The sequence below is a fragment of the Schistocerca serialis genome, chromosome 8 (assembly GCF_023864345.2).
Source record: "Schistocerca serialis cubense isolate TAMUIC-IGC-003099 chromosome 8, iqSchSeri2.2, whole genome shotgun sequence".
Classification (NCBI taxonomy): domain Eukaryota; kingdom Metazoa; phylum Arthropoda; class Insecta; order Orthoptera; family Acrididae; genus Schistocerca; species Schistocerca serialis.
This window is the reverse complement of record NC_064645.1, coordinates 120,512,784-120,656,962: the sequence shown is the minus strand read 5'-3', so window position 1 is coordinate 120,656,962 and position 144,179 is coordinate 120,512,784.

Sequence of the window (144,179 nt, the reverse complement as noted above, 5' to 3'; positions counted from 1 at the left end):
GAGGAAAATTAAGAGGAAGCGATCTGTCCTCATCCAGAATGACTATTGGCAATGTGGCCGATGGTGGGAGGAATTTCGCCTGCAAAGTAGATGTCACCTGTCCAATAGGTTTCCATGTTTTAAGCCTGTTGTAGACATACGTGTATATCCTATAGTCTTTTTGCGAACATTTGAAGGCGCTTTTACACCTCTGAGGAAAATGGGGAGTCCTTAATGAGAAGGAATTCCAGAATCGGGAAGCTTTTGAAAAGCTTTTGAGAAGTAATTTAGAGGGATATATTGGACTAAGGAAGGACAGCAGAAACTGAGTCTAGAACTGCTGCTTTAAATGGGACTGGCTTCGAAAGCACTTCGAATGGCGTCTCACAAGGGTAAAGCCCTTATATCATACAGTACGTGAAAGCCGCTTAACAAGAGCTTTAATCAGTAATCCACCCACTTATATGCGAGATAAAATGTTTGGGAAGGAGTGAGCAATAGTCAGTTCAGTTTTGAGTTATTTAGAACAACTGAATATTTTTAAGGAGTTAGTCCCCCCTGAACATTTCAAAAAATCCATTTATTTTTTGGTTGAAGTATCCTCTTGGATGTCTACTTAATTCTAAGGTCCATCCCAAGTTCAGCAGAAACTCCTTTATCAAGTTACAACCCAATTCGTGAAAAACTCTCTCGGAAAACCAGTCATAGCGCGAAAAAATCAGGCGACATATAGTTTCAGCGATGAACTAACAGGCATTGTGAATATTATAAACGTGCTCGAATTTAAGATCGGTTCAGCCTGTTACATCTTCTGCGCGAAAGCGGACGAATAGAGTATCGATTGAGCAGAGCAGCATGTGACAGAAGCTGCCAAAGAAGCCCGCAGGATCATCTTGGCCACAAAACAGATGAGGGGGACCTCTTTTTGGATATGGAAGGGTTCTGTAAGGGTTAAGGAATCGCTGACTGGAGGTATATTTAACTTAACTACAAAAAAAAAAAAAAAAAAAAAAAAAAAAAAAGTAACTCAAAATTTCAAACGATTTTTTCTCGAAACCGTGGTTTGCAAATTGGCGGGAAACATAACGTGCGTACGATACGCACGAGTTTGATCGAAATTTGATGGAGCTATTCTAAAGTGAATTCTCTGCCAGCGTATACTGCCGTTTCACGATATCTTCCAAAGTCTGTTTTCGGTGTGCGCTTTTGTCTTAGTTTTTCGGCCGAGGAAAATGACATTTGTTTCGAAACTTCACCATTTTGTTAGAACTCATTTTTTTCAATTGTCTTACATATGCTTATACGAAATATATTGAAAGTGAGAATATACAAACCTATTTCGTTACATGATCAGCAGGAGGGCTTCGGGAATTTTTGCCGACGCCCAGTGTTCCGGCTACAAGGGGTTCAGCGGTTACAGGGAGCGTCCGACGCGCAGAAAAAAATCATTTCTTAAAGACAAAATTGTAAGGAGAAAAAATGTATCACCAGATTTAGCATTAAGTTTTATTTTACCTGAAAAAAATCAGGAAAAATACCTATTTGTCGCCCGTTCCGGGAAAGCAGCCCCATTAATAAGGCTCATGAAGAAGGAAAGTGAAGAAAGAAAGGTCAGGATTCACAAATAGAGACGCAATCTCATCAGAAACCAACACCAAGCAAAAGTAGTTGCTACTGTACGATAAAGAAACAAAAACAGACAAGCTTTGTAGGGAGTCCAAATACAAAGGGAGTAGAAGAACTGGGAAGCTGGCATTGTTGACATTGAAGATAAGGAAGAGTCTTTGGACACCAAGGCAGCCGTTGCTCCATCACGTCGCAAGCATGGTACAACAACCAGCGACATACGATGAAGAAACAGTCAATCTTGGTTGCAGTGCGTAACTAAGACTGGCTGTTTCTTCGTGTTAAAAAACTGTATTGGAGAAACACAAGTTGCAACATGTGTGACTAAACGCTTCCAGCCGTAGATCATAATGATAAAACCTATTTTTACGTTTCTGTGAGGTGCACTTATATTAGTTTTAAGTTACAGGGAAGTGTTTTAAGCCTTTTATGATAGTAGTTAAGAAAGTGGGATTGTTAGTCGGTAGTGAGTTCTTGTAACACGTAACTCGTGCAAAACACGATACTGTAACATTGAGATTCTACAGTATTTAGCAAAATAGACCTAAACTGCTGATTGTTCCAAGGTTACTTCACTGTGATGACACATCAGAGTAAGATGCTTTTGTAGGACAAGTAATTATGAAAGAAGATGAAGTAGCACCTGAATCATGACCAGTGACTGCTAGTTTCTGCTTGACTGTGCATTAAGTTAAGCTTTTGTAAGTAATAACATTTTGTATAATGTTTATAATGGTTTTGCAGTGGGTTGAAATTGAGTATAGGTTAATCTGGTTAATCTTTGTTCCTATAACATTTGGACTGACTTCAGTTGGCTGAAAGTGGCGACTGAGGATTACCATCTTGTTGGAATAGTATGTGTCAAGATTCTCCCGCACTTTTGTATGGGGGAGGGGGGGGGGGGGGAGGGAGGGATGGGCTAGGTACAGACGTTCCCGAAACCACTGAAGGAAGAGAGTTCCCCTGTTGGATTTGAAACGTAATTTTGTTTAGGCATTTAATCTTGGGCTAGCCAAAATGTGGATACCATTAGAAATGGAATGGTTATGACTTCCCAAATTCTGGAGCTGATACCCACTCTATACTTACAGAACCAGACATTAGGATTTCACATTACTGTCCCAGACCAGATTGTTTAAGCCTGTGACTAGCATCGCAGTGGAGCGAGGACAAACGACCGCCCCAAGTTCCGTATATCACACTGTCTACACTCTATATCTGGAGGCGTGCACGGGTAGCCACAATGGTTAGGGTGACCGATCGCGGTAAATGGGGAAACCAGGTTCGAGTGACGTTTCGCCGCAAATTTTCGTGTGACAAACATCTATAATTAACTCAACTGATTCCAAAATGTTCGTGTTCGTAGAATTTATTTGGAATTAATTACGGACGGCTGTCAGTCGTCATTAATGTCAGTTCATCCAGACATGTAAATAAAAATTTTACATTGTGTCGCAGTTCACGACTGAAACGAATTTTCTGAAACTGACCATACAGTTTCTACTGAACACGCGGTGGCCTTACCTGCTGAACCTCCGTGTTAAATTGGTGTAGTGTTCTGATCTTTATCACCAAAGATGGATTTTGGAGAGGGAAATCTTGATCGTGGGCTGTGCATCCAGTGTTCTGATCTTTATCACCAAAGATGGATTTTGGAGAGGGAAATCTTGATCGTGGGCTGTGCATCCAGTAATCAAGGTATCTTCCACATTCCTCACTTCATTCCTTAACGCTGAAATGTTTGAGAATATAAACTTCGCTCGGCCATAGTTGTTATTGTTGTGTCCATGAACTTCCTGATCCATCGTCCTAAATGTGTTCTTCAGTGTCAGCTGCATAACCACACTGCGTTAAAATTGCATACATATAACTGCCAATTCAATGTGTTGCAGTACTGGTCCTTCATTAATTTTTTGAAAATTGTTGCTGTTATTAAATTCAGTGAGAATACCCTTGCATATATGACTTAACTAAATATTGTAGTTTTTTGTGTGCCTCCACAGCACTCTTCAGGGATTTCTACTTGTTGAGAGGACTGAGTTGCAGTCAGTCCCTTGAAATCAATTCAGAAATTAATTGTATGAGAAGTAGCGGCTACTAGGAACAGAATGGTGATAGTGACTAAGAGAGCGCTATGCTTGTAGCGTGGCACTGGGTTTGAGTCCTTGCGCTATCCCTCGCTCCATTCCACCTAATTCCACCTTAATGATAATTATTGTGTGATAAACATGATTATAAACACTATACTGAAGAAAATATCACAAAACCAAAAAAATATTTATTTAGAGTAGTGAAATTTCTGGAATACACTTGTCTAGGTGATTTATGTGATTGACATTTCAAGATTATAGGTTAATATAAGCGTGATATAATCCATTGCAAACGTGAAATGCTGATACATTAGTAACCGCCAGAAGGTAGAATACAATCAAGCAAAAGTGCATGCATTGTGTTGTACAGGTGGCGCATGTCAGTTTATGGGATGCACTTCCATCCACTTCCATGCACTTGGTCGATCTATACAGTGACGGTTAATGCTGTTTGTGGATGATGCTGGAGTTTTCGTCCGATGACGTCCTATATGAGATTTATTGCAGACAGATCTGTTGATCAAGTAGGCAAAGGCAACATGTCGACTCTCTGTAAAGCACGTTGTGTTACAACAGCGGTATGTGAGCCAACGTTATACTTATGGAAATCGTCCCTTGGAGTGCTGCTCATGAATGGCAGCACAAAAGGTCGAATCACCAGACCGACGTGTAATATTGCCGTTGGGAAGCATGGGATAACCATAAGTGCTCCTGCTGGCTTACTGTAAAGTATACGGGCACTTCTGACACCAACTGTAAATGTTTAGGATCCCTGACACCGATGTTAATGTTTATGATCCCACTTCTGGTCACCAATTGTAAATGTATACGGGGTTTGGGGAAGAGGGAAGGCGGTTGTTACATATACCTCATGACGACAGGGCGCAGGAGGTCGAGCGGTCAGGATTAGAGAGTGGGCATCCAGGGCTGCCGTTGAATGACAAAACAGGAAATTAAGTACAATAGAGAGGATATATTTCAATATACGGAGTACAAAAGGCGCGCCTAGGGTCGGAAGTTAGCAGGTTTCGGTTGGTTGGTTTGAGAGGTTAAAGGGACCACACTGCTACGGTCATCGGTCCCTAGCGGGTTGAGGCCATTCTAGGAGGTCGAACAAGTAAATGAAATGGGCAACGGTAGGAGAAGCGGTTCATGTTAACTTACGTTGGTGGCCAGTCGCAAAGAGCAGAGTCAGAGACTCTGCCTTCCGAAAAGATGTCTGTGCTCCTGGATTGCGAGAGAGAGAAGCAAATGTGTTCTGCGCCACAGGGCGCTCTGGCGTCCACACACGTGATCGGTATCCCGCGCACGTTATTGGCTAAAATCAATGGCGTGAATTCGCTGGCAGTTTTAGCTGAGAGCTCAGGGCGTCTCCTGTCAGCAGGTTTAACTGGACAGAACTGCCCCGGTTTTGAAAGACAGGCGACTTGTGTCACGTAGTCACCTGATGAATTACTCTGCGAGAAAAACTGTAAAGATTCCACTGGGCCTTTGAAATAAATTTCTTAAACCAGTTCCCTATAATATTCCTTGACTGGCTGCCATCTTGTACATTACGAAGTCGCACCCCAGACCGAACCTCCAGGTAGAGATCCAGTGTGTCTAGTACATAAGACAGGTTGGGTGCAGATCCTCGTCAGGCCCGCTCCTAACCAACACAAGGCCATCAATGGCATCGAGGAAGAACCAGGTTTCATCAGAAAACGCAGCAGAGCTCCATCCTGCACTCCACTGAGTTCTCGCTTGACACCACTGAACTCGCAAATGGCGGTGGTTTTCGTCAGTAGAATGCACGCTGCAGGACATTTGGCTCGGAGCTGTCCTTGAAGTAACCGATTTGTAACTGTTCGTTTTATCACTGTGGTATCAACTTCTGTCCAAACTGCTGCTGCAGATGCAGTATGATGCGGCGGAGCCATAAACCAAACACGATAATCTGCCCTCTCGGTAGTGCCACGTGGCCGTCGGGAGCCCAGTCTTCATCCGATCGTACATTCTCGTGACCACCGCTGCCAAGGGCATGCACAGTGGCCACATTCCTGCCAAGTTTTCTCTCAAGAACGTGGAAGGAACGCCCATCTTCTTGTACCCGTGTTAAACGTTCTGGTTGGAACTCAGTGAGGTGTTAACAATGGCGTCTTTGTCGCCTTAAAGGCATTCTTGACTAATACCAACCCACCACGTCCAGTCTGAAAGGTAACTAAAGCTCGTGACCGTTACAGCGTGCATTTGACAAGGGGAGGCCGCCAATTGTGAAATTCAGATTCGATTCATACTGCGCATAATAAAAGCTCATGGCCAGTGGTGTAACGTGGCAAAGCACCAAGATGCACTTCTCAGCCGTTGTCGAGAAAATCGACAGTTAAAAGAAACCGTTGCGGTGAAATACCCTCTACGATTTACTACTTCCTACAGCGTCGTGGCGCAACGGTAAGCGCTCGGGTTCGTAATCCGAAGGTCGCTGGAACGAATCTCGCTCCATGTAACTTTTTTTTAGTATTTGTTTTTTGTAATTCAAATATATATATATTATATATACATATATATATATATAAATTCCCGGCAATCAGTTGCAACAATTATGCATACAATAAGTTGTTGAAAGTCGTTTGTCGTGGAAAAACTGGCGACTTCGAACATCATCATGTTTTCCGCAAACAAAGTTGTATTTCACAAATGTTATTAATTGTCTTCATAATGTTTACACGTGTAGTTAACGGAAGACGTAGAAACGATATTCCGAAACGAATACGTATAGGGTAAGTCAAACGTTCGAATTAGAGTAGAGACCCCACGTTATTTTTATATATATATATATATATATATATATATATATATATATATATATACTAAAAAAAAAGGTTGCATGGCACGAGATTCGATCCGGCGACCTTCGGATTACGAACCCGAGCGCTTAACGCTGCGCCACGACGCTGTAGGAAGTAGTAAATCGTAGAGGGTATTTCACCGCAACGGTTTCTTTTAACTGTCGATTTTCTCGACAACGGCTGAGAAGTGCATCTTGGTGCTTTGCCACATTACACCTCTGGCCATGAGCTTTTATTATGCGCAGTATGAATCGAATCTGAATTTCACAATTGGCGGCCTCCCCTTGTGAGTAAACCACATTTGCATCGTCATCGATGCGCTACTAGCACCACTCTTACGCGATTGGCGCAAAATTTGAACAGACGTCATCTGTCAGAAGTAGAAACACGACAGCTAACTTTCGTTTCTGTGGCACAAATCCTTCTTGGTGTTGCTATTGTTTTTCCGTCAGTTTAATTGAGGCAGAGGAAGATGACTTAAGAAAAATTTTTTGGTTGAGTGACTGTCTGTAAGTGAATGATTTACTCAGCAAACTGAGCTCGAATTTTTCGACGGAAAAAGAGTGTGTTTGACGCAAATCATCGAGAAGCAATATATCCGATTAATCTCGTCCCTCTGTACAGCTGCGTAAGGTGACGTCTCCCACATAATCAACAAGTAGGCAGAGGTTATAATTCGGTATGTCTGTAAACTACTACAGGGTGGTCCATTGATCTTGACCGGGCCAAATATCTCACGAAATAAGCGACAAACGAAAAAACTACAAAGGCGGAAACTTGTTTAGCTTGAAGGGGGAAACCAGATGGCGCTATGGTTGGCCCGCTAGATGGCGCTGCCATAGGTCAAACGGATATCAACGGCGTTTTTTTAAATAGGAACCCACATATTTTATTACATATTCGTGTAGTACGCAAAGAAATTTGAATGTTGTCGGCAGCTCGTGGTCGTGCGGTAGCGTTCTCGTTTCCCTCGCCCGGGTTCCCGGGATCGATTCCCGGCGGGGTCAGGGATTTTCTCTGCCTCGTGGTGACTGATGTCCTTAGGTTAGTTAGGTTTAAGTAGTTCTAAGTTATAGGGGACTGATGACCATATATGTTAAGTCTCATAGTGCTCAGAGCCTGCCAAATATGAATGTTTTAGTTGGACCACATTTTTCGCTTTGTGATAGATGGCGCTGTAATAGTCACAAACATTTGGCTCACGATTTTAGATGAACAGTTGGTAACGGGTAAGTTTTTTAAATTAAAATACAGGACGTAGGTACGTTTGAACATTTTATTTCGGTTGTTCCAATGTGATACATGCACCTTAATGAACTTATCATTTAAGAGACCGCCTGCTGTTACAGCGTGATTACCTGTAAATACCACATTAATGCAATAAATGCTCAAAAAGATGTCCGTCAAACTCAAAGCATTTGGTAATACGTCTGACGACATTCTTCTCAACAGCGAGTACTTCGCCTTCCGTAATGTTCGCACATGCACTGACAATGCGCTGACGCATGTTGTCAGGCGTTGTCGGTGGATCACGATAGCAAATGCCCTTCAACTTTCCCCACAGAAAGAAATCCGGAGACGTCAGATCCGGTGAACGTGCGTACCATGGTATGGTGCTTCGGCGACCAATCCACCTGTCATGAAATATGTTATTTAATACCGCTTCAACCGCACGCGAACTATGTGCCGGATATCCATCATGTTGGAAGTACATCGCCATTCTGTCATGCAGTGAAACATCTTGTAGTAACATCGTTAGAGCATTACGTAGGAAAACAGCATACATTGCACCATTTAGATTGTCATCGATAAAATGGGGGCCAATTACTCATCCTCCCATAATGCCGCACCATACATTAACCCGCCAGGTCGCTGTTGTTCCACTTGTCGCAGCCATCTTGGTTTTGCGTTGCCCAGTAGTGCATATTTTGCTGGTTTACGTTACCGCTGTTGGTGAATGACGCTTCGTCGCTAAATAGAACGCGTGCAAAAAATCTGTCATCGTCCCGTAATTCCTCTTGTGCCCAGTGGCAGGACGCGTGCAAAAAATCTGTCATCTTCCTGTAATTTCTCTTGTGTCCAGTGGCAGAACTGTACACGACGTTCAAATTCATCGCCATGTTGGTGAATGACGCTTCGTCGCTAAATAGACCGCGTGCAAAAAATCTGTCATCGTCCCGTAATTCCTCTTGTGCCCAGTGGCAGAACGCGTGCAAAAAATCTGTCATCTTACCGTAATTTCTCTTGTGTCCAGTGGCAGAACTGTACACGACGTTCAAATTCGTCGCCATGCAATCAACCCGCCAATTCCTGGTGCATAGAAATATGGTACGGGTGCAATCGATGTTGATGTAGCATTCTAAACACCGACGTTTTTGAGATTCCCTATTCTCTCGCAATTTGTCTGCTACTGACGTGCGGATTAGCCGCGACAGCAGTTAAAACATCTACTTTTCATCATGTGTTGAAGGTCGTGGTTGACGTTCCACATGTGGCTGAACACTTCCTGTTTCCTTAAATAACGTAACTATCCGGCGAACGGTCCGGACATTTGGATGATGTCGTCCAGGATACCGAGCAGCATACATAGCACACGCCCGTTGGGCATTTTGATCACAATAGCCGTACATCAACACGATATCGACCTTTCCTGCAATTGGTAAACGGTCCATTTTAACACAGGTAATGTATCACGAGGCAAATACCGTCCGCACTGGTGAAATGTTACGTTATACCACGTACTTACACATTTGTGACTATTACAAGGCCATCTACCACAAAGCGAAAAAAGTGGTCCAACTAAAACATTCACATTTCTTTACGTATTACGCGAATATGTAATAAAAAATGGGGGTTCCTATTTTTAAAAACGCAGATGATATCTATTTGATCTATGGCAGCGCCATCTTGCGGGCCAACCATAGCGCCATCTGGTTTCCCCCTTCAAGCTAGACAAGTTCCGTTCTTTGTAGTTTTTTTGGTTTGACTCTTATTTCGTGAGACATTTGGCCCGCTCAAGAACAATGGACCAACCTGTTGAATGTGTGAAAGACGCCCACACGGAAACTATTCATGATGCAAACATTCATATGCGAATGCATCATATCATATATCGTGTACTACCATGAAACAATCACACACAGGAAGAGAACGTAGCCCGAAACGATGCAGTGTCTCATGAAGGATGACAACTATATATAGAGAGAGAGATAGAGTTGTTATCCTTCATGAGGCACCGCATCCTTGTGGGCTACTTAGTGTCCCTGTGTATGATTGTTTCATGGCAGTCCACGATATATGATTGATACCATTTGCATATGAATGTTTACATCATGAATATATATATATATATATATATATGAGTGTGTGTGTGGGTGTGTGTATACACATGAAAAAACCAGAAAAGCTTACTGAGTAGCGCACATCTCAAAAAGTACTCTTGCGTATTAAACATAAGTGATCACGAGGAAGTAATTGAAATATGAAATATATAGTTATGAATAAGTACATTGTAACTAATACACACTTAGGTCTTTCGATGACATTAGAACCAAAAGCCGTTACATGCCAGCGATTAGAAAATTTCCAGTCATTCAAAACATGTCAAAGTCAAGCCACATTAATAACTAACCAGTGAGGGGACCACACACCATGCTCATAATTATAGCGCAACTAATTGTAATTTTACATCAGACGTAAACTGTTAACGAGTGAAAGCTATCTGTATGTTTGAAATATATACACTATTACAACAAAAACACTGGCAATGCCACGAGTCGTATGCAGTGGAACTTGAGGTGATCTACGTGAAATAGAAGACAGGTACATAATCAGTGCCTCATATATGGCTAAGGCAATCGTATGTTATAGAGAGCGACATTTACCATGCACAGTTCTACACCAAACATGTAACTAGTGGCCAGTGGCAGCAACGTTCACGTCAGCTTCCTGACCAGCAGCCTACTCGAAAAGTACTCATGTAAATGAAACCCAAGTAAACACGCAAAAATACAACAACATTTTTAATTGCATTTACTTATGAGCAAACGTATTGTAACCATTACATATCTTGGACTTTGAACTACATCAGACCTAAATCTTTCTTTCTTAAAAGTTAATATCTATAGTTACAATGAACATGGCCAGTACAGAGAGAGATGATGTGATAAAACTGATACTGTATTAAATCAAGGAATTATTCCTACAGTTTTAAAGAAATAATTACGCCTGGAGATATCAAATCAAAATAAAGAGTGGACAAAATAAAGAATTGACAATGTAAATAAAGAACTAAATCCTCAAAGTAAAAAAAAAAGAAAAAGAGAAAAAAAGAAAAGAGTTACTTTCCAGACGCCTTTGAAGCTTCTAACCTCCATAATACAAAGAGATTTTCGGAATGAAATGTTAATATGAGTAAATACGACAAACTACTGGAGATCATATCACAGGGTCAAGAGTAGAAAAGACACAGTTAAAATCAGATATTGATATATGTGACGTTAAATTGAACAATTTAAAACGAATATTAGAAGCAGAACTGATTAAAAATAACAGATTATGAATGAAACAACACACAGCACTGGTATAATATTCTACAATAATTATTCTTTTTGCTAGCTGCTTCTCAGATAACATGTTTTGATAAGAGGGCTTTAACAACAATGCAAAAATACTGTAAACTGAAGTCATGGAGCTCGTGCACCAAGTATCGTCTGATGTAAGTGTCCTCTGAAAAATGCGGAAGGATTTCTTACTTGTGGCGAGCGCACGGAGGCTTTCAGACGGTCGTTCTTCCCGCGAACCATACGCGACTACAACAGGAAAGGGAGGTAATGACAGTGGCACGTAAAGTGCCCTCCGCCACACACCGCTGGGTGGCTTGCGGAGTATAAATGTCGATGTAGATGTAGATTTAAGGAAAAACTGACAGAACTTTGAAACTCTAAAGGAACTGATTACTGTAAGTCTAATGGAGTTCATTACTGAACTGAAAAAAAAAAAAAAAAAAAATTTCATCAACATGTGGCTAGGGCAGTGGGAATAGTACATTCAGCAACAGTAAATTTTGTACACAGAATAGAACATACTGAGAGTAGGTTATAGGAAATTATTGGACAGCTGGAAGAGATTGGTATCCACAGAGATACTGATTGTACAGATAGGACTATTAGTAAAGATACTGGAGAGAAAGCTTATAGGACTCACACTTTCGATTTGAAGGGGAAATTTGAGAAATATTAAAAGAGAGGAAAATTAAGAGGAAGCGATCTGTCCTCATCCAGAATGACTATTGGCAATGTGGCCGATGGTGGGAGGAATTTCGCCTGCAAAGTAGATGTCACCTGTCCAATAGGTTTCCATGTTTTAAGCCTGTTGTAGACATACGTGTATATCCTATAGTCTTTTTGCGAACATTTGAAGGCGCTTTTACACCTCTGAGGAAAATGGGGAGTCCTTAATGAGAAGGAATTCCAGAATCGGGAAGCTTTTGAAAAGCTTTTGAGAAGTAATTTAGAGGGATATATTGGACTAAGGAAGGACAGCAGAAACTGAGTCTAGAACTGCTGCTTTAAATGGGACTGGCTTCGAAAGCACTTCGAATGGCGTCTCACAAGGGTAAAGCCCTTATATCATACAGTACGTGAAAGCCGCTTAACAAGAGCTTTAATCAGTAATCCACCCACTTATATGCGAGATAAAATGTTTGGGAAGGAGTGAGCAATAGTCAGTTCAGTTTTGAGTTATTTAGAACAACTGAATATTTTTAAGGAGTTAGTCCCCCCTGAACATTTCAAAAAATCCATTTATTTTTTGGTTGAAGTATCCTCTTGGATGTCTACTTAATTCTAAGGTCCATCCCAAGTTCAGCAGAAACTCCTTTATCAAGTTACAACCCAATTCGTGAAAAACTCTCTCGGAAAACCAGTCATAGCGCGAAAAAATCAGGCGACATATAGTTTCAGCGATGAACTAACAGGCATTGTGAATATTATAAACGTGCTCGAATTTAAGATCGGTTCAGCCTGTTACATCTTCTGCGCGAAAGCGGACGAATAGAGTATCGATTGAGCAGAGCAGCATGTGACACAAGCTGCCAAAGAAGCCCGCAGGATCATCTTGGCCACAAAACAGATGAGGGGGACCTCTTTTTGGATATGGAAGGGTTCTGTAAGGGTTAAGGAATCGCTGACTGGAGGTATATTTAACTTAACTAAAAAAAAAAAAAAAAAAAAAGTAACTCAAAATTTCAAACGATTTTTTCTCGAAACCGTGGTTTGCAAATTGGCGGGAAACATAACGTGCGTACGATACGCACGAGTTTGATCGAAATTTGATGGAGCTATTCTAAAGTGAATTCTCTGTCAGCGTATACTGCCGTTTCACGATATCTTCAAAAGTCTGTTTTCGGTGTGCGCTTTTGTCTTAGTTTTTCGGCCGAGGAAAATGACATTTGTTTCGAAACTTCACCATTTTGTTAGAACTCATTTTTTTCAATTGTCTTACATATGCTTATACGAAATATATTGAAAGTGAGAATATACAAACCTATTTCGTTACATGATCAGCAGGAGGGCTTCGGGAATTTTTGCCGACGCCCAGTGTTCCGGCTACAAGGGGTTCAGCGGTTACAGGGAGCGTCCGACGCGCAGAAAAAAATCATTTCTTAAAGACAAAATTGTAAGGAGAAAAAATGTATCACCAGATTTAGCATTAAGTTTTATTTTACCTGAAAAAAATCAGGAAAAATACCTATTTGTCGCCCGTTCCGGGAAAGCAGCCCCATTAATAAGGCTCATGAGAAGGAAAGTGAAGAAAGAAAGGTCAGGATTCACAAATAGAGACGCAATCTCATCAGAAACCAACACCAAGCAAAAGTAGTTGCTACTGTACGATAAAGAAACAAAAACAGACAAGCTTTGTAGGGAGTCCAAATACAAAGGGAGTAGAAGAACTGGGAAGCTGGCATTGTTGACATTGAAGATAAGGAAGAGTCTTTGGACACCAAGGCAGCCGTTGCTCCATCACGTCGCAAGCATGGTACAACAACCAGCGACATACGATGAAGAAACAGTCAATCTTGGTTGCAGTGCGTAACTAAGACTGGCTGTTTCTTCGTGTTAAAAAACTGTATTGGAGAAACACAAGTTGCAACATGTGTGACTAAACGCTTCCAGCCGTAGATCATAATGATAAAACCTATTTTTACGTTTCTGTGAGGTGCACTTATATTAGTTTTAAGTTACAGGGAAGTGTTTTAAGCCTTTTATGATAGTAGTTAAGAAAGTGGGATTGTTAGTCGGTAGTGAGTTCTTGTAACACGTAACTCGTGCAAAACACGATACTGTAACATTGAGATTCTACAGTATTTAGCAAAATAGACCTAAACTGCTGATTGTTCCAAGGTTACTTCACTGTGATGACACATCAGAGTAAGATGCTTTTGTAGGACAAGTAATTATGAAAGAAGATGAAGTAGCACCTGAATCATGACCAGTGACTGCTAGTTTCTGCTTGACTGTGCATTAAGTTAAGCTTTTGTAAGTAATAACATTTTGTATAATGTTTATAATGGTTTTGCAGTGGGTTGAAATTGAGTATAGGTTAATCTGGTTAATCTTTGTTCCTATAACATTTGGACTGACTTCAGTTGGCTGAAAGTGGCGACTGAGGATTACCATCTTGTTGGAATAGTATGTGTCAAGATTCTCCCGCACTTTTGTATGGGGGAGGGGGGGGGGGGGGAGGGAGGGATGGGCTAGGTACAGACGTTCCCGAAACCACTGAAGGAAGAGAGTTCCCCTGTTGGATTTGAAACGTAATTTTGTTTAGGCATTTAATCTTGGGCTAGCCAAAATGTGGATACCATTAGAAATGGAATGGTTATGACTTCCCAAATTCTGGAGCTGATACCCACTCTATACTTACAGAACCAGACATTAGGATTTCACATTACTGTCCCAGACCAGATTGTTTAAGCCTGTGACTAGCATCGCAGTGGAGCGAGGACAAACGACCGCCCCAAGTTCCGTATATCACACTGTCTACACTCTATATCTGGAGGCGTGCACGGGTAGCCACAATGGTTAGGGTGACCGATCGCGGTAAATGGGGAAACCAGGTTCGAGTGACGTTTCGCCGCAAATTTTCGTGTGACAAACATCTATAATTAACTCAACTGATTCCAAAATGTTCGTGTTCGTAGAATTTATTTGGAATTAATTACGGACGGCTGTCAGTCGTCATTAATGTCTGTTCATCCAGACATGCAAATAAAAATTTTACGTTGTGTCGCAGTTCACGACTGAAACGAATTTTCTGAAACTGACCATACAGTTTCTACTGAACACGCGGTGGCCTTACCTGCTGAACCTCCGTGTTAAATTGGTGTAGTGTTCTGATCTTTATCACCAAAGATGGATTTTGGAGAGGGAAATCTTGATCGTGGGCTGTGCATCCAGTAATCAAGGTATCTTCCACATTCCTCACTTCATTCCTTAACGCTGAAATGTTTGAGAATATAAACTTCGCTCGGCCATAGTTGTTATTGTTGTGTCCATGAACTTCCTGATCCATCGTCCTAAATGTGTTCTTCAGTGTCAGCTGCATAACCACACTGCGTTAAAATTGCATACATATAACTGCCAATTCAATGTGTTGCAGTACTGGTTCTTCATTAATTTTTTGAAAATTGCTTGCTGTTATTAAATTCAGTGAGAATACCCTTGCATATATGACTTAACTAAATATTGTAGTTTTTTGTGTGCCTCCACAGCACTCTACAGGGATTTCTACTTGTTGAGAGGAGTGAGTTGCAGTCAGTCCCTTGAAATCAATTCAGAAATTAATTGTATGAGAAGTAGTGGCTACTAGGAACAGAATGGTGGTAGTGACTAAGAGGGCGCTATGCTTGTAGCGTGGCACTGGGTTTGAGTCCTTGCGCTATCCCTCGCTCCATTCCACCTAATTCCACCTTAATGATAATTATTGTGTGATAAACATGATTATAAACACTATACCGAAGAAAATATCACAAAACCAAAAAATTATTTATTTAGAGTAGTGAAATTTCTGGAATACACTTGTCTAGGTGAGTTATGTGATTGACATTTCAAGATTATAGGTTAATATAAGCGTGATATAATCCATTGCAAACGTGAAATGCTAGTACATTAGTAACCGCCAGAAGGTAGAATACAATCAAGCAAAAGCGCATGCATTGTGTTGTACAGGTGACGCATGTCAGTTTATGGGATGCACTTCCATCCACTTCCATGCACTTGGTCGATCTATACAGTGACGGTTAATGCTGTTTGTGGATGATGCTGGAGTTTTCGTCCGATGACGTCCTATATGAGATTTATTGCAGACAGATCTGTTGATCAAGTAGGCAAAGGCAACATGTCGACTCTCTGTAAAGCACGTTGTGTTACAACAGCGGTATGTGAGCCAACGTTATACTTATGGAAATCGTCCCTTGGAGTGCTGCTCATGAATGGCAGCACAAAAGGTCGAATCACCAGACCGACGTGTAATATTGCCGTTGGGAAGCATGGGATAACCATAAGTGCTCCTGCTGGCTTACTGTAAAGTATACGGGCACTTCTGACACCAACTGTAAATGTTTAGGATCCCTGACACCGATGTTAATGTTTATGATCCCACTTCTGGTCACCAATTGTAAATGTATACGGGGTTTGGGGAAGAGGGAAGGCGGTTGTTACATATACCTCATGACGACAGGGCGCAGGAGGTCGAGCGGTCAGGATTAGAGAGTGGGCATCCAGGGCTGCCGTTGAATGACAAAACAGGAAATTAAGTACAATAGAGAGGATATATTTCAATATACGGAGTACAAAAGGCGCGCCTAGGGTCGGAAGTTAGCAGGTTTAGGTTGGTTGGTTTGGGAGGTTAAAGGGACCACACTGCTACGGTCATCGGTCCCTAGCGGGTTGAGGCCATTCTAGGAGGTCGAACAAGTAAATGAAATGGGCAACGGTAGGAGAAGCGGTTCATGTTGACTTACGTTGGTGGCCAGTCGCGAAGAGCAGAGCCAGAGACTCTGCCTTCCGAAAAGATGTCTGTGCTCCTGGATTGCGAGAGAGAGAAGCAAATGTGTTCTGCGCCACAGGGCGCTCTGGCGTCCACACACGTGATCGGTATCCCGCGCACGTTATTGGCTAAAATCAATGGCGTGAATTCGCTGGCAGTTTTAGCTGAGAGCTCAGGACGTCTCCTGTCAGCAGGTTTAACTGGACAGAACTGCCCCGGTTTTGAAAGACAGGCGACTTGTGTCACGTAGTCACCTGATGAATTACTCTGCGAGAAAAACTGTAAAGATTCCACTGGGCCTTTGAAATAAATTTCTTAAACCAGTTCGCTATAATATTCCTTGACTGGCTGCCATCTTGTACATTACGAAGTCGCACCCCAGACCGAACCTCCAGGTACAGATCCAGTGTGTCTAGTACATAAGACAGGCTGGGTGCAGATCCTCGACAGGTCTGCTCCTAACCAACACAAGGCCATCAATGGCATCGAGGAAGAACCAGCTTTCATCAGAAAACGCAGCAGAGCTCCATCCTGCACTCCACTGAGTTCTCGCTTGACACCACTGAACTCGCAAATGGCGGTGGTTTTGGTCAGTGGAATGCACGCTACAGGGCATTTGGCTCGGAGCTGTCCTTGAAGTAACCGATTTGTAACTGTTCGTTTTATCACTGTGGTATCAACTTCTGCCCAAACTGCTGCTGCAGATACAGTATGATGCGGCGGAGCCATAAACCAAACACGATAATCTGCCCTCTCGGTAGTGCCACGTGGCCGTCGGGAGCCCAGTCTTCATCCGATCGTACATTCTCGTGACCACCGCTGCCAAGGGCATGCACAGTGGCCACATTCCTGCCAAGTTTTCTCTCAAGAACGTGGAAGGAACACCCATCTTCTTGTACCCGTGTTAAACGTTCTGGTTGGAACTCAGTGAGGTATTAACAATGGCGTCTTTGTCGCCTTAAAGGCATTCTTGACTAATACCAACCCACCACGTCCAGTCTGAAAGGTAACTAACGCTCGTGACCGTTACAGCGTGCATTTCACAAGGGGAGGCCGCCAATTGTGAAATTCAGATTCGATTTATACTGCGCATAATAAAAGCTCATGGCCAGAGGTGTAATGTGGCAAAGCACCAAGATGCACTTCTCAGCCGTTGTCGAGAAAATCGACAATTAAAAGAAACCGTTGCGGTGAAATACCCTCTACGATTTACTACTTCCTACAGCGTCGTGGTGTAGCGGTAAGCGCTCGGGTTCGTAATCCGAAGGTCGCCGGATCGAATCTCGCTCCATGTAACTTTTTTTTTAGTATTTGTTTTTTGTAATTCAAATATATATATATATATATATATATATATATATATATATATATATATATATTTAAAAAATTCCCGGCACCAGTTGCAACAATTATGCATACAATAAGTTGTTGAAAGTCGTTTGTCGTGGAAAAACTGGCGACCTCGAACATCATCATGTTTTCCGCAAACAAAGTTGTATTTCACAAATGTTATTAATTGTCTTCATAATGTTTACACGTGTAGTTAACGGAAGACGTAGAAACGATATTCCGAAACGAATACGTATAGTGTAAGTCAAACGTTCGAATTAGAGTAGAGACCCCACGTTATATATATATATATATATATATATATATATATATATATATATATATATATATATATATACAAAAAACAAATACTTAAAAAAAGGTTGCATGGCGCGAGATTCCATCCGGCGACCCTCGGATTACGAACCCGAGCGCTTACCGCTGCGCCACGACGCTGTAGGAAGTAGTAAATCGTAGAGGGTATTTCACCGCAACGGTTTCTTTTAACTGTAGATTTTCTCGACAACGGCTGAGAAGTGCATCTTGGTGCTTTGCCACGTTACACCTCTGGCCATGAGCTTTTATTATGCGCAGTATGAATCGAATCTGAATTTCACAATTGGCGGCCTCCCCTTGTGAGTAAACCACATTTGCATCGTCATCGATGCGCTACTAGCACCACTCTTACGCGATTGGCGCGAAATTTGAACAGACGTCATCTGTCAGAAGTAGAAACACGACAGCTAACTTTCGTTTCTGTCGCACAAATCCTTCTTGGTGTTGCTATTGTTTTTCCGTCAGTTTAATTGAGGCAGAGGAAGATGACTTAAGAAAAAATTTTTGGTTGAGTAACTGTCTGTAAGTGAATGATTTACTCAGCAAACTGAGCTCGAATATTTCGCCGGAAAAAGAGTGTGTTTGACGCAATTCATCGAGAAGCAATATATCCGATTAATCTCGTCCCCCTGTACAGCTGCGTAAGGTGACGTCTCCCACATAATCAACAAGTAGGCAGAGGTTATAATTCGGGTTGTCTGTAAACTACTACAGAGTGGTCCATTGATCTTGACCGGGTCAAATATCACACGAAATAAGCGACAAACGAAAAAACTACAAAGGCGGAAACTTGTTTAGCTTGAAGGGGGAAACCAGATGGCGCTATGGTTGGCCCGCTAGATGGCGCTGCCATAGGTCAAACGGATATCAACGGCGTTTTTTTAAATAGGAACCCACATATTTTATTACACATTCGTGTAGTACGCAAAGAAATTTGAATGTTGTCGGCAGCTCGTGGTCGTGCGGTAGCGTTCTCGCTTCCCTCGCCCGGGTTCCCGGGATCGATTCCCGGCGGAGTCAGGGATTTTCTCTGCCTCGTGGTGACTGATGTCCTTATGTTAGTTAAGTTTAAGTAGTTCTATGTTATAGGGGACTGATGACCATAGATGTTAAGTCTCATAGCGCTCAGAGCCTGCCAAATATGAATGTTTTAGTTGGACCACTTTTTTCGCTTTGTGATAGATGGCGCTGTAATAGTCACAAACATTTGGCTCACAATTTTAGATGAACAGTTGGTAACGGGTAGGTTTTTTAAATTAAAATACAGGACGTAGGTACGTTTGAACATTTTATTTCGGTTGTTCCAATGTGATACATGTACCTTTATGAACTTATCATTTAAGAGACCGCATGCTGTTACAGCGTGATTACCTGTAAATACCACATTAATGCAATAAATGCTCAAAATGGTGTCCGTCAAACTCAAAGCATTTGGTAATACGTCTGACGACATTCTTCTCAACAGCGAGTACTTCGCCTTCCGTAATGTTCGCACATGCACTGACAATGCTCTGACGCATGTTGTCAGGCGTTGTCGGTGGATCACGATAGCAAATGTCCTTCAACTTTCCCCACAGAAAGAAATCCGGAGACGTCAGATCCGGTGAACGTGTGGACCATGGTATGGTGCTTCGGCGACCAATCCACCTGTCATGAAATATGTTATTTAATACCGCTTCAACAGCACGCGAGCTATGTGCCGGATATCCATCATGTTGGAAGTACATCGCCATTCTGTCATGCAGTGAAACATCTTGTAGTAACATCGTTAGAGCATTACGTAGGAAATCTGCATACATTGCACCATTTAGATTGTCATCGATAAAATGGGGGCCAATTACTCATCCTCCCATAATGCCGCACCATACATTAACCCGCCAGGTCGCTGTTGTTCCACTTGTCGCAGCCATCTTGGTTTTGCGTTGCCCAGTAGTGCATATTTTGCTGGTTTACGTTACCGCTGTTGGTGAATGACGCTTCGTCGCTAAATAGAACGCGTGCAAAAAATCTGTCATCGTCCCGTAATTCCTCTTGTGCCCAGTGGCAGGACGCGTGCAAAAAATCTGTCATCTTCCCGTAATTTCTCTTGTGTCCAGTGGCAGAACTGTACACGACGTTCAAATTCGTCGCCATGTTGGTGAATGACGCTTCGTCGCTAAATAGAACGCGTGCAAAAAATCTGTCATCGTCCCGTAATTCCTCTTGTGCCCAGTGGCAGAACGCGTGCAAAGAATCTGTCATCTTACCGTGATTTCTCTTGTGTCCAGTGGCAGAACTGTACACGACGTTCAAATTCGTCGCCATGCAATCAACCCGCCAATTCCTGGTGCATAGAAATATGGTATGGGTGCAATCGATGTTGATGTAGCATTCTCAACACCGACGTTTTTGAGATTCCCGATTCTCTCGCAATTTGTCTGCTACTGACGTGCGGATTAGCCGCGACAGCAGCTAAAACACCTACTTGGGCATCATCATGTGTTGAAGGTCGTGGTTGACGTTCCACATGTGGCTGAACACTTCCTGTTTCCTTAAATAACGTAACTATCCGGCGAACGGTCCGGACATTTGGATGATGACGTCCAGGATACCGATCAGCACACATAGCACACGCCCGTTGGGCATTTTGAACACAATAGCCATACATCAACACGATATCGACCTTTCCTGCAATTGGTAAACAGTCCATTTTAACACAGGTAATGTATCACGAGGCAAATACCGTCCGCACTGGTGAAATGTTACGTGATACCACGTACTTACACATTTGTGACTATTACAAGGCCATCTACTACAAAGTGAAAAAACTGGTCCAACTAAAACATTCACATTTCTTTACGTATTACGCGAATATGTAATAAAAAATGGGGGTTCCTATTTTTAAAAACGCAGTTGATATCTATTTGACCTATGGCAGCGCCATCTTGCGGGCCAACCATAGCGCCATCTGGTTTCCCCCTTCAAGCTAGACGAGTTTCGTTCTTTGTAGTTTTTTCGTTTGATGCTTATACGAGGTGCGGCTAGAAAAAAACCGGACTGATGCTGGAAAAAACATTTATTTACAATTATTTACAATTTCATGTTATCTCCTTCAATGTACTCTCCTCCTCGGTCTCTACACCGCTCCATACGAATTTTCCACTGTTCATAGCAATGCTGCAGATCATTTTCGGTAAGTCCATACATTACTTCCGTCGCTTTTTCTTTTACTGCTTCAACAGTCTCAAATCTAGTTCCTTTCAAAGCTGACTTGACTTTAGGGAAAATAAAAAAGTCACAGGGGGCCAAATCAGGTGAGTAGGGTGGATGATCTAAGATGGGAATGTTGTGTTTTGCCAAAAACGTCTTCACTCACAACGCACACTGAGCTGGGGCATTGTCTTGGTGAAGAATCCATGACTTTTTTCTCCACAAATCGTTCCGTTTTCTCCGTACTCGCTCACGTAGGGTAGCCAGGACGCTAATGTAGTAATGCTGATTCACTGTTTGTCCCTCTGGTACCCAATCAATGTGCACAATCCCTTTGATGTCAAAAAAAACAATCATCATTGCCTTGAATTTCGATTTTGACATTCGTGCTTTTTTTTGTCATGGAGAACCAGGAGTTTTCCAATGCATCGACTGGCGTTTAGTTTCGGGATCGTAAGTAAAAAACCACGATTCATCGCAAGTAATAACATTCAGTAAGAAGGTGGGATCACTTTCAATGTTTTCCAGGATGTCAGAACAAATCATTCTTCGGCGTTCCTTCTGTTCAATTGTGAGACACTTTGGAACCATTTTTGAACACACTTTGTTCATGCTGAAACTTTCATGAAGAATCTGCCTAACACTTTCCTTGTCAACTCCTGTTAACTCAGACACTGCTCTGATTGTTAAACGGCGATCTTGTCGAACAAGTTTACCGATTTTTTCAATGTTTGCATCAGTTTTTGCTGACAATGGTCTGCCAGTGCGAGTGTCATCACTGGTGTCTTCGCGGCCATCTTTAAATCGTTTAAACCACTCAAACACTTGTGTTCGCGATAAACAATCATCGCCGTATACTTGTTGTAACATTACAAACGTTTCACTTGCAGATTTTCCTAGTTTGAAACAAAATTTGATGTTAACACGCTGTTCTTTCTGTACACTCAACATTTTCCGACGCACAGACAAAACGCAACTACTTAAAACAGACGCCACGGGCAGACTGAGTGCAGGAGGCAGATGAAACTCGAGCAGTAGGCGGAGCGAGAGTCACGTGACAGGCCACGCGACTTTCAGCCTTATTGCATTCGTTTTATTGTTTCACCAGTACTAGTCCGGTTTTTTTCTAGCCACATCTCGTATTATGAGATATTTGGCCCCGTCACTATCAATGGAACACCTTGTATATATGTGGGTCCTACATTCGGTTTATACCACGTCTTGGACGTTCATTTTATACATATGACATAGTGTATGCATCTCATCTCTGTACAAATAAGCATTTTATACTTTTACACGACACATAGGTCATGTTCCTTCTTTTTACTTCTTTGTGAGGTATTGTTTGCTTCCATTCATCACCTTTTACAGTTATTTCGTCTTACAGAAAGTTATTTCAGGATTGTGCAGATAATGCATGTCCGACTGTCAAATAAATCGTGAATAGTATTTAAAGAAGTTTTAATACATAGTATACTTGTACAATATATTAAGTGGAAATTCGTGATGGTACATTTTAGGTATGTGACAGTAGATGTATCTGTTTTGTCTGTCAAATGATCGGTGTAAATTCATTTGTAGAGTCTTGCCTTGGTTCTCATTCTGTTTAATCTTTTTCTATGTAACTTGACTGATAAGTTGATAATACTATCTTTAATGTTTTATGCATACAGGCCTGAAGATGACGCAATGAATAGTTGAAACTGGTAGCGACAAAATAAAATAAAATCATAAGGACGGCTGTAGGTGTTTTTATTCACTTGTCTCGATAGAAAATGTCCACCAGTTACACCACGTCGATGTAATCGCAACCACACATTAACTTGTGGTGTGTCCCTTTCGTGCTCAATCGCTTCTTCTGGAGTCTCTCTTCCCCATATTCGACAGTTATGCCGGTTAACTTCGCCACAGATGTGGAATATAGATCAACCACTGAACAGCACTGCACTGACGTACACACAGTTTTCGTCTATACAATGCAACATTTCTTCAGCAAAGTAGCATTGTCTGTGGTGATCGTCAGACTTAATGTGATGCAAAAGTTGGTAAAATGGCTCTGAGCACTATGCGACTTAACTTCTGTGGTCATCAGTCGCCTAGAACTTAGAACGAATTAAACCTAACTAACCTAAGGACAACACACACATCCATGCCCGAGGCAGTATTCGAACCTGCGACCGTAGCGGTCGCTCGGTTCCGGACTGTAGCGCCTAGAACCGCACGGCCACTCTGGCCGGCCAAAAGTTGGTAGTTTGTAAGCACACAAACGGAGACGTTTGTGCACAATGTTGTCCAACTTCGAACTGGGGACGGATAGTCACCTGCCAGCTTGTCTAATGGATTCATGTGGGCTTTTAGCGAATGCTTCGCATATACATTCCACGAGCTCTTCATTCACATGCGTTTTAGGATGTTTTCCAGCATTTGAAATCAAACTTTCCGTTTCTCAAGGGTTCAGCTCACTGGAGATTTACGTATGGGAGCATCCGAGTTCCATTCTCTTCCTGCAAGCTTCTGAGCACGCGTTACGGATTTCAGCTCTGCTAACCAAAGCACACTCTGCACCACACATTGTGGCGTCTACTGTTGATTGTTAGAGTACGTCGGTCTGTTGTACAGTAAACGTAAAGGCGCATGCGCGACCCAGTGCTGTTCACGAAATAGTGAGGATCATATCTAGTGGAGGGTCTCTATCGATCGTGTATCTACCCAACAACACAAAATGTCGAGTTCTTTTGTTCCAAGCATTTGTTTGTCTGTACCTGCAATCGGGCGTGCCCGGTTCTCTTTGGTATAAAGCAATCTGTTCCTGAGAGTTCTCGGAAAGCACAAACTGGGAACATTGTCTTGAGCTGAGTGAGTGTGTTGTCATGCGGAGCTTCTGTCATTGGTGACACAACTTCTTGCTAATTCTCCCCCTTATATGACAGATATCGTGCTTACGGAAAGAACAGGAAGTATTACTGATGTGTGCAAAGGCTCTTAGTCTGTGCGTGGCTTTTAAACGTTTTTGTAATTGATTACCCCTGAATCTGAGTAGTGTTGTAATTACTTCACTGGCTCCTTTTGCAATGAGTGACTTATGAACCTAGTCTATTCTTTTCGATATTGTAGCCCATAACGCCAGTTTCGTGTACAAGGCCTAAAGCTATTTTGAGAAACTATTTTGAAAACTCTCATCCTGTTATATTTCTGAATTGTACTGAAATTCCTTGTGCCTTCTTATACAGGGCTATAACAAATGATTGAAGAGATTTCATAAATTCACTGTAGCTTCATTCACTGACATATGGTCACGACACACTACAGATACGTAGAAAAACTCATAAATTTTTCTTCAATAAAATTCTTCAGGGTATCAGACCGCATCGTCATAATTTAAAATGCGCCAACGTTTCGGCCAGCGTTGCAGCTAGCCTTCATCAGGGCCTTACGTTAACTGCTAAATGAACACACTTGGTTCCTTAAATAGCTGCACGAGAAAACCGTGTCGTTACCTGATTGGCTGTGAAAGGAGGAGGAGGAGGGGTGAAAGGTATGCTTTATTGGTGTTTCCTTTATTATCTGTCATTGGCTGAAATAGCTGTTTTCTATTGGTCTTTATATTAACCCACCCCATTGGAGGAGACGGACGAATAGCGAACAGGGTGATGGCTGTGACGTCACACTGTTTCCATGCTGTCCAGAAGCCGGGTGCGGCGTGCCATTGCTTTGTGTGCTCGCGACCACTACTGCGGCTCTCCGCGTGTCTGCATGGGCCGCCACGGCTCTGCCGCCGCTCCGTAGCCCTGCTATTGCAGGCAGCCAAGACCTCGGAAGCTTGTACCCATCCTCTCTATTCATGTTGGCGGGTCTTTTGGCTATTTCTATCGCCTCTCTAATCTTTCTTTTGAAAGTGAGAGGCTGTTTCGCCAGGACGCGGGCTTCTTGAAAAAATATTGGTTTCCCGCACTCGTCTCGGTGTTCCGCCACTGCTGACTTAGTGTGTTGTTTCAGGCGGATATATCTTTCATGTTCCGAGAGCCTTGTGCTAATCGGACGTCCCGTCTCACCTATGTAGACTAATCCACACGCACAACCAATTTCATACACACCAGCTGTGTGTAGTTTGTCAACTGCATCCTTGGTAGAACCGAGCATGTCTGATATTTTGTTTCTGCTTCGGAAAATTGGTTTGATGTCGGCTTTTCATAGAATTTTGCCAATACGTTCGGTGACCCCTTGTACATATGGAAACACAGCAATGCTCTGTGCCTCCTTCTCCTCTTCCCTATTAGTCTTCTCCCTTGTCGACATGGTGCTGTCTATCATCTGCTTCCCATAGCCATTAGTTCCGAAGATGGACCTGAGGCGTTCAAGTTCTGTCTTCAGATGTTCTTCGTCGCTTATCCTGTACGCTCTCTTCGTTAGCATGTGCAGGGCGGACTTCTTCTGCGTGGGGTGATGGTTGGAGGAGGCATGAAGGTACCTGTCCGTATTGGTTGGTTTCCTGTACACTTTGTGGCCAAGTTTACCATCAGGTTTTCGATAAACTTCCACGTCGAGAAAAGGCAGCACCCCATTCTTCTCTGTTTCCATTGTAAACTGAATTTTCCTATGCTGTTTGTTAAGGTGCTTGTGGAAGTTCTGTAACTCCTCTTCTCCGTGGGGCCAGATGACGAAAGCATCATCGACATAGCGAAGCCAACAATTTGGACGTAATGGTGCGGACTGGAGGGCTGTTTCCTCAAATGCCTCCATGAAAATTTCTGCTGCGATAGGCGAGAGCCCATAGCTACACCGTCAGTTTGTTCATAAAATTGACCTCTCCACTTGAAATAGGTGGTCGTCAGACAGTGGCGCACAAGCTCACATATATCAGGTGCCACGCGTTCTTCTAGGATGTTCACAGTATCTGAGACATTCGTGAATAGGGATTTGACGTCGAAACTAACCATCAGATCTTGGTCCGTAACACGCATTTCCTTTAGGAGAGACACGAAGTGAGTGGAATCCTTAACGTAGGACTCGGTTTGATGCACTAGGTGTCGGAGCCTAGGTGCCAGTTCTTTCGCTAGGTAGTAGGTCGGCGAATTTATACTGTTTACTATGGGCCTTAAGGGGAAGTCGGTTTTGTGTACCTTCGGTACACCATATATCCTTGGTGCCTGTGTCACTTGCGGGGTGAATCTTCTGGCCTTGTCGAAGTTGATTCTAGAGTGCTTGAGCAGTGCCTGCGTCGTTTTGATTACCTTGGCCGTCGGATCTCCCTGAAGTTTCTTGTAGATAGGTTCTGCGAGAATATCTTCCATTTGTTTGTTGTAATCAGTTGTGTCCAAGACTACAGTGCCGTTGCCCTTATCTGCCTGTACCACTACAAAGTGGGGGTTGTCCCTGAGTTCCTTGATGGCCTGGTATTCCTCAGCGTTGATGTTTTGCTTCGGTGGCTTTGGTTTATTCAACACCGACCTTTCCTATGTTGTATTGCTACTGGCGACGAGAAGTGCGGACTTTATGTTAACACAGGGAAAATAAAGGAACTGATTGAGCCCAAATACAGCAGCAACTCCCCCCACAGAGACATGCGTGCATCCACAAAAAATGTTATGCATCTGGTGGAATAGCGACGCTGTGGTATACTACGAACTGCTTTCCTGGGGTGTACCCATCGATGTTGACATTTATTGTCGCCATCTGAGACGTCTTGCAGATCCAGTTCAAGAACAACGACCAGGAAGACTGCATGAACTGATGCTACTGCCCAATAACGCCCCCCACATTCTGCTAGACACAAGAAACGATATACAGGGGTTGGGTTGGTAAGTCATTCCGCACCCACCATATTTATCTGACCTTGCGCCCTCAGATTTTCACCTTTTCTGCTCTATATCCAACAACTTTCAACTAACTTCGTTTCCGAATGAAAATGTTCTCAGAAAATGGCTCGACAAGTTCTTCACATCAAAACCACGTGATTTCTCTAGTCGAGAAATAGAGAAGTTACTCCATCGTTGGCAAACTATTGCAAGTAGTGAAGAGGAAAATATTACTGGTGACAACAATCTCTACTGGTGTGTTTAAACTTACGGAAAACGCTACGAATTTATGCACCAATCCAGCAGTAGGATTGTATTTGGTTCTCAGGCGTGTGTGCGATCAATTCATTTTTGTATCTTTTGTGTGTTTTTAAATTGTTCTTATTCTATGGGTTGCCCCAGTGTAATTTTATTATGTTACTTGCTTTTTATATCCTTCTTGTGGCCTATTACTTGACTTAGGATCTTGATTAATTGTAACGATTCTTCCAGTTGCCTTGACTGAGAGGATATTAGTGTCTTACACAATATCTTTTGTTATTTAGGCACTTGTTCTTGAATTTCAAATCATTACACTTATAGGCTTTTTTAAAGACTGAAGATAAAATGGAACCTCTGTTATCTTGTTAAGTAAAGGATTTAAAATTAGAGCCACTTACCGCTCAACCCAGCTCAGCCATTTCCTGTTCAGTCACAGTATCGCTGTAGACAGAAGGGTTAACTGTGATCTTCCTCTTTTTTCGTTCTGGGTGCTACGTTACTGTTGCGACGTTTCATTTAGTTTTTGTGTGCTCTCATGTGTTGAAAGAGTAAGTTTTGTGGCGCTGCTTCTTGTTTTCGCCCTGTTTTCCATTACTAATATCGAATTATGCTGTGGTCGTACATGAAAACGATAATCACAAGAACATACGTAGTAGCATTACCTGTCATAGTTTTCCAAAAGATTAAGAAACATGTTTCTGGTGGATTAACACTGTAGAAGAAGTAATAGCATTAACGTTCAACATGTTACTATCAGCAGGATACATTTTAAAGCGAACGATTCGTTAGGAGAGCTCCAGCCCGTATTACAGGAGTTTCCACAAGAGAGGATCTTAAAGCTGATTGCAGTGCGTACATGTCTACTCCACAGCTCACGCTGAAGAGCCTACAAAGGGTTCTTGGAACCAACTTCTGACTATTTCTCCGCAGTTCCCTTCTGTAACAGCTTGTCGGGAAAAATGAGCACTTACATCTTTCTGTATGGGCTATGACTTATCTTACTTCGTTGCTATGATTACTTCCACCTATGCAGATCGGTGACAGTAAACTATTTTCACATTCAGAGCAGAACCGAGCTAAATGGCGCAATGGTTACCACACTGGACTCGGATTCAGGAGGACAACGGTTCAAACCCGCCTCCGGCCATCCTGATTTAGGTTTTCCGTGATTTCCCCAAATCGCTTCAGACAAACGTCGGGATGGTGCCTTTGAAAGGGCACGGATGACTTCCTTCCCCGTCCTTCCCTAAACCGATGGGACCGATGACCTCGCTGTTTGGTCCCCTCACCCCAAACCAATCAACGAAACACGAACAATCGATTTTTTTTCTTTTTTTTTTTACGACACAGGGTTTGGAGCAATTTTCTCTTAATATAACATGTGTAACTTTCGAATATTAAGTTCGTCTGGTAAATCATGAATACTACAATGTAATATAAGGCCTCTCAGTAACTGTACATGTTGATGCACTTTAGATGTGGTTTCTCCTTTAATTTTGTTTCGTCTACTGTTTTCCTGTGGTGTCCATATGCTTTCCCCTGTAACAGCCAATGCATTTTTAAGAGTAATATGTCTGTTGGTGATGCCACGTAATGCCAAGAAGCCAAGAATACAACTGACGTTTCGTATTTGTCCTTCTCCATTAATAAGCACATTATAGATATATCAAAAACCGTGACTTGCACCTTCATCTGAACTTTTTATCTTCTTCGTATCCCAGGATTTACACTGAGGAGGCCAGTAAGGAGAATTCTGTGTATCATAGGAACCATGGACCTTGCCGTTGGTGGGGAGGCTTGCATGCCACAGCGATACAGATGGCCGCACCGTAGGTGCAACCGCAACGGAGGGGTATCTGTTGAGAGGCCAGACAAACGTGTGGTTCCTGAAGAGGGACAGCAGACTTTTCAGTAGTTACAGGGGCAACAGCCTGGATGATTGACTGATCTGGCCTTGCAACACTAACCAAAACGGCCTTGCTGAGCTGGTACTGCGAACGGCTGAAAACAAGGGGAAACTACAGCCGTAATTTTTCCCGACGGCATGCAGCTTTACTGTATGGTTAAATGATGATGGCGTCCTCTTGGGTAAAATATTCCGGAGGTAAAATAGTCCCCCATTCGGATCTCCGTGCGGGGACTACTCAAGAGGACGTCGTTATCAGGAGAAAGAAAACTGGCGTTCTACGGATCGGAGCGTGGAATGTCAGATCCCTTAATCGGGCAGGTAGGTTAAAAAATTTGAAAAGGGAAATGGATAGATTGATGTTAGATATAGTGGGAATTAGTGAAGTTCGGTGGCAGGAGGAACAAGACTTTTGGTCAGGTGAATACAGGGTTATAAATACAAAATCAAATAGGGGTAATGCAGGAGTAGGTTTAATAATAAATAAAAAAATAGGAGTGCGGGTAAGCTACTACCAACAGCATATTGAACGCATTATTGTGACCAAGATAGACACGAAGCCCATGCCTACTACAGTAGTACAAGTTTATATGCAAACTAGCTATGCAGATGATGTAGAAATTGATGAAATGTATGATGAGATAAAAGATATTATTCAGGTAGTGAAGGGAGACGAAAATTTAATAGTCATGGGTCACTGGAATTCGAGAGTAGGAAAAGGGAGAGAAGGAAACATAGTGGGTGAATATGGATTGGGGGAGAGAAATGAAAGAGGAAGCCGTCTGGTAGAATTTTCCACAGAGCATAACTTAATCATAGCTAACATTTGATTCAAGAATCATAAAAGAAGGTTGTATACATGGAAGAATCCTGGAGATACTAGAAGGTATCAGATAGATTATATAATTGTAAGACAGAGATTTAGGAACCAGGTTTTAAATTGTAAGACATTTCCAGGGGCAGATGTGAACTCTGGCCACAATCTATTGGTTATGAACTGTAGATTAAAACTGAAGAAACCGCAGAAAGGTGGGAATTTAAGGAGATGGGACCTGGATAAACTGACTAAACCAGAGGTTGTACAGAGATTCAGGGAGAGCATAAGGGAACAATTGACAGGAATGGGGAAAAGAAATACAGTAGAAGAATAGTGGGTAGCTTTGAGGGATGAAATAGTGAAGGCAGCAGAGGATCAAGTAGGTAAAAAGACGAGGGCTAGTAGAAATCCTTGGGTAACGGAAGAACGCAGTAATTGAAGCAGGCAAAAAGGAATACAAACGTCTCAAATATGGGATCGACAGGAAGTGCAAAATGGCTAAGCAGGGATGGCTAGAGGACAAATGTAAGGATGTAGAGACTTATCTCACTAGGGGTAAGATAGATACTGCCTACAGGAAAATTAAAGAGACCTTTGGAGAAAAGAGAGCCACTTGTATGAATATCAAGAGCTCAGATGGAAACCCAGTTCTAAGCAAAGAAGGGAAAGCAGAAAGGTGGAAGGAGTATATAGAGGGTCTATACAAGGGCGATGTACTTGAGGACAATATCATTGAAATGGAAGAGGATGTAGATGAAGATGAAATGGGAGATACGATACTGCGTGAAGAGTTTGACAAAGTACTGAAAGACCAGAGTCGAAACAAGGCCCCGGGAGTAGACAACATTCCATTGGAACTACTAACATCCTTGGGAGAGCCAGTCCTGACAAAACTGTACCATCTGGTGAGCAAGATGTATGAGACAGGCGAAATACCCTCAGACTTCAAGAAGAATATAATAATTCCAATCCCTAAGAAAGCAGGTGTTGACAGATGTGAAAATTACCGAACTATCAGTTTAATAAGTCACAGCTGTAAAATATTAACGCGAATTCTTTACAGACGAATGGAAAAACTGGTAGAAGCCGAACTCGGCGAAGATCAGTTTGGATTCCGCAGAAATGTTGGAACACGTGAGGCAGTACTGACCCTACGACTTATCTTAGAAAATAGAATAAGGCAAACCTACATTTCTAGCATTTGTAGACTTAGAGAAAGCTTTTGACAATGTTGACTGGAATATTCTCTTTCAAATTCTAAAGGTGGCAGGGGTAAAATGTAGGGAGCGAAAGGCTATTTACAATTTGTACAGAAACCAGATGGCAGTTATAAGAGTCGAGGGGCATGAAAGGGAAGCAGCGGTTGGGAAGGTAGTGAGACAGGGTTGTAGCCTGTCCCCGATGTTATTCAATCTGTATATTGAGCAAGCAGTAAAGGAAACAAAAGAAAAATTCGGAGTAGGTATTAAAGTCCATGGAGAAGAAATAAGAACGTTGAGGTTCGCCGATGACATTGTAATTCTGTCAGAGACAGCAAAGGACCTGGAAGAGCAGCTGAACGGAATGGACAGTGTCTTGAAAGGAGGATATAAGATGAACATCAACAAAAGCAAAACGAGGATAACGGAATGTAGCCGAATGAAGTCGGGTGATGCTGAGGGAATTAGATTAGGAAATGAGACACTTAAAGTAGTAAAGGAGTTTTGCTATTTGGGGACCAAAATAAATGATGATGGTCGAAGTAGAGAGAATATAAAATGTAGACTGGCAATGGCAAGGAAAGCGTTTCTGAAGAAGAGAAATTTGTTAACATCGAGTATAGATTTAAGTGTCAGGAAGTAGTTTCTGAAAGCATTTGTATGGAGTGTAGCCATGAATGGAAGTGAAACATGGACGATAAATAGTTTGGACAAGAAGAGAATAGAAGCTTTTGAAATGTGGTGCTACAGAAGAATGCTGAAGATTAGATGGATAGATCACATAACTAATGAGGAGGTACTGAATAGGATTGAGGAGAAGAGGAGTTTGTGGCACAACTTGACAAGAAGAAGGGGCCGGTTGGTAGGACATGTTCTGAGGCATCAAGGGATCACAAATTTAGCATTGGAGAGCAGCGTGGAGCGTAAAAATCGTAGAGGGAGACCAAGAGATGAATACACTAAGCAGATTCAGAAGGATGTAAGTTGCAGTAAGTACTGGGAGATGTAGAAGCTTGCACAGGATAGAGTAACATGGAGAGCTGCATCAAACCAGTCTCAGGACTGAAGACAACAACAACAACAGGAAGCCATACGACTGAATTACTTTATTAATTTATTCCTTTCTATAAATGGAACATTCTGGAAACACCTCAATCGTGAACACTTACAATCGTCACCTGTAACGTGGCTCATGGCCATTAATCTTAAGAATTACAAACACGCCCCCAAACGGTTCTTTTCGTTGTACTTATATTCTGGACAGAACTGGAATGTTCATCTTCATTCTCGGACATTTCTTATGGCTTCATTTCATTTTATGTAGGTCTTTGTTTTATTAGCAATCAATGCAACAGTCCGAATTTCTTTTACAGTTAGTGGCAGGCAAGTACCATGAAAACTGCCTACTGCTGACCTATATTGAAGTTCTAATTGACGGCACACGCTTTCAAAAATGACTGTATCTTTTTTTGCTCTCAGTCGTCACACACTGACAGACATTTCAGGGGTAAGATTCAAAGCGAGAAGATAACTACAATGAAATCGACGTACTGACAGTCTAATAAAACAAGAACGCAGTTCTGCATGGAGATATACCTCCAAGCAGTTCTGTTCCTTCGACATTTCGAGAATTTTTCGCTTTGTCGACATCAATAAATAGTGGTAGCATACCTTACTTAAAGAATGACATTTTCATTTTGCAGCAGAGTGTGCGCTGTTATGAAACTTCCTGGAAGAATAAAACTGTGTCCCGGGCCGAGACTCGAACTCGGGACCTTTGCCTTTCGCGTGCAAGTGCTTCACCAACTGAGCTATCCAAGCACGACTCACAGCCCGTCCTCACAGCTTTACTTCCGCCAGTACCTCGTCTCCTACCTTCCAAACTTTACAGAAGCTCTCCTGCGAAACTTGCAGAACTAGCAATCCTGGAAGAAGGGATATGGCGGAGACATGACTTTGCCACAGCCTAGGGGATCTTTACAGAATGAAATTTTCACTCTGCAGCGGAGAGTGCACTGATATGAAACTTCCTCGTATATTGAAATTGTGTGCCGGACCGAGACTCGAACTGAGGACCTTTGCCTTTCGCGGGCAAGTGCTCTACCAACGGAGATCTGGCTTCATTTAGCTATCGAAGCAAATACGGTAAAATCTGTACGCCGGTGGTGTATGTAACATATAGCGTGTATATATTTGGTCACCTAATTTGGTCTCCGCAATGGAATTCTCACACCTGCAAATGATTAATGACCCTGCTATTGACAGACTGTTCCTAAGGATTTCCATAAAACGAAGTATGGTGTTGTGGTTTTTCTTCTCTTCAATTTTGCTGTGTCGGCCGAACAAGACACAACCAGGGCAAAAGCACCACAGGCGCAAAGATGCGATCTGGTGCAGTGCCGTAGAGACTCGCCAGTTGCGCGAGTTCCAACACTGCCACGGGCAGGGCTGAGGATGAAAATATCAACTTCGCCTCGTCAAAATGCCGGCCGAGTACTATCCGCGAATGACCGGACGGCAACGAAGAGAAGCCTTCTCGGAACATGGAAGAGCAGCTCTCGCCCACTTGGTTATAGATCATCGTCGAGGGTTGATTTAGATATTGAATGTCGTTTAGTGAAGTCTTAGAACTGAACAGACAGTTGTTATAAATTGCATTTGTTATACTGTGAAGTTTACCTACGTTTATTAGCACTAAGCCGTTGTGGGCCTTTTTGTGCTATACTACATGCAGTGTTGCAGATTTCATTATTCCACAAGTCAAAAAGAAATGTAACCTTTTTAACTCATTTGTGTGAATTTGTTACTAATTTGTTGGAGTGTTGCAGAGCCTTCGTTCTCCTATCCTGTTACCTGACCTTGGGGCATAGCTGTGCTATAGTGGCAGTGAGAAATTGTCTTAACGGTGTACTGCACCAGAAGCTGTTTCACGAACTCACAAACTCTGCCTACTGCAACAACAGTGGCAACTAGACCTCCACAGCAGTAGCGACGAGGCCTTTACTAAACTGGCGACGAGGCTTAATAAAAAGAAATTTAGCACATCAAACTAATCATCCCTATTGGGATGTTACTCGAATGAATCAACTTGATATCATAAATCATTTGTTCTAAAAAAGACAGAGTTCGAAAAATTGTATTAATATGAAGTACACCCTGCCGGTTACTACTCTGCATGTAATTTCGAGATTGAAAGAACATGTGTTTGACTTTCTTTAGATTGTGCCCTTCGTTATTAAACGGACATGAAGTTGGCTGATTAGCGGTGAGGAACTGGAGAGTTGCACCCAGACTGTCACTTTCAGGAGGATCTCAGCACATTTACAATGAGACTTTCCTTATACGCCAAACTGGAGTCCGCTTTTCACCTATTGAAGTACGAAAAGCAGTTGGTCTGCACCGATGATCTGATCGTGGGAGCGATAGCCGCTATGCAGATGATGTCTGTGGTGCACCTGCAAAGGGGTCGCAATATGCCGTCCGCAAACTCCTAGAGCTGAAATTACCTAATTGCAAGATAGAATATGGGCCAAGATTTCTGCTTACTCACTGGCCAGGAAAAGAAATTCGACTCACGTATTCTTCCTAACCAAGAATTTCACTGTGCCTTAGACTTCACAGAAAGATAAAGGATCGTCACTCTAATAAACAGAATAACAATTCTGTTCACAGAGGAACGACTTCATGCGCACTTTTTCTTGCAAGCAACACTTCTCATAATCTAACCGCTAGGTCCTCCACTGTGGCTTTCTTTCTTTCTTTCTTGCGCTGCATTGTGCGCAGGGTTAAATACGGATTTGGCATAGTTATTATTTTAAGGGGTGGCCGGATGCCCTTCCTGCTGCCACCCCATACCCCCGGGACGGAATTAGTGTACCCCAGCTGTTTGCATCTAGTGTAAATCGTGAAACAGTGGGAAAGTGTTTCAAATGTCTGCGAGTCGTGTAACTGAGGTGGCACGTGCGGACCAGCCCGGTATTCACCTAGTAGGATGTGGAAAACCGCCTAGAAACCACACCGGCCGTCGTCGGGTGGATTCGATCCGGGGCTGGCGCGCCTACCCGAGTCCAGGAAGCAGCGCGTTAGCGCTCTAGGCTATCCTGGCGGATTAGGTCCTCCACTGTGGCTCTCGTCAGCGAATTCTCTGGGTCAGTCCCCAGAGGCAAGTGTTTTCAGTCGATCCCTACAGCGCAATGCTTCTTCACGCCGTACCCCGCAGCCTCTTGGACACGTGCCATCTATAATGTGCTCGGGCGACAAATCCCACCAGTCGTTACAAAAACGTTACCTCCCACTACATGGATCATGCATCTGCCCACCAATCACCTGATGCTCATACTCCTTTCAGAAGATTTTCTGGAAGTTTCCATTGCCCCTCCTACATCATCAGCATTCCCCTAATCAAACACCCATCTCTGATTTTTGGTGGGATGCACGCTCAAGGCCTTCCCATGAGAAGATTCTTTGGACGTCAGCTCGGGACCATAGTTTGTGACCCACACTTTCCTTTGCACTAAAAGGACATCTTTTCACCTTATTCTACACTCCTGGAAATTGAAATAAGAACACCGTAAATTCATTGTCCCAGGAAGGGGAAACTTTATTGACACATTCCTGGGGTCAGATACATCACATGATCACACTGACAGAACCACAGGCACATAGACACAGGCAACAGAGCATGCACAATGTCGGCACTAGTACAGTGTATATCCACCTTTCGCAGCAATGCAGGCTGCTATTCTCCCATGGAGACGATCGTAGAGATGCTGGATGTAGTCCTGTGGAACGGCTTGCCATGCCATTTCCACCTGGCGCCTCAGTTGGACCAGCGTTCGTGCTGGACGTGCACACCGCGTGAGACGACTCTTCATCCAGTCCCAAACATGCTCAATGGGGGACAGATCCGGAGATCTTGCTGGCCAAGGTAGTTGACGTACACCTTCTAGAGCATGTTGGGTGGCACGGGATACATGCGGACGTGCATTGTCCTGTTGGAACAGCAAGTTCCCTTGCCGGTCTAGAAATGGTAGAACGATGGGTTCGATGACGGTTTGGATGTGCCGTGCACTATTCGGTGTCCCCTCGACGATCACCAGTGATGTACGGCCAGTGTAGGAGATCGCTCCCCACACCATGATGCCAGGTGTTGGCCCTGTGTGCCTCGGTCGTATGCAGTCCTGATTGTGGCGCTCACCTGCACGGCGCCAAACACGCATACGACCATCATTGGCACCAAGGCAGAAGCGACTCTCATCGCTGAAGACGACACGTCTCCATTCGTCCCTCCATTCACGCCTGTCGCGACACCACTGGAGGCGGGCTGCACGATGTTGGGGCGTGAGCGGAAGACGGCCTAACGGTGTGCGGGACCGTAGCCCAGCTTCATGGAGACGGTTGCGAATGGTCCTCGCCGATACCCCAGGAGCGACAGTGTCCCTAATTTGCTGGGAAGTGGCGGTGCGGTCCCCTACGGCACTGTGTAGGATCCTACGGTCTTGGCGTGCATCCGTGCGTCGCTGCGGTCCGGTCCCAGGTCGACGGGCACGTGCACCTTCCGCCGACCACTGGCGACAACATTGATGTACTGTGGAGACCTCACGCCCCACGTGTTGAGCAATTCGGCGGTACGTCCACCCGACCTCCCGCATGCCCACTACACGCCCTCGCTCAAAGTCCGTCAACTGCACATACGGTTCACGTCCACGCTGTCGCGGCATGCTACCAGTGTTAAAGACTGCGATGGAGCTCCGTATGCCACGGCAAACTGGCTGACACTGACGGCGGCGGTGCACAAATGCTGCGCAGCTAGCGCCATTCGACGGCCAACACCGCGGTTCCTGGTGTGTCCGCTGTGCCGTGCGTGTGATCATTGCTTGTACAGCCCTCTCGCAGTGTCTGGAGCAAGTATGGTGGGTCTGACACACCGGTGTCAAAGTGTTCTTTTTTCCATTTCCAGGAGTGTATGTCCAATGCCTTTTCTCTACGTATGCTATTCTGATATTTTTCCGTTCCACTATAGTGCTACCTCTGCACCCACTGTCTGCACTACAGGGGTTCCAAGGCCTCCAGGGTTGTAAAATGTCGCCTGCTCACTCTCTTCTCTCTCAGGGCTGTAAATGTCTACCTCTGCAGAACACAACTGGTTTCTGAGGAACATGTGGTTTGTGCCACCTTCCCGTCAGTGCTCAGCTCTAATTAATTCCCATACACATGGTGATAGCCAGTACAATCCGATTTCACATCGTAAACAGTGATCTAATATAAATAAAATCGGAAAGAATGTTGTGGATTGGCAAGAGAGCCAACCCACTATGAGAGGAAGCCGAAAGGCACGCGTTTTAGCTCACGCAGGCTGGCATGAGGTCTGGAACACGTCAAGGAAATTAGACTAGCAAAAAAGGACGTAGCTGTGGAATACTTAACTTTAATCCATAAATGGTGAACATCGCTCTTGGCGGTACATGTTTTACAGCATCAATAGTAACTGGTAATGGCGCCTTGCTAGGTCGTAGCAAATGACGTAGTTGAAAGCTATGCTAACTATCGTCTCGGCAAATGAGAGCGTACTTTGTCAGTGAACCATCGCTAGCAAAGTCGGCTGTACAACTGGGGCGAGTGCTAGGAAGTCTCTCTAGACCTGCCGTGTGGCGGCGCTCGGTCTGCAATCACTGATAGTGGCGACACGCGGGTCCGACGTATACTAACGGACCGCGGCCGATTTAAAGGCTACCACCTAGCAAGTGTGGTGTCTGGCGGTGACACCACAAAGAATATACAGAATATTAAATGTATGGTGGAAAAATATTGCAGTCTTACACTAACGACGCCTTATCAACTAATTTTCTGTTATGATCATACAACATTTGTGATGTTACTTGATCTAGCAGAAAATTGCCTTCACAGAACATATCGTACGTGCTCTTGAGAGCAGGCCAAGTTCATGTTGTGCCAGTCTCTGTAATACCTTTTGATTGGTAAATGCTTTCTTTACTCATTAACCACTGGACGTTTGTTACGTGTTACGCTCAAGCTGGCAAAACTAGCAGTTTAACCTAGTTAGTTAGTTGGTTGCGTGTTCCATTGATCAATCGCACAGTATGGTAGCCGTTATGATGTGGAACGTGTTTAGTGCAAAAGAAATGAACATATATATATATATATTAAAATACAGCGTTGTTGTTGTTGTTGTTGTGGTCTTCAGTCCTGAGACTGGTTTGATGCAGCTCTCCATGCTACTCTATCCTGTGCAAGCTTCTTCATCTCCCAGTACTCACTGCAACCTACATCCTTCTGAATCTGCTTAGTGTATTCATCTCTTGGTCTCCCTCTACGATTTTTACCCTCCACCCTGCCCTCCAATGCTAAATTTGTGATCCCTTGATGCCTCAAAACACGTCCTACCAACCGATCCCTTCTTCTAGTCAAGTTGTACCACAAACTTCTCTTCTCCCCAATCCTATTCAATACCTCCTCATTAGTTACGTGATGAACCCACCTTATCTTCAGCATTCTTCTGTAGCACCACATTTCGAAAGCTTCTATTCTCTTCTTGTCCAAACTAGTTGTCGTCCGTGTTTCACTTCCATACATGGCTACACTCCATACAAATACTTTCAGAAACGACTTCCTGACACTTAAATCTATACTCCATGTTAACAAATTTCTCTTCTTCAGAAACGATTTCCTTGCCATTGCCAATACAGCGTTAAAGATTAATATTTCTATTATTTATCCCATTACCTTAAATGGCACAAAGTGTATATAGTATATTTATAAATTTATTTATTCCTATTCAAGAATTCACTATGGTGTAGAAGGAGTTGTCAAGGAGATATGATTTCAATTTATTTTTGAAGCTATTACTGCTGTTTGTCAGACACCTTATTTCATCTGGTAATTTGTGAAAAATTTTTATAGCAGCATATTTTACCCCTTTCTGTGCCGAGGATAGGTTGAGAAAACGATAGTGTAAGTCTTTCTTTTTACTGGTATTATAATCATGAACATCACTGTTGTTTTTAAACTGGTTCGTGTTGTTGAGAACAAATTTCATTAGTGAGCAGATGTATTGTGAGGCTGTTGTAAGAATTCCCAATCTTTTAAAAAGATGCCTACAAGATGTGCGACTATGAACCCCACACATTATTCTAAACGCTTTCTTTTAGTCTAAATGTTGAGTTACCCCAAAATATTAATCCGTATGACATCAGAGAGTGAAAGTATACAAAATATGTTACTTTACTTATTTCTGTATCCTCAAAATTGTCGATTACTCTGATCACAAAAGTTGCTGAAACTAGTCGCTTTAGGAGATTCAAAATATGAATTTTCCAATTAACATTCTCATCTATATGTACACCCAAAAACTTTGTATGCTCTACCCTGTCTACTGACTTCTGTTGGTGTGTTATATTTATTGAAGGAACTGTACTACGGTTCTGTGTCGCAGAAAATGCAACTCAATAGCAAAATGACCAGTGAAAAAAAAAATTACCAACAGGTTGGTATCAACTTTAACATAGTATCTATACTGTCTGTTGTCGCAGTGGCAGCCTTCGTATCTATGTGTGCGCTGATGCAACTCGCTCTCGGGACCTAACACATTCATTCGTCACCAAATGTTCGTATGGCATCAATTCTAAATACTGAACTTCGACAAATGGTCGATTATCGCCGTCCAACAAGATATTAATAAGAAGTCAAGCATGACCATTGTGCGACAATGTCAATTTAAACAACTTAAACTATGATTGAATTCAGGTAACATTTACTCTGATAGAATATACTGGTGATCTGCATTTATCTTTAAATTACATCTTGAAAATTGTTCAGTAGGACTGTAATTAGAGCCAAATATCTTATTTTATAGATCGGGATGTGTACTTATCAGCTAAAATAGAACATATCGATACAATAGGGCAAATACTTACGAGGGTTAAAAGACAAATCATTCTGACAAAGTAAAACACAGAAGAAACCATGGAACCACATATAAAACATGGTTAGTGAGCCATGGCAGCTCGCTGAGAAGCGGTCCTGCACCGAAAGGAGACACTTTCGTAGCTGTATGGTTTCGGTATTTTTGAAGAAGTCTATAAATATTGTTATGTCTAAAATAATTAGTGTCGATATAATAAAGACTCATATTGTTAAGGTGATAATTATACTTTCGTCGCTGCCGTACAATGAAGGTATGTGGCTCACGAGAGGCGGGTTAGGCTGTGTCGGTGGACTGGAGCTAGGGCCGGCTCAGCGGCTGCCGTCTGCGCTTTTCTGGTCCTGGCACTGCATTGCTGTCGTCAACATCCTTCAACTGGACCCGTCTTACGTCTAACATCTTATTTACTTCGGCATTTCCTCTTGGTGTCTCGTGTCGAACTTGAAAGGAGTAAACGTTTTTATTTTGGAAGCTGAGGTATTAAAATTAAAGCAATAACAACCCTCTGTCGCAAAAATGAAGTCTTTTGACATAGGTTTCGGCAACTACTAAGAGTGCCTTCATCAGAAGTAAAGCATTCAAACTGGCATGTCACATATAAACTAAATATCAAGAGATAAAGCCTTAGTCAGAAAATTTTAAAACAGAAAACATAGAACGGTAGCCACTAAGGACTGCTCACACATGTCGACCTGCGGTAGCTGAAAACCGAAGGCTGAGCAGCTTTCATTTAATCCTTACAGCGATTTGCCTGCATAAGGAATTGATGTGTATTTTAGTATGTTTTCGTGTTGTCCACGAAGCCCGCTATGTCTAATATGTACCCTACGTCACCGTGCGGTTGTGCCGGTTGATGTCCAGCGTATGTTACTTACCTGTCTGCTTGCTGGCGGTAGAGATGCAAACTGTATGTTAGTAGAGCTTTTCACTTCTCTTGATTTCTAAATTTTACCGAATGCTTACCAGTGAAGGACGCTCCTCAGGGCCCCGAGTTGTTTCTAGTATTCCATTTAATATTGTTATTGTAACAGAACATTTTTATTGCAATAGAATATTTTTATTGTAATACAATACCCTTTATATTTATTAACACTGGTTAGAAGTGCCTGTTGCCTTATAACTGTTAGTCGGCACTTCCTACCAAGGTGACTAAACTGGAGGCGCCTTGTATTTCGGCAGTTAATTTACGACACTGTCAGTATTAATTGTAAATATTAAACACAAAGATTTGCTTAACATTATCATAGTTAGGCTGTAGTTTAGTGCCTCGTATTTCCGCTCTGTGCACGTTATGCGACGTTCTGGTATTTGTATCTTAACCAACAAGATTCTCTGTATCTCAGGTGCGCCTGTCTTATGAATAAAGAACCCTGTTAATACATGTGTGCAATTGTGTTATAGAAAGAGGATACCAGCCACCAAATAACATCCTCTCCTCGATTCCCATGGTACAAGACTCTACAGTGACAATGACGACACAAAACAACGGGAACGTAATTCAGGAAGCTGGCAATTCAACGTTATTGCCGATTTCTTCTTAATTGAAGCAGGTCTTCCTGAAATATATTTTTGTACCATTTTTATGTCGTCCGTTTAGAAAAGTTTCTGTTTCATAAATGTAATCTATGTCGCATGTTACCACTGCCGAATTTGGACCAATGACATCGCTGTTTGATCCTTCCACCAAAACAACCAATGAACCAACGACTGCTAAATTACCTTTATCTACCTTTTTTTTGCTATTGCTGTAATTTCTTTAAATTTATTTATTTAAAAATCTTGTCTCCGAGCCTAATTTGCTAATACTTGCCTTGGGATCCCCAGAAATGCTCGACTAATTTTAACTGTCGTCTCTGTTACCTCAAGTTCTCTGCATTTGGTTAATTTACAGGCAATCTTAGCATCTACAGCTACATTTGTACCCCTTAGGTGAGATTTCCTGCCCTCAGGCAATAAAGCAGACGTAATGCACTACTCAACTGAATGGCAGTCAAAGTCTCTGGCAGGTGTATTTTTCATGTACTCAACAAAGTTGTGTGGGTGACATCAAGAGCGTCACCGAACTTCGAGGTCATAGAGGGACCATTCGCTGTTTTATTCAGGCACATGTCGATGTTGCATTCACGTCTTCAGCCGTGCTGCGGCTCACGTTGGTGCTGTTTGTAGTTTCCACCCTCTGTTGGAGGCCACACCGTTTCCTTTAGTTGGCATGGTTGTGGTTGTTAGCCTTCTTCTCGTATTCACTGGCGCCACTCTTTTCGCAAGCGGCGCCTGTCCGTTAGTGGCAGCAGCGGCGGTTATCGATATATAGTAACTGTTGTCCTATCTTTGGGGAAACATCGTCGTTTTTCCGTGTCATGTGAGTGTGCCTGTTCGGTTGGGGACTCAGGAGGAGCCAGATCCGCGCAATGAGAGAACACGCAGGGACCGCTGGCGGTGCGCGTGAACTGCCAGATGGAAGGGCTGTGGTCACGAGGGTGCACGACCTCGTGTCATAAAACCAGATCCTGCAGGCTTTAAGATTAGTGCATTTCAATTCAAATAGAGAAACCTTCACCATTGTGATATCTCGCGATTCTCCAGTGACTTGGGTTCGTGTTGCTGAGGCGAAGAGCATTGGATGTAGTACTTTGGAAAAGCGGATGTGATTAGCTTTCCTCGACCTCTTATTACTATTTATTGCGTTCAGCTTGTTACAATTTGTTAAGTTCAACCAGCGGTATTTTTCCTGCCTAGTGGCCACTAACGCCCCAGTTACCCGCCCTGGGGTTTAATGTATGTAGCGGCAGCGTACGTTTCCTCTCCTTGCCGCTGCTGTGGGGTAATAAGTGTAGTTCTGACAGTTTTCTTGATTGTAGGCCGTTTGTGATTCTTCTAGTCTGCTGGTAGTGATTCCTTTCTCATTCCAGATGCTCTAAGCATAGTATTCCGGGGGAGAGAGGGGGGGGGGGGGGAGTATTTCAGTCCGCTGGTTCCGGTTTTGGCGTGTTGTTCCATTCCTGCATTTGATTTATTGGACATCAGGTAGCTTCAGAAAGATTATCATTAGCCATTCGTTAGACTTCCATTAGTGTGAGTTACCATTTTGCGAAGTGAATGCAACTCTTGGCTGCCTATCTGATCCCTCACGAATGTGTTTGTTGCCTCACCTTCTCAGAGGTCGATTCCTATAGCACTGTCTGTGACTGGTCCTTATTTTTTTATTATTGTATTATTTATTACCATACCTTGTAATGCCTACATTAAAGGATATGTGTGTCTAGTTAATAGTTTCGGTCGCCTTCTGGAATAAATCTAGCAGTGAAAGGGTTGTGTTACAAGGTTATTCTCATCTTATTTCACCCGTTTGGTGGTCAGTTGCTTGTTTCGTTAATTAACCTTTGCTTGTATTTGCTGTTTTACAGCAGGTTTCTAAGTTTTTTATATAATTACCGCTCCTGGCGTGTAAGGCATACAGCCGAGATTGTGGTCATTTGCTTTGTATTGTTGCAGTAACCCTTAAAACCTTATTTACTGCCGTTCCTGGCGTCTGATACCTTCTCCTGTGTTGGCCACTTTTAATATTTCAATACCTGTAAGTTGTAATTGCAGTATGTTATTAAATATTCTTAATTTATTGCCATTATAGGCGCGTAAGGCCTTCATCCATGATCACAGTGGCTTTTTTTAACATTATCTGTATCTGTATTTTATGGTTATTTGCTAAATTGTAACGCACTGAAAATTCTATTATTTACACAGTTGTTTATTCAAATGGTTCAAATGGCTCTGAGCACTATGGGACTTAACATCTATGGTCATCAGTCCCCTAGAACTTAGAACTAACCTAAGGACAGCACACAACACCCAGCCATCACGAGGCAGAGAAAATCCCTGACCCCGCCGGGAATCGAACCCGGGAGCCCGGGCGTGGGAAGCGAGAACGCTACCGCACGACCACGAGATGCGGGCTGTTGTTTATTCCTTCATTAATAACGTGTATTTTTTATTTATTGTTGATTCTGGAATTACTGTTTTAAAAATAAATCTGTGTAACTATAAAAGGGAACCAATAGTAACTGATTATGGCCTCTTCCACAATCGTAACCTCAACCCTGCCTTCCCTCGACCACCAGGTTTCACCCCTCTTCCTGATCGTGGCACAAGCTGTCGAAAAACAGGAGGGCTGAAAAAAACGTAAGCTTCCATTTGCTGCTTCGGATCGTATTGGAATTTTGATGAAAGGTTTTGAACTGTTCCTATTGGTTTCACCCTGTACACTAGAGCGGAAAATATGATGTCGAACTACACTTGAAAGGGGTGCGATCACATTAAAATGGGTTGCTAGCACGCGGTGTCCTCAGACTAGGATTCAGTACCCCGTTGTCAATAGTGTTACGTTTGTACAAAGTCGTCCTGCCGCGATCTATTGTTTTCGACCGTGATATGTGTGGGAATCAACGCGCCAGGCGAAAGAGTTGTTTCATTTATGAACCCCTTTATCTGGAGTCTGACAAGGAGAGGACGCCTACTCGTCATCGCTGAATTCGCCCAAATTTATGGTGCATGTAGGGTGTGGTGAAACAATAAAGTGCCCCTAGTTGAACCTCCAGATGGCCAAGCGTTTAGGAAATAAAAGGAATTTTGATATGGATAAATGATCAAGTGCACCTTATCAATTGTCCCTGTCACAGTGTGTTCAGGAAGCGGTGTTTGGCTAAGCGGTAAGAGATCAGATTTAGCAGTGAAATGGGTCGCAGGTTCGACTCCGCCCAGTGGCAAATATTTTTTGCTCCTTGGCAATGTGTACACTACTGACAACACAAATAACCGCATCATCATACATGTTATTTTATTGTAAGCACAAAAAGCATAGGCCTAGGATGAAATGCAGGTTTTCAAACATTTAAAAGAGGATTGTGGTTAACGACTACACGGGAACGTCGATTTACGTACACGATAGACCTTCCAGTCGCGTGACATGTCCACAACGGCCTTGGGCAGAACTCTGGTGACAATGTGACATCACTAACCAACCTCACGTGAACTGAGCTATGGCGCTTTTTTTTTTTCATTTGTCGACACCTTGCTGTTTGAAGTGCTGCCTAGCCACATTTTTGCACCGTTACAGAGAAATGCTGTAGGCGCATTTGACGTAAATTTCAAACCTTTGGGTCGCAGTGGTTGACAAAAGCGATACTTTTTTGCACTGTGTAAATGATAGTCACATTAAACAACAAAACTAACTTTGTCACATTTAGTTGTATATAATTGTGACCTGGCTTATGTGCACTCGATTGTTAGGCGATTTCATTTAAAAAATCATTCGTCTGTTTTATTGGTGAGCTGCAGATGTATTGTTTAAGCATTCTGATACCTTCTGTATTGTTATTACATAATATCTGTAAAGAAAGTATACTAATTCTAGTAAAGCCTTATTTTTACGATTTGTTTTAACTGTAGCTCACGAATTAATGGTGTGTGGTAATAGCGTTGATTACCTCCGGTGACATTTTGCTGGTTTCTTTGCGTGTGGCTGACAGACTGCTTCGTTGGCGGTTGGATTTACGTGGATGCTTAGAGAAAGGTTTTTCTGGTCTCTTACATTAGAGAGCTACATATTTTGTTTTAATGGTCGATTGCGTTGTTCATGATGCTATGTAATTTTGTAATCCTTATTTTCAATAATGCCTCTTTCCACGGTACATTCATTACGTAATACGAGTATAGAAGCACAGTCGTCTGTGTTTTGAGACCCATTTGACTAATTCTTTGAGGAAAATGTTTACGGTTGATGAGGGCGAATATTTCTTTGGCGTTACGTGGACTGACCTGAAACAGCGACATCTGGCATGCAGAAGGTAGGCAAGTCACTCGCCACTGCATGGCAATACACATTCTGTAATCGGTTCCTTACTTCGTTTCCTCGAAGTGTCAGTTTGTAGGGCGTGTTGACGTCCATGGTGCTCATGATTTTTTGTTTTGTGTCGAAGCTTGTATTGTTGATTAATGCGACTATACCCTTTATAAGTGTAATGACGCGAATTTTATTGCATACCGGATCTACTCAAGTATGGAGATGATGCGTTTGCTGATACCGTTTTTTATGCAGTTCGGAAATACTGTACATCGAGCTACCATTGTCTCAGCGTTATTGATCATGCCTGCTTTGGACCCGTTTAATCAGAAATAAAAAAATTCTTGGCCATGTGCGTTTTCGCCTTTATTGTTTCCAAGGCATCTGCGATGGTCTGGAATATGCACATATTTTTGTTTATACTATTTCGTTCGCATTTAGGGTGCTGTATAAAGAAGTTATGAACCGTTCTAGCCCTTTTTGCTGTTCTACGATGTAAGTTAAAGTTCTACATGCAGATTTAGTGGATGCCGATCTATGTGAGTCCTTGTTGTTTTGTTACGACTGTTGTTCGTCTGCCTACTGCTATTTGAAATTTCGTTTTTACAGCACTAAGAATTTAATAACAGTTGCGATATGTTTCGGATGGTGCTGCCAACGCTCGAATATTATTGGCAACCATAGCGTGTTAAGGACTGAATCTAAGATGAGATTGAAGATGAGTGGTGGCAGTCCATCTCTCTAGCGAACACCTGCTTTCATTTCGAAAGATTCTGGTATTTCCAACACAAATTTTACTTCGAACGTTGTGCCCGTGAGTGTTTGGTTACGAGGCTTTCTGTCTTAGACTACTCCCTGCCCTTCTAGGATACAAGGTAGAAACTGTCCGTCAATCGAGTCATGCCGAAAATGCTAATGACTCGCCTGTTTTGGGTTGCCTTAGATTTCAGTAATGTAAGTCGAAGATCTATTCTGCGTATGAGCACTCTAGTGGAAAGCTAGTTTGGTTCCGCCGATCGTATGTTCAAGCAATGCTTGTGTTCTTCGAGCGAAGTATTTTGAGTATATCTTCTATGTAAATTGAACCAGAGAGATCCCTCAATTGTTTACACCTCTGCCATCTTTATTGCGGAGTGGTTGGACGAGTGGGTACTTCCCATTTTCTGGCAGTTTTCTGTGTGCTTCAATAATTCTGAAATGATGCCATGTCGCTTAGATCTACAGTTATTTGTGAGTCTAATGATGTGTGTAGATGTCATCTTTGGTGCGTGGTTGATATTCTGCTTATATGTGAACAGGAGTCTGCCTGTAAAATCTTTAAGGTGGTTCTGGACAAAATTAAATAATTTAACTTTGTGTGTCTCTTCTCCGCCAAATTGTTCGATGAAATCGCCTAATAGGATTCTTATATCAGCTGTTTACTTGGTGGAGTAGCTCTTTAAACAATAAATCGCCTGACCATTGGTGGCCTTGTTACTGCTGCGAAAATTTTGAACCCAACCATTTTTGGCCCCACTGAACACAACTTTGCTGGCTGCACATGACTGGCTTACATGCAGTAGGTTGTAGTGTTTCCATCCGAAGACTCCGTTGATCGCTGTCACTGCAATTCGTACTTTGATGGCAGATTATGCTTGGGACGTGAAGATGACGCTTTTTGGCGTCGAAGCTGGTAGCAAGTTTTGAATGAACAACGTTCGATACAATACACCTGTTGGTTTTAATTATCATTATTCAAGTATGAACACTGCAATCTCGTTTACGTCAATTTTGTAGGAAGTTTATACTACACATGATCTCTTTACTACTACAACAATTTGTTGTGCGCAATATTTTATATGAATGTAGTTAAACAATTTTTATTCTATTATGAAAATATCTAAACCCATGTAGGAAAATGGCAGACATGTTTTACGGGATGGTGGGAGCGGGCGCAAATTTGGTAGTTCTGGGAAGAATATGAAGTTATGATACTGAAAGGAAGAGCTAACTACTCTTAATATTTTTTTCTTTCAATATTATAGGAGCCAGAATTGAGAAAAGCCACAGTACACGAACTGAAAGAAAGATAGGCGAAAGAGATTACCGGTAGAATGATTTTACACTTTTTTGTGTCTCATGGCTACTTTCTAAAAATGAACGACAACAAAGGAATTCATAGTTTACCCGTAACTACTTTATAAGCGACGAAATGTTTACGATTGCAAACAAAGCTTTTTTTAATTGCGTTATGCAGTCGTGATCAAATATTATTCAATTACAATACAGGCACCCGTGCAGAAATCGCAGTTATCACCCCGGGCCGAATGCAGAAACTGTAAAAAGAGATTACAGTGCGAACTTCATTCAACACTGCTTTAATAGCAGAACTTTTGTATTTCTTTGATCCTTGAAGAGGCTGTCACGTGGCTATATATGAGACGACAATACTGTAACTTATGAGTGCCATCCTGTTGAATATATGAGTGTAAATGGGAGTGTGTTTTAAGAGTAACTCACTCTGCTAGAAAATACGAGATACGTAGCTTTGTTTGTATTTTAATGAACCTGCTGTTTGACAAGCAGAGGCTTTACAAACCAACTGATCACTTAAGCCGTTGTGTTGCCGAGGACACAGACTCATGTCTTGTGTTGATACGGCCTTGTTCGCCCAAGAGTAATATTACACCATCTTAGAGAGCCGTTTTGCGTCCACCCAGGGTGGATACTGGTGTTTTATCCACGGGCAACAGCAATACTGCTATTGTCTTGGACAAGCTGGATTATCTTCAAAAGATGCAGTGTTTATTAACTGATCTAGCATAACTCTGACTTAGTGCTGATCAAAGAAAATGGGTTGACAAGAATATTAGTAACTCCTGAAGGAAAGTGTCTTGTTGTAAGCGACTGTCGTGGGTCTTAATTCTTCTTCTGCTCCCCTCCTTAGATTATATGGCCTTCCGAAAATCCACAAGGAAGAGGTGGAGGCGCGTCCTCTTAGCTCTTTTTGTCAGTAAAACTGGTGCTCCGACATACTAACTTGGAGAAATCATTGCTGCTCTTTTGAGTCCACTAATGGCTCAATCTGTATATCACGTTAAGAACTCTGCAGATTTATTAAGTCGATTAGAAGGACTGCCTTTTAATGACTATTATTTTAGTAAGTTTTGATGTAGATACAACAGTCATCCGCATTTCTCTGATTTTTTACAGTTGATTGAGGCTAGGTCTAGCACTGAATTAATGAAAATTTTCTCTGTGTGTTGACTTCTGCTTAGTTATTACTCAACGATCAGTGCTATGGACAGACAGATGGAGTTGCAATCGGGATCTCTTTTTCACAGCTTACTGTCATTCTGCTTACGGACGATTTCGTGGAACATTCCTTGGAGTTGGTACCATTGAGGAATTTACACACCTTTTTAGGACGTCAGAATTCAATCCTCTTGAATATCTACTTCACAACTGCGGTATAAATGAATGGCTGGCTTTTGTTCCTTGATGTCCTGGTCAGGAGGAAGACTGATGATATGTTGGAATATGCTGTTTATCGGACGCCAACAAACTGACATTTTCAGGCTGTATATTATCACCGTCCTGGTCAGAGTGAAGGGCCGTATCGCTCCTCGTTTCTCAGAGCCCTCATCATAACAGACCATCAAAGTTTGTCAGCTGAATTAGTCTACGTTGAAGTCACCTATTGCCAAATGATGATTTTGAAAGACAAATCAGACACACCTTGCGCTAGCGATCAACTTATAATCGTGTGAAGGTTGAAAATAACGAGGTTGCCTTTACTGTGTTTTTCGCCTAACCCAGGATTTATCGTATTCTGCGGATACGCAGTGTGAAATCTAAGATAGGGCTTTTTTAGGTCTGTAAAGAATGCTCTTATTCCGCCTTAGGCCGAAGTCTACAGTACCCCTTGTTGCTGTGGTATGTCATTCATTGGTCAGACCATTGGAACACGTGTACTGAGCGTGTCAGCCGAGCAAAAGAACTAATGCGCAACACTGCCTTGACACTGGTGATCTTAGGGAAACTTAACAATACGGATGTGCACTTCCAGCTATCGGGGTAGTGTTGTAAGGAAGTTGTTGGGCCTACATTAGCAGATGACTTTTAAGAGATAGTGGTTTTCACTTTAATTCTGCTTGAACTTCTCCTCTATTCCGGTAAAAAACAGAGAGAGAGAGAGAGAGAGAGAGAGAGAGAGAGAGATAGAACTGTGGCAGGCCTTCTCAAACCCGGATTAACAATAACGATACGAAAATTTGAAGAGTGAATGATCTACCTCCTAGCCAAATAACTGCTGTGAGCAGGCAAATAAGGTCTATTCAGAATACATCCAGACAACTGCTGTGCCTACCTAAATGTTTCTTCTATTAGTCTACAAGCTATTACAGCTTCACAAAACAAAAATAATACTTAGTATGCTTGTTAGATATCAGAAGAGAATAGTCACAACGAGAATTAAAACTGGGTTATTCGTATATGTAATAGTCGTTCCTCAAAACATGCAACCAACAAAAACCAAGTACAGTATTTCGAATGTAGTCTTTAAACTGTAAAATTCTAGTATATAGGGTTCCCGTGAATGATGGACGATCACTGATATAGGTTCAAAAAGGAACACATTTTTTAAATAAGGTCTTACCTTGCCACAATTAGCGTTAATATAAGAACTAACAGACTGCTATTTACGAAATTTAATCACTATTTCAATACCCAAAATACGCATTTAAAACGGCTGTTAGGTTAGTATTTCGTATGAAAGCGGCTTTTTTTCTCGAAATAAAGGAAGTTTACGTCTAGCTTACTATGTACCTTGTAGTAAGCTACAAACTACATTTAAAGTAAGGATGCCGAATATGGAAACTCGTGAGAAGTATGATCACTGCTCGTCAGGGCATATCCCAGAAATTTATGTGACGTAGTAGTTATTCCCAGTCATGATAAGAACACAGAAGACCAAATATTTGACTTTGTGAGTGCCAAACTGCAGCTGTGTTGTGTTTGTGGAACTTACCACCATTTGTAAGTATTGCTCTGACTTGCAGGTCTCCGGGAGGCTTACATATTATTAGAATGGTGATAAATGGGTGCATAATTTACATTGTGTCATTCGGATCAGTCGATTAAATTAAACAGAATTTTCTGAAGCAGTTTATTTCACTAATTGCCATTTCACATAATTCCACAATCCAATACAAAAGAATTAATTTACACTTTTACACATAATTCTGGCAAATATAATCTAAGGTGTTGTCAGTTAGTGTCACAATATGAAGTGTAAGATTTTACACAAAATGTGGGACACTATTTTTGCCAACATAACTTGCTCTTATCTTAACTACATAGTAAATGTATCTTTTCACAGTCTCCGTGGTTTTCTTCAAGAACCTTTGCTACACCAATTTCCATGGCAGTTCATCATACGTAGATTTACCATTATTGCAAGACGTCTATAAAAACTGCCCAGTTATTTTTGTTTGTTTTATCTTCTTACGTTTATGACGCCATCTCGTGCTTCATTTTCTCACAGTTTTCTTCCAAATTCCACTACTCCAATTTTCTTTCCTCTTACTTCCAGTTACTATCGTCTATGTTATCGAACTTGACTGCCTTATCAACTTTGTTCCTATCTTCTAGTGAAGCGTGCCCAAGACATGAATTTTCTTGCCTCATTAAGGAATCCAATTCTTTGATATATTCAAGGAGTGGTACCTGTGATGCGTTTTGCTCATTATAATCTTTAGGCGTCGGAAGAGGGGCTGAATTAAAATGCTTCTTTTCTTCTTTAGTATTCTTCATCCTTTTATCATGAGGATATTGTCCCAGCAATCTCTGTGTACCGTTCCTGTGAAATGATAAATAAAATAAGAAAATACTTATCCCACACAGTAATTAATGGGTACTGAAAAAGAATAATGAGGCTTTTGTCTCTGCTACTGATTCATATAAATCATTCAGTAAGAAGTGGTGTAGCGCTGGAAAGATAGCAGGAAAAGGAAAGCTTCTGCTTGTTTTATCTTTTGAGTGTTTCGTTTGAGAAGCGGCAGTTTGCAGTACTGTTAGCGCAGATGTGTAGTGTATAATAAACCAACTTATCAGTTCCCATAAATTCGCAAAATATATCAGGACGACAGCATTTATTTTCCTGACAATAAAATCGAGTGTTTTCCAATTTTTTTCACAAATGTGGGGAAGGGAAACATCGACTTGAAAAAATTTTTCTAGCTCACTCACAGCTTCATCAATCAGACCATGAAACATCCGTAACATTGTCTGACAACAGAGCAAAAAGCATTTGTGACGGCAATGTTCTTATGACACTAAATGCCTGTAAGTTTGCCAACTGAGGCATTTTTGCACTAAAAGGTAGATTTCGTGCGGTATCATTCTCAATTTTCAGCTGTATAATACAGTTTCAGAGATGCATAATGACCATTTTTTGTGTATGCGACGTTGCTCTCCTAACAGTCGTCCGACTTTTTTGCGTTTTGGTGTAAATTTGATATTTCGTATCTGTGAAGGAAATTAACACAATGTTGTTGAAAGGAATGAGACAGTAGATGAAGATGAGATGTTACAAATGATACGGCGAGAATAATATGACAGCACTGAAAGACCTCAGTGGAACCAAGGCTGTAGAGGTCATTCCCCCAGAACTACTGATAACTTTGGGAAAACCAGCCACGTTCAAACTACTGCACTTGGTGTGCAAGACATATGGCACAGCGAAATACCCTTAGACTTCAAAAAGAATGTGGGATGGAGAAAATAAATCCAGGCTATTCTAAAGAGAGCAGGTGCAACAGCGGTAAATATTACTCAACTATCAGTTTAGTATGTGGTGGGTCCAAAATACTGGCACGAATTATTTACAGAAGAATGGAAAAACTGGTACAAGCCGACCTCGGGGAATATCAGTTCCGTTTGTAATGGTACTTGAATTACGCAACCATTACGGCACCTCACCTGAACCTCTCGATACCAGCTATATTTTACTGTGTTTCTGCAAAGTAGTTATATTTCTGAGACAACATTCAGAGTTGATTTCATTTTTGATACATCGATATGTTTATATTGCAATGATATTATTCTTATGTGTATTCTTTCTTTTGTCACTATGATCTTTGACGTACTTGTAAATCTGTAGTTTGGGCTCGTAAGCGATAGTTAGTTCTTGAGTTGTTAGAGAGTCGGACCTTGAAAATGGCAAGTCTTGGACGTCATGTTGGAAAGATGCATATTGTAGTTGGCTTATAAAATGTGAGGAAGATGTTTTCAAGTATGTTTTGTATTGTGAAGTGATGTTTTGTGTTTACGTGACATTGCAATTAAAAGGAAGTGTAACTTAAATTCGGAGTGCTGATTGCTTTTTATATATATCACCATTTTCCTGCAAAAGTCTAATCTTCAAGAATGATTTGTGAAGCGCATCTACAAAACTTTTGAATATAGCAGAATAAAACCTAGGCCTCTTTGCATCCGAGCTTGGAATCAATCACCTAGATTTTCAACGACTGAGCCATGATTTTACGACGAGACCAGCGTGGGAAACACAAAAAGATGAGTAACTAGTTTCTTGATTATTACATGAAATGACTTTATTAACTGTGCTCTAACGTCACCTGCCACATAATATGACTGTTGTTGCCAGAAAATGTAGTATTTAGCAGCGTGAGCAACACCACAATAGTTATTAAAATTTTGACCTTTGTTGTGGTAGGGTTATTAGACGTTCCAAAAGAACCCTGCGGAACACGCGAAGCAATACTGGCCCTCCGACTCTTAGATGGCAGGTTCAAGAAAGCAAACCTACGTTTACAGCATTTCTAGATTTGGATAAAACGTTTGACAGTTTGGACTGGAACACACTGGTCAAATTTTGAATATAGCAGGGGTAAAACAGCGGAGCGAAAGACTATTTACAAGTTGTACAGAAAGCAAACAGCAGTTACCTAAGTCAAAAGGAGGGAGGCGGGGAGGGGGGTGAACGGGAACGAGTGATTGGGAAGGAAGTGAGGCAGGGTTGTAGCTATCATCAAAGTCATTCCATCTCTACAATGAGCAAGCAGTAAGGGAACCTAAGAGACATTTAGAGACAGAATTCGAGTTCGGGGAGAAGAAATAAAGACGTTAAGTAAGCATAGGTGACAGTGGACATGCACGTTATGAAAGGCTCAACAAGCATGAACGAAATGTGCAACTGAAGTAACCCAACACGTCATCTGTACTGAAAAAAGTGGAACATGCATCTGAATGCAGACTTTGATAATGTAAGAAAAGTTTAGCAAAAGCATCACGTAACTGTAAACGGATAGTCCAGGATGCTAAACAATGGAACGATTTCAATCGTGACGATGGCTTCAGGCTGCCGACGACTTGGCAACCTATCCTCAGCGCTTTAATGACAAGAAAAATCAGCACATTGGGATGGTGCGAAGGGGGTGGGTGGGAGGGGAATGAGGGGGGGAGGCAGTAGAGAAACCTCAAATCACACTCCACAGTCCAGGTACTAGTGTTAACGGTACACCTGAAATTGGCTATTTTACATAGGAGGGTGTAGGCATCGGGAGTTAGTTTCAACCATCCAACTACTCGTATGGCTGCTGGCTGCATAAGATAGGATGGAGGTCATGCGCAGAATACCACTTCTTTACACAGTCTGCCTCAGTTAACAGTTGCATAGTAGCTGTTGTCAAATGCTTAGTTGACTCCACTTTGCTTTTTTCTGTGCGCGCGAGAGAGCGCGAGAGAGCGCGAGAGAGCGCGAGAGAGCGCGAGAGAGCGCGAGAGAGCGCGAGAGAGCGCGAGAGAGCGCGAGAGAGCGCGAGAGAGCGCGAGAGAGCGAGAGAGAGCGAGAGAGAGCGCGAGAGAGCGCGAGAGAGCGCGAGAGAGCGAGAGAGAGCGAGAGAGAGCGCGAGAGAGCGCGAGAGAGCGCGAGAGAGCGCGAGAGAGCGCGAGAGAGCGCGAGAGAGCGCGAGAGAGCGCGAGAGAGCGCGAGAGAGCGCGAGAGAGCGCGAGAGAGCGCGAGAGAGCGCGAGAGAGCGCGAGAGAGCGCGAGAGAGCGCGAGAGAGCGCGAGAGAGCGCGAGAGAGCGCGAGAGAGCGCGAGAGAGCGCGAGAGAGCGCGAGAGAGCGCGAGAGAGCGCGAGAGAGCGCGAGAGAGCGCGAGAGAGCGCGAGAGAGCGCGAGAGAGCGCGAGAGAGCGCGAGAGAGCGCGAGAGAGCGCGAGAGAGCGCGAGAGAGCGCGAGAGAGCGCGAGAGAGCGCGAGAGAGCGCGAGAGAGCGCGAGAGAGCGCGAGAGAGCGCGAGAGAGCGAGAGAGAGCGAGAGAGAGCGAGAGAGAGCGCGAGAGAGCGAGAGAGAGCGCGAGAGAGCGCGAGAGAGCGCGAGAGAGCGCGAGAGAGAGCGAGAGAGAGCGAGAGAGAGGTGCAGGAATTGAGTCAGTGAGTGTTTGGAAGCTACCATCATGGATGTGGAGCGATGCCGACTCTAGTGCCATAGCCAGCGACGCCAGATCTCTCGATTGAGGAGGATCCATGGCACGAACAGTTCGATCGTGGTAGTCCCACAGCTTCAGCTTCATGATTGGTTTTAAATTCTGGAAGTTGGGTGCCCGGGGAAGTACGGTAAACTGATTCACGTGCTCTTCGTACTACCCATGTACACCGTGATCTGTGTGACATGTTGCATTGTCCTGTTGGTAGATGCCGTCGTGCCGAGGAAAAAAACATACAGCAACTTCGGGTAGAATGTATGTGGTATTACTAAAACAAATTTATGTCTATGATTAGCAAAGGACTGTGAAAGATGGTACATTACCTTTTACAGGAACAGATGACAGTGGTTAATCCCACTGTAGACACAGCACCACTTGATTTTTTTTTTTTTCAAGGTAAGACACCACCCATGTCGATGTGGCAGGCAACTATTTATTATGAAACATAGACTGTACATAAACAGGCGCCTCATTCACTTTGCTCATTCGAGACCTCGGACGACCTGCAATATTCAACCATTCGTTAACAGTCTACTGAACGTTAATGAGCACCCATCATTGCAACACAGATTCCTAAAGGAAATTTGTGGTGTTATGTCTTTGTTTCAGTCTTGTTTCCATTGCAACAAATGCGTTTTATGGTGTCACAAAATTAAGTGAAAGCTGATTTCATAATACATTAATGCTAGAAGCACAGGGTGACACAGGCTAATATTACTTTCATTCAACCCGACAATACTTTGCCACAAACTAACCAAACACAAAGTTAAATGATCATGCTTCCAACTAGTGCGTACTGAACAGCACTGTATCAGTAAGATACAAGCACTTTAAGAAGGTGTCGTAACATTTGCTTTACAAGAGCCGCTTTCAATATTATTTTGCTGTGCAAGTTCGTAGCATTTTGTTTTACATGTTGGTAAGCCAGTTACTATAGGTTTACTTATCGACTATCGTTTTTGTGTGTATTCACTGTTGCTTTTTTAATTTACGTACTGTCATTTTCTTATATGGAGATAGTGGCTGGAGAAGTGGACGCCTGAAAATGGAGTGCCAAGTAGAAAAATCGGAACATTTCCGACAAATTTCTTTATCTGAGTTCAACAGAAGGGTGACAGCAGCGTAGGCAGCCAGAAAGAAGCGGATGTACTGAAGTGCACGAGGTATGGCCACCAGCTCTGCAGTGAATACACTGCAGCCATCGGGGAAGTAATGCTGTCCAGTACCACCTCTGTGTACAAAGGCGAAGCCAACATTACCGTCAGACATTGGTGTAAGCCACTTCACATCCGCAGTACACTTCAAGAGTCGAGATGAAGTGACAGCAGAGAGCTGCAGGGTTAACGGAGTCCTTAGGGGCACACAAAAGATCCAGGCGAAGCTTTGGCCTACAGCTACACCATGGAGACGTACATGAATGGACCTCGAGGAGAGGTGGTAAAGGGAAGGACTCCAGACAGAAGCAATCGCATGTGAACCGCAATCGTTAGACCTGACATGGGCCGCCTATGTGGGAGATGAACCACTTGGTTGGGAAAATAAGACGGTGATTAGGATCTTCTGGAGAGCTGCAACGTAACTGGCGAGCAGTTGTGCACATCTGATCTTCAATGGAGGGACTCCAGTCTCCACCAGTACGCTCGTCACCGGACTCGTCCTAAAAGCTCCTTTCGCTAGTTAAACTCCTCAATGGTGCAATGAGTCGAGCAAACACAAAGGTGAAGGCGCCGCCGAACAATAAATCACACCAAGAATCGATGTCTCCACTACAGTGAGTGGATCGTGTTGAAGGTAAAGTGTTGGTTCCGGATGAACGGTACGACCGACATAAATGTATGACACGCGTCTTCATGGCAGGAAAGTGGAAGACATGGACTAGAGCCCAAGACTGCGCCTTTTGGATGGATCCCTGTAAGCAACGCTCAGCAACAACAGTACTGGAGGAGCAGTACGAAATGCAGAAGTCATCTGCATACAGAGAGGGTGAGATGGACAGCCTTACAGCTGCTGTTAGACCATTAATGGCCACTAAGACTAGAGACACACTCAATACAGAGCCTTGCAGGACCCCATCCTCTTAGATATGGATGGAACTATGGGAGGCACCAACTTGGAAAGTACAGAGGACAGGACGTTTTGGATAAAAATCGTGAGCGGGCCCCGGAGACCCCACTCACACCATGTGGCAAGGCTATGTTGTCGCCAGGTCGTGTCATATGCTTTACGTAAATAAAAAAGACGGCAACCAGGTGTTGGCATCTTAAAAAGCTGTTAGGATGGTAGACTCTAGGGATGCAAGATTATCAGTGGTAGAGCGACAGTGGCAGATGCCACCCTGGCATGGATCCAGTAGGCCACTTGATTCCAGGGCCCAACCCAACTGCTGACTCATCCTACATTCCAGCAGCTTACAAAGAATATTGGTGAGACTGATGGGCTGATAGCTATCCACATCAAGCAGGTTTTTACCACGTTTGAGCAACAGAATTATGGTACTCTCCTGCCATTGCGATGGAACGATGCCATCACACAGGATCCAGTTGATTGCGCTTGTAGTGAGATGGGGGATGTTTAATCATCTGGCTGTGGATCGATTTGGCCCACGAGCTGCATCGAGGCAATGTGCAAGGGCGCTGAGGAGTCCCGCTATGGGAATGTGGCGTTATGGGATTCGCTGTAGTGTGTAGTGGATGAGGACATTCCCTTCCAGCCGCCATTTGGAAGTGAGATAGGCTGGGGGGTAATTCTCTGACGCAGAGGCTCGAGCAAAGTGCTAACCAAAGTGCCCAGAAAAGTACTCGGCAATCACGTTTGCGTCGGTAGGTAACATGCCATTTATGGTAACACCAGTAACATCTGTTGGGGTCTGGAACCCGAAAACACGTTAGATCCTTGCCCAGACTTGGGAAGGTGACTTACGGCACCCAATGGATGAGACTTATCTCTCCCAACATTCCTGTTTCCGTCTTTTGATAAGCTGGTGGACGTGGGCACTGAGCCTTTTAAAGGCCATGAGGTACTCCAGGGAAGTGTACTGTTTATGCCACTGTATTGCTGGCTGAGGCTCCTTAATTGCTTCAGCGACTTCTGGCGACCACCAAGGGACTGCCTTTCGCCAGGGGCGCCCTAAAGAGCGAGGGATCGTGTTCTCTGCCACAGAAACGATTTCTGTAGTCACCTGCTCAACCATTACATTGATGTCCTGGGAGGAGGAGATTCAACGGTGACAGCAGAGGTGAAAGTTCCCAGTCAGCCTTGTTCAAAGCCCACCTGGCCAGGCGTCCGTGGGCCTGACGCCAGGGCAGTGACAGGAAGATGGGGAAGTGGTCACTACCACACAGGTCGTCATGTGCGTTCCAGTGGATAGATTATTGTGGATTGATACATCAAGGGCCGAGTAACTACTATGCACCACGTGTGCGACTGCCCCAGACGCAGAGGTCGAACTGAGACTGTAAGGTTCCAACATCTCTGCACTGGCCAGTAAGCATTGCGCCAACCCGCAAGGGGTTATGGTCGTTAAAATCTCCCGAAAGTACGAAAGGTTTAGGGAGTTTATCAATCAGTGCAGCTAATACAATCAGTGTTACTGTACCATCTGGAGGAAGATACACATTGCAGACAGTTATTTGCTGGATCGTCCTTATTCTTACAGCCACAGGTTCGAGAGGGGTCACTACAAACGAAGCTTAGGACATAAACGCAAACTCCACGTAACACACCATTATAGTCGCTACAGTTCCTGTAATATCCCTTATAGCCACAGAGGGCAGAGGTCCACATTGCCGGGAACCAGGTTTCCTGGAGGGCAATGCAGATAGCAGGCATAAACCTTAACAGTTGCTATAGCTCAGCCAGGCAGTGGAAAAAACCGCCGCAATTCCACTGGAGGATTACGTGATCGTGGGACTGGGAAGGCATGGAACATTCAATGAGGCAGTTTATGCCTCAGGGTCACATGCTGCCACCGACTTATTGCCTGAGCAGTCTCTATCCATTGTGTCTGAGTGTCTGGTGAGAGCTAGGTCCTCAGTGAACACCAGAATCTCCACTGCATCCTCAGACACAGAGCTTGTAGGTAGCGATGGTGTGGGTGCCATCGCAATTTCCTTGGTATTTGGGGTCTTCTTTTTGGATTTCTCTCGCTGCTCCTTGGGTTTCCATGGGTAGGAGGGCTCCACTGACCCAGTCTCTGCGACTGAGGATGAGTATTAAGCCCTATGACCAGCTGCTTTTGAGCTCTTCAGCCACTGGCTGGTGGCTTCTTTTCCACTAGCAGAAACCTGGGAAGCGAGTGACCCAAAGAACCGCTTCCTAGCGAGAGAAGTTGAAGACGACTTGCGCTTCCCCAGCTTAGGAGTGGAGACAGACGTCCCCAATGGTTTGGGGGGGGGGGGGGTTGCTCCGGAAGTATGTGGTATGGGAACATCAGGCAGTGGAATGCCCCCCATCAAGGGGGCAGGTGTAGTCTTCCAGCTCTGAGAGATTACTGGGGTTGGCGGAGCTGATGGGCCCAGAACTGTTGTAGTGGTGGTGTAAGATGACATATGTACAGGATGCAAATTTTTTCTTAGCCTCAGTGTAGGTCATATGGTCCAGGGTCTTTTACTCCATAATTTTCCTTTCTTTCTGGAGAATCCTGTATTCTGGCAAGAAAGGCAAATGGTGCTCTCCGCAGCTGACACAGATGGGAGGCGGGGCACGTGGAGTATTGGGATGTGATGGTCGTCCACAAATCTCAACATGTGATGCTGGAAGTGCAACGGAAAGACATATGGCCGTACTTCCAGCACTTAAAGCACCGCACTGGGGGAGGTATATGGGGCTTTACATCACAGTGGTAGACCATCATCTTGACCTTCTCGGGCCTGTATCACCCCCAAAGGCCAAAATGATGCCACCGGTGGCAACCTGATTATCCCTCAGACACCATGGACGCGCCAGATGAAATGTACACCTCGCTGCTCTAAATTGGTGCGCAGCTCATCGTCAGACTGCAAAAGAAGGTCGCTGTTAAACATTATTCCCTGGACCATATATAAGCTGTTACGGGATGTGATGCTACAGAAACATCCCCAGCTATTCTCAAGCGAGTAACGCCCGTGACTGGCTAGAGGATGCTGTTTTGATCAAGACTGACCCATATCTCATTTTGGACAATCCCTTCACCTCCCCAAACTTGTATTCTAAATGCTCAACAAAAAACTGAGGCTTCATCGTCGTGAAGGATTCCCCATCAGCTCTCGAACATATGAAGGTACTGAAGCGAGTAAGAGTCACTGCCATCCTTAGCCTGACATTCCTCCCATGATGTGGCCAGAGAAGGGAACGATTTGGGGTCATACTTCTGTACATTGAATTGAGCTCGTGAATGCTTAAAGACTGCTGGTGATTCACCACCAGCAAGAGATGATGGGCTACACTTCGTGTGTCATCCACCCTGATGCCACCCACTCTGATCAGTGGCCCTCCCCACAGGCACCATCCAGCCACAGTGAAGACCACCTGACAGGATGGCCATTGCCCAGAGTCCGAATGCCCCAGAGGGATGGGCATCTACCCCTTAGCATATGTGGGGAGTTAAGTGCACAGGTATCAGCAGAGCGATCCCTGTGTGGTCAGGAGGCTACAACCAACAGGGTACATGGTGGCCCCCACAACAACGGACTAGCTACCATGCTGGATATGAGGTGCAAGGAAGTCCACAGTCATCGTCGACACAGAAAGCGGCAGTGCATAGTGCATGGTGGAAAATGCACCCAGGAAGGTGTCCTCCCAAGAGATGGAGAATGAACGGGACTGAAATGCGACAACGAGAAAGTGGGCGGAATGCACAATGGACAAAATGCACCATATAAGGTGCCCTTCCCCAGCTGGCTCGCTCTTTGGGAAAATTTTGAAAAATGGAGTTCAAACCCTACAGGGGACCATCACAAAGGATGAAACATGAGAGACTCCTTATAGTCGCCTCTTACGACAGGCAGGAATACCTCGGGCCTATTCTAACCCCCAGACCTGCAGGGGGTGCCCTGATGACAACAGAAACTTTCCAAGGCAAATGTATGTAACTTGTATATGTACTCATTTTCCGAAATGGCAAAGAAATGGCTTATCAACAGCCTAGGGGAATTTCTACAGAATTAAAACAAGCTCTGAAGGCAGGTCACGAGTCGTACCTGTATAGTTCCGTGGGTAGGCGAAAGTTTCCGATTCTAGTCTCTGTGTGGCACATAGTTTTCAACTGTCAGGAAGTTTCACACCAATATTAATGTTAAGCACATCGTTTTCGATGTTGCTAAGCTAATGGTGATATTCTTGGTTATGCTACACTCTTTGTAACGTTGGGTAGATGTGGAGAGAGAGGCTTGTGATAATAATCTAGAGGATATGAAGTTAACTGCAAACGTAAAAAATGTGGGCAAGTAACAAGGCAATATAAAAAAATTCATAGCTAACATACTGAAATTACCATCCTTATCACCACGGCCACTGCTACTACTACTACTACTACTACTACTACTACTACTACTACTACTACTACTAAATTATTATTACTATTATGACTGTTGAGTATTCACAATATACGACACGGTGCCTTACCCTGGAAGTTCCTGAAGATTGTGGTTGCAGGAGTGTCCCAGGAAGAGCTTCTCACCAACCGACCTGCAGCAGGAGCCATCGTTCAGCCACTCCGACAGAAACTGTCCTGGTTCTATCCACCAAGGGACGTCCACTGCATTTCCAGAATGCTTAGAAACTGCCTCCGCTGGTTCCGCAAGAGAAGATTCGCGGCACTTAATCTCCTCGTCCATTTCCTCGAACTCATCTTGCCAGAATTCTTCCAGAGTCGAACGCATCCTCAATGGCGCCAAAGATTGAGTTTGCTGCTGTAGCTGGCCCTCCGCCTCGAGGTCTTCCAACATCCTCTTACGCTGCTCTTTCCCTGGGTACGCAGGTACCACTTGTGACACTGCAGACTCGACAGAACTCTTCAGATTAGGAAGGAGTTCTCGTTCCACTTCATTTGCCAGGTTTGCCTGCTGCTTTTTATAGTTATTCGCCTGCTGCTCTCGAGAAGAATTCCAATGCTCGTCTTCTGGTGATGTATGTGGAGTGTTTGCCGTGTTACTCACTTGATTACGATGGGGCGATGTACCTGTCTGCTGCTGAGAAAACGTCTGCTGTGACACACCTACCTGCTGAGCCTTCTGCTCTGGTTCTCCACATCGCTGTAACAATGGCACCAGTGGCTCGTCTTTCTGGACTACTGCTACTCGCTTGCCTCCGCCGTGACTTTCCAGCTGCTGCTGACGCTTGCCTGTTGGCTGGAGTAGTGAAGTCCGCAATAAGCTGACATTTTGCTGATGCGACACTGTTTCCTGAGGACTGACACTTTTGATGTGTGCGACTTTAAACTGCTGATTCACTTGTCGCTGCTGCAATACAGGACTAGTGGCACGATTTGGGTCCTGTACCACTTGGGCTACAATCTTTTGTTGCCCAGTACTATTCTTTGCTAGCAACAGCCGTACTTCGCGACCTTGGGTATTCTGAAGCACGTTCAGTGGTGGACTGACTTGGGAAGGCTTAGTTTGTTGAGCCTGTCCAGTGTGGTTCTGAACCAGAGTCTGGTATGGTGTTGCAGACTGGAGCTGCAGGCGCACTACTCGTGTTCCCACTGCATTTTGGTTTAACACTATCTGTCGCGATGGTCCAGGTTGACTACCTGCCAGCGCTGGCAACTGTTGGCCTGATACCAACCTCACTACCAGCGGCTCTCCACTGCGTTGAATACCCACTTGTAGAGGCTGTGAGTTCTGTGCAGTTCCATGAGCTCGTTGAAGTGGCACCTGTAATACAGTTTGCCGCTGCTGACATTGATGTTGCTGCTGCCGCTGCTGCAGCAGCAATTGCTGCTGATTTTGTTGCTGTTGCTGCTGCTGCAGCAGCAATTGCTGCTGATGTTGTTGTTGCTGTTGCTGCTGCAGCAGCAATTGTTGCTGATGTTGCTGTTGCTGCTGCAGCAGCAATTGTTGCTGATGTTGCTGTTGCTGCTGCTGCTGCTGCTGCTGCAGCTGCAGCAATTGCTGTTGCTGTTGTTGTTGTTGTTGCTGCTGCTGCTGCAGTCGTTGCTGTAACTGTTGCAGCTGTTGCTGTTGTAGCAGTTGCTGCTGCTGCATACGCCGCTGCTGCTGCTGCGGCTGTTGCTGTTGTTCCACCTGCTGCTGCTGCTGCTGCTGCTGCTGCTGGTGGTGACGTAATTGTTGCACCTGTTGCTGGTATTGCTGTTGCTGTGATATCGTAGTTGTGCGATTCATAGCTTGTGTGCTGGGCTGTCTATAAGCTGTCCTCACTACACCTTGCTGCGACTGTCCTCTAGCAATGAAATTTCGTCCTGTACCAACAGGCATGTTTCGAATATTCACTTTTGATTTTCCCAGTATGACGTCCTGCGTCGATCCTCTGCTGATATTAACACGAGAAGCTCTGTTTCTGAATCCTTAAGTTTCTTCCTAAGGGATCTTCGTATGATATGCAGAAGAAAGATGATGAGCAGTATTTTTCAGCAGCCTGAAAGTCAAAGAAAGCATGATTAGCTGCTTGGTCAGAACAAACACACCTTCCAAAATAAGCAATTTACTTACCTTACTTTAATATCAACACATACCTGTATTTAACTCAATTTAAGCTGTACACTGACCAGCTTCACAGAAAACACAGAAAGGTCTTTAAATTTTGATGTGTTCCTATGAGGAGAGTAAATCACCGCACTTACTGACATGAATCTGATATGTGCTTTCTTATTATCCTCCTGATTTCCTCTCCTGAAGTATAGCGTGCGCACACTAAATTATCTGCTCAATATATGCTGCATACCTATCCATCACATGTTAGGGAAAACTTTTTTCTTCCATTTCTTCATTCCCTACTCCTGATTCCTCGACCCATTATAGCAGATTTTGTTCTGTCCAGGCAAATATTCCACTAATCTGGGAGAGGGAACACAGGAAATCACAACTGAGAATATATGGGGCAATATATGCAATTCTGGTATTGGCTTCGGCAAGAAGAATCCCCTTATTTCCTTGACTGTAACTGTTTACAAATATTTCTGGGACAACGCTACCCATTCTCACAGACAAAGCATTAACTTGTCTACGACGCACACACGCACACTGAAGCCCCAAAGAAACTGGTATAGGCATGCGTATTCAAATGCAGAGACATGTAGACAGACCGAATACGGCGCTGCGGTCGACAACGCCTATGTAAGACAAGAAGTGTCCGGCGCAGTTGCTAGATCGGTTACTGCTGCTACAGTTTCAGGTTTTCAAGATTTAAGTGAATTAAAACTTGGTGTTATAGTCGGCGCACGAGCGATGGGACACAGCATCTCGAAGGTAGCAATGAAGTGGGGATTTTACCGTACGACCACTTCACAAGTGTACTGTGAATATCAGGAATCCGGTAAAACATCAAGTCTCCGACATCGCTGCGGCCGGAAAAAGATCATCCAAGAATGAATCAACGAGGACTGGAGAAAATCTTTCAGCGTGACAGAAGTGAAACCCTTCCACAAATTGCTGCATAATTCAGTGCTGGGTCATCAGCAAGTCACCACAGGAACCATTGAACGAAACATGGTCGACATCGGCTTTCGGAGCCGAAAGCCCACTTGTGTACTCTTGATGACTGCACTACATAAAGCTTTAAGCTTCGCCTGGGCCCGTCAACACCGACATTGGACTGTTTATGACAGGAAACATGTTGCCTGGTCGGACGAGTGTCGGTTCAACCTGTGTCGAGCGGATGGACGTGTACGGGTATGGGGACAGTCATGAATCCACGGACTCCGCATGTCAGCAGAGGACTGTTCAATCTGGTGGAGGCTCTTTAATGATATGGGACCCCTAATACGTCTAGATATGACTGACGGGTGACACGTACGTAAACATCCTGTCTGCACAATGGACATGAATTGATGCAAGTGACCATTCTGACGGCCTTCGGTATTTCCAGCAAGACAATGCGACACCCTACACATCCAGAACTGCTACAGATTGGCTCCATAAACGCTCTTCCGAGTTATACACTTCCGTTGGCCACCAAACTCCCCAGACATAAACATTATTGAGCTTATCTGGGATGCTTTGCAACGTGCTGTTAAGATGAGATCCCCATCCCCTCTTTTGGTTTTATGGACAATCCTGCAGGATTCATTATGTCAATTCCCTCCAGCATTACTTCAGACATCAGTCGAGTGCATGCCACGCCGTAATGCGGCACTTTTGTGTGCTAACTGGTGCCCTACACGGTATTAGGCAGGTGTACCAGTTTATTTGGCTCTTCAGTGTGTGTGTGTGTGTGTGTGTGTGTGTGTGTGTGTGTGTGTGTGTGTGTGTGTGTGTTATATAATTTGACTTTTTGCTGTGTTATGCGATATGTCTCCAGAGAGGATGTGAGCAACTGTGGTATTTAGCCATGTGCTTGATATTAAGCCCCTAGATCATGTTGAGTACAAAAACATTGGCTTGCTACAGTAATCATTCTCGCGACCTTGTTGATATACTGATCAGCACAAGTAACAGACAAATTGCACTTCATACTTTTAGAAGTATTGTAAGTTAGGTAAATGTATTGTTGTGGTCTTGAGTCCAAACACTGGTTGTATCAGCTCTACCTGTTACTCAATTCTGTGCACGTCTTTTCCTCTCCGAGCTACTACTGCAACCTACATCCACTTAAACCTGCGTACTGTATGCGACTCCATGTCTCCCTCTACGATTTTTACCACTCAAACTTCCAATATTAAACTGCTGGTTCCTTGATGTCTTCAGATTCCTGCTTTCAGTCAAACGCCTCTGGCCAGTTGTGTTCAGTACCTAATTGGTTATTCGATCTACTTATCTACAGCATTCTTTCGTAGCGCCAAATTTCAAAGGTTTCTACTGTCTTCCTGCCTGCTTTTCGACTACGTTTCACTTTCCTACAAGGCACACTCCCGACAAATACCTTCAGAAAAGACTTGTGAACATTTCACTCTATATTCGATCTTTAAAAATTTCATTTCTTTTTCTTGCCGTTACCTGTCAACATTTTTTCCCCTACTAACTTCGACCATAATCAGTTATTTTACTGCCCAAATACAAAACCCTGTCTGATTTCCTGATCTAAATCCTTCCTGATTTAATCCGACTACATTTCATTACCACATGTTTTTTCTTTTGTTTATGTTCATCTTATATCCACTTTTCAAGACATTTTCCATTCCACTCAAATTGTCTTCCAAGTCCTCTGCTGTCTGCGATATAATTAAAATATCATTGTCAAACCTCAAAGTTTTTGTATCTTCTCCCCGAACTTTAATTCTTGCACCACAATTTTCTTTCGTTTCCTTTACTGCTTGTACAGGTTGATTAACACTGGGGTTCGTGTACAATGCTTCCTCACTTCCCCCTCAGTCACTGCATGCCTTTCACGCTCTTCTACTTCCAATTGCAGCCTGCTTTCTGTCCAAGTTGTTGAACTTCAGCTTGTCTGTTTTCACACATGCTCCCTCTACAATTTCAGAGTATTCAAACTAACATTGTCTAAGTCTTCAGAAGCTATGAACATAGGTTCCTTTTTCCTTAACAATTCTCGTAGTAAAATCATAGACCTTGTTGTCTCCCGTATCACATTTCCCCAGAATACAAACTGATCTGCCCCGAGGTTGCCCTCTACACAGATTTTTTTTATTATACTACAAATTTGTGTATGTATGTTACAACCGTTACTTAAGTACCTGATAGTTGGGTAATATTCACACCTGTCAGCACCTGGCTTCTTTGAAATTGGAATTATTACATTCTTTTTGCAGTATGACGTTGTTACCTGTCCCCTATCGTGTACACCAAGTGGAATAGTTTAGTCATGGCTTGATCTCCGAAGGGTACCAGCATTTCTGAGAAAATGTCGTCTGTTGCAGAGACCGTCTTTCGACTTTTTCGGTCCTACGTAAAATTCTTCTCGCACCAATATATTTCGTACCTCACTTTCCTCTACTTCCTTTTCCCTTTCGATAATTTTTTTAAAGTTACTTTCCACTGTATAGTCCCTCTACACACATACTGGTTCCACCTTTTCGTTTTTCCTTCTTTGCTTAGTGCTGGTTTTCCACCTCAGCTCTTGATATTCCCACAGCTCCTTTTCTCCAAGGGCCCCTGATTTTTCTACAGGGGATGTCCATCTTTGCCCTTGTTATACATGCTTGCATGGCCTTGTATTTATCTTCTAGCAACTCCTGCTTAGCCACCGGACTTTCTTTCAATCTAATTTTTCAGACTTTGGATCCCTTTTCGCCCTCTGTTTGCTGTTTTTCTGTATTTTCTCCTTCCATCCGTTAAATGTAATATCTTTTATGATATCCAAGGTTTCTACTATACCTTGTCTAGTTATCTGTTTGTTCCTCTGCTGCCTTCACTATTTCACCTGTCGAGGTTACCCACTCCTCCTCTTCCGTTTTCAATCGTTGCCTAAAGCTCGCTTTGAAATTCTCAACCACCCTGGTTCTTCAACTTATCCAGGACCCATCTCCTAATTTCCTATCTTTTTGCAATTTCCTCAGTTGTTATCTACAGTTCATCTGGGTCCTAAATTTGTGTTATCACTATGGGAGTCTATCTGGAAAATTCCATTGTCTTCAGGTGTCTCCCACGTGTACAACTTTCTCGATTCTTAGACCTAGTGTTAGTGCAGAGTAAGTTAAGCTCTATGCGAAATTCTACCAGTCTGCTTCCTCTTTCATTATTTTCCCCCCAGTCCACGTTCTCCCACTTTTTATTCTTCTCTTCCTCTTCCTACTATCGGATTCCAGTCGCAATGACAATGAAATATTGCTTTCCCTTAATTATCTGAATAATTTCTTTTACCTCTTTATACACTCTTTCCATCTCTTCATCTATTGCACTAGTTCGATTATAAAATGGTAGTACTATAGTGGGTGTTTTCGTACCTTCTCTATGCTGTTCATAGTAGTTTACCCACAGTCCCATTTTCTTATTCATTTTTAGACCTACTTCTGCATTACCCCCGTCTGACGGTAACTATACTCACTGCACCAGGAGCGCTGTTTATCCTGCCACAAAACTTCACTAACCCCCATTATATAAGCAGTACCAGGACTACAAGGCTATGCTGCCTAATTTTACGTGGCTAGGTCAGTGAACCGTGCAGGCTGTTGCCCCAGTAACTACTGGAAACGTTGCTGCCCCTCTTCAGGAACCACATGTTTGTATGACCTCTCCACCAATACCTTTCCATTGTGGTTGCACCTATAGTGTCCTGTGAAGCGCACCCACTGAAATACGCATTCAGTGAAATTTGCTCCTAGAAAAGGACGAGGAAGGGTCCATTAATTCCCCCTCCCCCCCCCCCCCTCCCTGGTACGAACTCCTCTATTTTCACTTACGTGACAAAAGTCACATATACAGATAGCGGTAGTACCGTGTACACAACGCATGAAAGAGCAGTGCAATGGCGGTGCTGTCATTTGCACTTAGGTGACATGTAAAACGCTTTCCAGTGTGATTATGGTAGCACGGCGGGATTTAACAGACTTTGAACGTTGAATGGTAGTTTGATACAAGGGACATTCCATTTTGGAAATAGTTAGGGAATTCAGTATTCCGAGATCCGCAGTGTCAAGAGTGTTCCGAGAAAACCAAATTTCGGCCATTACCTCTCACGACGGGCAACGCAGTTGTCGGTCTTCACTGAACGACCGAGAGCAGCGTCGTCTGCTTTCAGTTGTCAGCTGAAACAGCAACACTGCGCGAAATAACCGCAGAAATCAATGTGGGACGTACGGCAAACGTATCCGTTAGGACAATACGGCAAAATTTGGTATTAATGGACTATGGCAGCAGAGAATCTATGCGAGTGCCTTTGCTGACAGAGTGATATCACCTGCAGCGCCGCTGGTGGACTCTTGAGCCCACCAGTCGGACCCTGCCCGCTAGAAAACCATGGCCTGGTCAGTTGAGTCCAGATTTCAGTTGGTAACAGCTGATGGTAGAGCTGGAGTATGGCGCAGACTCCGCGAAGCCAACGACCCAAGTTGTCAACAAGGACTGTAAGCTGCTCCAGTATGATGTGGGCTGTGTTTACATGGATGAAGTGGATCCTCTGGTCCAACAGAACCGATCATTGACTGGAAATGGTAAGGTTCGGCTACTTTGAGACCATTTACAGCGATTCATGGACTTCATGCTCCAAAACAACTATAATTTTTTGTAGATGACTATGCCCATGTCACTGGGCCACAACTGTTCGTGATTGGTTTGAAGCATATTCTGGACGATGCGAGCGAATGATTTGACCACACATATCTTCCGACATCAATTCCCTCGGACATTTATGGGACATAGTCGAGAGGTCAGTTCGTTCAGAAAATCTTGCACCGACAATACTTCTGCAATTATGGACGGCGATATTTCTACAGCGGACTTCGAAGCAACTTGTTGAGTCCACGCCACGTCAAGCCGCTGCAATATTCTGAGGAAAGGACTTCTCTTTCCATTAGTCTTAAGCCGGCCGCTGGTGGCCGAGCGGTTCTGGCGCTACAGTCTGGAACCGCGCGACCGCTACGGTCGCAGGTTCGAATCCTGCCTCGAGCATCGATGTATGTGTTGTCCTTAGGTTGGTTAGGTTTAAGTAGTTCTAAGTTCTAGGGGACTTATGACCTTAGCAGTTGAGTCCCATAGTGCTCAGAGCCATTTGAACCATTTTTTTAAGCACAAGGAACTGAAATATTAGCCTGATTTAAAATGTGTTTCGATAGTTTTCATTTCAGGATCTTTTCCCCCATTAAGTTTGGTAGGTCCGTTTGTAGAGCTGTGCGTTCTTATTTCAGTAGTGCTCAGCAAGAGTATTGTTTCCTTAGAATGTATGTTTTCTTGTAATGATTCGTACTTCACCACGTGTTAGTAATCTTACGCGCACAGCAGGATTCAACATCTTTTCGCCCTTTTAATTCCCTACCTGCCGGACAATTGATTAATAAAGCCTACTTCCTAATTTCCCTTTTAGTGAATTCCAGTCTCGAAGAAGATTCTCTGTAATTATTTGGCATCTCCATTCGGCTGGTTTCACCTGCATGTAGGCTATTCTGTCCGTATTCTGTTGTATCACAGAAGTTCTTGCCCTCTTTTACGTGTTGGGCAGCATGCACAGTGATGTCTGCGAGACACACATTTCTGTGGAAAATGGTCTCTAATCTGGCCGTTCACGTTCGCGTATACTGCGAGCATATATTCGTTGCTCACCGAATATCGAGTTTATATTGGTTTAACGCCTTTCGTAACGCTATTCCCCAAATAAACAATATCTATGGGTACATCTTTGTCAATTTGATTGAATTATCCAGGATCTTAAGTTTGCTTTTATGCAATTTGTGTTTTAATTCTTCCTAATGTGAAATGATTTACGAGGCTGCGGGCCCTCAGTAGTAACAGAGCCTTTCTCCTGAATTTCTACGTTAATGAATATCCGTCTCCATTTTAAAAGTAAGAAGTTTTTTCTGCAGTTGGACTGCAGATGGCACTGTGTATCAGCGTGTATGAATCTCCTTGGGATATGACTGAACATGAGCATATGGTCATTCTCCCCATACTTTAGGTTACTTCTATTGTACGAATTATGATCTGTGAACGTAGATCACGGGTATATGTGATAACATTTGGCGTCATGGTTTGTAAGTGTGTATCTGGTCCACGAGACTACCACCTTGGTCCAAACACTCAACGTATGTCTCAGGCGTAATCATTCGCTGTATTTCCTGTTCATTTACGTTATCAGTAAATGCTAGTGGTGTAATAAGTTTGCATTGTAGATAATTTAGTGGACGATCATTGTCGACAATTACACCTGGGGATATTGATTTAATTACCTAGGCTGCATTAGTAATGTTGGGGCGCTGCTAGTCTTCCCTCGATTTATTGCTATCTGCCCCTTCAGCACGAGGGTTTTATTTTGCGGCATTTTTCTCCGAAATTCCGGCACCGATTCAGTTTTACCGCTGCCCTATAGAAGGCAGCAGGTCTCTTCTCATTTTAATAATTTTTAATGAATGTATAAACAGCAGCTCCCTTTGTCTGTTATAAACAGTGTATCGATGAAACCCTTCCCGTTGAACCTTGGACCCTGTTGTTGGTGGGGAGTCCCGCGCGCCTCAGCGATACAGATAGTTGTACCATATATCAGCCACAACGGATGGTATCTACGAACATGCAGCATGCTGCAGGTCAAAGGTATCTGTTGAGCAGCAAGACAAACGTGTGCTTTCCGAACAGTGGCAGCAGCCTCTTCAGTAGTTGCAAGGGCAACATGCTGGATGACTCACTGGTCTGGCCTTGTAATATCAACCGAAACAGCCTTGCTCCGAAAGCTGGAAACAAGGGGGAACTACACCGTAATTTTTCCACGAGGGCATGCAGCTCTACTGTATGGTTAAATGATGACATCCCCTTGGGTAAAATACTCCGGAGGTAAAATAGTCCACCTTTCCGATCTCCAGCAGGTAACTACTCAGGAGGATGTCATCAGGAGAAACAAAGCTGACCTACGGACCGTTGCGTGGAATGTCAGGTCCCTTAATCGGGCAGGTAGATTAGAAAATTTAAAAAGGAAAATAGATAGGTTGAAGTTAGATTTAGTGGGAGTTAGTGAAGTTCAGTGGCACGGGGAACAGGACTTCTGATCAGGTGAGTACAGACTTATAAACACAAAATCAAATAGGGGTAATGCGGGAGTAGATTTAATAATGAAAAAAATACGATCTTGGGTAAACTACTATGAACAGCATAATGGACACATTATTGCAGCCAAGATAGACACGAAGCCCACACCCACCACAGTAGTACAAGTTTATATGCCAACTAGCCTCGCAGCTGAAGATAGTGAAGAAATATATGATGAGCTACCAGAAATTATTCAGACAGTTAAGGGAGACGAAACGTAAGTCATGAGGGACTGGAATTCGAGAGTAGGAAAAGGAAGAGAAGATAGCATGTGAATATGGACTGGAGATACGGAATGAAAGAGGAAGCCGCCTGGTAAAACTTTACACAGAGCATAATTTAATCATAGCTAACACTTGGTTTAGGAATCATGAAAGAAGGCTGTATACATGGAAGAGACCTGGAGACACCAAAAGGTTTCAGATTGATTATATAATGGTAAGACAGTTTTCGGAAACAGATTTTAAAATTTAAGACGTTCCCACGGGCAGATTCGGACTCTGATCACAATTTATTGGTTACGAACTGCAGATTTCAACTGAAGAAACTGCAAAAAGGTAAACAACGAGATCTGACCTCGATAAGCTGGAAGAAACCGAAGATGTAGATGGCTTCGGAGGAAGCATTAGGGAAATACTGATAATTACAGTAAAAAGGAATACAGTAGAAGAAGAATGAGTAGCTTTAAGGGATGAAATAGTGAAGGCAGCAGAGGATCAAGTAGGTAAAATGACATGCGCTAGTAGAAATCCTTGAGTAACGCACGAGATACTGCATTTAATTGATGAAAAGAGAAAATATAAAAATACAGTACATGAAGCAGGCGAAAGGCAGTAGAAATGTCTAAAAATGAGATTGACAGGCAGTGCAAAAAGGGTAAGCAGGAATGGCTAGGGGACAAATATGAGGATGTAGAAGCATACAACATTAGGGGAAAGATGGATGCCGCCTACAGGAAAATTAAAGAGACCTTTGGAGAAGTGAGAACCACCTGTGTGAATATCAAAAGCTCATATGGAATAACAGACCTAAGCAAAGAATGGAAAGCAGAAAGTTGGAAGAAGCATATAGAGGGCCTGTACAAGGAAGATGTACTTGAGGCCAATATTATGGAAATGGAAGAGGACATAAATGAAGATGAGATGGGAGATAGAGCACTGAAAGACTTAAGTCGAAAAAAGACACCTGGAGTAGGCAACGTTCCGTTAGAACTACTGATAGCCTTGGGAGAGCCAGCCATGACAAAACTCTTCCATATGGTGATGTTTGGTTTTGTTGGGAGTTCAACTGCGAAGTAATCAGCAAGTGAGCAAGATGTATGAGACACGTTTAATACCATCAGACCTCAAGAAGAATATAATAATTCCAATTCAAAAAAAGCAGTAGTTGGCAGGTGTGAAAATTATTAAACTATCAGTTTAATAAGTCACGGCTGCAAAATACTAACTCGATTTCTTTACAGAAGAATCGAAAAACTGGTCGAAGCCAGGAGGATCAGTGTGGTCTCCACAGAAACGCAGGAACGCGCGAGGCATTACTGGTTCTACGTCGTCTCATAGAAGATAGTTTAAGGAAAGGCCATCCTACGTTTATCGCATTTGTAGACTTAGAGAAAGCTTTTGATAATGTTGACTGTCAAAGCTGTGTTTTATAGGTAGCATTGGCAAAATACAGAGAGCGAAAGGCTATTTTCAGCCTATACTGAAAGCAGATGGCAGTTATATAAGTCGAGGGGCTTGAAAGGGAAGTAGTGATTGAGAAGGAAATGAGAGGGTTATAGCCTATCCTGCTGTCATTCAATCTCTGTATCGATCAAGTAGTATAGTGAACAAATTAAAAATTTGCAGTGGGAAAAAGAAATAGAAGCTTTGAGGTTCTCCGATGACGCAATTCTGTCAGTCAGTAATGGACTTTGAAAAGCAATTGAACGGAGTGGGCCGTGCCTTGAAAGGAGGATATTACATGGACATACACAAAACCACGAAGAGGATAATGGAATTTAGCCGGATTATATCAGGTGATGCTGAGGGAATCAGATTAGGAAGTGAGACAAAGTAGAAGATGAGTTATGCTATAGGAGCAGCAAAATTAGTGGAGATAACCGAAGAAGAGACGATATAAAATATTGACTGGCAATGGCAACGAAAGCCTTTCTGAAAAAGACAAAAAAGTTGTTAACATCGAGTATAGATTTAAGTGCCAGGGAATCTCTTTCTGAAAAGTATTTGTGTGGAGTGTAGCCAAACGTGGAAGAGAAACATGGACTATAGACAATTTAGACAAGAAGGAATAGAAGCTTTTGAAATGTGGCGCTGCAGAAGAATGCTCAAATTAGATGGGTCGATCACTAATTAGTGAGGTAGTACTGAATAGAACCGGGGACACAAGAAACTTGTGACAACCTGACTAGAGGAAGGCATCGGTTAGTAGGACACACACTGAGTCATCAAGCGACCACCTATTTAGTGCTGGAGGGACGCGTGGAGGGGTTAGAAATAGTAGAGGGCTACCGAGAGATGAATACAGTAAGCAGATTCAGAATGGTGTAAGTTGTAGCAGTTACTCGGAGATGAAGAGACTTACACAGAATAGAGTAGCATGGAGAGCTGCATCAAACCAATCTTTGGACTGAAGACCGCAACAGCAAGATCGGTAATGGAAATTACATTACAGCCACGTTACAAGATTCTTCGCAAAAAGTACTGCTCAGATAGGGCACGACGAATGAGTGAACTTTGTTTCTGGCATGTGAAATACGAGCATCGGAAACAACGACAAGGAAAAGCAAAAAATTGATCGAATGGCCAACCGAGCCCAAGGATCGTAACACTAGCTGGACTCTTCGAACAGTTATTTGATAGGCGCCAGACTACGACACACAAAACTGAGGAACACGGACGGCACCTGTTAATGTCCAGTCCGTATTATTCCGAAATGAATCACTTTAATAACTTCGATATTGATTAGCACCTAGTTATTTAGGGAGAACGGTGGTTTTCAACATCACAAATTCCTTAGCTACCACTACAATCCTGGCGATAACCAATTTCGTTGAAAATGAAGGAAGTTTTGATATAAAAGTGTAGCTGGACTCTTTATACCCCAGGGCGTTGCTGATGAAGGTGATGAAAATGCAGAAAATACGTGGCTGATCTGCTCCATGTTTGTTCGGCGGAAAAAGGTTTCATTGCCCTTATGGTCACAAATCGCTTCCATCCATTCTAAAAACCATCCCCCGACTCCCCCTTCAACGATACTAGTGAGTTGACGATATGGTGGGATATCGCCTGTTGACTGGTTGGTTGATTCGGGGAAGCTGGCCGAACAGGGAGGTCATCGGTCCAATCAGATGAGGGACGAAAGGGGAATTAAGTCGGCCGTGTCCTTTCAAAGTAACCATCCCGGCATTTGCCTGAAGCGACGTAGGGAAATCACGGAAAACCTCCATCAGGACGGCCAGACTTGGGTTTGAACCGTCGTCCTTCCGAATGCGAGTCCAATGTGCTAACCACTGCGCCACTCCGCTCTGTGGAGTCTCGCCTATGAGAAAAATTACCGTACACTTTCCGACTGTCAACCGAGTGGCGACATTCTATGCAAAATTTTTGTAAGCCATCATCAATGCTCTTACAAACTGCGAGCACCCATGACGGCCTCCTTCAAGAACACGTCTATTGTTTTAGTTTTTGTGTGTCCATCCTTCTGGTTCGTGGTTTGAGGGACTTCGGTGGTTCACTTACGTAGTAAAGTCGAAGACCTGCAATCGTCCCTACGATGTTATTTATTATACGGATACCAGTTTTGGTGCTTCATTGCGCCATCTACAGGCCTAAACTGACGCTGAGGGGATTAACTACTATCGAATACCGACCCATCAATGGCCAACTGGTTTTTCACAGACTATATGTAACAACCATGTTCTGTCTCGAAACATGAACTACCAACTTCTTTTTTATTTAGAATTCCAGACTTAACCGGTGGCTGCGGAATTTTTGTAAGATCACTTTGTCATCGGTCTATAGGTCCATCTTAACGACCCTATTTGCTTAAGAAAGAACAGAGGTATCGAACTGAAATTTACGTTAGATAGAAAGTCTACGACCCCTTGGCGGCATGAAAAATGTAGACTAAGTACGTGCAATCAGGCCGTTTATGTCATACTTTGAAACTCGCATGCTCACTTATGTTGATGAACTATCCAACATGTAAAAAAATGTTTGTAAGAAGCCCTCACACCGCGAATCCTACTCTCACTGTTCGGTTTTATTTATTACATAATTTTATTGCATTTTGGTTTAGTGACTGTACAGTCAATAATGACTGTCCCTTTTACTGCTATCTATGAACAACATTTAATGCCATTTATAGCAAATGAGATATATTGTTTATAAAAAACATACGTATTCACTACGCTTATTATTGCATAAAATTAAATTCAGCTAAAACGAAATTATTTTCAGCTATAAAAACTTGTACAGTCTGTATGTACGAATCGTCTCGTATTGGGTAACTGGGCTCTGTCCTCCAGGCAAGCACTTGTTTGTGCACTTTCCCCACGAAGTGGTCTCGCATTGTCGGTTTCCTCTGGCAAAACAAAAGTAAATAGAAAATAAAAAATAAAAACATGAAAATGAAAAAATATGAAAATTAAAAATGAAAAAATATGAAAATTAAAAATGAAAAAATATGAAAATTAAAAATGAAAAAATATGAAAATTAAAAATGAAAAAATATGAAAATTAAAAATGAAAAAATATGAAAATTAAAAATGAAAAAATATGAAAATTAAAAATGAAAAAATATGAAAATTAAAAATGAAAAAATATGAAAATTAAAAATGAAAAAATATGAAAATTAAAAATGAAAAAATATGAAAATTAAAAATGAAAAAATATGAAAATTAAAAATGAAAAAATATGAAAATTAAAAATGAAAAAATATGAAAATTAAAAATGAAAAAATATGAAAATTAAAAATGAAAAAATATGAAAATTAAAAATGAAAAAATATGAAAATTAAAAATGAAAAAATATGAAAATTAAAAATGAAAAAATATGAAAATTAAAAATGAAAAAATATGAAAATTAAAAATGAAAAAATATGAAAATTAAAAATGAAAAAATATGAAAATTAAAAATGAAAAAATATGAAAATTAAAAATGAAAAAATATGAAAATTAAAAATGAAAAAATATGAAAATTAAAAATGAAAAAATATGAAAATTAAAAATGAAAAAATATGAAAATTAAAAATGAAAAAATATGAAAATTAAAAATGAAAAAATATGAAAATTAAAAATGAAAAAATATGAAAATTAAAAATGAAAAAATATGAAAATTAAAAATGAAAAAATATGAAAATTAAAAATGAAAAAATATGAAAATTAAAAATGAAAAAATATGAAAATTAAAAATGAAAAAATATGAAAAAATATGAAAATTAAAAATGAAAAAATATGAAAATTAAAAATGAAAAAATATGAAAATTAAAAATGAAAAAATATGAAAATTAAAAATGAAAAAATATGAAAATTAAAAATGAAAAAATATGAAAATTAAAAATGAAAAAATATGAAAATTAAAAATGAAAAAATATGAAAATTAAAAATGAAAAAATATGAAAATTAAAAATGAAAAAATATGAAAATTAAAAATGAAAAAATATGAAAATTAATAATGAAAAAATATGAAAATTAAAAATGAAAAAATATGAAAAATAAAAATGAAAAAATATGAAAAATAAAAATGAAAAAAATATGAGAAATAAAAATGAAAAAAATATGAAAAATAAAAATGAAAAAAATATGAAAAATAAAAATGAAAAAATATGAAAAATAAAAATGAAAAAATATGAAAAATAAAAAACTAAAAGTATGAAAAATAAAAATATGAAAAAAATGAAAAATATGAAAAATAAAAATTGGAAAAATAAAAATAAAAACATGAAAAATAAAAATGAAAAAAATAAATTCGAAAATGAAAATAGAAAAAAAATATCTGTTGCCGTACTAGCAGCATCTAGATTTTGGCGTGGCCGGTTATGGACACAATGACCACCTCGAGAGCACCGTGTGTGGGTTTATACAGCCTTTCGTTTATTGCTTCAGAAAGAAGTGATTAACACAGTGGGAACCTTTGTGCTTCATAACGCTTAGTTGACTGATCAGTCCCGTCTGCCCTTCGGGGCATCCTAAATTTATACAAGGCGGAGAAAAATTGTGTCACGTAATTTTAACCCTGAATAGCTGATGCCAGTAGGAACCAAAAGTACTGATGAGGTGTAGGTCGACAACACACAGTTTCTAAACTACGGAAACTTGGCGCCACGCGCTCCGACTGGCCGTGGGATTGCCCTGTAGGCTGGCGCGCTGCCACCGAGGGTAGCTAATCGCGATCTCAGACAGGCAAAGCATTCGCGGCCATGCGTCGTCCAGAGCATCCGGCAACAGGGCAATCCCGCGGCCAATGGGGTGCCAAGTTTCCTTAGTTTGAAAATGGTGCTTGTCCACCTACACAACATTAGTAATTTTGGTTCCTACTGGCATCTGCTATCCAGGGCGACACACTTTCTCCGCTCTGTGCAGGGTGCCCCAAAAAGAATGACCCGATTTTAAAATTTAATAATATTGAGACAAATGTCACTAGGTAACTGAAACAGCGCTAGATGTAATCGTCATGGTCTAGAGGTTTCAGAAAAAATCCGCTAGATGTCGCTATGAGGGCTGACCTGGAGCGTGCAGACAGTCTCGCGCAATATGAAGTCCGTGCAACAGAAGGCGTATTGTGTTATTGAATTTAGTCGTACTCAATAAGTGATCGCAGTTCAGAGGACGTTTCATATTCTATTTCGTGCTAAACCGCCATCATCAAAGAACATTCGACGGTGGTATGAACAGCTTGAAGAAACAGGGGGCCTCTGTAAAGGCAAAAGTCCTGGCTGGCCACACGTTCCTGAACAAACAGTGGAACAAATCCGATGAACATTTGAGCGGAACCCCCGCAAGTCTACGCGTCGTGACTCTGACAATTTCATCTACCAGCGAGATAGAGCACCACCGGACTGGCACAACAACGTACACAGTTTACACAGTTTCCTCAATGCCAACATGCCTCAACGTTGGATAAGGCGTACAGGACAGCTAGACCAGGCTTTAAACTCTTTGCCTCCTAGGTCTCCTGACTTAACACCATGTGATTTCTTTCTGTGGGGTATGTTAATGTGTTTATGTTCCTCCCTTACCTCGTGACATTGATGAACTAAAAACCAGAGTATCAGCTGCTGTACCTTCAGTGAAAGAAGACACCTTACGATCAGTTTGGTATGAATTCGGTTTTCGGCTAGATGTCGTCCACGCAGCCAATGGAGGACAAATTGACATTTTTGATGGATATTTATAAACTTCTGTCTTTTCTGAGGAATTTAGTATGAAATTTGTTGGTGTTAAGCCCTTCTTCCTAATAAATAATTCTATTTAAAATCGGGTCATTCTTTTTTGGGACACCCTGTATACTTCATGTCGTCTCCCGCTGTTGTTGCTTAAGAAGTTCTAAGAAGGTTGTTGATCAGTCCCAGGCGATGTGCTTTTTAAAAAGGCTATGACAATTTCATTCGTGCAATGGCTGTAGGAACTCCTCTTGATACCGTTTGCTCCTTACAGTGTATTGTCCGGATCACAGGTTACATAGCTGTATCATGTTTCCCTTGGGACTATCACAATCGTTTATGGCGAATTCCGGTGTAGTTCTTTAAGAATGGGTGAGGACGAATTAGTATGTTAGTATTGCTTGTCGAACCCAGCATTCCGTCTCTAATACACACACACGAGAGAGAGAGAGAGAGAGAGAGAGAGAGAGAGAGAGAGAGAGAGAGAGAGAGAGAGAGAGAGAGTGTGTGTGTCCTTCCAAACAACTTTATCATCGAGACAGCAAATAATACGATCCGCTAAGTCAGTGTATTACAACAAGAGCAACGGTCTTATTTCTACGGCAGTACCTCGGGGGATACCCGATACTACTTCAGCGTCTCTATATGTCTCCACCGATGAAACGAGACGTGTCCTACCTATCGGCAATTTTTTAATTTCGATGAAAAACTGTATTAAAGAGTCTTTTCCTTTTTTTTTAGAAAAAATAGATGTAGCGCAGAATCGATATGTTTGTAAAGCCTAGAAACGTGTTTTCCTCTATCCTATGCACTAATTGTATCACGCTGTAAATGGTACCGGTTGAGTTCCGCGTGATATATGCTCCTGATTTTCACAGGAAATTTTATTTCCTTCCAGGTAGACCATAACGTTGGAGTATGTTGTTCTATCCTGCTACAGTTGGATGGTTTATAGAGCGGTAAACACTCTGCATCAGTTCTACTTCCTGCTTTGTGGATGACTGATTATGCGGTTTTCACATCATGGAGTACCAATCTCTGGCCATGGAATCTTCAGCAAATTACAGTCAAGAGCGGAACTAATTCACGGGGCCTTATTGGTGGTCCGTTAGTCGGGGGCTAAGGATCTCAACAGTGAGGTCATCATCCTCGGTCAAGAGTTAAGACACCTGTCAAAAAAACATGATTTAATTATGAAAGTATGGAAGTCCCCTGACCCAGCATGCGACAGGAAACGCCTCTGGGGCCTTCATTAATTTAGCGTTTTAACACTACTAGCACTGGATACTGTGTGTCTGACTCGTCTTCGAAGATACGGTAGCGTCTAGCGAAGATACATCCCCGTTCGCTCTCTTATCAATTTCCGGCGTGCGAAACTAATGAGAGAGACTGCACCACTGAACAGCAAGGGAAGGATTGATTTACTAATACCACTGTGGACCTTATAAAATACTTTTAACAATGTCGCCATCCCCGCTCTGAAACGCGAGGCAAGATTAAGAGTGCCAAGACTACAAAACCAAACACAAATGCTCTGTAGTCCGCCAACTGTATTCAGAAAGATTCCGAGAAATTACTGTTGGACCGAAAAATGTTCACCACCAGCATTCAGTACTCAGTCTCCAACTTGTCCTTGCAACTTGTGCTACAATCTCCGCAATGTCAAAGACAAGGTAACAATTCACAGCTACGTTGACCGAAAACGAAACAAAGTTTGCACGGAAACAAATGCATTGTATTGGAATTAGTCTCGTCAAAACCGCCCCCCTTTACCGTCACCTCTAGCTAGCTCTCCAGTTCTCTTACAAATCCTTCGCTTACCGATCACATGCACGCTCCCACACCTTCAACGCTTAAATCAACCAGAAAATTACTACTAATTTCACGGCCGCGGACGTGAACACATACGAGGGCTCATTTCGAACTGGCAGAATAACTTTACTGAACACTGTGGTTCGCTTACTCCCGAATTCATAAATGCGAAACACTAACTTCTTCGGTCAAAGGGTCCATGACTAGCCTGCTACACATAGGTTGCTGTCGGCAGACTTATTTACAGATCCAACAACTCAACAAAAATGTGTTAACATTACGTGCTTCAGCATATTTGTTCCAGGAGCATACCCCTTTGTCCACTAACTGACATCCCTCGAAAATGCCGGGGCCACTCGCGCGGTCGTTAACAGTACTGGGAGACTACCTGGAGTGAATGGCAAGTGATGAGAATGTGTCTAACCCCCTTAATGAGCCTGCTACGCTCTGAGCACAACATCCAGCATTATAGTTTACCACCCGCGCGGCACACTTCAGGCGGACTGGGGAAAACCACCGCTTTAGCAACAGGCCTGGAGACAAGCAACTCCAAACTGACCTGTTCCAGTGAGCTTCGCAGTAGAGGGGTCTTGCTTTAGTGACAAACGTTACAACTCGACTCAGCAGCGGTATGACTATGAACTTTTGAAGACAGCATTCAACCTTTCGATTTTAGTTCTGACATTTTTTTTACTTCGGTTCCTATCTGGTCTCGAAGTATCAGAACATTGTTTTCTGTGCCATCGCCAGTCTTATTACAAGACCAGACTTGGATGTTATTGAAATGTTCACGGGCCCTATCGGTAGCAAGGAAACTATTGCGCGTTTCAATTAAGATCTGCCTACCCCCATATTACTTTTTGTGTGCAACAGGCGCTGTTTCTTAAGATGCTTTCCGATACCGGCCGTATACGAAAGAGTATGTCTGGTATAATTATGCCAGGTACATATATTTTCTCTGAGTTTGGTCAACTACTCGTTTGAGTAATCCGTAAGAGTAACAGAATTACATATACTAGCCTCCATAAGTTTGGAAACACCAAGTGACTACAGAACATGGAAAAGAGACATTACAAAACTGCATTTTATTGTTTTCTAAATGTTTGTGAAGCTCAAACAACAAATAGGTAAATGCGACTATTAAATTTTGAACCCCTCAAAATAGCCACCCTTTGCTTTAATCACAGCCTTGCATACTCTCGACGTTCGATGGGTCAATTTTTCCACGGTTTCAATTTGAAGTAGTCTCCATTCTTGCTGCAGGACATCCCACAATTGTGTACCACTCATGATTACCGGGTTAAGGACCTTCCTGTCCACATCATCCCGCAGTAGCTCGACTGGGTTAAAACCAGGGGACTGGGCAGGCCATTCCATGTATTTCAAAATTATCTGAACCTCTAGAGACTTCACATAGTTCTGACACAAGCGGAATGTACTTTTGGGGCGGTCGTCCTGCTGCAAGACAAACCCTCTTCCAACCAGGGGCAAACCAGGTATCTTGACATGTCGCCGGTGAATAGCATCATAATACTTTTCGTTCATATTTCCACCTACTTTCACCAAATCTTCGACTTTATTCCCTCCAAAAGATCCCAATACTATCACGGAACTCACTCCATGCTTCGCTGTTGGAATTACGCACGAGGATTCTAGCGTTCGTGTGGTAACCGGCGTAAGAATTGACGTCGTTTACTTCCAAGTATTTCGAACTTTGATTCATCAGTGAATAAGCCTCATTGCCCAATACCCTGCTGTCCATTGCTGGTGTGTCGTAGTTCAGTTTTTTATTCTTGCTAACAAAACAACCGTTGTTTTCTTGCTGCTACATAACCGTGGAGGCTATTTTCTGCCAGGCACCATTTCACTATTACCTCACTCACTTGTTTATCTAGTTGTGTTTGTTCAGTAGCCATCTCACCGCCAGTTTTGAATCTGTTGCGTTTACTGGTCACTAAAAAATGCTTTTCCTGTCGTTCTGATATTTTCCAGGGTGCTCCGGTGCGAGGACGATCATCGTGAGAACCTGTATCTCGATGCCGGTGTGTGTGGTCTAGATAGCTACGCTGATTGAAAGCTTTGATTTCTGATATTTGTCGGACACAGTTGCCTTCTTCGTGCAAAGCGATTATGTTGAACAGTGAATCAGAAGGAGTCTGTCGTTTTGAGGTCACTTTCAGTTACTTTCTCTTTGTGTTCTACCTTCTTTAGCGGCATGTCCTACGATCATACATACGGAACTACAACTCAGATTTAAACACTGGCCTCTAGAAAGGCCGAACCGTCTACTGGGGCCACTTTGCATGTTTAGTAGAACTGCCTGGGTAGGTAATGTCAGTTTATACATAACTGAGCAATACCATTAAGCATGTATATGTACAATATCTGTACAATACCGTATCATTATTAATCCTTATTTAAGCATACTGTTCTGTACTCTAACCAATAACTCACAAAGAGCACTCCCATCCGATTCCGTTGTAATACGCAGCATGTTGCTTCCACACTTACGGAGGTCACTGAACCTTGTAAAAAAATATTCAATTCTAGGTAAAAAATATCATTTCTAGGTCAGAATAATATACACTGTGGAAGAAGTTGTGCTGAAATTTATTGAAACAATTTTCTTGGCAACACAGGCATCAACCTCTACGATCATTTTGACACCACATTCTTTTGACTGAGTAAATGCTACTGGCTTCATACGACGATCTATAAATAACATCGCCGGCCAAAATGACCGAGCGGTTCTAGGTGCTACATTCTGGAACCGCGCGACCGCTACGGTCGCAGGTTCGAATCCTGCCTCTGGCATGAATATGTGTGATGTCCTTAGGTTAGTCAGGTTTAAGTAGTTCTAAGTTCCAGGGCACTGATGACCTCAGAAATTAAGTGCCATAGTTCTCAGAGCCGTTTGATGAACCATTTATAAACAACATCAGGAAGCCTCGTATGAACTCATAGCTGCACGCCGAATCCGGAAAGTTGAATGGCTTCATACCTATTATATACCATTTTCGGTTCAGTCGTAGGTGAAAATGACTAACATGTCTACGGAAAACAACGCGCTTGTACCAATCGGGTGTAGAGCATCTAGCCCTCAGATTTTTAATTAGTCGCATAACCATCTTATCTGTTGATTGTCCTAGACATCTTATTGAAGGTACGAAAAGCTTATACGCGGACCAAAAACTATACTAGAAGTTGGTAATAATATAACTGAAGAAATCACTGTCGATTAGGAACTTAAACAAGGCTGTTGCCGCGGCGAAGCTTATTTAACGCACGATAAATTATTTGATTAAGAACTGGACACAGGACGTAAATCCGGGAATACATATTAAAAGACATGACTGTGGATATGAACCTGAGGACAATGTACAAGTCAGCCATATGGCCTCAGTTCATATGAAGGCAGGTTTCAGCAAGTCTCGCCATCCATACCCGTAGACGTTCAAAAATCCCAGGCGGTTTCCGAATGCCATGGCAACCATCCACAATGCGCTCCCAGAGGTCGACACTATGAACAGGGTTTGAATACACTAAAGCGTTTAAATATCCCCGTGCATAAAGATCCACTGGGTTCAAGTCGGTGTGCCTCAGGGCCGTCGTATTTGCGGACCACGACCGATACACCTCTTGTTTAAACACCTACCAGTAATTACGTATACGAAACAATGATGGATTCGAACGAGGGCAGTTTAATCACCTCTTAATTTACGCCTCCTAATTTAAAGTGTTCGGAAATAAACATGGCCTTAGGCACGAAGTGGTGTAACATTGGAGTGACTGCACATTCACGTAAGTCGTATCGGAGAAGTCTGATTTGCGGACGTATGTTTATTAGGATTATTTGCTTGCTTCATTGTGCCCTTCTCGCCCTCTTCAGTTTGTGCCTATAATGGGCAAACTGTCTATATATTAATCGAAATAACTGAAGGAGTGTAACAATCACAAATACCAGTTCCTTACCCGACAAATAATTGCAGGAAGCGGAAGAAACTTCCAGAAAGGCTTCGCATACAGCGGTAATGTATCGCTCCCAGAGGCTCACGCCAGATTTCGCCGAAGTTGTACACGCAGGTTAAGATCTTCTTCTTCTTCTTCTTCTTCTTCTTCTTCTGAACTTCACGTTTAGTACCATCTTTTCACTGCCAGCTCGTGCTGGGGTCTTTCTACGTCCCTTCCTCTTCTCGGCAGATATACTATGGTCTGACGTCGATTTCTCTTTGCACTCATTCTTTGCTGGCGATTTTTGCATAATGACTCATTTTTTAGTCTTTTCATTAATATTACAAATATATAAACCATTACTAATATCTTAATTTCTTGTGTGGGCTTTCCTGGTGACAGCCCTCACTTTCCTAAGAATTCTCATTTCTGCTCTATGTCTTTCACTTTTATCACGTGTTTTAGGAACACAAGATTCACAACCATATAGAAATACAGAAGTAGCCACTGTCTTAAAAAAATTTGTTTCGTCCCACATTTTGTCCCGGAGTGTTTAGTTTATCGTTGATTGCCCTTGTCCATATCATAACTTACGTCATATCCTAAAAAATTAAAGTAGGAAACCCGCTGAGATTGCTATATTACCTATTACTATTCCCAAGCGTGTAGAGTGTTCCCCATGATAGGCGATTATTTTAGTTCTCGTTGTCAATGTTCAAGGGATATATTTTTTCGCTAAATGATGTAGTTTGTAGACTGCTTTTGTAGCTCATCTTCACTTTTCTCCAAAATTACATTATCTGCGTACATAACTTTCGTCTACAGGTAACAAGATTCGACGAAAGCGAGTTGTCTTCAGAACTAATGGAGACATTTAAACGCGATCATTCATGTTTCATATAATATCGACAGAAACTGTAACTATGAATATTTTTTTTTCTTGCAGTGCTGCATTACGACTATCTGAAATGGAATGATTAATTGTACGTTACACAAATTTGTTTCACAATATTGTATCAAAAATATGTCGGAAATGCTCACGCTTAAATGTAGCCCAGTGAGAAAACTTAACACGAAAAAATATTGAACTAAATCGTTTGGCCAGCGAATGCACTTCTCCCTCACTTTTTTGTATCAATATCTGTAGTTCCATTTTCTCGAAAGCATTCAAACTGATGGTTAATGACCTGTCAACCGTGCACGTGGTCCAAGAAAACGAACGCGGGCTGTAACGTCGGTCTTAACCAAAACGTTCCAAAAGGAATATGAGAGTTTGACGTCCCACTGACCACGTCATTACTGACGCAGCATAAGCTCGGACTGGGGAAGGATCGAGAAGGAAATCGGCTGTTCATTCTGAAGGAACCATCCCGGTATTCGCAATGAGCTATTTAGGGAACTCACGGAAAACCCGGCTCTGGATGGCTGTAAGGGGATCTAAACGGCTGTATTTCCGAAAACGAACCCAATTTGTTACCGCCGCGGCACTTCGAACTGTAGTACATTCATGTTCACAATAAACGGAACCCCTTCAACTACTGGAGGTAGGACGTTCATACTCACAGGACATGAACATTATTATGTTCTGTAGAAATGATTAGCATTTCAACAATGTCGGCCCGCGCGTTCAAGGTCAACATCGATACCACGGCGCAACACCACGTACCGGCAAAATATGCCTGGGGCTCTCATTATCGCTATAAACCGAAGGTAATAGGTCAGTATATATGACGGTAGTATCTGTTCCGGAATGAACACCATGCAGCTTTGCTAGAATGAAGTGATAATTAAATAGACACCCTCGCTGCAAACAGGCGTTTATATACTTCATTGGGGACGTGTTGAAAATACGTGCCCCAACCAGGACTCGAACCCGGGATCTCCTGCTATCATGGGCAAACATCTATTAGGCGCACTACGAATGTAGTGGTGTGGACATGGTGGGAATGTGGATCTCACGGGGAGCGTGCAAGGGATAAGTCCCTGCAGGCGCACTATTCTCTGTGCCATCGGTGGCTCAGATAGAGAGAGCGTCTGCCATGTAAGCAGGAGATCCCGGGTTCGAGTCCCAGTCGGGGCACACATTTTCAACATGTCCCCAATGGAGTATATAAGCGCGTGTTTGCAGCGAGGGGGGCCATTTAATTACAATAGGTCAGTGTGACTGGAGCAGACTTGAAGGATGCCTCACAGACGTAACAGACGTATGCACGAACTGTGCCGCAAATCAGCGAGCTTTAAAGAGGGCGCATTATTGGCATGTGAGAGTGTGATGTATCCGTCCGGCAAACTGCTGCTCGCGTGGAACGAAGTGTTTCAGCAGTGGACTGGTGTGTGGAAAATGGTTCCCGCAAGGCCGTAGAACACGACGAGATGGGTCAGGTCGCACCACCCAGACTATCCCCCTCCCCTCCACCCCCCCCCCCCAAAAAAAAAGATCAACACCACTACCGCAACAGTGGAACAGTTTAACAAATCGTACACTATCAGGGGTAACAGTCAGTCGCCATTTATTATGGCATGAGTTACGTGTATGTCGTTCACTGCCGGCCGGTGTGGCCGAGCGGTTCTAGGCGCTACAGTCTGGAACCGCGAGACTGCTGCGGTGGCAGGTTCGAATCTTGCCTCGGGCATGGATGTGTGTCATGTCCTTAGGTTAGTTAGGTTTAAGTAGTTCTAAGTTCTAGTTGACTGATGACCTCAGAAGTTAAGTCCCATAGTGCTCAGAGCCATTTGAACCATTTTGTCGTTCATTATTTCGCCTACCATTGACGAATGTGCATCAATATGCTGAACGGTAATGATGTATGGGGACAGGAATGCCTAAGTATTTTCAGACGAATGCGATGGCCGCATTTCGGCTCGCCGCAGACAGGGGGAGCGGCATCGCAGTGACTGCATTCGCTCACGACACACAGCGCCAACTCGAGGTGCGGTGTGGCATTGGGTACAACCGCAAAACACAGTTGGTGCGTGTCCATGGCATTGTGGCCAGCACGACCCTCGAGAATGATATACTGCTGGGCAGCAAGATACGCAGACTTTTAGGCTATCGAAAATGTGTGGGATATGGAGATACCCAACACCAACAACACCACAGATGAACTTCGAAACAGGTGAATGCATGGCTGTACCACAGGGCGCCAGCGCGCCTTATACCCGTCGATGACATCACGCATGTAACAAGTTATCGGGACTCTGTGTCGACTAGGCAGCAGGACACATGCTGAACAGAGGTGACTGAAATATTCATCAATTCTGCAGAACATACTAAAGTTCACGTCCTGTGAATATGAACGTCCGATCTCTAGACGTTGATGGTGTTCTATTTTTCTGACTAAGTGTAATAATCCACTGTACCTATTATTCGAAGTATGTCCCCACACTGTCGTTACGAACGAAAATTAGAGCTTTGCTTACTGTTGATTTTACACCTCTGGCTCTATACTTCCTTATCGACAGGGGACCACAAATTTACTTCGTATTTCTCGATTTCTAGAATACTTTTGATACAGTTCCTCACAAGAGGCTTCTAATCAAACTGCGGGCCTGCAGAGTATCATCGCAGTTACGCTACTCCGTTCGTTATTTCCCGTCAGAAATGTCGTACAAAGTGAGGGACAGTCATCAAACGAAACAGAAATGATATCTAGTTTCGCAGAATGAAGTTTTATAGGTCTTCTGCTGTTCCTACTATATACAGAGTTGTCTACATCTGCGCACACACACACACACACACACACACACACACACACACACACACACACACACACACACACACACACACCGCAATCCACCATACGGCGCGTGGCGGAGGGTACCTCGTACCACAACTAGCATCTTCTCTCCCTGTTCCACTCCCAAACACAACGAGGGAAAAATGACTACTAATATGCCTCTGTACGAGCCCTAATCTCTCTTATCTTTGTGGTTTTTCCGCGAAATGTAAGTTGGGGGCAGTAAAATTGTACTGCAGTCAGCCTCAAATGCTGTTTCTCTAAATTTTCTCAGTAGCGATTCACAAAAAGAACGCCTCCTTTCCTCTAGAGACTCCCACCCGAGTTCCTGAAGCATTTTCGTAACACTCGCGTGATGATCAAACCTACCAGTAACAAATCTAGCAGCCCGCCTCTGAATTGCTTCTATGTCCTCCCTCAATCCGACCTGATAGGGATCCCAAACGCTCCAGCAGTACTCAAGAATAGGTCGTATTAATGTTTTATAACCGGTCTCCTTTACAGATGAACCACATCTTCCCAAAATTCTACCAATGAACCGAAGACGACTATCCGCCTTCCCCACAAATGCCATTACATGCTTGTCCCACTTCATATCGCTCTGCAATGTTACGCCCAAATATTTAATCGACGTGACTGTGTCAAGCGATACACTACTGATGGGGTATTCAAACATTACGGGATTCTTTTTCCTATTCATCTACATTAATTTACATTTATCTATATTTAGAGTTAGCTGCCATTCTTTACACCAATCACAAATCCTGTCCAAGTCATCTTGTATCCTCCTACAGTCACTCAACGACGACACCTTCCCGTACACCACAGCATCATCAGCAAACAGCCGCACATTGCTATCCACCCTATCCAAAAGATCATCTACGTAGATAGAAAACAACAGCGGACCTACCGCACTTCCCTGGGGCACTCCAGATAATACGTTCACCTCCGTTGAACACTCACCATCGAGGACAACGTACTGGTTCTATTACTTAAGAAGTCTTCGAGCCACTCACATACTTGGAAACCAATCCCATACGCTCGTACCTTAGTTAGAAGTGGCAGTGGGGCACCGAGTCAAACGCTTTCCGGAAGTCAAGGAATATGGCATCCGTCTGATACCCTTCATCCATGGTTCGCAAGATATCATGTGAAAAAAGAGCGAGTTGCGTTTCGCAGGAGCGATGCTTTCTAAAGCCGCGCTGATGCATGGACAGCAACTTCTCTGTCTCAAGGAAATTCATTATATTCGAACTGACAATATGTTCGAGAATCCTGCAACAAACCGATGTTAAGGATATTGGTCTGTAATTTTGAGGATCCGTCCTTCCACCCTTCTTATATACAGGCATCACCTGCGCTTTTTTCCAGTCGCTCGGGACTTCACGTTGGGCAAGAGATTCGCGATAAATGCAAGTTAAGTAAGGAGCCAATGCAGTAGACTACACTCTGTAAAACCGAATTGGAGTCCCATCAGGACCTGGCGATTTATTTATTTTCAACCCATTCAGCTGCTTCACAACCCCAGGGATGTGTATCACCATGTCCTCCATACGGGAATCTGTACGAGACTCAAACGACGGTATGTTTGTACGATCCTCCTGCGTGAAAGATTTCTCAAATGCTAAGTTTAAAATTTCAGCTTTCGTTTTGCTGTCTTCCTTTGCCAGGCCAGACTGATCAGTTAGTGACTGGATGGAAGCCTTCGTCCCGCTTACCGATTTTACGTAATACCAGAATTTCCTTGGGTCTTCAGCAAGATCTTTTGCTAAGGTAGTGGTTGAATGCTTCGCGTATCGCTCTTTTTACAGTAGCACGAATCTCTACTACCTTTTGCCTGTCCTCATTCTCCCCGACCTTTCTTGTACCGCAAGTGCAACTGCCTTTGCTTCCTGAGCATTCTCCGAATTGCGCTGTTAAACCACGGAGGGTCTTTTCCGTCCGTAGCCCACTTTTTTGGCACATACTTGTCCAATGCGTGATTTACAATGTGTTTAAAATTTGCCCATAATTCTTCCACGTCCATCGTACCGGAAGTAAAGGAAGTCGATTCATTTACTAAGTGGGATGCTAACAACTGCGTATCTGCTCTTTCTAGTAAGAATAGTCTCCTAGCCTTCTTGACCGACTATTTAACTTTCGTAACCACAGTCGTAATGACAACATCATGATCACTAAGCCCTGTCTCAACACTGACACCGTCGATGAGGTCTGGTCTGTTCGTGCCTACCAGATCTAAAATATTTCCATTACGCGTTGGCTGTCGATTTAGCTGCTCAAGACAGTTTTCGGATAATGTGTTCAAAACTAATTCACACGACGGCTTGTCTGTACCATTGATAGTGACCGGGCCAAACATCGCACAAAATAAGCGTCAAACGAAAAAACTACAAACTCGTCTAGCTTGAAGGGGGAAACCAGATGGCTCTATGTATGATTGGCCCGCTAGATGGCGCTGCCATAGGTCGAACGGATATCAACAGTTTTTTTTTAATGGGAACCCCCATTTTTATTACATATTAGTGTAGTACGTAATGAAATATGAATGTTTTAGTTGGACCACTTTTTTCGCTTTGTGATAGAAGGCGCTGTAATAGTCGCAAACGTGTAAATACGTGTAAGTACGTGGTATCACGTAACATTCCGCCAGTGCGGACGGTATTTGCTTCGTGATACAGTACCCGTGTTAAAATGGACAGTTTACCAAATGCGGAAACGGTTGATATCGTGTTTATGGCTATTGTTATCAAAATACCCAACGGGCGTGTGCTATGTATGCTGCTCGGTATCCTGGACGACATTATCCAAGTGCCCGGACCGTTCGCCGGATTGTTACGTTATTTAAGGAAACAGGAACTGCTCAGCCACACGCAAAGCGGTAACTACGACCTGCAACAAATGATGATGCCCAAGTAGGTGTTAATCCGCACATCAGTAGCAGACAAATCGCGCGAGAATCTGGAATCTCAAAAACGTCGGTGTTGAGAATGCTACACAAACATCGATTGTACCCGTACCACATTTCTATGCACCAGGAATTGGTGGGTTAATGTATGGTGCAGCATTATGGGAGGAAGGATAATTCGCCCCCATTTTATCGATGGCAATCTAAATGGTGCAATGTATGCCTATTTCCTACGTTATGTCCTACCGATGTTACTACAAGATGTTTTACTGCGTGACAGAATGGCGATGTACTTCGAACATGAAGGATGTCCGGCACATAGATCGCGTGCGGTTGAAGCGGTATTGAATAGCGTATTTCATGACAGGTGGATTGGTCGTCAAAGCACCATACCATGGCCCGCACGTTCACCGGATCTGACGTCCCCGGATTTCTTTCTGTGGGGAAAGTTGAAGGATATTTGCTATCGTGATCCACCGACAACGCCTGACAACGTGCGTCAGCGCATTGTCAATGCATGTGCAAACATAACGGTCGGTTGGTTGTTTGGGGGAAGAGACCAAACAGCGAGGTTATCGGTCTCATAGGATTGGGGAAGGATGGGCAAGGAAGTCGGCCGTGCCCTTTCAAAGGAACCATCCCGGCATTTGCCTGGAGTGATTTTAGGGAAATCACGGATAACCTAAATCAGGATGGCCGGACGCGGGATTGAACCGTCGTCCTTCCGAATGAGAGTCCAGTGTGCGAACATAACGGAAGGCGAACTACTCGCTGTTGAGAGGAATGTCATTAGACGTATTGGCAAATGCATTGAGGTTGACGGTCATCATTTTGATCATTTATTGCATTAAACTGGTATTTGCAGATAATCACACTGGAACAGCATGCGTTCTCAGAAATAAGTTCACAAAGGTAGTTGTATCACATGGAACAACCGAAATAAAATGTTCAAACGTACCTACGTTCTGTATTTGAATTTAAAAACCTACCTGTTACCAACTGTTCGTATAAGATTGTGAGCCATATGTTTGTGACTATTACAGCACCGTCTATCACAAAGCGAAGAAAGTGGTCCAACTAAAACATTCGTATTTCTTTATTTACTACACGAATATGTAATAAAAAATGGGGTTCCTATTTTTAAAAAAACGCAGTTTATATCCATTTGACCTATGGCAGCGCCATCTAGCGGGCCAACGAAACCACCATCTGGTTTCCCCCTTCAAGCTAGACAAGTTTCGTTCTTTGTAGTTTTTTCGTTTGACGTTTATTTCGTGAGATAATTGGCCCGGTCATGATCAATGGGCCACCCTGTATATGATTTAGGAGACTATCTGTGTAGCCCTCTTAGATTGTTTACAGATGTTTAACGGCTAGTAAAGTCATAAGAAGGTCTGTATCAATTGCAAAATGATTTAGACAACATATCTGGTGCAAGAAAAGTGTCAGTTCACTCTGAACAACGAAAAGTGTGATGGTGACATGAGCACTAAAAGGAACCAGTTAAATTACAGTTACGCCATGTTTTTGTTGTGGTCTTCTGTCCAAAGACGCGTGTGATGCAACTCTCCAAGCTGCACCTTCCTGTATGATCCTTTTCATCTCCGAATAACTACTGCAACCTACATCCTTCTGAATCTGCTTGCTATACTATCTCCTGGTCTCCCTCTACGATTTTTATCTCCCACACTTCCCTCCAACACTAAATTGTTGACCCTTGATCTCTCAAAATGTGCATTATCTACCGAGTCCTTTTGCCAAGTTGTGCCACAAATCTTTATCAGTATGTTTCTCAGCACCGCCTCATTAGTTGCGTGATCTACCTATCCACTCTTCAACATTCTTCTGTAGCAACACATTTGAAAAACTACTCTTTTGTCTAAGCTGTTTTTCGTCCTTGTTTCACTTCCACACGTGGCTACACTCCAGACAAATACCTTCAGGAAAGACTTCCTAACAAATATTCGATGTTAAATTTCTCTTATTCAGAAATTTGTTTCTTGCCATTGCCAGTCTACATTTTGTATCTTCTCCACTTTGGCCATAATCAGTTATTTTTCTGCCGAAATAGAAAAACTCATCTATTACTTTCCCCGTCTGATTTCCTAATCTAATTCCTTCCTGGTTTAATTCGACTACATTCCATGTTCCTTGTTTTGCTTTTGTTGATGTTCATTTCATGTCTTCCTTTCAAAACACTGTATTCCGTTCAACTGCTCTTCCACGTCCTTTTGCTGTCTGACAGAATTACTATGTCATCGGCAAATCTCAGTTTTTGGTTCTTCTCCATGAACTTTTAATTTCTCCTCCTAATTTTTCTTTGGTTTCCTTTACTGGTTGCCCCACATATATACTCAATAACATCTGGGATAGGGCAACCCTGTCTCACTCCCCTATGAACCACTATTTTCCTTTCATACCCCTCGACTCTTACAACTACTGTCTGGTTTCTGTATGTGTTGTAAATAGTATCTGTCTCCCTGTTTTGTACCTCTGCTACCTTTATTCCTAATAGCACTGTCAAACGCTTTCTGTAAATCTACAAATGCCGTAAACGTAGGTTTACCTCTCCTTATCTTCTAAGATAAGTCGTAGGGTCAGTATAGCCTCGCGCGTTCCTCCATTTCTCCGGAGCCCAAACTTATCTTCCCCGTGGTCGGCTTCTACCAGTTTTTCCATTCTTCTGTATAGAATTCGTGTTAGTATTTTACAACCGTGACTTGTTAAGTTGACAGTTCGGTAATATTTTCGCGCCTGTCACCAATAGCTTGCATTGGAATTATTATTTTTTTTTTTCAAGATAAATTACGGAATTTGAAGGGAGTACACTTAACAATTTAAACCAGAACCATCACACAATACTGTTGGGAATCGGAACCGAAAACTGCTTTTTACTGGTAGAACCCTTACAGGATGCAACGGATCAACTGAAGATACTTCCTACACTACGCTTCTCCGTCCTCTTCTGGAGTACTGCCGCGCGGTATGGAGTCCTTGACAGACAGACTTGACGGAGACCATACAGAAAGTTCAAAGAGCAGCAGCTCGTTTTGTATTATCGCTGAATAAGGAAGAGTGTGTCACGGGTATAGCAAGTGAGTTGGGGTGACCACTATTAAAATAAAATTCGCGAAACTCCTGGGAAGCAATTCTGAACTGCATAGTAGTTACGTAGATGTACACAGACTAGCAGGACTGTACACTTGCTCTTCAAAAGACGGTGACGTTCTAAAAAGGAAAGATCTCAGTGGTGCGATCGACTGTTTTGAAACTACCTATACACTGATGTAGGTTAAGATCCATGTGTCACACGCTGCAGCCATTCACCGTGGTGGGCTCTCATTTGCGGGTAACTGACGGAAAATATTCTGGATTTTGTGTGACCCTCAATACTGTTAAAAAGGTTATATTAAATAGTCTGTGTGATGTAACGGATAGGATAAATCCTCATATGCTGGAGGTTGTGGGTTTTAATCTTATCAAGCAGCTTTTTTTATTTTTCCATCTTTATCGAACTGACCATTTTTATTAAATTAATTGATTTTAATGTAATTTGTAACTCCATTCGTTTGTCACGTAATTTTAATCATAATATTAACTTCATTTGCTGTCATTTCTCTTCCTGTCATTCATTCTCCAATTCAAATCTTGTTCATGTGCTTTAATTTTATTTATTAATTTACATTTAATTTGTTTTGCTTTATTTCACTGTTTTTTTGTCCACATTATTGCGTTCATTGTATCTCATTTTGCTTGAATATCGTTTCACTTATAAACGAGCCTTTCATTTAAATTTTGTCGATGGCCAATAGGTGTTTAGGTTACATTTTAAATGTTTGTATGACGTTTCCCGTGCAAAAAAAAAATTGCACGTCTGGTAACCAAATTTCATTTTTGACACCATTGCACAAATTAGACTATTTCGTCTTTCGTTTTTTACCTGACTTATCGTATTTTCAAGTAATTCAATATTATAACAGAAAAATTAAATTAACAACAAATTCCGACTGGGAAAGTATGAAAGGAAAAAAAATTAAATAGTTCATGAAGTGATTAAGATTATGTCCCAAAGGAATGGAAATAAAAATTATATTTAAAGCAATTAATTGCATTGAAATAATGATCGAAATAATTTCGATAAAGGTTTAAAAATAAATTATTTGCCTGCCAAGATTCGAACCCACGAGCTCTTGCATGTGAAGGCTTTATATCTTTTTTTTTTAAGGTGTCAAGTTGGTTTGTCACCACAGAGAACAATACAATGCATACAATGCCACGTATTACAAAACTTTCAGTACGGTATAACATACGTATACACTGTAAGGTGGCCAGAGTATAGCTGATTGCAGTATTAATATTAAATCATTCACATATTATTTTGTCTCTGTGAGTAATCATAATCGTGTCACAGTACGTCAAGGCTCCGGACTTGTTACTTTTGACGATGACCATCGCCCAGCTGAAGAGTCAATCCGGTGAAGGAGAATTTCCGTGCCGCGCGGAGAGTAACCGTCAACTTGTTTGTCAATTGTCCTTATGAGTTACAGCTATGAAAATGTTCCTCCGGGCCGGATAGTTCCACGCAACTTCTTCCTGTTTTCTCGATTGATCTGTGTTCAGTTTTTCAAGGCCTATCCACTGTGCCAACTTATAACTAAATCTGAGGGGGGTGCGATGGGGAGGTTCCCTTGTATGTAATATGTAATTGACCACTATATGTTTGGAGAGGTGGACCTGCCAGTATATAAGGAGGCGAGGGGAGTATGACGTTGTCAGTAAACTATCAGTGAAAGCAGAATAGGCCGGTCGAGAGCGCTCCGTGGCTTCGAAAGCGGACTCGTCAATGCATGCAGTATTTCCTGAGTATCAGATCCATGAGCGGCATTTCAATCCTCCTGAGGACTGAAGTGGAGGCGCGAAAGTGCAACCGCAACTAAAGCAAGACCAGACACGACGTCTTTTACTGACGGACCGTCCAGCATTGCAGAGGGTGGTTGTAAAACATCACATTAATCAGAATCGAAGTGCTACTAGCACTCCAGCTAACACAATGATTGTGCGTAGAGAGTAAAAAAGAACGGGGGACAATGGTCGGGCATGTCTTCATAAGCCACGCATTTCTCTGGTCGGCGCTAAGCCACGCTTGAGGGGGTGTGAAGTCCGACGCCAATGCACAGTGTATAAATGGAAACGAGGGATTTGGAATGATGAATCACGCTATACCCTTTGGCAGTCCCGATGGAAGAGTTTGGGTTTGCTAAATGCTTGGGTAACGTTACCTGCCATCATGCGTAGTGCCAACAGCAAAGTACCGAGGCGATGGTGTTACGGTGCATAGGAGTCTTTCGTGGTTAGGTTGTGGACCTATTAATGTGCTTAAGAAAGCACTAAATGAGGAAGAATACGAACTCATTTTACAGTGTTGTGTAATGCATAGAAGATCAGCTCGAAGAGCACGATTGTAACAGCGTGACAGTGGACCCTGTCGTTAAGTGTTATCCGTGAGGCAGTAGTTTATGGACAATAACTTTCCTGAAGTGGACGGCCCTTCGCTGCCCTGTTCACAGTCCCGATGTGATTCCAGTAGAAGACCTCTGTCGTGCGCCGTAACGTCGATATTGCTCCAACCCCCAGCGTCAAACATCCCTACCTTTCCAGGTTCCAGTTGCTGAGGAAGAATTCCTCCACAGACATTGAAACAACGTTGAAAGTGTCCTCAGCAGAGCTTCAGAAGTCGTGAAGGCCATGCATAGACACGCCGCATACTAATATCCACTAATATGCGTCCGGATACTTTCGACCAAATTGTCTATCTTGTTTCTTTTACATGACAGAGGTTAAAAAATACTGCCTGATTTGTAAGGCTCTTTTTTTCAGTAGTTAAAACGCTAGCGGTTTCGGGATCTTACATGCCGTCATCACGTGTTACACTGGGAAAAAACAAAAAGATGATGATTTAGTTGAGGGGCACTGGACATCATGGTCATCAGCGCCCTGACGAAAAGTCAACATGAAATCTCATGGATGGGGCCGAAGTCTGTCCCCACATGCGGTGCTGTTTCTAACGTACTAAAGTCTGCCGCCCTTCCCTACAAGTTTAGGAATGAGGTCTGACAGTTCACATAATTTCACCACTCTTAACACTGGCATTGGTATCTGTGAGGATCGTAGGGCTAATATCAGTGTACGGGACACACGCAGCCACAATATGCAGAACTGAAAGAGAGACGCCACAAACTTCACAGAATGGCGGATCCTCCCCCCAGAGGAGGAAGAAAAAACGAGACACCAGAGCTAGTAACAGTTTTTACACGCAGTAGTACATGCAAACAAGCTGAACTGTTCCACATAAAATTTTAGTAAACGGCGGCCGGACCAGGTACAGTAAAATCTAAGTCAAGGGCAAGGTGACACCAGAGAATACTGTGGACGACTGTGAGTAAAGAAATGTGCAGTAAACACCAGGGCACTTATACTTTGTGCTGTGACCCCGAGCGCCGCGGTGAAGGGGTACAGGACGCTGTGTATCATGAGCGAGCGCAGGGCGCGGAGTAGCGTTAAGTTTCGATGAATCCTTTGTCAGTATTTCACTCCAGGGTCTAGAAGCCTTCATTTTCAATATGGTGACTTTGCTGTACGAATCTAAGACATCACAAATTTTCAGTGCGTGTGAATCAGGGAACTTCAGAGTGTTCAGCTGTTCCGTGGTTTTGCATGAGAACCACGTTATAGTATTTGTGGCGGTATGCGTAGTACTGTTGCCTTCTTGCAAGATTTCATTCATTTCACTTACACCTTAAGATTTATTTGAAAAGGTCACGTATTCCTATAGGAGGGAGTTTTGATCAAAATTAGAAGAAAGTCCCTATAATTACACGCCCCGAATCCAATACCTGTTGAGACAGAGGCCGTTAAATTCGTGACGAGTAATATGCAATATTCGGAGATGTAGGTAGCATTAACAAAAGCTGACATAATTACTTTGTAGCTATCATGGAGATGAGATATTAGGATCGCTTCAGTATCGGGACGGGCAGAAATTATGTGACAGACTCACAGGGCCATACACTTTACCAGACAAACAGATGCAGTGCATCATCGATTTTTGCGTAGTGAGTTACCAGCGCTATTGGAGAACGTTACCCTGGCGGAAAAGAAGACTTGTTTCTTGTTCGACAGGAGACAGCCCCATTTTCTACCGAAAGTGGGACAGTACACCACGGCAACGTTTCTTGGGCGATGAACTGGGCGAGGAGGTCCATTAGCGTGACCACCTCGTTCACCGGAACTGAATGTGTTGAATTTCTGGCTTATGTGATATTTAAAGGCTTTTATGTATGCTCAACCCATCCACAATGTGCAGACGTTGAAGTAGCATGTGACGCAATCCCAGAGGATCCAGATGTATTTTAAAGAGTACGTAATTCACTGCGAAGAAGGGCAGAAGGATGTGTCAGGATGTACAGGGCGATTCAAAAAGAATACCACAACTTTAGGAATTTAAAACTCTGCAACGACAAAAGGCAGAGCTAAGCACTATCTGTCGGCGAATTAAGGGAACTATAAACTTTCATTTAGTTGTACATTTGTTCGCTTGAGGCGCTGTTGACTAGGCGTCAGCGTCAGTTGATGCTAAGATGGCGACCGCTCAAGAGAAAGCTTTTTGTGTTATTGAGTACGGCAGAAGTGAATCGACGACAGTTGTTCAGCGTGCATTTCGAACGAAGTATGGCGTTAAACCTCCTGATAGGTGGTGTATTAAACGTTGGTATAAACAGTTTACAGAGAATGGGTGTTTGTGCAAAGGGAAAAGTTCTGGACGGCCGAGAACGAGTGATGAAAATGTAGCACGCATCCAGCAAGCATTTGTTCGCAGCCCAGGAAAATCGACTCTCAGAGCTAGCAGAGAGCTGCAAATTCCACAATCAACTGTATGGAGAGTCCTACGAAAAAGGTTTGTTATGAAACCTTATCCCGAGGCGATGGATCGGCCCGCAGGCAGCCCGTGACAGAGCACTTCATCACTGGCCTCCAAGAAGCCCTGATCTTACCCCCTGCGATTTTTTCTTATGGGGGTATGTTAAGGATATGGTGTTTCGGCCACCTCTCCCAGTCACCATTGATGATTTGAAACGAGAAATAACAGCAGCTATCCAAACTGTTACGCCTGATATGCTACAGAGAGTGTGGAACAAGTTGGAGTATCGGGTTGATATTGCTCTAGTGTCTGGAGGGGGCCATATTGAACATCTCTGAACTTGTTTTTGACGAAAAAAAAAACCTTTTTAAATACTCTTTGTAATGATGTATAACAGAAGGTGATATTATGTTTCTTTCATTAAATACACATTTTTAAAGTTGTGGTATTCTTTTTGAATCACCCTGTATTTTCACTACTTGCAGTGAAGGGACAGATTGGCCCATATCTCAAATGGTACTTGTTTCCAAACCTATCGTTACAGGAACTTTTCTTCAACTTTGACCAATATTACCTCCTTAAGAACATGTTAAGATTTTCTTCAAACACCTCGTGTAGTCCTGCTATGTAAACGAACAATATGAAGCGTAGCGTACGGTACTTAGTATACCAGTTTCAATCCCAAACCTAAAACGTTACTACAACTATCTTTTTCTTAACACAACAACCGCGATTTGACTGTTTTGAAAAGCGGCACGCTTCACAACTACCCACACTACAGTGATTTGCATACACTGTGAACGGAAGACAGCACAGTTCGACATTTCTTTAAAATCTTTTCGAGATTCTCGTGATTTTTATTATTTTCCTCGAGAAATTCCGAAGAGTCGAATTCTCTGCCCTACCTACATCGAGACAAATTCCCAGTCTCACGTCCAATAAATGTGGGTAAGTGCTACACAACATGTTGGATGCTGGCAAAGTTTCGTTATCACATTGTATACGAATACACATTCTGTGAAAGTGTGTGAGCTGTGGTAGGGACTGGCCATCACAATGGAAGCAGGCTCATGAATGCTAACACCAAAAGCTGTCCATCCTGTCGCAAGCCAGCACCTATCATTATGTCTGAAATAGCTACGCAACTTCCACTGAAGATGAGCCTGAGAAGTTTCCAAAACCGGCTCATGGAATTATAAATAGCTATTTCAAAAAATGACGTTAAGTCACACCTGTTGTTGCACAGCCTGTCAGCCATTCTTTAAACAGTCGCCAACATTGTTCAGTCGTTACCAGCGAATTGTGAGGATATATAGGGATAACACTGTTTTGTATGCATATCAGCCCACGTATCTGCTGTACAAGGACAGATACATGCGCCTACAGCCTGGATAATTCTAAGCATCATTATGGTTAATATTTTATACGTGTTATGTTGCGTCACACTGAAATAGATACTTTTATTAACATAAGCCAACTGATCCATACACACCACCATTTGTTTTCTCCAATTTCATTGTGCGGAATATCGCGCGTTTCCTAATTTGTCTCTTGTGGCAAAATGGACAATTGTATGGTTTTCGACACATGTAATTAGTGTTTATGAGGTAATTACGTTATCTGAAAACATTATTCTATATTTAAGGGAATACGATAGCCCAGTTTGGAATACATTTTCATTCCATGTAAGATATTGTCAAGATGGCGGAGATTTCGTTGTTCAAACAAGAGAACATCAATTCCCTTGTCTGGCGGAGGGTGCTGGTGCGTTGGAGACGCAGTAAGGTCCCGCAGAGATCCTTTTGACCGTTAACAATAGAAAACATTGTCCCGAATAGAGTCTAAAGTAAACGATCTTTCTTTAAATCGTACGATTAGCTGATTTCGGCGACTTATTTTTAAGCACATGTGTGATTCTACGTGTTACATGTCGTAATCATTTTTCACCACACACAAAAAGTAGACGATATATTCCAGCCTTACTCTAGGGATGGATCCGCATCCAAGTGACAACCTTGAATGCCATATTGGTAACTTTGCTCTAATGCTTGGCTGGCAGAAGACTACGTGGAGGATGTCGAGTAGCGATTTTGTACGCTACGTTATTACGCCGATGGAAATTACTGCTGTATTAAACCCAATGATTATTACAAGTGTATACTTGTGAATTTGATCTGTATGGAAGTTGAAAGAATGCTAAGTACATATTTCTGATAAGAACTTATCTAGATGCTCAGATGTATCCAACTTAGAACGGGTGTGTGCTGTTTGCGTTTACCGTGTTTCGCCATAACTGGATATCAAATTTCCATCCTAGCTTCCCTCCGCGACTGTTGAGACTTTCGTCACACCAAACTGTTGAACGACAGACTACCAGCGCAAAACCCCATCACGCTGAATGCCGATCTGCTGTTTATGAATACCAAAGACTGGATTTACGCCACTACCAAGATCGTTCATTTTGTCTAGGTGAAGCGGCTGTCGCGTATTTCATTGTGGCATCAGCGAAGCTACGTCATCAGAAGCTATGTCCACCTATGGCATCTCTCTCATCTTTGACTAAACTCGGTGGTGACAAGAAAAGACTATGAAGCTATTGAGGACTTTGTCTGCCAAATTTTTATGAAAATCAACTATACAGTTACTGAAGTACAGAATTAAAACTAACAAAAGGGTAAGATGTTACGACTTTGGAGAAAAACTTCCTTTGTAACTAAGCAAAATGGCTCTGAGCACTATGGGACTTAACTGCTGTGGTCATAACTAAGCAAAAAGTGCAAAAGATTACGTAACGCGTTTGCTGTGATCCGAGTTTCCTTTTATGTGGTCTGGAGGTCGGTAATAAAGTGCAGCCTCCAAACCAGATGAGAGGAAACGCAGATCACAGAAAACCGAACGTAATTACTTATTTACACAAAAAAATCGCGACGTGAACTATTTGGTAATCTAAAAGTAACAAAACTGTATCGTTATATATCCTTTGATGATACCTTAGAGCAACGAAAGGCTAAACGCGTCTGGGTAAAATAAATTAAGATGCAGCAAGAATAGGCGGCTTTATTTACTAACAAGTATCGTCTGAATTGGTTACTCGTGTCACTGCGCGCTCGGTTAAATACTTCTCTGATGTACGTGACAGGGCGGAGTCAGATTAAATAATTAATAATAGAGTTCCCGGAGAAATTTAAAGACTGCAGATGTTTGTGGGACATGTGCGAGGAATATATCAACACAGACGCAGGCAATAAGCACTTTTTACATTTATTAACGAATCCATAATGGTTTCCTGTGGCTCACAGAATGAAAGTCCGTCGAGCTTCTGTATTTCCGTTGCAGTGTTTTACTTCCGATACTTACTGTAAATCAAATTTAAAACCGGAATATCGGCGTTCAATGGACGTTAATCGATAAATGTACTTGTTTCATTGCTGTAAGAGTTAAAAATGTCCAGCCTGTATCCAAACCCTTTTCTTTGAAGACCAAAGTGTGGGATCTTTTTTCACAGTTCTAACAGTTACTAAATGCTTCGTTTCTTTCATATCTGCCGTATTTATTAGATGACGTGCGCCACTGCCATACGCAGTCTTCTTTTATTCCAATCTGAAATGAGTTCCTTAAACTTACAGGTCATCTTTTATAAATAATTTAATAATCTTTACAGGAACGTATTTTGTTTGATTTATTTTGCTTTATCATGATTTAATTCTTCAGTCAACTACAAATCGCGTTCCTGGTTTCAGGAATAATTTTAGTAAATAATATTGAGGATGTAACAGCACTGAATTTGAGGTCTCGCAATGACGTGGAACGTGGCATTTTGCATTCACATTACAGAGGCTAGAAATCGTAATGGATCCAACAACTTATCTTCGTAGCTTACAGCCCCTCTCATGATTTTTAATCTTTTTGGTTAAGAATTGATTGATGATCAGAAGCTCCGAAATGCTTGATTCATTGTTTGTTAAGTACAACTAAGTAACAGAACGTGGGTTAGTCTTTTTTTGCATTATAAACTTTTCCCACGGCTTTCTCTCTACTATTTTTTAAGTCTGCCGGCCTTTGTGGCCGTTATCAGTTAAAATCTTCTCGGTTGTTAGGCCGCGTCATATTTCCTTCTAAAATAATCGATGTTTCGTCTCCTCTGCTGGGATCTTCTTCGTGGTGTTTCGGTGTCCACTACTGCTAAAACACAGTCAGAGACCCGTGTAGCGTTCTCTTACACCGTCAGAGGACTGGAGAACCTCTGCAGAAGAGGTGGTAAATTATTAAGCGATCTGGACTCTCTCTCCCGGTGTCGTAATAATATTATTCCCAAATTCGGCACAATTAACCACCATGCGCATACAGTGAAAGCCAAGGGATCTACCAAAGGACGAGCCGAGCACTTCTTCGTGAAATAATCCAGCAAATACCCACAGACTTTGTGTCAGCTCCGTTTTAATTGGTCAGAATTTTTCCTGGCGGCAACTATCTCACCCCAGAACTGGGATAAAGCGGACAGAATGACGTTTCATCATTCAGGAATGTTTTCCAATTTCAGTGCCATGAAACAAAAAGAGAAGTTCGAGAAGCTAACGGTTAGAGTGCACAAGGAAGACATGCGTGGGTCCAACACGAGTAGTGGTAAACCTCTCGTCAGAAGTACTCGATGAAACAGCTGTTCCAGTATTGGCCAAGTGTCAATTTCGCAACTACACCGAAAAGAGTACCTGTTGAAGAAATTCTAAGTGCCGTCGAAGCGGCGTCCTTTGGTCTTCCGACAGTGCAGGCCAAGGAAGATGTGTCGGAGTTTTACGGAAATCAAAACCTCCCAAAGGCAACATATCGGCGGAGGAGAGGAAATCTCGTAATGAACTGAAGAGAAACGAAAGCATCGTTTTAACTAAATCGGGTAAGGAGAATCCTTCCGTAGTTTTGGACGCTGTGGATTATCACAGGAAGATGTAACAACTACTAGCTGATCCTGTGTATCCCAAGTTAAAAAGCGATCTGACTAACAGAATCGTTCGGAAAGTAAAAACCTGATACCAGACTCAAGAGAGGACAGCCCTATTACAAAGAACGTAAAACCCAGAATGTATGGACTACACAAGATACGTTAAGAATCGGTTCCTTTGAGGCCTATCGTCAGTGGGATTAACTCGCCAAATAGTTTTTAGCACCATATTTATCTGGTAAACAGATCTAGTTGATAAAACAAATACTTTTGTTAAATATTCGAAACTCTTTTTTTTAAAAAATTATATGCACAGTGAAGATACCTGCAAGTGACATTCTTGTTAGCTTCGATGTGACATCGTTATTTACCAAAGTCCCATTATCAGATACAATGGAGACCATAAGGGAAATAGTTGCCAAAGATGTTTGAATTATGTCTTCGTTCGAGCTATTTTCAATACAATGGTGAATTCTATGAACAGGCTGACGGCCTTACTGTGGGCTCACCCGTATCGCCAGTTACAGCTGACATTTTAATGGAACATCTTCAGCAACAGACATTAAGTAGTGCTCCTTTGAAGGCGCCTTGTTGGCTCCACTACGTGGACGATACATTTATTACATGGACACGCAGCAAAGAAGAACTTCATTCGTTGCACAATTTCTTAAATGGAATTACCCTAAAATCAAATTTAGCTTAGAGGTTGAGAGTGAGGTCGGTCTCCCGTTCATAGTTGTGTTGTTATACAGAATATTTGATAACACTCTAGGTCACACAGAGTATAGAAAGCCGACCAGCACAAACAGGTATTTAGATGCCACTTCGCACTACCACTCAGCCCAGAAGCAAGCGATGCTTATCACACTGTCTTTACGTGCCTTTCGTATCAGCGGAGTTGGAGTTCTTAAAGAGGACAATGAAGGCAAATGGCTATGATAGTTGTTGAATCGACAGGTCTTTCAGACGGAATATTAATCACTCTAATAAGAACAGCCTTCTCATTCCGTTAGGTTACCGTTCGTTTCTGGGGTCACTGATCGTATAAGCAGAATTCGAAAGGCAAATGGTATTCGGACAGCTTTCTTTAGTCAAAACAAAATATTTTTTCCGAAGAAAAATGAATGCACCTGACTGCCTCCAGAATGCAGGCGTCTATCAAGTGACATGTGGCTGCGGCGAAGTGTATTTAGGCGAAACGGGAAGAACTGTTACAGAACGCGATATAGAACACAAACGTCACACGCGGCTAAAACAAGGTGTAAAATCGGCAGTAGCGGAATATCGTAAGAACTGTGGCTCTGACATCGATTTTAATAACGAAAGTGTGTTGGCTAAGGAAACCAACATTAATAAAAGGAAAGTCCGAGAAGTGGTTGAAATTTCCAAGAATGCATTGTAAGGGGTTCACCACCCTGCTGGAGCAAATATAATCTCGATGTATTGCTCACTTGCTAGAACGACAATTTACAGGCGCTGCCTAAGACACAAAATATCTTTGCCCCTGTCAAAAGAGAGCTGCAGTAGAGTCGCAGATCAGAGCAGTCTCTGCGGCAGTTGCAGTCACTCGCTCCTACAGTGTAGTTGTACTCTGTCGTTGGTACAGCGCAGTGAAAAAAAAAAAAAGAAAATAAATTGTAAAATTTTATTACATGGAACTGAATAATAGTGCGATCAGCCGCAGAGCTAAATGATACCATGGAATGAGATGATGATGATGAAAAAATGAATAACTTAATATAATGAAAAGTCAACAGTGTAATTAAGTCGACCATCTATTCTAAGGCAAATTTTATTATTTTTATTGGGATGCGCGTAGTTAAGTCACTTGTCTGAGAGGTTAATATGAATTTGTTTCCCTCTTGTGATTCGTCAGCACCAGTTGACCCTGATTAGTAACAAATTCAATTTTCCCGTATAATGGATTGTGGATCTTTATCAATAACGTAAAAAATTTTCAGAATGTAATTGTTTTGCCAGTCAACTATAAAAGTATAATTTCCCCATAAGTCACTGCCAGTCCCGATCCAGTCATTTATCGACATTAAAATATTCCAGAATTTTTGTCATATCAGTCATGTGCTGTTTGGCAATCAGACGACCAGCTGTGTCACTAAGTAAAGCCAGTTTTTCTAGTAATTCAGAGCTCAGACAAATGTTATCCAGTATCATTAGATAGGCCGGCATTGTACTAAGCTGTGCCATTTACGAGCAGATATATAGACAGCGTTATCCGGCGACACCATCACGAGGTAAGAATTTTTCAGTTTATTTCTCACGGACAGATTCAGATTGATTTCACAGGGCCATGGCGTAGCGCTGCTTACGCCAAAATTTATCAGTTTTTCACGAGTTAAGATTTATCAGTTTTCATACGTCAGAATTTAACTATCCAAATTTAATAATTTTTATTTTCTGTTCGGGAAGGTAACACATTTTATATTTTTTTGTTTATACGGGAAGGTTACAGCATGTAAGTTCAATACAGAGGACGGCTATAGGCTGCCGGCATCGCGTTTCTCCGCCATCAAGGAAGTGAATATACAGCCACTATGTGGAAGCGATACAAACAACGCGCTGCAAGTCACCTCGACGAGCGATAATATTTTGGGTAAACATTCCCCCCACTCTTGTTCTGTCCGTTTCGCATCTAGCCAGTGATGATGACCAACCAATAGTAGTAGGAGAAATTTCAACCAATAACCCTTCTCCAGCGAAATTGGTGGAAAGTGCTTTTCTATCGAGTGACGATGGGCTAAAAATAGTATAAATAAGAGTTGGCGAGTAACATCCCTTCTGCATCAGAGCAGGAATATTAGCCTATGACAACGGCCCACCAATGGTAGCCACACGAATTTTAACCTCTACTCCCACATCTCCAAAACAAACGATGGAAATATCCCCTTTAAAATAGAGGGCGACACTGGTCTTTGACAGTGTTCCTAGCAATAATGGACAGCGAAACATCCCGATGAAGATCCCAGCAGAGGGGTCGAAACGTATATTATTTCAGGAGGAAAAGCCTAACGACACAGAATATTTTAACTTTAGTAACTCCGTTTCTGTTTGTGTGAAACCAAGCGGGATTTCGTAGATCAAGACAAACAAATCACAACATGGCGGCGCTGTAATCGCTGAGTGCTGTCACGTACGACACTGGTCGACCGATAAATTTGTGTGTATGAGCCTTAAGCGACTATATTGACATCTGCCGGACTTTAGCCGAACTACTTGCACCGAGCAATGTTCGACCGAGCAAACCTACAGCACACATCCCAATCAGCTATATGCACCGTTAATTCTCTGCTTGTGCGGCCCCGCCATACGCGAGATATCACGTGTAAAGACCTCATTAGAAGTTAGTTCGTGTTAATGACAATATACAAGAATTATTCGAAAAACAAGCGCACTTGTTCAACAGTGGGAATATGTCCCATACTCAGTTTCCTCGCATTACGTGCTCCGTGACCTTTTACTATCGCTTCGAGATAAAAGTTTTTTGGTGGGGCATCCGGACTACAAGTCCATTTAAAAAAAAAAAAAAACATGACTATTTGTCACCAGTAACACTTCCAATATGTTACTGATTGAAGATGACGAAATACATGTAACTCATCTTACACAGTTTTAATAATATTTTAATCATGCAACTTCAAATGATATATCAATATTGCCATTCAACACGTTCAATCTACTGAGCACTACTCTTTTCAAAAAATCTTTATAAAATGGTACTTATTTATTCACTCCCACCCCACTCGCGTTAACGGACGCAATCACACTATCTCACAGACCTTATTGCAACTGGGAAGGGTGAAAGCTGCTATTCCTGGGCTTAAAATAGAAGTAAAACCACAGAAAAGCTTACAAGAAACATGTGTGTGCCAGTCACCTTGTGAACGGTCGAAGCGATCTGCAGGCAAATCTGCCTCTGTCCGCTGGTCCGCAAATAAAACTTAGTCAACTAAAATGTGTCACACAGATGTCTGTAAACATCAAACACCACAGACTGGAGGATACTCTCGCTGGAGCAACAGGCCATGCGTCATAGGACTGTGGCCTACGCAAAGACGAATAAGTACGATCTCATCCCACCCTCGTGGCCGAAATGGGGTACCCCACGTTCACATATTGGGCTTCACTAGACGCAGCTTATTATCAGTCACTTCCAGACACTTCTTTCCATCGATGCGTAACTCTCTACCTCAACAGTGAGATAACAGCAGGGGGTTGACAGACTGAAATAATTGAGGATCGCTACATGCCTCCTTGGCTGATACATCCGCCCTTTCGTTCCCCGCAATATCCTAGTGTCTTGGTGACCATCAGGAAGTCCTCAGACGTTGTAGTTGAAGGACTGCATCCTGGATATTCTGGACTACTTTATCTGCTGGGTACAAGCGTTGTACAGAGAGAATCGGAACAAGCAAGGCATCTACCACTAAGCATGCCTGATCTGCTTCAATGTGCTCAAGAGAGCATACAGTTCCACGACCAAGACATTGAAGTCTTGAGGCAGTCGTCGGACCTTGAAGACACGATCAGAGGAAACAACAGAGCAACTGCCAGTGTCCCCCCGTTTCGACTCATCCGCAAAAACAGCAGTAGAGTTAATACCATATTTGCTTATGAAGAGATTCTATTGTAATTGTATTTTCACTTCCATCAGTTCTGAAAGTGAACACTGATTGGAACCAGTCAGTTATGAACAGACAAAATCTTGCTTCTTCCAATAAAATTGTTAAAATACCGTATTATGTAAGTAGCCTACATACTTTTTATAACCCCGTCAATTTTTCGAAGAACACTTTCAATTCTCACGGAACATAAATCGACTCGGCAACTATTAACAATACTTTAGGAAACAACTATTTTAGCGCAAGTGATGGCTATGGATCAGCACTTACGTAAGTATATGCAGACGTGTTACGCATATTAATTTTAACGTAAGACGAAGTATTAGGACATTTAAACACGTTTACTTCCAATCTTCTTGATGAGTGAATCTGCTTATCACTTCGTACACAAACAGGAGCTTGGAGCTTGCTGTGAGATGACTCGTTGTGCCAAGGAGTGCACAAACAGACTTTCAAATAGGCAAAGCTTTTCTCGTGTGATGTACCGAAAGTTAAAAGTAATGACCAAATGAATGCCTGAAATATACAGGGTGTTTGAGAATGAATAAATGTGTTGTAAGGGTTTGTAGCATTTCCTAAAAAATTGTTCAAATGGCTGAGCACTATGGGACTTAACTTCTGAGGTCATCAATCCCCTAGAACTTAGAACTACTTAAACCTAACTAACGTAAGGACATCAGACACATCCATGCCCGAGGCAGGATTCGAACCTGCGAGCGTAGCGATCGCGCGGTTCCAGACTGTAGCGCCTAGAACCGCTCGGCCACCTCGGCCGGCAGCATTTCCTATAGTCAACTTAGAATTCTAAGTAACCCGTCCCATGAAAGAACAATTGTAACAGTTTGTACACCTGTGCGCACAGGAAATAGTCTGAAGATTGTGTTGAACGAGTGTCAGTCCCTCACACGTATCCCCAAGACATCGTTTGCAGTTGGCCCAAGTTCTAAAGTCTTCAGACTGCAGTTTACGTGCCACCTTCGCACAAGAAATGTTGCTGCATAACGAAGGTCTTCTGGGTCGTATCGGTGACGAATACACATTTCACCTTAGTGGAAATATGAATGCACGTCATTTGCGCATCTGGGAGTCAGCAAATCCCCAAAATTTTATGTTTCTTATACCATATCCCGGATGAAAGTTTATGGGCCTTTCTTTTTCGCTGAAGCAACAAACTGGTGTTTCTTATTTTGATGCGCTAGAGCTATGCCTCCTTCCTGAGCTGGAAGAATCTGAACCACAGAAATTTATTTGGTGGCAAGACGGTTCGTCTCCTATCTGGTATAATTCAGTACGCGACTGGTTAAACGACACTGGATTGGCCGCAAGGATTCTGATAGAGCTGCTTCTGAATGACCACATTCACGCACGATCTTTACGCCATGCGATTTTTGCATTTCAGGGTTCGTAAAACATCACGTGTACGTGCCTCCACTATCAGGTGATTTACCCGACTTTGGAAACAGTTTTGTTACAACAATTACCATAGACATACTGATCAAGATCTGGGGAGAACTCGCCTATTTACTATGAGTGATGAATGTTACTAACATTGAGCATTGGAGTTGCTCAATCATCTGATAAGTTATTTATACTCTAAGATGAATGTAATGAATGTTACAAAGCTTTAAAACCTGTATATTCATTTTGGAACAGCCTGCATATAGCAACAAACTTATCGGTATCATATGCCTTTCCTTTATTGGAAATGATTACTGGTACTGTTACTGACACCAGACACGCCCTAATGGAGCTTCACGGGACAGCTGTCAAAATGCCTCGAGAATCTCTGAACAGTACGTTGCTCCGAGCATGCGTACTTGGAATTCTGCGTTGGGGGATACGGCATCACCACACGGATTAAGCACTGCATGTAATTTGGTTGGAATTATAAGTACCACTAAAAACCACAGTGCATAAAGCGTACAGACATCTGGAACGTCTCCAGAATGAGATTTTCACTCTGCAGCGGAGTGTGCACTGATATGAAACTTCCTGGCAGATTAAAACTGTGTACCGGACCGAGACTCGAACTCGGGACCTTTGCTTTTCGCGGGCAACAAGTGCTCTACCACCTGAGCCACCCAAGCAGGACTCCCGCCCTGTCCTCGTAGCTTTGGAAGGTAGGAGACGAGGTACTGGCAGAAGTAAAGCTGTGAGGACTGGGCGGAAGTCATGCTTGGGTATCTCAGTTGGTAGAGCACTTGTCCGCGAAAGGCAAGGGTCCCGAGTTCGAGTCCCGGCACACAGTTTTAATCTGCCAGGAAGTTTCATCTGGAACGTCTGTAACATGTCCCTTTGACGAGTGCCAAGCTTTGCCTCTTCCGTTCTCCCAGCACTCTACGCAGTTAATTAGTTAGTTGCTTGCGTGTTCCAATGATCAGTCGCACGGTACGGTAGCCGTATGATGTGGAACGTGTCTAGTGCACAAGAAGTGCACAAATGAAACAAAATTTTTACAATATAAAGTTAAAAATCAATATTTCTATTATTTCCCCCATTCCCTTAAATGGCACAAAATGCATATACTATATTTATAGATTTATTTATTCCTGTTCAAGAATTCATCTATGGTATAGAAGGAGTTGTCAAGGAGATACGATTTCAATTTATTTTTGAAGCTATTACTGCTGTCTGTCGGACACCGTATTTGATCTGGTAATTTGTCGAAAATATTTTACCCCTTTCTGTGCCAAACATAGGTTGAGCAAAGGACAGTGTTAGGCTTTCTTTTTTCTGGTATTATAATTATGAATGTCACTTGTTTTTAAACTGGTCCATGTTGTTGAGAAAAAATTTCGTTTGTTAGTAGATGTATTGAGAGCCTGTTGTAAGAATTCCCAATCTTTTAAAAAGATGCCTACAAGATGTGCGACTATGAACCCCACACATTATTCTAATCACTGTTGAGAGGTTATCACTAACCATCATCAACAATATCATTGCGGCACTAGTAGAAAGGGTAATGAGGAAAATATTCGACCCAACGTCCACGTCAGAATCTTGTTGCGCGGAACCTCAGAACTACATTCCCTGATCTTGAGATATGGTTGTCACAGGGAAAAGATGTCTGAAATTTTATGGACATGTAGCACTAATTAATGGTTCACAGTTAACCAAGAAAATACTAAACATCGCAAATGGGTCGGGAAATACCAATGTATGATCGGCAGCCGACACACAAGTTGCTCGTAAGGAAGTTGTCGCTGATCCACTTGGCGACTACATATAGATAAATAACCGACATGTCATTTCGTTTCCAAACAGACAAAGGAGTCAAAAATGTATTAAACTATAACGGCTACATACCTGTAACTAGAAAAAAGTTTTTAGAGGATAAGCATAAGACGGCTAAAGGTAGCAAATCGTTCTACGTGGTCTTTAAGAAGTCCAACGAAGGATTAATAAAGTAAAATCTTAAGTAGACCTATGTAGTAACAAGTACAGGGCTATTCAAAAAGAAGGAACAAATTTTCAGATATTAATTGCTTCCAAACTACAAAAGATAAACAGTTCGAACGTTCCTGGAAAGAGAATGTTTCAATTTTTTTTTTGCATTCAATGTGAGCACCAAGTGTTACACAACTACCGAAATTGTGGTTCATTTCCTGACTCACAAAGCAGCTGGTCTCTCGTTATCGAATTCACAGCTTCAAAATGCGATGTCGCAGACTTTCAAGAGTTCAAGCATAGGGAGATAAAAAAGGGGTCATTTACGTAACACACACATAAAAATCAGAAGGTGTGAGGTCTGGAGACCTGGGAGGCCATTGGCGATGTTCATCCTCTTACAATCCAGCGTCCTGGAATGGTGTCATTCAGATATTCGGACGTCCTTAGAGAACTTACGAAAAAGACGGCGTTTTTCATCCCACGTATGCCTGACATTCTTGAAAGTCTTCGACAATACGTTGTTGAAGCTGTGATTTCGACAACGAGAGACCAGCTCCTACGTGTGTTTTTTTTTTTTTTTTTTTTTTTTTTGTGGTTTTAGGGCGCAAAACTTCTATGGTCATTAGCGCCCAGCCCGTGACGTAGAAAACAGGAAAAAAACGAAATTTAAAATCAGCAGCAATGGAAACAAAGTCAGAAAATTTGAGAAACTAAAGGCAGAAGGAATGCTTAAAAGTCCACTATAGAAAGGGGTTGGTTGTCCCCAAAAAAAAAAGGTTCAAATGACTGACGTCATTTCACTGTCACTAATAAACTGTAGAACGCGGTCAGCTGAGCGCGTGTCATCTGCTAAAATCAACGATAGATCAGGCGATAGCTGTAGACGGGAGCGTAACGGATTAAAATAGGGGCATTCAATTAAAAGGTGTCTGACCGTCCACAGCTGAGAGCAGTGGGGACAGAGTGGGGGAGGATCACCGCTTAAAAGATGTCGATGACTAAAAAGACAGTGCCCTATCCGGAGTCTAGCTAAAATTACCTCCTCCCGACGACGCGTTCGGGAGGAAGAGGTCCAAGCGCAAGGAACGGCTTTCACTTCCCGCAATTTATTGTGGGGAAGTGTTGACCAATGCGCATGCCATAAGTGAGTAACTTGGCGACATAAACCGCTCCGTAGATCGCTAAACGGAAGAGACTGAAGAGCTGGCCGAGGAAGAGAAACTGCAGCCTTGGCCGCTATATCGGCCGCCTCATTTCCACAGATACCAGCGTGTCCCGGGAGCCAGAGGAACGCCACTGAGACGCCCCCCAGGTGGAGCAAGCGCAGACAGTCCTGAATCCGGTGGACCAGAGGGTGCACAGGGTAAAGAGCTTGGAGACTTAGGAGAGAGCTGAGAGAATCTGAGCAGATTACGTACTGTATCCGCTGATGGCGGCGGATGTAGTGGACAGCCTGGAGAACAGCGTAAAGCTCCGCAGTATAAACCGAACACTGGTCGGGAAGCCGAAAGTGATTTGGGGTGTCGCCAACAATATAGGCACTCCCTACACCTAACGATGTTTTCGAGCCATCGGTGTAAATAAATGTGGCTTCCGTCATTTGTGCACATAGAGCAGCAAATGCCCGACGGTAAACAAGTGTAGGGGTACCATCTTTGGGAAATTGACATAGGTCTCTGAGCAAGTCGATCCGGGGACGGTGCCAAGGCGGTGCTGTACCCCAAGTTGTCAAGAAGGTTTTAGGAAAGCGGAAGGAAAGAGAATGGAGCAGTTGACGGAAGCGGACTCCCGGGGGTAGTAGGGAGGAGGAGCGGCCTGCATACCCGACATCAAAGGAGGCGTCGAAAAAAAGGTTATGGGCTGGATTAGCAGGCATGGAAGACAGATGGCTAGCATAACGACTCAGAAGGACTGCCCGCCGATTGGACAGCGGAGGTTCAGCAGTCTCAGCATAAAGGCTTTCCACAGGGCTGGTGTAAAAAGCTCCAGACACTAAACGTAATCCACGGTGGTGGATAGAGTCGAGACGCCGAAGAATAGACGGCCGAGCAGAGGAGTAGACTATGCTTCCATAATCCAATTTCGAGCGCACTAAGGCGCGATAGAGGCGGAGAAGGACCACCCGGTCCGCTCCCCAAGAGGTACCATTCAGGACACGGAGGGTGTTAAGGGAACGCAGACAGCGAGCCGAAAGATAGGAAACGTGGGAGGACCAGCACAGTTTTCTGTCAAACATAAGACCCAAGAATTTAACGACGTCGGAAAACGGAAGGTTGACAGGACCTAGATGTAAGGAGGGCGGAAGAAACTCCTTACGTCGCCAAAAATTAACACAAACGGTCTTACTGGGTGAGAAACGGAAGCCGGTTTCGATGCTCCACGAGTGGAGGCGATCGAGACATCCTTGAAGACGTCTTTCAAGAAGGCTGGTCCTTTGAGAACTGTAGTAGATCGCAAAATCGTCCACAAAGAGGGAGCCCGAGACATCAGGAAGGAGACAATCCATAATTGGATTAATGGCGATGGCAAACAGTACAACACTCAGCACGGAGCCCTGGGGTACCCCGTTTTCTTGGGAGAAGGTACGGGAGAGAGTAGTGTTCACCCGCACCCTAAATGTGCGCTCTGCCATAAATTCGCGAAGAAAAAGGGGCAGCCGGCCTCGAAAGCCCCAAGAGAACAGTGTGCGGAGGATGCCTGTCCTCCAACAGGTATCGTACGCTCTCTCCAGATCAAAAAATATTGCTACCGTTTGGCGTTTCCGGAGAAAATTGTTCATGATAGAAGTGGAGAGAGCAACAAGATGGTCAACAGCAGAACGATGCTTTCGGAATCCGCATTGGGCTGGTGTTAAAAGACTGCGGGACTCCAGCCACCAAGCTAAACGGTAATTCACCATACGCTCCAAAACCTTACAGACACTACTCGTGAGAGAAATGGGGCGATAGCTAGAGGGGAGATGTTTGTCCTTTCCAGGTTTCGGAACGGGAACGACAATAGCTTCCCGCCATCGCCTGGGAAAGGTACTGTCGGTCCAAATTCGATTATAAAGGCGAAGGAGGTGACGCAGGCTATGGGTTGATAAATGCAGCAACATTTGGACATGGATACCATCCGGTCCTGGGGCGGAGGAGCGAGAAGTAGAGAGTGCATGTTGGAGTTCGCGCATGGAGAAAACAGTATTGTAGCTTTCGCGATTTTGAGAGGAGAAAGCAAGATGTCGCACTTCCGCTGCACGTTTCTTCGGGAGAAACGCTGGCGGGTAATTTGAAGAGCTCGAAATCTCAGCAAAGTGCCGACCCAATGAGTTAGAAATTGCGACGGGGTCCACTAAGGTATCATGCGCGACAGTGAGCCCAGAGACCGGGGAGAAACTAGGCGCGCCTGAGAACCGTCGAAGCCGACTCCAAACTTCCGAGGAGGGAGTGAAGTTGTTAAATGAGCTAGTAAAGAATTTCCAGCTTGCCTTCTTGCTATCGCGGATGACGCGACGGCATCGCGCACGGAGCTGCTTATATCGGATACAGTTGGACAAAGTTGGATGGTGACGGAAAATGCGAAGAGCACGTCGCCGCTCACGTATTGCGTCACGGCAGGCCTCGTTCCACCACGGAACTGGAGGGCGCCGGGGCAATTCGGAGGTGCGTGGTATTGAACGTTCCGCAGCTGTGAGAATAACGTCGGTAAAATGTGTGACCTCATCGTCGACGCTGGGAAAGCGACGGTCATCGAATGTCGCTAGAGACGAAAAAAGTGTCCAATCGGCTTGGGCAAACTTCCAGCGTCGCGAGCGCATATATGGCAGTTGAGGCTGCAGTCGAAGAACACATGGAAAGTGGTCACTCGAGTGTGTATCATCAAGGGCGAACCATTCGAAGCGCCGAGCTAGCGGAACAGTACCGACCGCAAGGTCCAAATGGGATAAATTTGCCGTGGAGGCAGACAAAAATGTAGGGACCCCAGTGTTGAGGCAGACTAGATCCGCTTGGTGGAAGACGTCTAGCAATAGTGAGCCACGTGGACAAGGATGTGGAGATCCCCAAAGCGGGTGGTGGGCATTGAAGTCCCCAACCAGCAAATAGGGGGGTGGAAGCTGATCAAGAAGATGAAGGAGATCAGCTCGTGCCATTGGTGTAGACGATGGAATGTATACCGTACAAAGTGAGAACGTGTATCCAGAAAGGGAAAGACGGACGGCGACAGCTTGGAAGGAAGTGTTTAAGGGGATTGGGTGATAATGGAGAGTATCATGGAGCAGAATCATGAGTCCTCCATGGGCTGGAGTGCCTTCAACTGAGGGGAGGTCATATCGGACGGACTGAAAATGAGGGAGAACAAAGCGGTCATGGGGACGCAGCTTTGTTTCCTGAAGACAGAAGATGACCGGCGAGTAGGATCGTAAGAGGATCGACAATTCCTCCCGATTGGCGCGAATGCCGCGGATATTCCAGTGGATAATGGACATAGGGTGAACAGAAAATGGAGGAACGGCACCAAGGGTGCTGTCAACTCAACGACTGCTCAGAGCTTGCGACCGACAGCATGGAATGGCATTCAGTCGAAGGCAGAAGATCCTGATCCATAGGTTGGTCAGGAGCAGCTCCTGCCACCAACGATCGGCCAGTTGACCGGCCACCAACAGTGCGCCTCGGCGACACAGAAGATGGCCGAGGGCGATTTCCGCCAGGTGGTGCTGTAGATGGGACACGCCTTGGCGGAGAAGGAGAGGAACTGTGTTTCTTCGTAGCCTTCTTGGAGGTATGTTTAGATGAAGGAGGAACCGATGGTTGTGAAGTTGCAGTACGTAAAAACTCTTCACGAGAATGCTCTTTTTTTGTAGACTTGGCGTCTGACTTTTGGGCTCGAGATTTAGCAGAACCCGACGAAGGGTGAGCCATAGAGTGGGCAGGCGAAAGAGGTGAGGTTGAACGGGCGATCTTTGCGCTGGCCGATCTGACGACCGTGGTACTAAATGTGAGGTCGCAAGTCTGCGTGGCCGCCTCCTTTGTTGGCCGAGGAGAAGCAAGGACAGCGCTGTATTTTCCTTTCTGAGGCACGGTTGGCTGTCGACTGGCGAGTAACTTTCGAGCAGCAAAGGTCGACACCTTTTCCTTCACTCTTATTTCCTGGATCAGCTTTTCGTCCTTAAAAACAGGGCAATCTCGAGAGGAAGCAGCGTGGTCACCCATACAGTTGATGCAGCGAGGGGATGGAGGTGGACAAGCACCCTCATGGGCATCCCTGCCACACGTAACACATTTGGCCGGATTGGAACAGGACTGGCTGGTGTGATTGAACCGCTGACATCGATAGCAACGCGTAGGGTTTGGGACATACGGGCGAACGGAAATTATCTCATAGCCTGCTTTGATTTTTGATGGGAGTTGAACTTTGTCAAAAGTCAAGAAGACAGTGCGGGTTGGAATGATGTTCGAGTCAACCCTTTTCATAACCCGATGAACAGCAGTGACGCCCTGGTCAGACAGGTAGTGCTGAATTTCTTCGTCAGACAATCCATCGAGGGAGCGTGTATAAACGACTCCACGCGAGGAATTTAAGGTACGGTGCGGTTCCACCCGGACAGGGAAGGTGTGGAGCAGAGAAGTACGCAGCAATTTTTGAGCCTGGAGGGCACTGTGTGTTTCTAACAACAGGGTACCATTCCGTAATCTGGAACAAGACTTTACAGGACCCGCAATTGCGTCGACACCTTTCTGAATAATGAAAGGGTTGACCGTGGAAAAGTCGTGACCTTCGTCAGACCGAGAAACAACAAGGAACTGTGGCAACGATGGAAGAACCGTCTGTGGCTGAGACTCAGTGAACTTACGTTTGTGAGCAGACATAGTGGAAGGTGAGGAAACCATTGCGGAAGAATCCCCCATGATTACCGGCGTCTCCGATGGCGCGCTCCTCCCTTGTGGGGGCCCTCACCGAGGGCACACCCGCCTTAGGTGATTGTTCACACCTCAGGTCACACCTCCCGACATACGGACGGAGGGACCAATCGGCACTTTCGGAAGGTATCAGCTCGGGTAATCACCCCTCCCTGGGCCTGGCCTTTACCAGGGGGTACGTACGTGTCCTACCTGTCTACCCGGGGCGGGGAATTACGCGTTACCCCGTCACCGGCTACGCATGGAAGTGCGTGGGTCGGCCTTCAGACACGCACAGGGAGGAAGAAAGAGAAAGGGAAAGGAAAGAAGAGGGGGTCTCAAACGCCGCAGCGGAGAAAAGGGTAAAGAGAAGAGGTAAGGAAAGGAGAAGGACAAAGGAAGGAAGAAGACAGACAAGCAAGGAAGAAGAAGAATGCGGTACATTTACAAGCGTCCGTCTCCGGACGTAGGCGCAAACCATGCTCCCAGAGGGGGAGAAAGTAAAGGAAAGAGCAAGAGGTGAGGGGGGGGGGGGGGGGTGAAGACAGGGGATGGGGAAGGATGCGGAAAGGGAAGGTATGCAGCCCGGAAAGGAAGGAAGGCCACATTAGCTCGGGGCCCCGTGCTCGCTACGCACGTATCCACAAAAGAGATGTGGATCCCCTGGGGGGTCCTACGTGTGTGGCAGGCAATGAGCCACCATTTTCATACCTGTCGCGTAACACGTGGTGCCCACATGGAATGCATAGAAACTTGAACTTTTCTCTGTTCAGGAATGTCGGAATTGTGTTTCTATCTTTTGCAGGAATAAACAGTTGAAATCTGTCCCTTATTTTTGAGTAGTCTGTATTTGGACAAAACAAATTCACTTTTATATTTCAGTTCATTAATTATGAAGTTTTCTAGGAATTAATAACTGAAAATAAACCCACCATCCTATTGACAGCGAACGTCCTCCTCTACAGAATAATAAAAACTATAGGTTACTTCAGAAAGTGGTAGTTTAGTTGTGAGCTTGCGACCGCAGTTACTCTTAATACATAAACGGATGTAAGTAAAAATGTTTGTTTCTTGTTGAAGAATTATCTAACGTTGTTCGATGCCAATTGGTTTGGAAGATGGTACGCTTCTTTCATATGCCGCGCGGAAATGCTAAGTTTTTTCTGTCACCAAAAATACTGGCCAGTACTACGTTGAGTTACAGGAACATTAGTTGCACGCAAGCAGAGCCTCCCGCGGACAGTCTCAAATTCAGAAAAACATTTCCAGTCGTTGGCCGCTTCCTTATGTTTTAAAGACGAATGCTTCTGTGGCTGTTGCATGTGGCAATCATCAGAGGTGTATATTTACTGCTGGACCACTGACCCGTTCACATCGGGAGATCAGTTGCAGCCGTGACCGAAGCGTAGGTCTTCAAAACAGGATGTCGCTTTGGAATAGTTTGGATGAATTGATAGCAATTTGCTATCGCTATCGGTTGTACCTACATCATCGCCTACCGAGAATGAGTTATTGCTCTCTAATCGCACTATCAGATGCCTCTCGATGTAGCCGTTGGCAATGCGACTCATTTAGAGGCGGTGAGTGGGCACTGGACTGTTAAGGGTCTCGGTAAAATAGAAGAAACCTGTGTCTATTCAGACTGTTTGGTCACACCAATGACATGAATAACACAGATGGTACTAGAGTGCGCTGTTTTCAGACAGTGTAATGCAGAGACCAAAGAAATTGCTGTAAGTTGTACGATCTCAGAGTGGCACCTTCACATACAATATTCTCATAAAAATATGAAGTCACTGCAAATAGCTAGAAATTGTTTTGGCAGATAAACTTAGGCCTGTATATATCGTGCGCAACATTTTAAAAGGGATCAGATTTGTTGTATTACCACTGCTTCTGAATTGTCAAATATAAACAATATCTTGGTTGAAAACTTCGCTAGGGGCAGACAAAGGTGGTGCCCAAGAGTAACAACTCCAAAATACAGATCAAAAGTTAGTGCACACTTCCGAAATATTGAAAAGGATGTGTCTTGACGCTTTAATCGATAATATGATCTTTATGATAGTTACGAAAACTGACCCTAACGGTGTCAGTCACCAGACAGTTCTTACCGTGAAAGATAAATATACAGGGTGAGTCACCTAACGTTACCGCTGGATATATTTCGTAAACCACATCAAATACTGACGAATCGATTCCACAGACCGAACGTGAGGAGACGGGCTAGTGTAATTGTTTAATACAAACCATACAAAACTGCACGGAAGTATGTTTTTTAACACAAACCTACGTTTTTTTAAATGGAACCACGTTAGTTTTGCTAGCACATCTGAACATATAAACAAATACGTAATCAGTGCCGTTTGTTGCATTGTAAAATGTTAATTACATCCGGAGATATTGTAAACTAAAGTTGACGCTTGAGTACCACTCCTCCGCTGTTCGATCGTGTGTATCGGAGAGCACTGCAACATACATCGTGTTTCTACAGAATGATCTGCCAACGATGCTCGAAAATGTCCCACCGGAAACGCGTCGACGTATGTGGTATCAGCATGATGGTGCACCTACACATTCCGCAATTAACACTAGGCTGACCCTTGACTGGATGTTCGACGGGCGTTTCATAGGACGTGGAGGACGCATAAATTGGCCAGCCCGTTCTCCTGATCTTACCCCTCTGGACTTCTTTCTGTGGGGTACGTTAAAGGAGAATGTGTACCGTGATGTGCCTACAACCCCAGAGGATATGAAACAACGTATTGTGGCAGCCTGCGGCGACATTACACCAGATGTACTGCGGCATGTACGACATTCATTACGCCAGAGATTGCAATTGTGTGCAGCAAATGATGGCCACCACATTGAACATCTACTGGCCTGACATGTCGGGACACACTCTATTCCACTCCGTAATTGAAAACGGAAACCACGTGTACGTGTACCTCACCCCTCATGGTAATGTACATGTGCGTCAGTGAAAAAGACCAATAAAAAGGTGTTAGCATGTGGACGTAATGTGCTGTTCCAGTCTCTTCTGTACCTAAGGTCCATCACCGTTCCCTTTGGATCCCTACGTAATTCGGTGCTCTCCGATACGCACGATCGAACAGCGGAGGAGTGGTACTCAAGCGTCAACTTTAGGTTGCAATATCTCCGGATGTAATTAACATTTTACAATGCAACAAACGGCACTGATTACGTATTTGTTTATATGTTCAGATGTGCTAGCAAAACTAACGTGGTTCCATTTAAAAAAACGTAGGTTTGTGTTAAAAAACATACTTCCGTGCAGTTTTGTATGGTTTGTATTAAACAATTACACTACCCCCTCTCCTCACGTTCGGTCTGTGGAATCGGTTCGTCAGTATTTGATGTGGTTTACGAAATATATCCAGCGGTAACGTTAAGTGACTCACCCTGTATAAGAACTGTAGAGGCTTAGGATTTAAGGTAGTAAAGTATAATACAATGCAGACCGTCAGCTTTATCTTTACCAGTGAAGTGACAATGTCATACAATACATAATTAACAATGTAATTATGTAACTGTGTGACAGCCACGACGGGGAGGGGTGTAGTTTCGGCAGCCACGCTTGACATTTCAACACAGCCTGCGAGTGGTGCCTAAGAAGTACGGTTACATGATGGCTGACCAGTACCGTTCGACTAACTCTAATCGAAGTATAAAAATGAAGTATCGGCACTCCTGAAGGAATATGGTGGGTTACGATGGGTATGTTCATGAGATTAACGTCTTAAAACGCTGATAAAAATGACAAAATTTCGAGGGGAAGGGGGGGGGGGAGTCTATAAACGGTCACCTCCGGCAAAATTTCAGAGGTTGTTCAGGAAGGAAGGACGGGCTGGCGGACGATCGACATCTAAGTAAATAGAGACTGAGCACAAGCACGTATTTTTTTCGAGGCTTGCCACTGAATCGACCGTGTCCTCAGAGAGGAACCATCCCGGCATTTCATGTCATTACGTCGTCCATGCTGGACCTGTACGAAATTGTGACTGTATGACAGAAGTTCACATACAACTATCTGCGTCAGTCACTCTTTATTTCATCCCACGACGCGTTTCGAGAGTTCACACTCACGTCTTTAGACAGATTATCATATGCTACTGCTAGCTGGATACAGCCGGTTGTTAAAAATGAACGCACAAAAAACAACTAGCTGCGTCCAGCTAGCAAAAGTATAACAACCGGAGCAGTACTGAATGCGAGCGTGAGGCGAAGGAGTAAAGTGGGTATGACAATTATCAAATGCAAGCATCGTGACTGCTGGACCATTTCTTTTTGAACATGACAGACAGCGCATATTGTTGACATTTTCACTGCTGTACGTACATTTTCAATGCAGTACAGATCCAAAAGTAAACGGGAGCGAGAAATAGGGCAAACAATTACTGCTTAACGAGCCACCGGAGACCACAGATCCCTTACAGCAAAAATAGAACATATCTTTAAACAACCCACCGAATGTGGGCATTTAGTCACCAACAGCTAGCCAACGAGTAGTACCAACTCTGACGTCGATGGTCGATGCAGAATGACAGTAATGCAATATTCAGAACCACCACCTTCCCCTCACCACGCTGTAATGCACCGGTCACGTCACGCTACAACCTTGACCACATTAGACATCACACACTTCGTGAAAAGCCTATGAAAGTAAACGTTCACTTACATCTCTAACAAATATGCAGTCGGAATGAATGATTTGTTTAAGTCCTCAAGAGAAAAATATTTGTTATGGACGCATAACGCGCTTATAACATTCATTTTATTGTGCCCAGGGAGAACGCGATGTTAGATGACAGTGTATCACTGACAAATAATGGGATGCAGATGTATACAAACAGAATTCTCGAACTCTGAACGACCAAGGGTGTGAAAGTATGAAGACTGACGTTCCGTGAACAGCAGAGGGATTTTAAGTTAAAGAGAACCACTTCAACACTGTTACTCTCCTCAGGATTGGAATTCCTTTCCTCCCTAAGCTGTAATACCACGAAACAGTAAAGCTTCCTATTAATACTAGCGATAAAAAAATCAGTGACTTGTTAAACGGATATCAGATGACTAATGAAAATTGCTTCTGTTTATATTTACTAAATATAAACCAGTACTCGGCAAGTAACGTGAATTTAAGTATATGGGTAATCCCCTACATCTCTAACATGTACTGCGACAACAGTGTCCAATTTTCGTCCCAAATGGTGGGCGAGCACATTCGTCTGTTCGGAAGAGGAGGCCGACATTATTTGCTACCTTTCGGCAGGTCAAGAGATTTTACAGAAAGTATTCGCTAAGGAAATTTACAACTTTAGATGTCAAGTTCGTGATGATGTGCTTGCCATTTCGTTAATGGTCATATTTATTGTGATATTTACATGGAAGTGAGACACTGCGAGATATTCGAAAAAGTTTATAATGAAAAATTGAGGTCGCTATGATTTTTTGTTTGTGCATTATACGCATGTTGCTGCGTACGAAATTTTGCTAACAAACTGAATTTTTCTTTAAACTTAAGTATATGTGTGTATTGGAATCTGATCTGATGCAGCACACTTGCAATCGCGACGCGCCACCGATAACGCCAGACTGAAGTATCCGCAACATTCCTCGTATTTCATAATCGGTTTGAGATACCGAAATGAGATTTTGGCAAATGATCGCGCACAGAGAGTAGTGTGTTTTTCCATACGGTTATTATGCCAAACATTCTCCACCGTGTTATTCCGCGAATGACAAACTTTTCCGACGTAAGAATGTAATTTTTGAAGGCCATCGATACCTGGTGGAACGAGAAATGCTATGCATTTTGGAGAAACGTAAGTGAAGACATCGTACGTTCATTCTGTACCGAGGATGTGCTTTACATAAGCTACTGACTTTTCGTTTCATCAGTTCAATAAACTATCACTGTTTCAGAACTCTCTCGGAATTATATGCATAGGGTACATGATAGTGAGGCGACACTGAGTAAACTACGCGTGCTTTGGCGAAAGAAGCAAATTTTAACATGACAACAAAATAAATGTAGGTTTCACTCAAAATTCGCCACTGATGACGCTTCTTTGTAAGTCACAAATGGTTAAAAATCTAGAAGAAAATAGATCGCTACATCTTCACCGGAATTCTCTTTGGATACTAACCAAAGCAGAAGTAAAATAACACGTTTGTTTGTATGGCCATCTTCCGCAGCAAGCATGTAAATACTTGTTTTGTAAATCAAACTGCCTTTTCCAGCTGCTATTTATTTTATTTAATCAATACGCGTTTCGCCTTCTACTGTTTTAAGGCATCAGTGGGCAGTGATAAACTATAACAAAACTGTACCATTATAGATCTCACTGATGGTGCCTTAAAACAGTAGAAGGCGAAACGCGTATGGATTAAATAAAATAAGTAGCAGCAGGAAAAGGCAGTTTGATTTGCAGAAGTAAAATATTTCTGAATGGTCATCATGCAAGTGTGGGCGTGAAGGGGCTCCACTTAAAATTTTCAAAAATGTGAGCGTTTACAAAAAATATGAGCGAAGCTTTCAGTTTACTTCGGCACTTCCCCTCCAGCGCTGAACATTTTCCCTGCAGCGCCTGCCCGTAACCCCCACCTCTACCGCTCCGCATGGGCTGCCAACCGCTCATCTCCCGGGTACTTTATTCTGCGCGGACTCTACCCTCTGCCATTCATTTCATAATAGTTTGTGGTGATAGATGCAGATGTAAAGATCAAAGATTCGAGTCAATATTTGATGCTGCACGCGGTTGTTACGAAGTACAATGTATTTCGTCACTACACATAGGTAGTAGGAAACGGATTTGAAAATACAGAATCTCATACTAATTGCGTGTCATGAAGGTCTTTAGATGATTATCTTAAGCAAATAAGCATTTTTTTTTCCTTTTATGATGCCACTTGTTGCATTTCTGTGGACAATAGTCACATTTTGTTTATTCCAGACTATATAGCGCCACGGTGGTGTTTCAAGAGGAAACTACAATCCACTTATGCCTTTATAATAGAACTACGACATCAAATAAGATGAAACCATCTCTTTACACTAGTATATTCTTGTACGTCAGCAGGCGGTACATCATTGCACTAAAAACAGTTTAAGCCAAATCACTGTAGAAGCCGTGCGAGACAGTATATTGTTCCGGCCAGTAACGTCGAATCAGCAAACTATGTACTCATAATTTTCATGGTTCAACTTACAACTGGAATTCATGTGACAAATGCAAGCCACTTTGTAAAGTGGATACGTGTTCTCTAACATTGCCACCGTTAGCGCGGAAGCTCCGCTACGCACGCCTTTCTTACCTGCGGCGATGACTAACGGCGAGCGGGCGATAAGCAGCTGAATGGGGCGGTCTGGCTACCACGCTGGCCGGAGGTTCATTAGCGACTAACCCCTATGAGTGGTTTGGCAAAGAGGCATCACTTTCCTGTTGCTAGTCTTTGGCAGAAGCACGCGCGATAGACGTCACAAAGCGTTAGTTGGCGAGTCTATAGGCTACGGCTGTAGAGTCTAACATGGGTGCCGGGAAGGGGAATGGCGGGGGCTGCACTTTCACCACCCCTCCCCCGCCACTCCTGCTGTCTTCGTGGTATACCCAGAAAAAAGATGAAAAAATAAAATTTTTATAGTTGTCCCATTTAAAGAAATAATTATTTCAATGCAAGCTTTGGCGACAATCATAGTGCGAACAGAAACTGGAGGCGTCTGCACTGTTGCACAAAGCTGTTTAACACCTTGTCAACGAATTCCCATGTCCTCCACCATTTTCCCTTGAACGCTGGACATGTGCAGACGTCTGGACCTCGTGTCTTACATTGTAGACCAATTCCACGTTTTGCCACGTCGTAACGTACTGAATGTACGTACTGTGTGTTGATGAACGATCTTTGTAAATCTCGTCCCCAGAGTCAGCTAAAGAATGTACTGAACCGTCGTCGACTTTCGTGCAGTAATGTCAATATTGATTGCCACGCACACAAATGAGTAAAACGGGGTGGCTACAGCAATCAAATCCGCGAACTCCAAGGATTTATTCGAGGTCACATCACTTGCATCATTTGCTTCAAACATTTCGTAACAAGTGGTGGCCTCAGAAACACAATTCTGTAAAAAAATCTCCATAAATTTTCTATATGTCTTCTGCAAGGGATAAAAATAAATATTTGTCTGTTTTTCTTATATTTTCAGGGTGGAGCTTTTTTGCGTATAGAAGAAAACCGATCTGTCAAAGAGGAAATTACACTCTCTAAGTGTGAGATACGAGATGAAGACTGGCATTCTGAAGAATTCTTCTGTATTTTAAGATGGTTGTTTTGATCTGTAGATCTGCCTTGCCACCACACAGTACGTTTAAATTCAACACCCACTTCTCTGCAATTATTTTTTAGCTTTCTCGAAGATGATTCTGAACTCCGTCAAGGCATTATTGTGGTGTCATTGAAGCACATCGGTTAATTTATTTATGTAATCATGAACTGTCTTCATATATAGTTGTAGTTGGTTGCACATGGGTTCGCGTTTGACAGAATAGACAGTTTGATGGGTTGCGTGGAAGCTTTTCTAAAACTTGTATAATACTGATGAGGTCTTCGTAAAGTTTTATGTTACTCTTGTGTTTTTCTGTCCAACAGGTTTCGCAGAAGAGAGGGATATTTGGAATTTATGCCGTCGCAACGTACTCCCTCTAAAAAATATGTGTGATATCCTTTGTTGTCCCAGTGGCATTTTTCACATCAATGACGTCGTTCAGGTCATTTATGACAACATTTAATGTATGGCTTGCACAGTGGCAGAATAGAGCTATAGGACTGTTGTCTTCAATAATGTTTTGGACACCACCTATACAACTAACCATTTCAGCACAGCCATGGTATCCTTGATATACAAGTTTGTCTAAATCTAAATTAAAATCTTGTAGAAACTGAATTTATTTATTTACTCGTTTGACTAGGGCCCCCCGTCGGGCAGACCGTTCGCCGGGTGCCGGTCTTTCAATTTGACGCCACTTTGGCGACCTGCAGTCGATGAGGATGATGGGATGATGATGACAGCACAACACCCAGTCCCTGGCGGAGAAAATTCCTCTACCGAGCCGGGAATCGAACCCGGGCCCAGAGGATTGACAATCCGTCACGCTGACCATTCACCTACCGGGGCAGACGTAAAAACTGAATGATAGTCCTTGAAATGGCTTTCGAATTCAACTGGTGTAGCGACACATATCCCAAAAATTCTTCACAAGTTATTGTCTTTTTGTTATCTTGATCACAAAACAGACAGCGAACTCCGGTCGCTAATTGTTGTGTACCACTAACGTCGGAAGTCTCATCACCCAGAACTGAAGAAGTAGAAGCCCGCTTCACCGCTTCAATTATTTTGCTTCTTAGAACATTGCAACAAGTTTCAGTCCGTTCATTTTGAATTTGATAAGATATGTACGAGGAGGTTTTACCTTTCGACTCTTTCTAAATCTCGTCCCCAGTGTAGCACATCTGTGAAAACATAACCGTCGACTACTTTTCCTGCGTAGTGTAAGATCATGCTGTGCGCCAAATAATATTGTTGATACAATTGACGGAAGTTTGAGACGGTTTTCTTCAACTTCCTAGTGATATTCCGTAAGTAAAAGCGTTCATGAACCCTCAATCCATCTTTGTCCACGACCTGTTCAAAAGTTTTTGAAGACGCCGATGAATCACGGTGCCACTTACATTCGCATGAGATTGTCCAGCTTCATCAAACTTTTGAAATTTGAGGCAAGGAGAAATGATGAACCATTGTTGTAGACTACGCTGTAGTGACGATCTAAACAAAACGCATATTCGACACAGAGGCCCTTTACCTAAGGCCGAGTAGGCCAACACGGGTATATTGTAAGCCACACAGATCGATGGGTTCGTTTACCATCAATGATTACGTCATTTTTAAAATGATACATTTTACTAGGCGCCCAAGGATTTCTTAATGACTTCAAACGTAAATCTTCATTGACTTGATAATTTATAGTATACACTCAACCTAGTACCTAACAATGAATTAGTTTTGCTACTGCTAGCGAAATCGAGCGTTACATCTTGTAGAATAACTTCACTGGTACCTATAAGCGAAAGAAGAGATTTTTGTTGACTAAAGTAAGTATACTTCCACTCTAAAATTGAACTAGTGAGAGTTCACGAGAAATTAGTGAATATTCTCTATTTGTTTTTGAGAAATACGTAAAGCGAACCGTATTTCGATGTTTCACGGAATGCAGTCCACGTAACTCGCCATATCCCGACAATATTTTTTACATTAAAACCAGAAAAACTTCCAAACTTAAGTGAATGTCGTGGACACGTAGGTAACTTGCCATACCCCGACAACTATTTTTAAATTAAAACCAATATACTGGTACACCAAACATTACAGCGGCTAACAATCGATACGCTCGACGTATTACGCGTTCACAACATCCGTTAAATTACCAATAAGTTCACTAATTCACTTTCGGAGAGTAACGAGATTGAGATGTGTAGAGAACAAAAGATACAGAAATTAATGAGGGTAGCCTATGAATACAAACATAACATACTAAGACTGGATGGCTTAATTTGAGAATCATCATCTACGCTGATCTGGCGCCTTTTGCACAGAAAATGTCTTACGCGCTGATACTAGTAAACGCAGGCACTCTTTAGTTTTTGCGCGCCCTTGCCCCCCCCCCCCCCCCTTTCTAAAATCTCACGTAACACATCCACACAACACACAACGCGGCGCGCGAGGCACTAGCGCAGACGCGTTTCAGAGCTGCACATTCAAATACAGGCGTGAGGGTGAGATGCACATTCAGACTCACATTTGGGGCCGTGTGTTTTAAACTTATCATAAATGCCTATAACTGTAAGACAACATTGGTATAAATCAGATCGCGGTAGTGTAATGTATCGATCGATATGGATCCCCCATGCCCAATATCCTGGCGGTGTCATTGGTTTCTAATGATAACAAATGGTTCAAATGGCTCTGGGCACTATGGGACTCAACATCTGAGGTCATCAGTCCCCTAGAACTTAGAAACACTTAAACCTAACTAACCTAAGAACATCACACACATCCATGCCCGAGGCAGGATTCGAACCTGCGTCCATTACGGTCGCGCGGTTCCAGACTGTAGCGCCTAGAACCGCTCGGCCACATCCGCCGGCTTCTAATGATAATATAGAAACTGTACATGTGAAACGTCCCCTTTGAAGAATTATACAAGACTGTGCTTGTTCGTCCCAGTTCCAAATAGTATTTTTTCCAGTGAGAGAACAAAGTTTTGGTGTAACAAGAATTTGCATATTCAGAAAACGACGGTAAAAATTTACGAGACCTAGAAAATTGCGGACTTGTCTTTTTGTGGATGGAACTGGAATGGCTCTGATTGCTTCTAACTTTTCAGGATCCGGCTGAATGCCTTCAGAAGAAATAATATGTCCCAAAGACGTCACTTTTGTCCTACCGAATTCAGACTTTTCCAAGTTAACTGTAATTCCAGATTCTGCAAAAATATGTAACACACTGTTGAGGATGCGATTGTGTTGTTCCCATGAGGCTTCTGCTATCAGAATATCGTCTACATATAAGGTGATGTGACGTTTGAAGAACTCAGGTAATATGGAATTTAGCCCGCGAATGAATGCTGCTGAAGAAATGTTCAAACCAAAAGGAAGTTTCCGAAACTGATAACAAACGCCGAAACAAAGGAAAGCTGTGTATTTTCTACATTCTGGATGAAGTTCGATCTGATAAAAGCTGGATCTGAGATCAATAGAAGACAACACTTTTACACCATTAAAATTTTGAAGAAGTTCTTCCATAGTCTGCAGCCTGTCCGTTTCAGGAATGATGATAGTATTGATTTGTCTCGAATCTAAGACAAGCCTGATCGATCCATTCTTCTTCCTACTTTATTTTCGCTCTGACTCAATGCTTATGCACGTTCTATGTAAGTAGGCTGTTTAGGTTTTTTTATTGGTAACGCCACCTTTATATAAAAATCACTGGCTGTGCTGTGTGCAGTCTGTGGCTAGTTTGCATTGTTGTCTGCCATTGTAGTGTTGGGCAGCGGCAGCTGGATGTGAACAGCGCGTAGCGTTGCGCAGTTGGAGGTGAGCCGCCAGCAGTGGTGGATGTGGGGAGAGAGATGACGGAGTTTTAAAATTTGTCATAAACTGCTATATATATTATGACTATTGAGCTGGCAGTAGTGGCGCTCGCTGTATTGCAGTAGCTTCAGTAGCGAAGATTTTTGTGAGGTAAGTGATTTGTGAAAGGTATAGTTTAATGTTAGTCAGGGCCATTCTTTTGTAGGGATTATTGAAAGTCAGATTGCGTTGCGCTAACAAAATATTGTGTGTCAGTTTAAGCACAGTCGTGTATAATTGTTCAAAAAGGGGACGTTTCACATGTAGTGAGTTATTACACGACTTGCGACATTTTTTTTTTTAATTTTCTTTTTAAGCCACTGTATAGTGGGTCCAGTATTAGCGATTTCGTCCGCTCTGCGCCTTGAGCGAGGGAAAATTACTGTCAAACAGGTGAACCCGAAATCCATCGACAAAACTTCGGAGCTTTTACAGGAATATTATATGAGTATTTTGGTGCAAGAGACCCGTGGTCTGTGGTGGCTCATTACGAATTGAAAATGTACCATACAACTTTTCTCGGCTTGTCACTCCAATTGCTTATGTTTTTGTTTCTAATTAACAATCAGCAAAACATACAACACAAAGTACATCAAGAACGTCCACAACTGTGGGCAAGAGGTCACCGTCCCCCTTCTGTCCCCCCCCCCCCCCCCACCTCTTACCCCGCTTAGCTCTCATGGGAAGGAAAAATATAGTGTATTCAGGTGTTTTTCTTTCAAGAAAACGATTTAAAAGTCAGTATTACACATATTTTTAACATGGTCGTATTTGAAAACTCTTTATGGCTACTTGCAAATCGCCTATGCCATACCCCCAGGTCTAGCCCCTCCCCCCCCCCCCCCCCTCGCACTATAAGCTATCGTAATACAACAACCATCAGTCGACACACTACACCTTTTTCACGTCGTTTTCGGTCTGTTCACATAGTGTGCATAATAAATGGATAACGGTTCCCTTACAAATGTTGTTCATTAGTTAATCTGTCCACACAGATGTCATTCATTGCTAACACACAAGGGTTGGAACTTTATTACTGGCAACTATGATGTACAACTTATACAAAATAGATGCACGTTTCAAAGCGTTACTTTTCTTCACAGTAGTCATCAACGTTGTGTAGTAACCTTTGACAGTGATGTGAAAGTTGTAGGATAACCTTAGCAGCCCCAGTTGTGTTGATATTTCAAGTGCAGCGGCCTGTTGCCTGACGAATGTCTTTAACAGTCCTAAAGAGAAAGGCAGGGAGTGCTTCCTTCGTGTTAGGAATTGACTTGAAGTCACAAGGGCTTAAGTCTGGGAAGTGGTACACCACTTCCAACCTCATAGATCGAACAAATCAGTCACAACTTGAGCCATAAGCGCGCCGAGCATTGTCCTGCAAAATGATAGGTGAATCCTGCTTCTTTCTTTCTTTAATGTGTTCCAAAAAATGAACAGCTTGGAGAAAGTAGGGGAGACTCTTCCTGTAGGCGCCGCCGATCTTTTTAGCAGGGCAATACGTGGGCGCAAATGGCACAAGTTGTGACTGATTTGTTTGATAGATGGGGCTGGGAAATGCTGTACTACACTTACCGACTTAATCGCTTGCGACTTCTAATCGATTCCTAAGATGAAGCAAGCGCTTCATGACTTTCGCTTTAGAACTCTTATATAGATTCTTGGGGCAGTAGACCGGTCCACTAGAACTGTCAACATAACAGGTGCTGCTAAGGGTATCATAGGACTTCCACATTGCAGACAACGGGTTACATACAGTGCTGGTGACTTGGACAGTAAAACTTTCAAACATGTCTCTATTCTGAATAAGTTGTAAATATATTCTGTCATTATTAAAGTTTCAACCCTCGTACAACCAACACCGCTGGAAAAACAAACTCGGGGCACAACATAGGAGTACTGAATACAAGGTTGAGGATGAAGAGTAATGTGGCTGTTACTGTTGTCATGGGTAAGTACTTTCAGTGAACGGAGTAAGTTTCATAAATTAGAATAATAAGTCAAACAAAATGCGGTTACATTGAAAAGACCCATATGCCACTAACGCCGATAGTGAAAACATCCGAAACATTGTCGGTAAGAGCTCCTTATACTTTTCTGCATACACCGTCCTCTTATGGTGCGGCCACACGATGCCCTTTTTTGTGCTTAACTTTGCTCATGAGCATAAATTTCCAAGAGCATAAGTTCGCAAGCACATTTGTGGAAATGGAGGACGTATGTTAATCGCGTTGATTCCCGCCTTCCTTGAGAATCTTCACGCTTTTTAGCAGACGACAGGCGTTTGGGGCCCGTGTGTGCTTCATTGTGTTGCGTGTTCAGGTTATGCCGTGAAGCGATTTATGCGCAATAATGTCTGTTGACTTCAAAGGAAGCACGCTTAAATCTCTAGATGGTTACAGACCAAGGAAAATCGTATGGAATACCGCTTCTAAAAATTATTTGAATAAAAATTTGAGATGAGATGCCCTGAGTATCAAGTATTAGATAAAAAGCCACCGATCATATTACTATAAAGAATAAGATGCCGCAAGTTTCGATGTAGGAAAACAGAAGAATAAGCCAGAAATTTATGAAATGTACGTATGAGAACTGTGGACGAATATTTATGCTATAGCGACTTATTAGCACGACAACGGCGGAACCTGAACAAAAGGAGTGATGGGGTATGTGTAGAACCTCAACAAGCATTGATGGCGGAAAAAAAACAAAATTGGAAAACACAACATTCAAGCTAGTTGATTTTGGCGTCAATGAAAATCACAGATTTCTAGAATCCGATAATGTTAACTACATATAATCTTTCATGACTAAAGTTGTGTAAAAATATGACGCACTGAAAGTTAATTAACCTTCACATATCGACTAAGAACTTCCTTTAAATGTTTCTCAGTTTCACAAATAATCACTGAAATGCTTTGTTTTGAAATAAAAAATAAATAGTTTACGCTTATACATAAGTCGCCTGTTATCAGCTGACAAAATATTGTTGCCAGCCTCGCTGCAGTTTCCCACGCATAAAATGTAAAATCTCGCTGTGACCTCGTTCTAGAATTTGCAAACAAAACATTGTCGCCATTTCTCGTACCTCTGTTATTTAGACACTTGTGTCACTTTTGCCTTTCGTTTTTCCGTAGCCTTTTCGTCACATACAAGCAGCGCGCATGCCCTTCCATTGCGGTGTGTGTGTGTGTGTGTGTGTGTGTGTGTGTGTGTGTGTGTATTTGATTGTGCACGAGGAAAGGGCCATCGTGTTGACATCTTAATCTTATGGTCTCTGAGAAAGACATATGATTGTGACAGGGTAATTGTCACGTAGCATTCCTCGAAATCGGTTCTCCAGATTTTCCCCTTCCCCCCCCCCCCCCCCCCGCCCCCCCTTTTTTCCCGGCCTCCTGGGGTTTCAAGAAAATTTCGTCACCTCTCTTCTTACAACGGTTTCAACTGGAATGAATGTTTCATTCGTCGACTATAGCTTGTTTAGCTCAGTGCCTTCCTGCCACGTCTTTCGTTTTGTGTTCCCTTTGACAGTCACTACAAGTATACATTGGTTCTTTTCTGTGTGCTATTTACGTAGCGCTGCGTAACAGCAAAGCAGTAGCAACATTCGTTGTTCAAATGTGTCGGTAAACTCAGAATTATAGAATAGCGATATTCATGTTGCCGCAACACCCATATAAAGAAATAGGGAACAAAAATGGGGCAAATGTTACCTGTTTCTTAAAGCAGGGCTGCTATACTAGCGTAGAAATATTTACATCTCAAAACTAAAAAAGCAAAGGTTCATTCAAAAGTGTATATGAATCCAGTCTCTCCAAGTCATCAGTTATTATCACGCAGGAATTATTACTGGACCTGATTGCATACCTATATGACTGTATTATTATTAATAACTGGTTTCATGCGGACCGCCACGAATCGCTGTCCTGTGACATTCCTCACTCATCTGTTGTGTGTATTCCATTAACTGTCTTCCCCTATAATTATTGCCTTTTCTGGCCCCATTTAGTGTCATAGATGCTATTCGTCCCTCACAGACCCATCAGACCCATCTCTTAACACTTGCTATCATCCGTCCCTTCTTACTCTTAAAGCTCCCTGCACATTGCTATCATCGCCGTAGTTGCAGAGGACGTCCTTGTTTCTTAATCTGTCAGTACACTTAGTCGTAATTTTCAGCATCTATCTATAACACCACATCTCAAATACTCCACTCTTCTTCTTTTCCGTTTTTCCTACAGCCTACAATTCGCTGCCAAATATTGCTGTGCTCCAGACGACCATCCCCAGAAATACCTCAAACTGACTTCTAACTTAGTTACTAGTAGAGATACTTTAGCGATGAATGCCTGTACTACACTGCTTTCAGCGTCTTTCTTGCTTCGAATGTCAGGAACCTTCTGCTTCCAAGAGTGCAAAATTACTTCACTTCACCTATTCCACAAGCCATTATCTTGATTTTAAATTTGATGTTAATCTCATTCCCACTGTCTCTTAATACTTTCGTCTTTCCTCGGTTTACTCTCAGTCCATGTTCTGTGCAGTAGTATTCATTCCATTCAACAGTTCTGCAATTCTGTCTCATTTTCAAGTAGGGCAGTATATACATCAGATAATCTTATGTCGATACCCTTTCAACTTTGGTTCTCTTCTTGTGTATCAACTTTTCATTTACTTCCTTACTCACTTCTTTAACATATAGGTTGAACAGTAGAGAAGAAAGATACCATCCCCATCTTTCGCCCTTTTAAATCCTAACATTTCCCTCTTGAACTCCCATTCTTATTTTTCCCACTTGCCGGCCTCGGTGACCGAGCGGTTCTAGGCGCTTCAATCCGGAACCGCGCGACTGCTACGGTCGCAGGTTCGAATCCTGCCTCAGGCATTGATGTGTGTGATGTCCTTAGGTTAGTTAGGTTTAAGTAGTTCTAGGGGACTAATGACCTCAGATGTTAAGTGCCATAGTGGTCAGAGCCATTTGAAACTTTTTATTTTTTTTCCCTTTTGGTTTCTAACTATACTGTATGTTACCCTTCTCTGTAGATTCCAAACACCTACTTTTCGGCGAAATCAGTTTCTTGCGCCACCTTACATTATCGAACTTTTTTTCTAGATTAATAAGAGTTTTCGTAAGACTTGCTTCCATTATCGAGTGCAACGTCAGAGCCGCCCCTCTGGTGCCTTTACGTTTGCTGATTGTCATCGACATATCATTAGTTCTGTTTTACTTTCTGTTGTGTATTGTTCAAGTTAGTAATTAGTGACTAGCTCTAAAGCTCTAGTAGCAGCTCTCGTACAAAATAATCAGGGCAGTATAAAGTGACACAAGAGTTATGTGTTTCTCCTAAAGGAACTGGTCCGGCAACGTACCGGCAGTTACATCTCAGTATTAAAAAATCAAGATAACTGCGAGTAGGACTCGGGCACAAAGAGTTCTGCACAAACTTAATTATTTGTAGAGGTAGTTCATCCATCCTGGGAATCAAGAGTGACGATTTTCGCTGTTATCGATACCGATACTGGCAAATTATCGGTCCCGGGAACGCCAAGACTTTAGAGAATGACAAAAAAAGATATTTTTTTGAAGTGTTTTACTGTCAAACCTTGCTTCTTGCCAAATTTCATGGTTCTAGGTCAACCGGAGGTGATCTGTAGATTCTGACGAGTGAGTTTTCGAGTATCAAAATACGTGACATAAACGGCCGTATATCTTCCTGCACCGTTAAGGGACCGTACGCCTTAGTGTGTGACATGAATTTCAACTCGATGCATCGACCTGTTCCGAAGAAAGTGGGTTTTCAATAGTCGGACAGACAGACGGGCAGACAATAGACAGCAGACAACAAAGTCATCCTATAGTGTTTTCGCTTTTACCAATTGACGCACGGAACTCTAAAAACGAAGTTTTGCAGCAAAACCATGTGTTGTTTCTTGAATTGTATCTCTTCTAGTCATGGATTATTGTTTTGTGGCACACACAATTCGACTTGGTGGTATACCTGTACGATTCTGTTTAGATTATGCAAAAGAACCTGCTCTCTTTCTGGAGCTGCTTGAGAAGCACACGAGCTCAACTATAGCCCTTACCGCTGAGATCAGTCCATTCCATGCTCGCATATTGTGATGACTTTTCGGGGACCAAAATATACCCCCTCCCTGGAGAAATCGATTTAAAAAAAGGCGGCAAATTCGTCAAAATGTGTGTCTCCTTGTGCTTGGTATCAACAAGGCAGCAGACAGTGGCATTATGATTGATTTTATCCTGACTGTCTTCGGCTAAATGTTTCATACAGTTCCCCCACTGTCGCCTAACGAAGAAATTGCGAACTTGCGGAATATCGGACTAATTTTGTGGGGCGTCTTCTGCATTTTCGACGAGGGAAGGGGTGTAAAGTAAACACTGAATATAGAGAGGGCCAGGGTGAGAGGACATGTGTTATCATGGAACCCCTTGCACGATAGTACAGGGTGATTCAAAAAGAATACCACAACTTTAAAAATGTGTATTTAATGAAAGAAACATAATATAACCTTCTGTTATACATCATTACAAAGAGTATTTAAAAAGGTTTTTTTTCACTGAAAAACAAGTTCAGAGATGTTCAATATGGCCCCCTCCAGACACACGAGCAATATCAACCCGATACTCCAACTCGTTCCACACTCTCTGTAGCATATCAGGCGTAACAGTTTGGATAGCTGCTGTTATTTCTCGTTTCAAATCATCAATGGTGGCTGGGAGAGGTGGCCGAAACACCATATCCTTAACATACCCCCATAACAAAAAATCGCAGGGGGTAAGATCAGGGCTTCTTGGAGGCCAGTGACGACGTGCTCTGTCACGGGCTGCCTGGCGGCCGATCCATCGCCTCGGGTAGTTGACGTTCAGGTAGTTACGGACAGATAAGTGCCAATGTGGTGGCGCTCCATCCTGCTGAAATATGAATTGTTGTGCTTCTTGTTCGAGCTGAGGGAACAGCCAATTCTCTAACATCTCCAGATACTGTAGTCCAGTTACAGTAGCACCTTCGAAGAAAAAGGGACCAAAAACTTTATTGGCTGAAATGGCGAACAAATGTACAACTAAATGAAACTTTATAGCTCCCTTAATTCGCCGACAGATAGTGCTTAGCTCTGCCTTTTGTCGTTGCAGAGTTTTAAATTCCTAAAGTTGTGGTATTCTTTTTGAATCACCCTGTAGAGGGAGCCGTAAGGGGCAGAAGTTATCGGGTAAGACAGAAATTCAAATATGTGCAGCAAATAACTAACAATGCCTGACGCAGTGATTTTAACAGGGCTAAAATGTGTGTGTGTGTGTGTGTGTGTGTGTGTGTGTGTGTGTGTGTGTGTGCGTGTGTGTTTGTGTGTGTGCACGAGCGCGCTATACTGCACAAGTGGAGTACTCAAGCTTGCTGCAATATTTTGGCGTTTCGCTGAATGGCTGTGCTACGGGTGGAGGAGGGGGGGGGTGTACTATACTAGCTGCACTGTTCCGTGGAAAGTACTGTTGCGTATATAGAGTGAGCAAAATAATTTGGTCATATACGGAACCTTTCGGTCCGGAAGCTCTGCACAGCTGAAGCAATTATTTTTGCGCTGAATCTTATGCGTCATTGTACACGACAGGCTCAGATCTTCGATTTCGGCTCCCTGTAGCCACAGCAGTGACTGGTTTCCCAATGGGTGGTGGGGAGACGTTTGCAACCTGACGCATGCGTCACTGCTTATCGCTGGTTCCGTACACAGCTTCCCAGTTGCTGCTCTTTCGCTGTCTCTGCCTCACTACTCTCAATGAGTGTCTGCCATTAGCATCGAAGGTGTCCTAAGAGAGTCTAACGGTGAAGGAAACGGTAACTGTTTCGGATGTCAAAACTTTCATTGCGAAACTTAGAGGCCGCGCTACCGAATGCAGAAGTGCAGAGATGGGCGAGTGTTATCAAGTTGCCCGTGCTGTCCACGAATAAGCATGGTTTCAGAAAGCATCGCTCGTGCGAAACTCAGCTTGCCCTTTTCTCACATGGCAGAACTATGGTTGAAGGGCAACAGACAGACTCCATATTTCTAGGTTCCTGAAAAGAATTTGACAAGGTGCCCCATTGCAGATTATAAACGAACGTACGAGCATATGGAATAAGTTCACTGGTGTGCGAGTGCCTAGAAAACTTCTTAAATAATAGAATCCAGATAAATTTGTTGTACCTGGGATTCACAGTCATAAAAAATTTTTTTGATGGACGTCATCTTTCCGCCAGGGACTGTTGTAAGTTTTTATGACATTATTGCACTTTCTGCCATAATATCAGCACTCGATAATGGCCTAAGGCCGAAACTGCAATAGTGTAATAAAAAACTTATAACAGTCACTGGCGAAAAGATGATGTCCTTCAGAGAATCCAGTATGTTGTCCTCGACGGCGAGTGTCCATCAGAGGCAAGCGTATCGTCAGGAGGGCGCCAGGAAAGTGCGATAGGACCAATGTTGTTCCCTATATACATAAAAGATTTAGCGGGTTGGGTGGGCAGCAATCTGCGGTTGTTTGCTGATGATTCCGTGATGTACGATAAGTTTTCGAAGTTAATTGATTGTAGGAAGATACAAGACGACCTTGACAAAATTTTCACTTGGTGTGAGGAATGGCAGCCGGCCGTTCTCACCGCGCTTCAGTTCGGAACCGCGCGCCTGCTACCGTTGCAGGTTCGAATCCTGCCTCGGGCATGGATGTGTGTGTTGTCCTTAGGTTGCATAGGTTTAAGTAGTTCTAAGTCTAGGGGACTGATGACCTCAGGTGTTAAGTCCCATAGTGCTTGGAGCCATTTTTTGATGAATGGCAGCTAGCCCTAAATGTCGAAAAATGTAAGAAAATGCGGATGAGTAGGAAGACCAAACCTGTAGTGGTAGGATACAGTATTACTGGTGTCCTGCTTGACACAATCAAGTCGCTTAAATATCTGCACGTAACATTGCAAAACGATATGAAGTGGGACGAGCGTGTGGGAACTGTGTCAGGAAAGGAGAAAGGTCGACTTCGGTTTATTGAGAGATTGAGAGAATTTTAGGAAAGAGTGGTTCACCTGTAAAGGAAACCGCATGTAGGACACTGGTGCCGTCTATTCTTGAGTACTGCTCGAGTGTTTGAGATCCTTACTACCAGGTGCGACTGAAGAAAAGATATCGAAACAATTCAGAGGCGGGCTGCTAGACTTGCTACCGGTAGGTTCGGACGACAAACAAGTGTTACGGAGATGCCACGGGAACTCAGATGGCAATCCCTGGAGGGAAGGCGACATTCTTTTCGAGAAATACTATTGATAAAATTTAGAGAACCGGCATTTGCAGCTGACTGCCGAACGATTCTACTACCGCTAACATACATCGCGCATAAGCTAGGATTTCCCTAGTTTCAAAGGATTCCAAACCTGCTCTTCCTGCATTGTTACAAGCAACGAAAGCTACAGTTATCCATCCGTTACCCAAACTGGAAGAAGAAGAAACTTTCATTAAAGAAAAATTTAACTTCGCACCACAAAATAAAGTAGGTCCATGAATAAGAACAAATTGAGTAGTTTTACCTACTCCTCTTACTTCATTCTTTTTACCCTTCGCAGAAGATGTCGAAGCACCAAGAGTGCCGTCCACATTGACAAGTGATTTGTAAACCAGCATCTTCTGCGAAGGGTAAAAAGAATGAAGTAAGAGGAGTAGGTAAAACTACTCATTTTGTTCTTATTCATGGACCTACTTTATTTTGTGGTGCGAAGTTAAATTTTTCTTTAATGAAAGTTTCTTCTTCTTCCAGTTTGGGTAACGGATGGATAACTGTAGCTTTCGTTGCTTGTAACAATGCAGGAAGAGCAGGTTTGGAATCCTTTGAAACTAGGGAAATCCTAGCTTACCGTACTGTACCTGTTTCTGAGATTATTATTGCTAGTGAGGGTTCCTACCTTTTACCGCACGGGAGTTTGTCTTTGTCTTGTCGTAGACGTTGTAAGATAAATTCCGATTGTAGTATTCACTTATGGGTGAAGGCTAGTGGTCCTGCTTCTTTGGAAGATTGTCGTATTGTGGGTGATTGTACTTTATATAATCATTGAAAGCAGTTCTCAAATCGGCCCTTTTAAGGGCCACAAATACTACACATTGATCTTGCCAAAAGCCGAGAAGCGATTCTTCTTGGTGTTTTAGATCTGAGAAATTAGGCCTCATACAGAGCCATATAAAAATGGTTCAAATGGCTCTGAGCACTATGGGACTCAACTGCTGTGGTCATAAGTCCCCTAGAACTTAGAACTACTTAAACCTAACTAACCTAAGGACATCACGAACATCCATGCCCGAGGCAGGATTCGAACCTGTGACCGAAGCGGTCGTGCGGTTCCAGACTGTAGCGCCTTTAACCGCTCGGCCACTCCGGCTGGCCAGAGCCATATAGACAGTCATTTTCCTCTCCCTCCATTTGCGAGTGTAACAGGAAAGGAAATGACAAGTAGTGGTACGGGGTACCCTCAGCCACGCACCGTACGGTGGCTTGCGGACTACCTATGTAGATGTAGAAGCAGAGCATCCGTTTTTGAGACCCCTCCTCGTCTCTCCACTGAGTTCCGGAATGTTTGAGAAACCACCTGCTTTTAGTGCGCAATAAAAGTATATTATTTATGTATCATTTCGGTTTATTTTGAATCTTGGCTCTGGCAGCAGTCATCCAAGAAATTTATCGCTCTTTCAACAGTTTTTTTGTAAATGTATTTTGCTACGATTTGTTTACTCTCTAGCGGGTCTTTGTTAAACTCTTCTTCAAGTACACAACACAATGTCAATTGCAGATACATGATGCTCAACAAAGTTATTTCTCAAAAAAATGGTTCAAATGGCTCTGAGCACTATGGGACTTAACTTCTGAGGTCATCAGTCTCCTAGAACTTAGAACTACTTAAACCTAACCAACCTAAGGACATCACACACATCCATGCCCGAGGCAGGATTCAAACCTGCGACTGTAGCGGTCTCGCGGTTCCAGACTGTAGCACCTAGAACCGCTCGCCCACTACGGCCGGCAGTTATTTCTCATTTGATCAAAACTGTCCTGTAACTGTTGCGCTCTGTTTAGAATACCTGTTGGCAGGCGGTTGCTTATGGTTTTGTACACAGTATAATGAGCTTTTTGCAAAATCAAATTCTGTACATCTATATACATAAAACAAAGTCGGGTTTGTTACAACACTTATAACTCGAGATTTGCTGGACCAATTTTCATGGTTTTTGATTTGTTGGATTTGTCTCCGCCCTGAATAGCAGAATACATCTAAAAAGTAATGAAAAATTGACGAATAAAGATTTTCATGGTTTTTGATTTGTTGGATTTGTCTCCGCCCCGAATAGCAGAATACATCTTAAAAATAATGAAAAATTGACGAATACTTGAAAAATGCGTTATTTTCCCTAAAAGTTCTTTAGTTTCGGAGCTGTCAAATTTTTTTGTCAAAATCTGTAAGTAATTTATGCATGCGTTCATAAACTATTTAAAATGGATGAATAAACTATTATGTGTATTTTTTTTAAAAAAAAGATTGAAAAATATTACGTGTGCGTTCAGAAATGTGTAATGAATACTTAATCATTTCAATAAATGCTCATTTGTTTATTACATGTCAAACATTTGTTGTCCAATCCTGTCAAATACTGTAACAACTATTTATGTGTGCGTTCAGAAATTTATTTTGTGTAAAATGTCTCGAAAGTTCAGGTAGGTATTGTTATATTTGTTTGTTTTAGACATTAATTTGTGTAAATTATTTATTAAATTAATTAAAGATTTATTCTACAGGTTAACAAAAGTGTAAATGTCTTTTCATAGGTTGTCTATGATTTTTCTTGATAAGCTATTGTCTATGTCTCGATTGTTTTATGTGGTTTTGTGCGAGTGCATATTCAGTATTACTATTAATAAAAATGCCGCGTCCTAGAAGATCTAATCTTTCCCAGTGGAGCCGTAATGCAATTAGGCAACGGAATATCGCGAGTCAATTATCTGACGAAGAACGAGAAATTGCCCGAGAAGAGCGCCGCGTTAGGATGGAGCAAAGAAGGGCCTTAATTCGTGCTTCTCAAACACAAGAGCAAAGAAAGGCAGCCCGTGAAACGGCTAGATTAGAAACGAGAAATCGTCGAGCTTATCGTACAGATGAACAGAGGAATAATCTTCGAAGTGCAAGAAGAAATGGTTCAAGTATTGATTTGAATCGAGCAGCGTTTCGATATGATTGCACCATCGACTACAGCTTGCATCGTTTAGTTTGCATTGGTCCAATGGACGTTGTTTGCCAGCATTGTGGCGCATTGAAGTTTGCTGGTGAAACGCCTGGTTTGTGCTGCCTTAGTGGTAAAGTGACATTGCCATTAGTGGTCCCGCCACCAGAGCCATTGCGTTCCCTGCTTTATGGCGAAACACTAGAATCACGACATTTTCTAGCGAACACTCAAAAATACAATGTCTGTTTCCAAATGACTTCATTTGGGGCGGAAATTATCGAAGAACACGGATATAATCCGACATTTAAGGTAATTTACGTTAAAAACTTTATTTTCTATGATTGTAAAAAAAATTTGGAATGTAGTTTGTTAGATTTCTGTATTTGTCTCTAAAATAAAAATGGTATGTTATTATTTGAAAAAGAAAGTGTTTGTAAATCTAACTATAACTATGGCTTTGAATTTACAGATTCAAGGCCAGATTTGCCATCGCATTGGATCATTGCAACCTATTGAAGGTGCACAGCACAAATTCTTGCAAATATACTTCATGGGCAATATGGAAGAACAACTTGACCGGCGTCAAGGGATCAACACAGCTACGAAAAGAGCAATTCTCCAAGATCTGCAGCAAATGCTTCACGAACATCATGCATTGGTCAGGCTGTTCAAGACTGCTTTAGAGCGCATGCCAAGTGATGACTATAAAGTTGTAATCAGAGCAGATAAAAGACCA